Genomic DNA, 138346 nt, shown 5'->3' with positions numbered 1-138346 from the left:
CTTGAAGGTCCGGGCCCCGCACAGGCAGGTCCGGAGGAGCCTCATCCCATTGGGAGCCCAGAACCACAGGGGGCCCAAGGGACAGATGCGGTGGACAAGGACGAACTGGACCCAGGAACTAGGGTCCGGACCGTCCAAAAGCCAGTCTACCACGTCAGTGAAGTCCTCCACGAGGCAAAGGCCAGGTATCTTGAGACGCATAAGCTTATCTATGCAATACTTATTGCGTCCAGGAAACTGCGCCACTACTTTCAAGCACACCGAGTTGTTGTAGTGACCTCTTACCCATTAAGAGCGATTCTACACAATTCCAACGCCACAGGCAATATCGCCAAGTGGGCAGCAGAGCTGGCGGAGTTCCAACTGGAATTCCAGCCACGCCATGCGGTCAAAAGCCAGATCCTGGCTGATTTCATAGCGGAGTGGACTCCTTCCCCAAGCAACCCTGGAGGTCCGGCCATAAATGTTGGACCCCCGGAGCCGGAAATCAGGACACCAGTCTTCACCGAGCCTCACTGGACACTCTTCTTTGATGGGTCCGCCCGCGAGAAGTGGGCCGGAGCTGGTGTGGTCCTCATCGACCCAAACGAAGATCAGCTGAAGTACATGGTGCACCTTGAGTTCAAGGCCACCAACAACATGGCGGAATACGAGGCTCTGATCTTCGGCCTGACCCAAGCCCTCTCATTGGGGGTCCGGCAGCTTCTGGTGAAGGGGGACTCCCAGCTAATCATTAAGCAGGTCCGAGGGGATTGCAACTGCAATAATCCCCAGCTCGCGGCATACCTCATACACGTGAGGAAGCTCGAGAAGGATTTCGACGCCTTGGAACTACAACACGTTCCCCGCGAGCACAACTCAGCAGCAGATGATCTCTCTGCGAGAGCATCTACCTGGGCTTCTGTGCCTGAGGGTGTCTTTGAAAGACGGCTGCTGAAACCTACCGCCCAGCCTGCCGAGCCGGGTGACGGGGATCAAGCTGGCACCTCGAAGCTAGCGGTCCCGGCAGTATACCACCTATGGTGCCCAACTAGGGCTGTGTGTTCTGTTGAGGAGCCTGTTGACCTCACAGAACCACCCCTATCTGCTTTGGGAGCTCCCGATGCATGGATCTCCGAGATCCGGGACTACCTGAAAGATGACATCCTCCCTGATGACGATGTGTCCGCTGAGCGCATAGTCCGATTGGCTAAACGCTACGCGGTGGTAGAAGGGGATCTCTACCGCCGTGGCGCCAACGGAGTCCTCATGCGATGCATTTCCCAGGGAGAGGGCCGCGAACTGCTTGCGGAGATCCATGGAGGCGAGTGCGGAAGTCATTCCTCCTCTCGCACGCTTGTTGGCAAGGCCTTTCGGCACGGCTTCTACTGGCCAACAGCACTCCAGGATGCGGCTGAGCTGGTAAGGTCCTGCAAAGCATGCCAGTTCCATGCAAAGCAAATACACACCCCAGCTCAAGCTCTACAGATGATCCCGCCCTCATGGCCATTTGCTGTGTGGGGTGTGGATATCCTGGGGCCTTTCCCCCGGACTGTCGGCGGGTACCGGTTCCTCTATGTTGCCATCGACAAGTTCACTAAGTGGCCGGAGGTTACTCCTGTGGTGAACATTACTAAGAAATCAGCAGTCGCATTCCTCAGGTCCATTGTGTGCAGATTTGGCGTCCCAAACCGCATCATCGCGGACAACGGGACCCAATTCAAAAGCAGACTTTTCCAAGAGTACTGTGAGGACATTGGCATCCAGCTATGCTTTGCGTCCGTGGCACATCCCCGCAGCAATGGACAGGTTGAGAGAGCGAATGCAGAGATCCTCAGGGGACTCAAGACCCGCACCTACAACTGCTTGAAAAAGCATGGTGCCAAATGGGTTGACGAGCTTCCATGTGTACTATGGGGCAACCGGACCACACCCAGCCGAGCCACCGGGGAGACTCCGTTCTTCCTGGTCTACGGGGCTGAAGCATGCCTTCCCCCAGAAATTCACCTGGGCTCACCACGGGTCCAGGCCTTTGACGAATCCATGCAGGAGCAGCTGCGGTGCGACGACGTGGACTTCGTTGACGAGCGAAGGTGGCGAGCAGCGATCCGAAATGCACGCTACAACCAGGCGCTCCGGCGCTACCGTCAACGGTTCGTGCACAGTAGGGAGCTCCGGGCTGGCGACCTCGTCCTCAGACGGATCCTGAACCGAGCGGGGCTCCACAAACTCTCCCCCAGCTGGGAGGGGCCTTTCAAGGTTACAGAGGTATGCCGGCCCGGATGCGTTCGCCTTGCCACAGAAGACGGAGTGCCGCTGCCCAACCCGTGGAACATAGAGCATCTGCGTAAGTTTTACACCTAGGCAGAGCAGGGAAATAACCTTTCCTTTGTAATAAGATAGAGTTAGCGTGCGGCCCGGAGCGGTTGAGGGCCACCCTCGTAAACCCGACCTCTGGCATCCATCGCACTAGCGGCTAACGCGCGGCTCAGAGCGGTAGAGGTCCGACCTCATAAACCCGGCCTCTGGCATCCATCGCGCCAGCCATGTACATCGAGATTGCAAAGGAAGGATTTTCTCCTAGTTCTGTCTTTGCGTCAAAGTTAAATTACGCATTTCGATTCTCGGAATTTTCGCTTTTTTCTAACCCCCGCGGGACCTCTACTCTTGTTGCTGCAACTAAGATCTGCATTGAGCTGCTGGACTACCGTACAGGTCCGGACCCTCTTGCTGCAGGAGAGGGGTCCGGACCCCTAAGGACCTACTCTGGGGAGCGGGTACTTGTTTCCTGGGGTGGTTCGGAGCCCAGTGTAGCCGCTTAGCTGGTTCCGTACCCAAAAGCCTGCACTCTCCACCACCCTGTAACGAGTACTCTAGTACCTGGAGCCGGGTAATTGGGGGCCCGGACCTCGTCCCAGATCAAGAGCTGGCTTCCTAAGTCCAACACGGCGTGTCCAGCACCATATCTCAAAGGATCGAGCACAGCAAAGTGACCTCACCCACTGCTGCGAAGGGTCTAGGACGATGAAGCCAGGTCCGGAAAGATCGTGCTGTTTCCTGGAGTGGTCCGGAGCCCTGCGTAGCGCCTTAGCCTGGTTCCGACCCTAAGCCTACGCACTCCCCCACTCTGTAACAAGCACAGAGCTACCTGGGCCTGCGCATCTAGAGTCCTGGACCTGGTACCAGGCCTGGGATTGGTCAGGAATGAGCCCCGCGGGTCTGCTCTAAGCTATAACTTTGAAGTGGTACACAGGTTCAAACCTGGCCAGTGGTAGACAGTCTCAAACCATTGAGCCTACCTACCAGGGGGTCCGAGTATCTGCTTCAAAGCTTCCATGCAGGATAAGAGCCAATCTCGGTGGTAGACAGACTCACAGCAGCTGAGCCTCTCTCCCAGGGGGCCCAGGCATCCGCTTTGTCCCAGACATCATGGATGAATCCTGCATGCGTCAAATAGCTAAGTTGCAGTATCATTGTTACCGTATAAGCAAATTTGATTCTTCTCTCTGTACTCCTGTATACTACGCAGGGAACAAGGCGCTTGCTCGCCTTGCAGGCTATATGACACCTATGCCCAAGGAGGTCCGGAGTATCTTCTACGGCTCGCGTGGCAGACAGGTCCAAACAACCGAACCTATCCGCCAGGGGGCCAGGACGCCGGGGTGCCGCATACCGCAAATCAACAACCGGCAAACAGCTAAGTTGAAGTTTCTTCTATTTCAAAAACTTTCGACTAATACAATGTTTGTTACATAATGCAAAAGAAAAAAGATACAATCCCCAGCCTAAGGGTCCGCAGGCTCTCGCTTGAAGTAGGCGGCGACGAGGTCAACGACCTCCCGCACGCTGTCCCGAGCGGCGGCCTCCGTCTCTGCTACAGGGCCATCGACCACGGGCGCCAGCGAGATGGCCGGGTCGTGGCTCCGGAGGCAGGTCAGGATGTGCTCCGCCACCATCCGGATCAGCTCGCGGCCCTCGTTTTCAAGCTGTCCAGTAAGGACTGGCCCCAGGCGCTGGAGCCTATCCGAAGCGGAGCTCAACACTGGGAGGGCGTCAGCTATCGAAGCTGGCGGCTCCGCCACCTGGATTGGGCTCATTCCAAATGGCACCAGTGCGAGGCTCGCTTCGGCCGCCCAGTCAGCGATCCGCTGGGCTCCAGCGCGCTGGTCTTCCTGGTGCTTCTGGACCGCCTCCCGGACAGCCTCCTGCACCCGGGTGTCCAAGGCCGCCTTGGCCACCTCCACCTCGCGGGACCTCTCCTCGAGCTCGCGGGACCTCTCCTCGAGTCCGCGGGACCGCTCCTCCAGCTTGGTCTCCTTCTGCTCCGCGTATACCTTCCGCTTCTTGAGCGACTCTCGCTGGCGCTCAAGCTCCTTCTCTATGGCGGTGGCGTGAGCTTCCCGTTTGGCAAGAGACTTCCGGTCCTCCTCCAAGTCCGCCTCGTCGGCAGTCAGCTGGCGGGCTCTCTCCTGCAGTTGTTCACGCCATCCCTGCAGAGTCGCAGAGAAGACGTCGAGCTCCTGCCTCCGGACCTCGAGGTCCTCGCTGCGAGTCTCCAGCTCTGATTGCTGGGCTGCGAGGTGAGCCTCGAGGTCGGACCGCTGAGCAGCGAACCCAACAACCTCCAGGGTGAAGTCCTGCTCCCGCTGCGCCAAGGATTTCTCTCGGCTTGACACTGCAAGCTCTCGGTCAAACACCTTCTTAAGGTTGACTCGGTAGGCCGCTTGGTCCGCCTTGAGCTTTGACCGAGTTTCCGCGGCGTGGGAGGCTTCAGCCTTCGTGTGCGCCTCCAGGCGGGTGTGCCAGTCGGAGAGGCGCTGACGCTCGCTCTCCAGCGCAGACCACTCCCGCCGGAAGGCCACCTCGGCGGAGGAGGTTGCCTCCTCAATCGAACGCCGAACTCGCAACAGCACCTGAGGAAGCGGAGTCGTATCCTCCTCCGGGGATTGGAGCTGCAGGAGCCGCCTGCCAAACACCACCTCCAACTCTTCCTCCGCAACAGGACCGGAGCTGGAGGTAGGGGCTTCCGCTGCGGCACTTGTCTCCGGCGCTTCCACTGCCGCCGAGTCGGGCGCGGCCGGGCCCAGCTCCGGCGCCCCCGCTGCCGCCGAGTCGGGCGCCGTCGGGCCCAGCTCCGGCGCCTCCCCTGCCGCCGAGTCGGGCACGGCCGGGCCCAGCTCCGGCGCCCCCGCTGCCGCCAAGTCGGGCGCGGCCGAACCTAACTTCGGTGCTCCCGCTGCCGCTGTGGCAGACACGGCCGCACCGAGTGCCCCCGCCACCAATACGTCAGGAGCGGCTGCACCCAGCACCGGCGCCACCGCCGCTGCCGCTGCTGCACTGAGCCCTGCAGAGTCTGGAAATGGCATGACAGTCAGCATCGCATCATGTGTCACGGAGTTAGCAACAGGACGCCGTACCTGAGGGTCCCGCACCTACTGCCACCGTCGCTGTCGATGCCGAGGTCGCTGCCGCCCGGGCACCTGCTGATGTGCCAACGGTGGTAGAAGAACCGCTGGGGCGGGAAGCCCTGGTAGCAAAGCAGAAAAGCCGTCAACACAAAAAAAAACAGAACACCGGCGCAAGGGAGGAGAGCAAGATGACACTAACCCAGCAGAACCGGGGACCCAGCGTCCCCGGAGCCCGGGCCTCTTCTCTTGCAGCTGCTGCTGTTGCTGTTGCTGTTGTTGCCCCTGCAGCTGCGATACAGGCGTAACCCGGGCCTGCGCCCGTTGCTGCTGTACCTGCGGCTGCGGCATGGGTGCAACCCGGGGTCGCTCCTGTTGCTGCTGCTGCCGTCCGCGTGCCTGCTGCCGCTGCTCCTGCGGCTGCTCCTGCTGCGGCCGCTCTTGCTGCCGGCGCGATGAATTCTTCGGCGGCGATGGTGGTGGTCCAGTTACGCCAGAGGACCCGTGGGGGCCAGCAGCCCAGGAGCTGCCCTGGCCTGCGCCCTCGGAAGACCTCTGGCGCTTCGCGGCGGGCTCCGACACCAGGGTCCCGTCGCCCCGGAGTAGCCTCCGCCGGCCTACGTCCCCTGACGACGCACCGGAGCTGCTCTGGGCCCGGCTGGAGACGGCCGCAGCCGCGGCCTGTTTCCCCTTCGTAGTGGCACCGGACCCCGCAGCGCTTAGCGTAGCCTGATCCCCGGACGAGCCAGGGATCCGGAGCCCACGGTTCGGGTCACCCCCGGTCTGCCGCGGGGCCAGTCCCCCGTCGTCCAGGGTTGGCAGGGTGGCCAGCACCGCCACCCTCGCTGGGTCCTCGCAGAGGGGGACTATGCTCTGCGGGAGGATCAGATTCTCTGCGATGAAGGTGTCTCCCGTCACGTTCCGCACCAGGACCTCCAAGGCCTCCTGGGTCAGGTCGCTTCCCTCCCCGCGGTGGGTCCTGCTGCAATCGTTGAGGCCGGTGAAGCTCCACGCCGGTCGCGGCCGCTGCTTCAGGGGGGCGATCCGGCGCTTCACGAAGTCGCCGAGCACGTGCCACGAGGTGAGGCCGCTCCCTGCCAGTGACCTGATCTTATCCAGCACGGAGTCGAACTCCGGCTGCAGCGATGGCTTGGCCCTCCAGGACGCTTTGTCGGAGGCGGGCCCCGCGGTCGGCAGGACAAGGCGCTCGTTGGCTTCGGTGGTGGCAACCACCCAATCCCTGCGCCACTCCTCCCACCTTCCGCCAGCAAGGCCCGGAATGTAAGGAGTCGGCAGGTCGCTCCTTATCTGGAAGTAGTACCCTCCCACTTCGTCCTTGCTCCTTCCGGACTTCACCAGGATGAAGAAGTAGCGGAAGAGGATGACGCAGGGACGCACTCCTACGAACATCTCGCATAAATGCACAAAGATGGACGCCAGGAGGAGGGAGTGGGGCGTCAGATGCTGAAGCTGGAGGCCGAAGTCTTCCAGCAGCAGCAGCAAGAATGAAGAAATCGGCAGCCCCACGCCGGCGGAGACGTGCGAGGTAAATAGCACGAACTCCCCGGCGCGGAGGTTGCCAAGGGGAACCGAGCCTGCTCGCACCCCCCAGCCGGTCTCCTGAGCGCTCCACCCGAGCAGGCGGCGCACTGTGTTCAGCTCTCCCTCGGTCTGGAAGCGACGGGGATGAACAAGGGATGCCATCTCCTGACGGGCGAGGAAGGAGCCTGTGTAGGGGGGAGAGAAGGTCAAGGAAGGCTCGGAGGCAAAGGGGCGCAAAGGCTGGAGGAAGAAGACGAATGCGGGAAAGCAACCATAGGATACGGTATGCCCCGTTATAAAGCCCGTCTCAACCAGCGCGCCCCGGAACCGTCGCCGGAACTCAAGCGACGCTCGCACCAGGAGTTAGCCGCCCAGTCCATGACGTGAGGGGCCCAGGCCCACCTGTCAGGGAGGGTGGGTAATCAACGGGGGTGCGAAAAGGCGGGATCCGAACCGTCGCCCGCGCGCGTGAAGCAAGGCGGAAGCCGAGCTGACGTGCGCGCATTAATCATAGGCGTGGCCGAGCTTTTCGGGAGCTGCGCCGGTGGTAAATGATCCGTTTACTCCGGCCGCAACAATGCCAAACGTCGCGCGTGTGACTAAGTGAACCGCTTATCGTGGGGCCCTTAGTCAGTAATCCGTTGCGACGTGATGAGGCAGCAACCAACCCAATGGGTAGTCAAAGCCGGTCAAGACCTGCAGAAAGGAGCTTCAAGCTATATAGTACCAAATCGCAGAAGTGGCCCCACCTGTGGGCTCGTACCTCCCCCAAGGTGGGCCCGGGGGCCACTGTCGGTACCCTGCAACAGGGATACCCACTCTTACTGCAGCAAAGCAGGACCCGCGTAGTTATCCGTAGCTGCGCGGGAGAGACGGAGTAGCCAGGCCCCACAGGCCAGGCTTTTCCCTCACCAGGCCAACGGCCCCGGACCGTTTCCCGCCTGAGGATGGGTCCGGTGGCGCCACGTGTCTCCATGGAAGGGAAGCTCCAAGCTGACCGCCGAAGCCTCGGACCCCCAGAGGGGTCCGGGACCTCCTACGCCCGTCCGGACTCCCCTCACCGTGTAGGGGTCCGAAGCCGCCACGTGTCCCGGAGGCGTGGGATCGTGCGCGAGCCTTCCGGAGGAAGACTCGCCCACCTACCGCATTTAATGCGATAGACAAGGCGTGCTCTGCCGCCGTGGTACACAAGACAGCCTTTTGTCAGGCCCCGCTGCGCGCCGCGTATTACCAAGGAGCACAGTGCAGCCGCCTGAGCCGCGCCCGCGCAGAGCCCGCCTGTAGCATTAAACGGATACGACAGCACGGCACTTTTCCATCATGCCGCCTACGCCGCAAGCTACACCGCCCGCTTAAGCAATGTGACGGGCGGTGTCACTAGCTGCGACGGGCCTGACCTGACAAGACGACGCTAGGACATGATGGACGAAGGGCTCCGGGAGCAGGCGAGGGAATCCAAGAGAAAGATCTCCTTTGCCTGCGACGCCATAATGCATGAACAGTGCGTTAGGTTATACTACATCGTTGGACCCACCTGTCGGGGATCCAACGACTGTGTACGCGCCCCCTTGAGATATAAAAGGGAGGCGCTCGCTGTGCACAGGAAGATCCATACAGACTCAAGCTCTCGCACCTCCTCACGCTTGTGGGAAGGCAATACAACACACAGTGGATGTAGGGTATTACGCTCCGGCGGCCCGAACCACTCTAAATCCTGCTGTGTTTCTTGTGTTCTGAAGGGAGATCGATCTAAGACTAGCTACCCCCTGAGTACACACCCTCTGGGCTAGGGCGGGTGCCTTCCGCCACCCGGCCGTGGTTTGCAGCACCACGACAGTAAAGAATCCGTTTTACTTTTGAATCCAACGGAAAAAGTAAGGACAGCTCCTATGAGTCATTCTATGGCTTTGCCAATCATAAGTTCACAACACTAAGGCCCTGTTTGGGACCGCTTAACTCAGATTTTAAGCGAAAAAAGCCAAATAATCCCGCCAAACGCTTCGATTATCAACCAGCTTATTTGGACCGCAATCGCAGAAAAATCCTCCCCACCACGGCGTTTCGATTATCAACGCTTTTCCCCTTCCAGCCCCTCTCCTCCCGCACGCATCTGAGCGCCGGCACTCTCGTTCCTCTGCTCCAACCGGATCTGGGCACCGGCCTGTCCTCCCTGCCACCGGCCGCCGGCGCTCTCCACGCTGCAGCGCCCGGCCGGCCCTGTCCGCCTTGCTGCTGCTTCGCCCGACTGGAGCAGCCTCCCTGCTGCGCGTGGGGCCCTGCAGTGCCCGCCGGCCAACTGCGTCCAGCAACAGGAGCAGCCACCAGCGACAACAACAGGAGCAGGCAGCGCCCTCCAGTAAAGTGCAGTGAAGGTGAAATATGTGTACTTTCCGTGATGCACTTGCTGCGGCTTTGGTTGCTTGATTTATCATACTCCATTTTTAGTATTTTGTAGCACTTTCAATGGTTCAAATGTGAGTTAATTTGAATTTTATTGTACGAGTACATTTTAATGGAACTAGATTTGTTTCTCAAACTTCACAAAGATGTCGAAAATTGTCTTCACATCAGTGTTACAAACAAAAAGAGGTATTATTAGCCTCAAGGGTATAACGGTCATTTCATACCCAGAACAGATAATCTATCAACAATAATCAGGCTAGCCAAACACCCTCGCTTATTCAGAAAGCAGATTCTCCAGATCGCGGCTTATTAGATAAGTCTGCTCAGCTTATAAGCGAGTCTCAGAAAAGCTCTCCCAAACAGCCCCTAAGAAAGGATGTATTATCAAATTTCGCAGAGATTATCAGGCAACATGAAAACATAACAATCTCTACGGTCGATATAACATAATCTAATCAGTGCCAGCAAAGTATTTTACGGAGGTACACAATATTTACCTAAAACGAGTCCATGGAGTCAAAACACCTTGCCTGTTGAGCCACACACAGGGAAACATAACAGGATTCCTTCCAAAATCAAGCAGTGGGCCCTGAAAAGAGAGTACCTTCAATGTGTCTGCCAAGAACTGAAAAGGAGGCACAGCAAGGATGTAGGGAATAACTGTATAGGCAGCTTCAGCAAATGGATGAAAGAGAACAGCCTCTTGGATAAGATCTTGAGGAGCCTCCACTAGTTATTTCGAAATAACTGTGGAGAGCTTAGATTTCTGCAGAAGTGAAAGCCCTGAAGGAAAATCATTTGGGATACAGATGACTCTGGTGAACAGTAATGCCATAAAACCACATCATCAGGCTTCGGTTTAAAAGAAGTTTCACCTTATTTTATTAGTCAAAGCAATTAATCAAAGTTCCAATATAGTTCCTAAATTATTTTTGGCCTTTAAAAGGTTCATGATGCAGAAACAACAGCTTCTAGATCATTTTAGCTGATTACTTGTATAATATAACTAAACCTTAGTAACAGTGATGCTTGTGATTTTACCCATTAGGCAAAGATAAATCACGTATATATCACCAAGATTGAACATAAGTGAGTTTTGGATTGCAACATAAACAACTAACCTGCTATGAGCTCAAGATGACCAGTTCCAGATGCACGATAAGCCATAAGGTCACCCAATAACTTCGCCACGACACATATATCATCATCTTCCAACACACTCCTAGCAAGGTTAAGAGTAAAGTTACCGAGATTGTTCAAACATTATTGATATTAGCGCATAAGAACATGGACTAGAGAGGAACATACGAATACTTAACCCGCCCTAGACAGCACAAAACTTCACGGATTCCATGATCAAACACCTCTCGGTAGTGTGCCCTCCACGCAATATCATGGGATGCATAAAATGATCTCCACCTTAGTACATCAGAACCAGTAGCGCACTGAACTATAATTGCCACCCACATACTGACAAGAAAAATTATTAACAAGATACGCTTCCAGTCATTGTTTCCCTGATTTTGTCCTGACAAAATTCAGATAACATTACTCAATAGATAACATTAAAAGCTGCCCATCCTTATATGGCACATAGAATCTTCAAGTCATACACAACATAATTGCAGGATCTAAAGGAAGATATTTTGTTTCAACAAAAAGAATCTTAATTATAACATTGTGCGTGAACCTGAAAAGCACTGTTTTAAAAAGCCTCCAGCTAAGATGTCTTTTATGATGATACACATCAAATAAATTGTCAACACAAATTGCAGCATTGTGATGACCATTCCAAATCGTGTCCACCAAAGCCATCTCTTGTACCGTAGCTGTTCACGAAAAGAATAAACTTCAGATACTACTACAGGTAATCTAATTCCAAGTCAGATATGCATTCTGTTAACACTTAAAATGCTACAACGCAGTTAGTTTAAGAAAAAAAAACAATACAAGGACAAACTATTGCTAATCAAGCTCTCTCTTGGATGAAGTAATTGTGACCATCCCATGGTGTTGAAGGGAAAATCACACCCAAAAAAGAGAGAGAAAGAAATGAAGGAAAATCAACAGCGTGGTTTTATGGCAAGTTCAGTACACTTGCATTCATTAACCAAGAAGGAGTAATTTAGACCACATAACTTTTATTTCTCAACAGATAATGATCTTCTCTCATGAACTATGATGGAGACAGAGATGTCCTGTCAAAGATTCAGCTATGTTAATGCCGCAAGTTGCAGAGGAAGTGCGCATGAATGAGCAGCCATCATGCTCTGGTGTCTGGGCTCCCCCACCAGTCTACAGAATGAAGTAAAGGTTCAAGTCTCACAATGCCATCTCCAGTTCTCCACGAATATCTCGGTGACCCGATGTCTGAAACCACCACGCGCACCGCATGATCACCGCCTCCCGCCAGGTCTGGAAACCCAATTTACAAGGTCGATAACTTGTCGTGTTACGTGTCTACATGGGAATAAAAGGCTGCTCTTTTAAGGCGGACTCGGTCCTATTCGGCCATGTACGCCGTTGTTACCGTTACCCCCGTGCTTCGGATAACAATACCACACATGCTTTTTGAAGGATTAATTTAATAATTTAATTGTATTTTAGTAGGAATTATTACTAATTCTGCAATTTACAGCGGATTAAATAGAACACTAGGATGCATTAAGCTATGAGCTTGGAGCATACCCTGGAGAGTTGGCGGAGGTCGCGCTCGCTGTCGACATGGGCCCCGATGGCACCGGCGGCAATAGCTGAGGCGGCGGCGCCCTGCGCGAACCCCGCCACCGCAGAAGCCAGGAGCCTCGCCGCCGACGCCGCGGAGGCCACGGCGGCGGCCGGACCGAGGGCGCCACCCCCGCCGCAGCGGCGGAGCGCGACGGCCGCGACGGCGGCGCCCGCGGAGGCGGCGGCGGCGTTGAGCAGCGCCGCGCAGGCTGTGGCCCACCGGACGTTGGACAGCACGCCGGCGTCCATGCGGGTTCCGACTCGGCTCGGCGGCGGCGGCGGAGGCGACGAGGTGGAGTGGGGGCGCACGAGGCCAGCACTGGCGGGGCAATGGACACTGCCTGGGTTTATGAGTGGGGAGAGACGGGCCCGGTGTCAGTGACAGCGCGGGCTGTACCGCCATTTGGTTGGTAGTTGTGCTGCTCGGTTTTGCTGCGCGCTTTCTCACGGAGAAGCTAGCCCGCGTACGAAGACGAAAGCAAATTACTTCAGCGCGATTCTCGTGCTACACTAGAAATCCGGGCGCGGCTTTGCCGCGTCCTACATGGAGTAACCAGCTGACATATACAGTATTTATGACTCATATTTTCCACCACCTCTGCAGTGTTTGAGCCCGCATGCTATTTGAATTTTTCTCCTAGCTGCCGATGAGCATGGGGTCCACATGTAATTAGAATTCCTCTCGTCCACTCGTTTGCTCCCCTCGGTCCGTGAGAGGTGGGATTTCTGTCATCCACTCATTTCGTCTCCCTCGGATCCAAAGCGATGCCTACTTCGGTGGCCAACGACGCCGCAGTGCTCCCCCTTGGACTGCAGATAGGACCATCTCGGCCTTGCTGGGCTTGGAGCGGGAGGTGGCGGACGGCAAAGAAGGATGGCGGCGCCACCTGAGCAGATGTGTCCTGCTCTGCCCAGCGCGGAGAGGAAGGAGGCTGAGGCCTGAGGGCGACGACGAGGGTGCTGCAGCGGCGGCCCCCGCCGGCAGGCGCGGCTGAAGCGAGGCGGTGGCGGCGCCCTGAGGTCGGAGCAGGCGCGTGGCGGCACCCTGCTGGCTGTAGCGCCCAGCGCGCAGCGCCTTCCCCGCGGCCGCCAGGGTGCTGGAGCGGCGGCTGCGGTTGCCCCCGTCGCCGGCCACCGCCATGAGCTCCCGCGCCTCGTGGTGGCCTCGGCGGCCGGATCCGTCCCCACTGCAGAGCTTGGAGGCTGCGGCGACAACGTCAGCAGCCGGATCTGGGCCATCTGTAGCAGCAGCGGAAATGCGACATCCGGCTTAGGTGAGCGCGTGATTCCCCCTAGTTTGATCCTTTGACGTCTCATTGTGTATTGTATTCATGTACGAATCCTCGGTTCGATCCGAAGCCTAGACAACTTAAGCATGCTGTAATTTGACGATGTAGATAGTTCTCTGTTTGTGCTGATAGTAGCTGTATCAAATGATCAGGCCTTCCGCCTTCGGATTCTGTTAATTTAGTTGGTCACTGGCCGGATAGTTAGTGCTTTTGAGATATTTTTTTTATCATTATTGTGCCATTTGAGATTGATATCATTTCCCTTTTAGCTTCATTATAAGTGGTGGAGATCTGACCACGAGTAGTGAAATGTTATGCCTCTTGCCTGCATCCTCTCGCCGCTCTGTCTAGACCTGCAAATTGGTATGTTGATTTAAGTTATGCTCAATTAGTTTGCTTCCTCATTGTCTTTTTTTAAAAAAATTCATAATATGATATTTTCTATATTGATTGAAGTATTTCCCTATAAACAATATTCTGTGTCTGATCCACACGATCCATCATCATTTTCTATTAATACTTTTAAACCCTTTTTGCTTGTAACACGTGATACTGCAACATATAATTGTCCATGTGTAAATACTTTCTTTTTTAAGTATACCCCTACATTTGATAGTGTTTGCCCTTGGCTTTTGTTAATAGTCATTGCGTAACAAACTTTTATTGGAAACTGACGACGGTTTAATGTAAATGGCCAATGAGCAGACTTTGTTGTTAGGCTTATTCTTGGTATATATGTTTTATGTCCAATATGTGTTCCTGTTATTATAATCGCTTCTATAACATTATCACCTAAATTAGTGATTATTAATCTTGTGCCATTACATAATCCCAAGCTTTGGTTTAAGTTTCTTAATAACATTATTGGAACACCAATCTTCAGTAGAAGTCTGTGTGTTGGAAAATTGTTTGCATTGAGTGTATTTAGGTATTCAACAGGATATAAAATATTTGCATCATTATATGTGTCCAAACATTTTGATATACTGTCTGCACTTAAATATTCTCTTTCTGGGGTTGGAAGTAGATTTGTCATGTAATTATTTATCTCGTCAACAATTTCATTCGTTGTTGCTAAAATAGCTCTTTCTTTTAAATAATCTGGCTCAGAAAATCTATTATGAAAATCAGGATAAACATAATCTACTAGTGCCTCTATTTTGTTACCTGTTGTTTGTATCAATATTTCTTTTGGTATTTGCACAGTCATAGAATCAGAGTTGTCATCAATTTCACTTGTTTCTTTGATAGTTCCATTGCCAATGCTTAATATCCAATCATTGAATGATTGTAGATCTTTATATTCATCATCACATGGATCTAATTTTTTTAATCGCATGTTCTCAAAAAGATGTATGACAGTTACATCTTTCCAGAGATATGATCTAAAAATTGAAGCATTTATAATCTGTGATTTTGATCCATTTTCTATGACAGGTAGTATTTGTTTTGGATCTCCACCTAATACAATGACCTTTCCTCCAAATGGTATGTCAGAAGCTTCTTTTACTGTTTCAGACATTATATCTCTTAACGACCTATCAAGTGTTTCAAAGCATTGTTTATTTGTCATTAGAGCTTCATCCCAGATTATAAGAGAAGTTTCAACAAGTAGTTTAGCAAGTTTAGTTCCTCGTTTAATATCACATATGGAATTATCATCTAGGTCAATTGGTATTTTAAATCTTGAATGAGCAGTGCGTCCATTTGGGAGTAATAAAGATGCTACCCCTGATGATGCAACTGTTAGTACTATTTTTTTTTGAGCTCTTAGATATGAGACAATGGTATTCCATAAAAATGTCTTGCCAGTTCCACCATGGCCTGTTATAAAGTAGAATTGTGACTTATTATTTATTACACTGTCAATTATTGTATTGAACGCTTCCTTTTGTTCTTTATTCAATTTTAGGTATAATTTATTTGCTTCTTCCTCTAATCGTTTGATATCATAATTTAGTTCCTCTTGAATTAATCGATTGGTAGTATCCAATACATGTTGTGTCGATCTGCGTGGAAGTTTATAATTTTCTATGTGTTGTCCATTTTTACAGAAAATGTCTTCTAACTCTTGTAATAGTAAATCTTGGAGTTCAGCTTCGGTTGGTGTATAATTGATTGGATAATATTTGAGCTTTAATTGTTTTTCAATATCATCTATCATCTTTGTCCAATTTTTCTCAAAGAATTGTGTTTCATCTTTTAGGTCACAATATGTAAGCATCGTTGTAAATAAATTTCGTAATTGTGAAGCTGTTGCCCAGTTTGTGGCTTCCTCAAATGTCTTGTACCACTCATTATCATCATTTAGTAATCCTCTTGCTGCACATGCTTCTTTAAAAGTTTGATATGTAATTCCATTGTATGTTCGTAAATCAACATAAGATGTTGCACCTTTCACTATCATTAAGAGCATTCGTAGATAGAATCTTTCTCCCTCTGTAGGATGTACATAATATAATCTTCCTATTTTGAACCCATGGCGACGTTTTATCCACTTCTTGTTCGATTCATCCCATCTCCATCTGAGTGGAAATTCACAATATGTGAGGTCTTTTGCATCATTGTATTCTTTGTTAGCAACAAACCATTCTGTGAGCATTGTTTTTTGATTTTTAGGATCACTAATTACATCTCTTAGTTTAGCTTCTTTTTTAATTTTAATTAAATTCATTAGTGGTAGGTGCACTGGGAGTCTTTCAACTGGTGGCCAATGGTAGTGTATCTCATAGCCGAGTAATCTCCATAGCGCATCTTGTTCACATATGTATCTACAATCGAGATATTCTTTAATCTCATCAATATCTCTTGTTTGATCATTTATAGGTGCATCCTGACCTTTTTTTATTCTTTCAAATATTACGTTTGCTTGGTCAGGTCCTTTATTTACATATTTACATAAGTATTTCAAAAGTCTACTTTTATTTACATATTCTACATTGATATGTGCTTGGTATTTTTTAAGCAATTCTAAATTATGTGGCACAACCCATCTATTATCCAAATTATGGTTATCTCTCCGTATATAAATTCCAGTATCGCGTCTTCGATAGACTGTAAATCCCGTATGTGTGAAAGTGGTCTCTTCTTGAAATTCTTTAGGATAAAATTTTGAGCACCTTCCTTTTTTCATACAAGGACAATTCAAATTTTGTTCACCGCATGGTCCATGTAACATGTGTTCAGATACCAGTATATATCCCAAGGGATCTGTTGTGGGATCTGGTATTTCAGCGGTTATCCAAGCATCTATAATTTCAGCTGTTATTTCATTTCCCTTTTTATCTACCCAAACTAAGATATGAACATGTGGTAATCCCCTTTTCTGAAATTCTATGGAGTATAATATTGCTAATATAGGCCCAAAGATTGTGCCTGAACATATATCATCTAGCAGCTGTTGTAGCTTCATATGAAATATCCGTACTATAATATCAGGTCTATCATTAGGATGTTGACTCTCTAATATTGTTGATGTTATTTCTGGCCATTTAGGATTGCATGTGAATGTTATAAAAAGATCTGGTGGTCCATATACACGACAGATAGCTATTCCATCATGATAATTTTGTATGATATAACGTCTACAACCAGTATGGCTAGAAGGTAACAATACTCTTTTACCAATCTGATTTCCTTCTTGCATTCCTTTCTCTACGGCATCAAATATTCCTTTTATATATTCAGCCCTTAGCTTGTCTTGATTTCTTGCAATATATTGAAGTCTGTCTTCATCCTCCATTGCTCGTGCATCTACAATTGCTTGTTTTGATAGCCGTCCATAGCATAACCAAGGATTTGGTTGGTCATCTCTGAAATGCATATGGTACTTCAAAAATTCATGTACAGTCATGGTGTTTCTTTTTCCTTTTCTTTTCCTTCTTATCGGACTTGTTGTATCTTCATGATATTTTATGCCTAGTTGAAATCCTCTTTCACCGTATGGGAATAATAATGGATATTGTAATGGCAAATATGCAGGATGAAATATCGATATACGCTGCAGACCCTTTTTTTTAGTACTAACTATTATGTCTCTTTTATAATTTTCCGCTGTTATATCACCTACTATTAACATAGCTAGATCTTCAGAGTATGGCATCTCATATTGTATTGGGTCGCCTTTATTGGCTCCTAGGATTCGGATGCTAATATCAATACCTTTATGTTCTTCAAATAGATCACGTGCGTGGCGAAATATTTTTACTAATGGGTTGTGTTGATCAAGCATTTCCTGTAATCCTTTGATTATAGCTGGATTAAGGTCATGTCTATCAGGTTCTTCTTTTGTTAAGGCTCGTAGTCTATTCTCAATTTCATTTTTTGTATCAAAGATATATAGCTCAGCAAACTTGGGTATTTTGTTTGGTTCGGGTAATAATGATCCTATGTGATGATGTATTTGACCATTTACTCTAAAAACATAAGGACCTTCTCCTTGGTTGATTGTCTTGTCAATATTACCTCCCATCGATGTAAAAGCAAACATGCTGTTATATTGACGAATCTTTTGTAGGAAATGTTTTGATTTTTTATCTTCATTCTGATTAAGTAATGTTTTAAGAAATTGTGGAGGTTCTCTGTATTTCGGGATTCTAATTTTGCCATATTTACAACAATTGGAATATAGTATCTCTCCATTTCCTCGCTTTGAATCATATTTGTTTCGCTCATCATACCAAAATATTGCGTTGCAATATTTGCATTTGTAGTCTGGTTTTCCACAGTATGATCTTTGCTTGTATGATTCTTTCAGATATTGAATATATTCAGGTGGGAAGTATATCATACCATAAGGTAATGATAAATAGGCATGCTTTTGAGCGATGTTTAAGCACCTTCTTTTTAAACCTTGCTGTACAATCTGATTTGGCTTATTATCCTCTCCCTTACGTTTCCTTTCTTTTATTCTCTCTTGTCTTTTGTATTTTGCCATTTCTGGGTCTATGTTTATATCATCTTTTGGGTATAGTTGCTTTTTACTCCGCTTATTGGGTCGCTCTTGATAATTTTCAAGTAATCTTTTTGGCATCTTTATTTATCGCTGGTAAAGTATATAGCAGGTGCACAAAGAAATAGTTAGCAGATGGAATATAACCATTCATGAAACTTTAAATGTAACTGAGATAAGATACAGTATATAGCAGGTGCACAAACAAACAGTCGATACATGGGAATATAACCTTTTGTGAGAATTTAAGTTTAGCTGAGATTAAAGTATAGTTACAGAGATAACTACAATATATACTTTTGTACATACTATATAGTGACTTTTATTTATGACGTCTTACCTTATCGAGAGCTGATGATATCCAGGTTATGCAAGTCTTGTAAGCTATCACTGGATTTGAGGTGTTGCGGTGGTGAGCACTGTGCAGAATGGATGTGAGGAATGCGTTGTGTTGATGAGCTGTGATGGAAGTGAACTGAACTCAGCTTTTGGAGCTGTTCAATCACATATTTATAGTTAACTTGGTGACTGGTGTACTATCTTCTAGGTTCCGGGGTTTTTTCTAGATTCCAGCTGGTAGCTGACAACTTCGTTCCTGCCTTCTCGAGTGGTGTCTGGAAGTGGTCTTCGTTCCTGCCTTCTGGAGTGGTGTCTGGAAGTGGTCCAAAAGCTTCTGGATGAGTCATTTCCGGTGCGTACTATGTTGTAGCATATAAACAAATAGGTCTGATACCTTTATGTAAAGAACGGTGTAGATTTGTGTATTGTCCCATCCAAAGGCTAAGATAATTTAGATGACGTGGAGCTATCTCATTTGAGAAATATGGTGCACGGTTCGTACTTGTAAAAGATCACTGATCGGTGGGTCGGGATGGATCCAGTTAATTGTTTGGCCCACTGGTCAGCTACTGCCTACTGATGGCAGCAGTCGCATGGAAGCCTTGCTTTGCACTCGCCCTGCGTCTCCTTTCCAGGTTTAGAAGAAAGTTCGCTGGAATCCGGTGCGACCTTTGTGGGCCAGAACGGGCTGGTTCGCCCCGGGCCCCACACGTCATCTAATGATGTGGGCCAGGGTATTTAGGTTGGAGTTAGTGGTTGTCACGTGCACGTCGCGTAACTACTTTTTTAATAACGTTATATTTCTAGAACGAGGTTTTTATATCGGGTCATCGCGGAGGTAGCCCTGGTCAACGCGAAGGGTCCACTGACACTTGGACCCAGGCCTGCTATGTTGCTTGATGTTCACCGAGGCCCATAAATGCGTATGTCTATCTATGTTTGGGCCCAAGCCGGGTGCTGGAATGCGCGTCCGGCCCATGTGCGCCGCCTTTTTCCTTTTTCCGTCCTCCAAGTTCCCGTTTGCGCTAAATTAAACCTTGACGAGGGGAAACGTAAACTTAAGCCATGCAACCTTTTTAAAAATTTTATTTACTGGAAGTAGGAGTATTATCTTACAAACACGCATGCGTGCGAAACCCCGTACATATACTCCCGCTAATGGGGCGGAATTTGATGGTTTTTTTTGTGGGTTTTAATACGGGTATTATTGGATGGGTGGAAACATGTGACACTATGAAACGATTGGGGCGGGTTGAGTTGACGACACAAACGGGTTGAGACGGGTTGGGGCACTAGGGTAGTAGATCAGCGCGTAAGTCGCATATCATTTTCCGTCGTGACTTTGGGTTGGGGCGGGTTGGGGCATTGGGCCGACGGAGTGGGTCGGGGCGGATGGTAATTAGGACTCTTGGAATATGGGTAGGGGCAGATTTGGGACGGGTTTAACCTCATTAGCAGGCGTACGTACATACCATGAGGTTATATTTTGTATCCCAACAAAAAAAACCGTACACACATATACGATTGAACATGATGAAACGAAATTCCTAACCATCACTCGAGTAAAAATTGTTTACGTCGTCAATCAATTTTCATGTATCGAATCCCCCCTTTTGCAGCCCAGGCAACGAATGACGCGTATGGGCTGATGTTGTAGATACGGCCCAATAGTAGTCAGAGCATTTTTCATTTTCAAAAAAAAAAAAGTTGCCAGCACCTGTTTCTTGCGTGAAGGTTGAGGCCTCTAGCCCGTGCATCAGTTCACGATTCCTTTGTTTTGGATCTCGTAAACTATCGTAATGTTTTTGTGTGGGTGGCTCTGTTATTATTTTTATTTGATGGACCTGACATCTCAAATTATTTTGTATTTTTATCGATGCGCGCACCGTTAATTCACACCACGTTGTTGCTGTTATCCTATCATCTTTTTATCCATTTCTTGTCTTGTCCTCGCAGCAGCATACCAAACTTGCCGACGGCACTGAGACTTCTTTAGCATGGTACAGTTGTTTGGTCAGATCAAATTAGTGGAAATTTTTTTAATTTTCTGTTCGATCAAGGATATGTTTTAATTTTTGTTCGTCCTATAAGCTTTGCCATTCCTTTCATGTTGTTTTCTTTTTTTTCCCCCAATGCTATGTTACCATGGTTGTATTTTTTTCAGCAGCAAAATCGATTTTATTTAGCTTAACCAATGTGAGTTGCCTGCTAGCATGTACATCTTGGGGGGCATACTTGCTGACTGCATTGTATTGGTTTAGTTCATTCACCAGTGTGTGTGAATCTCTTTTTTTAGAACAACTAACTAATTATCTTTGTCAAAGATCTAACCTAAACAAAATCATCAATGCACAAATACCACCGATGCAATATATGTGAGATTGTTCATGGAACAACCGGACTCTACAGCCCATGCAAAGGCACGTCGGATGCCCTACTGATGAGTGTCCTTGAAATCTCAAGCTATGTTAATCTGAGACCAAAGCCCACGTCATTGGTGGTTGTATTCACTGCGTTCGCAGGCTGGAGCTGGAATGGTGTGAGAGAAAAATACTGTTGGGCTGGCTGGAGCTGGTGGCTGGAGTGGTGTGAGAGAAAAATACTGTTGGGCTGGAGCTGGAGCTGACTGCCGAACGGCTTCTTCCATTAATTTCGGTTGATGCATGCACAGTTTTTTCAGTCCATTTGTCCTGTCAGTGGTTGATTAGGAAAATCGATTGAGGGGGTGTTTAGTTGGTGAAAAAGTTTAGATTTGGGTATTGTAGCACGTTTCGTTGTTACTTGACAATTAATGTCCAATCATGGATTAATTAACATCATTAGATTCATTCTCGTATGAATCAGTTAAACTATGTAATTAGTTATTTCTTTCAACTGCATTGAATGCTTCGTGCATGTGTTCGAAAACTCGATGTGACGGGTACTGTGCAAAAAAATTTGGAAACTAAATGCAGCCTGATTTTTAGCTTCTCCTCACTCACATCTTGTCATCTCGGCAGTTCCAAGTGGCAATCCTCTATTGGATAGAAAATCGATTGATGCACAGAATTTTTTTTACTCGACTGTTACCTTTTTTTTTTTTAGGGAAACTCGTCTGTTACCTAATCATTCCTAGTAAAAACTTTTTTAATGTTTGTCAAAGACGTCATGGTGATGATGTACAAGCCCGGAGCGCGAGTTGGCCCAATTAAGGGCATGGGTGGTCAGCCCGGCTGGCGGGCCAGCTGGCCCAATTAAGGGGGTCGCGCGGAGTCGTTCGGTCACTGGGCTGCACATACATCACCACTACTCCCCGCGACTCTTGGGACCGCATGCACAAAGCCCAAACGAGTGGTAACAGAAGAAGTAGGAGGTGTGTAAGGACTAGCTAGGCTAGGACCACATGAGAGAGAGAGAGAGAGCTTTATCCCTACTACGAGTACTCCGTATCTCATTTGACCACGAACCACACCCCGTTTTGTCCTCATCCCATCCGTGTCAAGGGAAACAACTAATCAGAAGATGAAGCATGCAGCTAGGAGCAAGAGGCCAAGGTCACGTGAGATCACTGTACGTTTTCACTTTGAGAGAGTCCGGCCTCCGCCGGCAAATTAAAGCTGCACCACGCGACGCCCATGGTCAAACGTACGCTGCATCGGCAGATACGTACAAAACCCTAATTAATCACTCCCTTTTAGGCGGAGAGAGAAGATAGAAAAGGACCATTACATATTAATTATTCTTTACAAAAAGCATGCATGATGCATGCTATAAAGTTTAATTGTAGAGAGAAATTGAGTGATGCAAAGCTAGTATACGAACGAAGATAAACCTATGCATAATATTATTCTAAAGCTAAACCTCTATTGATTTCCTGATGAATGCTACTAAAAAGCATGCAGAAGCAGAAACAACACTACATTGGCAGGCAAGGCATTCCAGCACATTTTCGCAACAAAAGTGCTCGGATCTGCACAAGACATGGCGTTCTAGAGCTCTCTCTCTGCATGCTCAGAGTCCATGCCTGCGGCCTCTGCATGGCGTTCTACGCTTGCAAGCACCAGGGGGGGCTGTGTCAGAAAGGAGATCGAGGTCGAGTAGCACACGTACGGTCATCAGGAAATGCGGCCGTAGCCCCAATATAGACCATAGTAGACGTGGACTGCGACAGAGCAACCTACGAATTGAAGGCAGCTACTCGAGGTGTGCTTTGCTAGCTGCTGCATACAGCAGGCTACACAGAGTAACTAGCTAGCCTGAGAGGCACAGTATTGTATGTGATACGCCTATACGTAGGACTAGTCTCTTCATCAAACGGCTCCGTCCCCTACTTCCCAGAAAAGCTCCCCAAATCAATGCAAGTGTTTTCAGTGGGATTGCCTCCCCTCCCGCTCTCTCTCTCTCTCTCTCTCTCTCTCTCTCTCTCTCTCTCTCTCTCTCTCTCTCTCTATCTCTCTCTCTCTCTCTCTCTCTCTCTCTCTCTCTCTCTCATGCAGAGCAAAAACTACTGCAAAGCTAGAGTTTATGGAGTGCTAGTATTATACACACGGCCGGTTATCTTTACAGTGTTTACGAGGAGGCCCGCACGGGCGCTAGCTCTCTCCGTTGATTTCTCCTAGGCCAGTGCGTGCTGTTCGCTAGCCGCTAGGGTTTGAACGACGATCCACGCGATCGACCTCCGCCATCCATGCAGGTCGATCGGCCCCCGCTAGACAGTAGTAATAGTACTAACCTTTGGTTTGCATCTCAAACTATCTAGTAAGCCAACTTGGAATTAAGTAGTAGTACTCTAGTACTAATACTTTGCATTGTTAACTCAGAGTCCAATGAAAGGATTTTGTTAATTTGTGGATGCTTAAACACTCCAAGTAGCATGCACATGCAGTAGTATGTACGTAATCCTTGTACTTGTCCATTACTTGAGTCTACACTTCGGTCGATCGTAGTCGTACAAGCTGCCAAGCTGGAGTACACATGTTCTTCAATGAACGTAGCAACACACCATCTTTTTTTGTTTTTGTTAAAAAAGTCTTGTGATGAAGGAATACTTAATTGTATGCATTCTTCAGAGTTTTGTTCAGTTCTTCTAGTAGTGACTGTCTGACTGCGAAACACTGATTCCCTTTACCCGGCCTGCCACATCAAGAGTGAGATCGAACTCAGTTACGTTCACAGGCCCATATACTCCACCTAAGAAGATTCTTGTTGGATATTAGGATATATGGGCACAAGAGAAGAACTTTTTAAAGCTCTCCCCCTCCATTTTATTGTTCACCTTTTGTGTTTGTTGGTTTCTTGTACGTGCAAGTTCATACTCCTGACACACTATGAGATGCCCGTGGGGCTAGGACCTTGTGATGAGTGATTGAACAACACAGTGTGCGTGTGACGTTTCTCTTGGTTGGTGTCGTTGCAGGTGATAGGTGGAGACTGAACATGCGGCGACGTGTGAAGAATGAAGATATGATGCCACGACCGATGGACTGAGAGCGGTGAAGGGTGGATCAAGACTTGCGTTCGAGGGATTTGAGATCGTGCGGTGTATGTCTACTGTACCTGACGACACAGCGAGAGAACGTTGGTGGACGGTTTCTTGGTTAAGCCACAAAACCAAGATCCCGGACGTTCGTTGCGGCGGACGTGGCCGAAGATGGGGACAATTGTCGATCGCGAGAAGATTCCGGATCATCGTGCGGCGAGATCACGGGACGCCATGGTGCTAGATGGAAGGATCGCGGACATCGAGATTGTTTGCCGTGGAGGATGATATTGCGTGATACGCGCCGATTACGTTAATTTGATTTACGTAATGGCAAATTTGTAATTTAGGTAGTGCCACCCTATGGGTTATAAATATGCGGCACCTAGGATTGAGGGGTATGCGTTTTTAGGGTTTTGGGGGCGCTGCTACAGTAGCCGCCGTGAACAGTAGCCGCCGTGAACAGTAGCCGCCGTGAACAGTAGCCGCCTCCCTGAAGCTCTTCTTGCGTGCACTCCTCTCTCCAGTCTAGCCTAGGGTTTAATTCCTAGTGAGGGATTTTTGTTGATCTCTCTAATCAAGAGAGGGAGGACGATCGGGCGGAGGCTAGATGCAATTTTGTAAGAACAAGTACTTGGTTTAATACTTTATCATTAAGTATTGTTCTTCGTTTCATTGCATCGTGCTTATTTGTTCTTCGTCAGGTTTATCGTCGGTTTCAATCTAAGTTTTCTTGATCCGCATTTTATACTTAATTTCCTTGCATAATATTTTGAGAATAGATTTCTAGTGATCTTGTGAACCTATGTTTCGAGTTTCCTCGCGTTTGGATCTAATTTGCTAAAGTTCTTGAAATTTGGGAGTTTGATCTGTTTGCTTCCGTGCGAAATTATTTTGAGTTGCTCCCATTCACCCCCCCTCTGGTCGCATTTTCCGGTCCTACAATTGGTATCAGAGCCGGTTAAGGTTTTCTCATACCTAATCTGTTGTGAAATCCACTTGTGGCGATCATGACTTCGTCTTCACATCCACCTGCTTTTGATGGAACCGATTACCCGTACTGGAAGGCTCGCATGAGTGCCTTTCTCAAGGGGAAAGGGATTGCGATTTGGAATATTACAATTGATACGACTTATGTGATTCCAGCTGATCCCTCAAATGCAGCTCACGCTACAAAATATGAAAACAATAACAAAGCTGTAGATTTTCTCTTTGCTGCTTTGAGCAAATCTGAATTTGATCGTGTTTCTGACAAACAAGTTGCTCATGAGATTTGGTCTACTCTACAAAATTTTCATGAGGGCACCAACGCAGTGAAGATCCGGTTATTTGAAACTTACAGGCGCGAATATGATAATTTTATGCAATCGCCTGGTGAGTCTATCGAAAATCTTTTCGCTCGATTTTTGAGTCTTGTCAACAAAATGAAAGCCAACATAACGGTTATGCCGTATGATGATCATGCAAGGGCTCTCAAATTGTTGCATGCACTCGACTTGGATGTTTGGGGTACAAAAGTGGAAGCGATTGTTGAGTCTACTAATTATGAGACTCTTACAACTGATGAGCTTTTCAGTAAGCTTAAATCCAAAGAGATCGACATCCAATTTCGAAAAAAGCTTAACAATCCCACAGCTGGTTCTTCTTCAAATATTCCAATGGCTTTGGTTTCTGGGAGTACTAACACTAATGCTAATCTTTCATCTACTCCTAGTTTTGCTTTGTCCTCCTTGTGTCATATTGCAGATGATGAGTTGGAGGTATTTGATGATGATCAGCTTGTTTTGCTCACCAACAAGTTCAAGCGGGTATATGAAAACAGGCGAAATAGAAGGCGTTCAGAAGGATGCTTCAACTGTGGTGAGCGTGGACACTTCATTGCTGATTGTCCAAGCAAGGTGAAGGCACCGGAGCATGGCAACAGCTACAGGCGCCAGGAACAATCAAGGGACAGGAAGAACAAGAGTGATAGGCGTGGGAGAAAGAAGGGACAACAGAAGTTTACTGACAAGCAAATCAAGAAGGCTGCACATGTTCTCTTCTCTTCGCTGGGTAGCTTTGATTCAGATGCCTCCTACAACTCTAGTGATTCAGAGTCCGAAGATGAGAAGCCCAAAAAGACCAATGATGGAGGACTCTGTTTTCTTGCTGACATCAAGGGAGGCATGTGCACTATGGCTTTAAATGAGGGTGATGCATATGACTGCAGCAACGACTCTTCTGATAATGAGGTACAAAATTCTGCTGAAGAAGAAATTGAAGAGTTGACTAAACTTGTTGATAAACAAAATAAAATTCTAGCAAGACTTAAGGCTGATCATGATAGAATATCTGCTGAATTAAAAACACTAAAAGATGCTACACCTGCTGCTGTAGAATGTGAGGAATGTTCTATTCATATGGTTTCTATTTCTGAATTGCAATCTAAGCATGCTGTTTTAGTTGATAAATTTGATTGTGCTAAGATTGAATTGGAAGAACTTCGCTCTCGTTCTGTTTTACTTGGTGCTTGTGCTACTTGTCCAATTTTGCAAACTGAGTTGAATGTTGCTAAATGCCATATTGTTCAGTTGGAGAAACACACTTGTCCTGTTTTACCTGAGTGTTTGACTTGTCCTACTTTTGTTGCTGAAATTTCCATCTTAAAGAAGGACAATGCTGCTTTAGAAGAAGAAAACACTCATTTGAGAACAATCCTTGGTTGGTGTTCTGTGCGTGAGCCCCAGATTGGTATGACTATTGCACAAATTAAAAGGGGTGAACATTTTGGTGTTGGTTATGATTTGAAGCGTACTTTTGGTAAAAAGAATGCAGATGGTGAGAACAATGGGCCTACTCCCAGTGAGAAGAGTCCACCGGTCTCACCTGAAGGTTTTGTGGTAGAACCTCCCAAGTATGTTCCTAAAAAGCAGGTTTGGAGGGTTAAACCCAAACACTTTAAAAGCCTGAATAACACATGGCCACCAACTTGTGAACATTTGGATAACCTTAAGCCTGATTTTTCTGGTTCCACTTCTAAGGCTAAGGTTGTCGTTGCTCCTACTCAAAATATTTACCATTGCGATTTTTGTGATCGTGATGGTCATTTGGCGGAGTTTTGCTTCCGTAGGAAGCGTGCTGAACGACGTGATCGGTACCCTGCACATGGTGCCTATGATCGTAGTGACTCTAGACGAGCGCCAGTTGTTCGCTTTTCTGGTTTTCGCTCACGTAATAGTGCCCCTGCGTCATATAGGAATGACATGCCACGTTTTCCCCCTCGTGGGCATCGTCGTTCTTTCGAGAGATTTGATTTTGCTAATGCTTCTTTTGAGCAAATGGCCCAGCACTGGTTTTCATTGCATTATCCTAACCCCAGTGTTGAGTCATTAGCTCACTCTCGTGTTCGCTATTGATTGCAGGATGGAGGCGAGGAGAACATATGGATAATGGACTCTGGTTGTTCGCGTCACATGACCGGAGATGATAGATGGTTCTCCAGCCTCACCCCCGCGAGCGGTAAAGAATACATTACATTCGGGGACAATAGTAAAGGAAAAGTGATGGCACATGGCTGTATCAAGGTAACCAATAAATTCATGCTAAAGGACGTCGCGAAGGTACGGAACTTACATTATAACTTGCTTTCTGTCTCACAACTTCTTGATGATGGTTTTGAAGTGCGTTTTAAGAAAGGCAATTCGCGAGTTCTAGATTCTATCGGTAACCTTGTTTGTCAAATCTCCCCCTTTGGACGAATTTTCATGGTTGATTTCTCTAAATCTTTTGGACAAGCTCGTTGTTTGGTTGCTCATGGTTCTCTCCCCATTTGGAAGTGGCATCGTCGTTTGGGTCACTTGAGCTTTGATTTACTATGCCGTTTGAGTTCGATGGGTTTGATAGATGGTTTACCGAAACTCAAGTTTGAGAAAGATTTGGTTTGTGCTCCTTGCAAACATGGCAAAATGATTGCGGCTTCTCATGCACCTGTGACTCAGGTGATGACAGAACGACCGGGTGAGTTGTTACATATGGACACTGTAGGTCCAGCCCGTGTTCGTTCTGCTGGTGGGAAGTGGTATGTGCTCGTCATTGTGGATGATTTTTCTCGTTATTCATGGGTGTTCTTTTTGGAATCCAAGGATGAGGCTTTTCAATTTATTCATGATCTTGTTCTAAAGCTGAAAAATGAGTTATCCAATAATGTCGTTAGAGCAATTCGCAGTGATAATGGCACAGAATTCAAGAATGCTCGAATGAAATCTTTTTGTTCAGAACAGGGTCTTGATCATCAGTTTTCCTCACCGTATGTCCCCCCTCAGAATGGTGTTGTTGAAAGGAAAAATCGAACGCTTGTTGAGATGGCTAGGACAATGCTTGATGAACATAAAACCCCTAGACGTTTTTGGGCTGAGGCGATCAATACCGCTTGCTATGTTGCTAATCGTATTTTTCTGAGAGCTTTTCTGGGGAAAACATCTTATGAGTTGAGATATGGTCGTTGTCCAAAAGTTTCTCATTTTCGCGTATTTGGTTGTAAATGCTTTATTCTGAAAAAAGGAAATTTGGACAAATTTGAATCACGTTCTTCTGATGGGTTGTTCTTGGGGTATGCTTTGCAAGGGCGAGCTTACCGGGTTCTTAATCTTGATACTAATCGCATCGAGGAGACATGTGAGGTCACCTTCGACGAGACGATGCCTTGTTTCTCTTCTGCTTTTGAGTGTGCAGGTGATGATGAGATTGGACAAAACATTTTTGAAGATGAGGTTGATGGACTTGACGATGATGATGATGCAACAGAGGATCCAGCTGTGCTCGAGGCAACTCCCATTCAGACGCCTAGCAGCACGATAGACGATGGGCCTTCAGAGCTTTTCACATCCACAGCAGATCCTGCAGCTATACCTATTGTTGATCATGAACCAGCTACAATTGAGGGGGAGGCAACTTCTGTTAGAACAGCACCTCGACATATTCAGCGTCGCCATCCACCTCAACAAATGATAGGTAACTTGAATGAGCGCACGACAAGGTATAAATCTAGAAATCAATGTGTCCTTGCGCATTCTGCATTTGTTGCCTCTTTTGAACCCCGTGATGTTGGACATGCGCTGTCTGATTCTAATTGGGTCAATGCCATGCATGAGGAGTTAGAAAATTTTGAACGAAATCAGGTTTGGGTTTTGGTTGATCCACCTTTTTCTTGCAAACCAATTGGTACTAAATGGGTTTTTAAGAACAAACAAGGGGAAGATGGTCTTGTTGTCAGAAACAAAGCCAGATTGGTGGCTCAGGGTTTCTGTCAAAAGGAGGGTATTGATTATGGTGAAACTTTTGCTCCTGTTGCTCGTTTAGAAGCTATTCGCATTTTGCTTGCTTTTGCTGCCTCACGTGGTTTTAAGCTTTATCAAATGGACGTGAAGAGTGCCTTTTTGAATGGGTATATAGAAGAGGAAGTTTATGTTAAACAACCCCCTGGTTTTGAACATCCTAAATTTCCTAATCATGTTTTCAAGTTACAAAAGGCTTTATATGGGTTGAAGCAAGCACCTCGTGCTTGGTATGCTAGACTGAAAACTTTTCTACTTGAAAATGGGTTCAAAATGGGTTCTGTTGATAAAACTTTATTTCTCCTCAGACAAGGCAATGATTCTCTAATAGTTCAGATATACGTGGATGATATCATTTTTGGTGGTTCGTCTCATTTTCTTGTTGCAAAGTTTGCAGAATCGATGAGTAAGGAGTTTGAGATGTCTATGATGGGTGAGTTGACCTTTTTCCTAGGATTGCAAATTAAACAAACACAGGAAGGGACATTTGTGCATCAGGGAAAATATACAATGGATGTCCTGAAGAAGTTCGACATGGCTGATGCTAAGCCAATTTCAACGCCCATTCCGACTAGCGCAGCTTTGGATGCTGATGAAGATGGAGAATCCGTGGATCAGAAGGAATATAGAAGCATGATTGGGTCACTTTTGTACTTGACTGCGACGAGACCGGATATACACTTTGCTGTGTGTCTGTGCGCTCGTTTTCAGGCATCTCCCAGGACCTCTCACCGTCAGGCGGTGAAGCGCATAATGAGGTACCTTCGTTTCACTCCTGAATTTGGCCTTTGGTACTCTGCTTCTTCGACGCTCAGTTTGTGTGGTTATTCGGATGCTGATTTTGCTGGGTGTCGTTTGGATAGAAAATCTACATCAGGTACTTGCCAGTTTTTGGGTTCTTCTCTTGTTTCTTGGTCCTCTAGAAAACAATCCAATGTTGCTCAATCTACTACAGAGGCCGAGTATGTTGCTGCTGCTAGTTGTTGTTCTCAGCTTTTATGGATGATAGCAACCCTTCGCGATTTTGGTTTGTCGTTTTCTCATGTTCCTCTCTTGTGTGATAGCACCAGTGCCATCAGTGTTGCTAAGAATCCTGTGCTGCATTCTAAAACGAAACATATTGATGTTCGTTATCATTTTCTAAGAGATCATGTTGAAAAGGGTGATATTGAGCTTAAGCATGTTGATACTAGTCAGCAGTTGGCTGATATTTTAACTAAACCACTCGATCAAGCCACGTTTGCACGTTTGCGTGGTGAGTTTGGTGTGTGTTATCCTTTCTAGTATCAATGTTTTTGTCGCTTCGGTTACATATGCCTTATACTTGTTTCAGCGAATTTGTGATAAATGCCTTTGGAGAGGTTGTGATGCTTTGGGTGACCATATTTTGTTTTGAAAACAGCACACAGATACTTCATGATTTTATCAGGCTTGTTTACATGTTCTTGTTCTAGTATCTGGTTGAATACTCGACATATATCTTGCTCACGGTTCGGTTTTGGCTCCTTTCAATGGGTCAAAGACCGGTTCGTCACTGTGAATGTAGCTTCTTTTGGGCCTATGAAAGAACAAATGTTCTTTGTGTCGCAAAGACACACATGAACCGGGCACTCTATAGTCCAGGGGCTGTCAAAAGATCCCAGATCAGCAGGGACAACAAAAGAAAAATGGGTTCAGTATTCAGCATATAACATTGGGAACAATATATATGATGCTGAGATTTGGGTTTGTATATACAGACTTGTGCTTTAGGCATGGCAGCCTAAGTTGGTTACTCACAGCTTGCCTCAGTCGCAGGTGTTGTGTGTGCCACGGGTTTGTCTTTCATGGCATAGACCTGATTCAAGCATTTGCAGTGAACTTTGATTGGAAGCTTTGTTACCCGTCGTGTGAGCTTGCTATATGTCTTGTCTTCAGCTTGAGACTGGCTTTGAATTTGTTTGCATGGTCTGACTAATTGGTTTTCAAAAGGTTCTAATTTAAATTTCTATGGTCATTGCATTGTGTTGCTGCTTTTCTGAACAGCTGGTTTTGCTGGTTCGCTGGTATAAGTATTTGATATATGTCTCTGAAGCTTCTATCTGTGCCGTCCCCTCATGTATCTTTTACTTGATGGAGTGCTTTGTCAACAAGGGGGAGAATGAGTGACACAAATTCATTGCTGAGTCTCAGGGGGAGGTTGAGTTTGAGCATTTTGACAGGGGGAGTTTGTCAGCTTTGGAGCTTTTCAGTTACTCTTGTATTTGTCTTGATTGTGTCGAGCCTAGCTTTTGTTGCTAGCCCATGTCTTTGGGGATCAAGTTTGTTAGATTGTTTTCTTTTCTTTCTTCTTTTACTCTATTTTTGTTTGAATAAATTTGTGTGGTGTGGTGTTGTCAATGCACTCATCAAGGGGGAGATTGAGATGCCCGTGGGGCTAGGACCTTGTGATGAGTGATTGAACAACACAGTGTGCGTGTGACGTTTCTCTTGGTTGGTGTCGTTGCAGGTGATAGGTGGAGACTGAACATGCGGCGACGTGTGAAGAATGAAGATATGATGCCACGACCGATGGACTGAGAGCGGTGAAGGGTGGATCAAGACTTGCGTTCGAGGGATTTGAGATCGTGCGGTGTATGTCTACTGTACCTGACGACACAGCGAGAGAACGTTGGTGGACGGTTTCTTGGTTAAGCCACAAAACCAAGATCCCGGACGTTCGTTGCGGCGGACGTGGCCGAAGATGGGGACAATTGTCGATCGCGAGAAGATTCCGGATCATCGTGCGGCGAGATCACGGGACGCCATGGTGCTAGATGGAAGGATCGCGGACATCGAGATTGTTTGCCGTGGAGGATGATATTGCGTGATACGCGCCGATTACGTTAATTTGATTTACGTAATGGCAAATTTGTAATTTAGGTAGTGCCACCCTATGGGTTATAAATATGCGGCACCTAGGATTGAGGGGTATGCGTTTTTAGGGTTTTGGGGGCGCTGCTACAGTAGCCGCCGTGAACAGTAGCCGCCGTGAACAGTAGCCGCCGTGAACAGTAGCCGCCGTGAACAGTAGCCGCCTCCCTGAAGCTCTTCTTGCGTGCACTCCTCTCTCCAGTCTAGCCTAGGGTTTAATTCCTAGTGAGGGATTTTTGTTGATCTCTCTAATCAAGAGAGGGAGGACGATCGGGCGGAGGCTAGATGCAATTTTGTAAGAACAAGTACTTGGTTTAATACTTTATCATTAAGTATTGTTCTTCGTTTCATTGCATCGTGCTTATTTGTTCTTCGTCAGGTTTATCGTCGGTTTCAATCTAAGTTTTCTTGATCCGCATTTTATACTTAATTTCCTTGCATAATATTTTGAGAATAGATTTCTAGTGATCTTGTGAACCTATGTTTCGAGTTTCCTCGCGTTTGGATCTAATTTGCTAAAGTTCTTGAAATTTGGGAGTTTGATCTGTTTGCTTCCGTGCGAAATTATTTTGAGTTGCTCCCATTCACCCCCCCTCTGGTCGCATTTTCCGGTCCTACACACTAGCAGCAAAGCTAATAAGTAGATCGACGGGCATGAGAGATCGCGAGCAAAGCGTGGTGATCACGTGGTATATATGCGAGAGGGCGGACTCTGCTGCGTGCCTGCGTGGCAACCAAGGAGACCCGCCCACACGTGTGAGTGTCCATATACTAGCTAGCCAGCTTGCGATCGATCGACATCGACTTCATGAGTAGAAGCAAAGCATGCACGCACATGCCAGTGGACGCGCACATGCGCTTTATCGTTCCCAGAGAAGATTGGACGGCGACGGTGGACTGTGATCAGTGTGTGCACGTGAGAAGCCATAAAACCTTGATTTCTATATAAGGCTCTGTTTAGATCACAACCCGTAAATCCCGTAAATGCAAAAAAAAAGACACGTCACATCGAATGTTTGAACACATACATGGAGTAATAAATAAAATTTATTTACAAAATTTTTTGCATGGATGGGCTGTAAATTGCGAGACGAATCTAATGAGTCTGCTTAATCCATGATTTGCAACAGTGATGCTACAGTAACCATCTGCTAATTATAGATTAATCATGGATTAATTAGCATCATTAGATTCGTCTCGCGATTTACAACCCATCTGTGCAAAAAGTTTTGTAAATAGACTTCATTTAGTACTTCAAATTAGCAAGATTCCATCGCAAAAATTTTTTGTGTTTCATCTAAACACGGCCTAAGTACCATATCATGTGTTGTCTGTTAGGCCGGCCGGCCGTTTTGCAAAAACTGAACAACGCATCACACATACTACACTGCCACCGTGTTTATATATATATGTACGTATAAATTATTGTGCGTCTCATATTATTAGTTGAAATAAACTCTAATAGTACTGTTACTTACGGCAAATTCAAATATAAATTTACACAGCCATAGCTAGCCTGTGCAAGTACTCCATCCATTGTCTTTTTGATAGTTCTATTTCATCTTGACACAATGATGTACCAATAAAAACAATCTTAGTTAGCATATAATAAATGTAGCACAGACTTTGTAGTTGGTCCTAATATTTTAACTAGAAACTCTTATTACTAGTGTTATTTATTACCATAGCTCAACTCATACCAATAGCAAATAAGACTATCATTATGAGTTTTGAAATAAGACTATCAAAAGAAAATGGAGGGAGTAGCTAAGACTGCAAAATAGTCAAACCTATCATTTCAAAAGAAAACAAAATGGTCAAACCTGTTAGAAAATTAAACCACGTAATGGATGCATGCCTGTCAAGTTGACAATCGAGACTGCTAGCACAACGGAACAGAAATGGAACAACTAACAAGAGTTCCCACCCCGTAAAGAACAATGGAACAACTTACAATTCCCACGCCGTAGAAAAAATAAGTCTCATATAATATGTAGAATGCATGAATTCATTTTATGTGAACTAGCAACATTTTTATGTACTAGTATTTCCTTCAAAAACTTTATATTTACGAGTATTTCATCAATGAAAGCTAGTCTATTTTAGAACGAAAAAAAATCATCAAAAGTAGTCCCAAGACCCGACTTGTGAATACAGATCGACATTCTCACACTATGGAAAGATCAAGGTTAATAATTAACTGAACTGCAGTTAAAAAGCCGCACATGAGTCAGTAATTAACCAGCCTTGAACCCGCCTCCAGCTAGAGCCCCGCTAGCTTTGACGGTCAAAGTTTTAGGCGGGGGAAGGGGAGGCAAGCGGTGCAATTACCAAGATAAAAACACACGCGCCCTATCTTAACCTCCACTTCTCCTTCCCCCCATAGAGAGAGAGAGAGAGAGAGCTCTTAGCTTGTTAACAATTCGTCGTCCTGGAGGAGAGGATCCTATGCGAGGTTTTTAGGGTGTTTTTTGCTCACTTCTCTATGCGCGGCGTCTGAAGCTAGACGATGGACTTGCTTGGGAACGCCAAGCTTTTCTATGGCCGGAAGACAAGGGTTCGTGTCCTCTTTTAGGGTGCAGGTGGCACGTCCTCTCCGTCGGCCATGCATGAACTTGATCCTTTTCTTTTCATCTTTTCTGCCTGTCGTTCATCTTTTGAAGCAATTTAAAGAGTGTTTTCATGAAGCATGCATGCAAGACAAGCAGCAACGGTTGTCGTGCGCACTCTCTACAGCATACGTACGGGTATGCATGTTTGATTGCAATTGATTGGATGAATCATGCCTATCTCGATCGGGACCGACTAATCCTTTTTCCTATCTAGGGTTAGTTGCATGGGCTATCATATTGATTCTAAACCAACTATCATTACTGTGAATTGTGGAATGGCTTTGTGCTAAGTAACTTTTTAATTAAGTATGTATATAAATAATTTAAGATTTTAAGATTTTAAATCGCCGGCTAAGGCATTTAGCGAGAGCACTACCGTTATGATGTTTAGCAGGCTAAATGCCATAGCTGCTGCTCTTCCTAGCAGCTATAACCGGCTAATTAAAATCTCTATCTATCTATCTATCTATCACCACTGCTCAAATGTTTATGATTAAGGAAAAAAATTCAGGGGTATTTCGTCACTGCAGTAGATCAGTAATCTTAAAAATAAAATCACCACACCAGCATTCCTCAAAAAAAAAATCACCACCAGTACATGTATATGTTACTCCTTGTAATTGTATGTGCGCGTGTTTGTGTCAGAGGTGATCTAGGAAGAGTGAGCCTATGGCTTTGTAAAAAATTAAACTATATGTCAGGCATTCAGCTTCTGCAGGTAAGCTGTGAGTGGCTTTAGGGTTTCAGGAGACCCCAGGCCTAATTGTCCATACGCACACTTCAGCAGGCTTGAACAGTGTTTTGGCTCATAGCCACAACAATAATATAGTTAGGAGAAGCAACATGCATATGTCAACTGGATGCATAAATGTTCAGACACCCCGTGCGTGCATGTGCACCTTCCTGTGTACATACTTGAAAAGATCATGCAAGAACATCTGCTTACGAATTGAGATCCTAGACAAATAGAATGTGAAGCTTAGATCTCGCACCATTTCTTTTTTCCAAGAGTGTTAATCATTCTTAACAACAACTTTCCGGTCAAATGACCATGGCAGCTTAATACTATTATCGAGTAAAAGGTCGTCACCTTAGTACTACATGTACATGCATGCGCAGATACATCATCAGGTACTGATATAGGCACACATATAGACTTGTTTTGAGGAAAATGAGACAAAATATAGTGGAGACTTCCCCAAAAAGCAGAAGCAAAAAGTGCTTTCTGTTCAGTTAAATCATATGCCACACTGTTTTTTTAGTATTGTTGCACACACAGTACTCCATTTTTTCTTATTAAAAAGAAACTTCTCCTACATGTATATATATGCTTATATTATACTCCATCAACCTATATATACTATAGTAGTAGAGTGTCTTCACATAGTGCCATTGCTAATCTTATGGAGTGTGTACTGGTTGTATAAATATCTACCAGTACTAGCACTGTTTGCTTAATGCTCCAAAACTCTCTGCTTGACTTCCCCTTCCCTTCCCTAACCTTGCACTCACCAAAATGGCTTCTTGATCTCCTCCTCTACTTCCCTATCAATCTAACAAGAAGCTCAAGTAGTATCCATTAGGGGGCAAATTAATCGCAGCTCTTTCAGATAATCAACCATGGCTACTGTGAACAACTGGCTGGCTTTCTCCCTCTCCCAGCAGGATCTGCCACCATCCCAGACGGACTCCACCCTCATCTCCGCCGCCGCCACCGACGAGGTCTCCGGCGACGTCTGCTTCAACATCCCCCAAGGTTGTATATCCCTCGACCGATACGAGCATGACACTGTACACATCTACAGCCAAACCATCTTACGCGTATGTACTCATTATTGAACATTGCAGATTGGAGCATGAGGGGATCGGAGCTTTCAGCGCTCGTCGCCGAGCCGAAGCTGGAGGACTTCCTCGGCGGCATCAACTTCTCGGAGCAGCATCACAAGGCCAACCTCAACGTGATCCCCAGCAGTAGCAGCACTTGCTACGCGAGCTCAGGTGCTAGCACCGGCTACCACCAGCTGTACCACCACCCCAGCTCCGCGCTCCATTTCGCTGACTCCGTCATGGTGGCCTCTTCCGCCGGCGTCCATGATGGCGGTGCAATGCTCAGCGCGGCCACCGCCCATGGTGGAGCTGGCGCTGCCGGTGCCAATGGCGGCAGCATCGGTCTGTCCATGATCAAGAATTGGCTGCGGAGCCAACCAGCTCCGCCGCCGCAGCCCAGAGTGGCGGTGCCCGAGGGAGCGCAGGCGGTGCAGGGCCTCTCTTTGTCCATGAACATGGCGGGGACGCAAGGCGCTGGCATGCCGTTTCTCGCCGGAGATCGAGGCCGGGCGCCCGAGAGCGTATCCACGTCGGCGCAGGGTGGAGCCGTCGCCGCTCGGAAGGAGGACAGCGGTGGCAGCGGCGGTGCCGGCGCCCTAGTAGTAGCAGTGAGCACGGACACGGGTGGCAGTGGCAGCGGCGGCGCGTCTGCTGAGACGGCGGCGAGGAAGACGGTGGACACGTTCGGCCAGCGCACGTCGATTTACCGCGGCGTGACCAGGTAGGGCGGGGTGCAATATGAATGAATCATGGAGCTTATTAACAAGCACAAATCAGCAATGAATCAAGTAGTAATATTCATCATGAAATTAAACAAACCATTACCAATGCAAGATGCTATGACACATCTGCATTGATTGCATCTAGATAAGTTATCGTTTGATGCCTATTTTTAACTTGGATGATTAGAAGTCTCATTATGTTGGGCATGATTGTGGTGTAGTGGGAAATTAACAAAAAACTTCTACTTTTGATTTGTTTTAGGCATAGATGGACGGGGAGGTACGAGGCTCATCTGTGGGACAACAGTTGCAGAAGGGAAGGACAAACTCGCAAGGGTCGTCAAGGTACTAATAATGCCGGATTATATTGCGCGTGATATTAAAAAAAATCTGTTTCTGTGTTTGATCCTTCCCCCCAATGTTGTTAACTGACATTGTTACTTCTCATTGACCGCCTCTGGATTGACGATCGTGATTTGCGGGATTGAACTCAACTCTTTAATCTACACAGTCTATCTAGGTACGCGATTTCACTTGATTGGGGTTAAGCTACTGAATTTGTTTTTGTTTTGTCCAGTAGAAGATAGCATGTTCTTTCTTCCTCGTCATTCTCACTTTATTTCCATGTTAATTGATATATAGGTGGTTATGACAAAGAGGAGAAAGCTGCTAGGGCTTATGATTTGGCTGCTCTTAAGTATTGGGGTCCCACGACGACAACAAACTTTCCAGTATGTATATTTAATATATAGAATGTAGTTTTACATTACTGAAGAACAGATATGGTCGCTATTTCACAATTCTGTTAAAATGGCTAGTGGTCTGGAGTGAAGGTTCTGCAAGTTTTTGTTAATTGTGTACATTGCTGGAGTTGTGTACTTAAAGGCATTTGTTTTTGTATTTCTAGGTGAGTAACTACGAAAAGGAGTTGGAGGAAATGAAGCACATGACAAGGCAGGAGTTTGTTGCGTCTCTGAGAAGGTCGGTCTATGATAATCTTTTATTACCATGAGACAACAATAAATTACTCTATATATGTTGGGCAAGATTAATAGATCAAGATCATCTTTGATATCTATATATGTGACTGCAGGAAGAGCAGTGGCTTCTCCAGAGGTGCATCCATTTACAGAGGAGTAACTAGGTATAAATTCATATAGTGATGTGGAGAAATGCATACTCAGAAAATTAGTGAGTGGTGTATAACTTGAACTCTATGCATTTTTAGGCATCATCAACATGGGAGATGGCAAGCACGGATTGGACGAGTTGCAGGGAACAAGGATCTCTATTTGGGCACCTTCAGTAAGTAGAGTCTTTTCTTGTTCTAATTGTTCACCACAAAAGCAAATTGCAGTCAACTAACCATGCATCTCAGTGCAATGAGAAGCAAGTGCTAGCTATACAGCTGATGATACTCACTAGGAGATCTAATGTACATGGATGCATGTATGCTGACTATTAAAAATGTGACCTTCAAGTCATGCCAAGTTGCATTGCAGTAGTACATCATTACTTAGTGCGTGCCCCTCAAGTGGCTTTTTCAAATCTGATCCCATGTCTGGTGCTATTGTTGTCTCCCATTCACCCGTGCACCAGGTCAAAGTAGCACTACTGCCTCAATAAGAAACAAGCAAGCATGCCTCTGCAGTAGACTAATCAACCCCCCACGGTGCTTAGATTAATAATTAAGCTGAAACCTTCAAAAGATTCTGATTAAGCTACATGCCACATGCATATCCTGCACTGATGTTGTTCATGCATACCATGCACCATATGCAGCAAAGCGCACGAGTGTGCTTGGACTGAGCTAAGCTGAGGGCAATTTCATTTTTGCGTGGATGCAGGCACGCAGGAAGAGGCAGCGGAGGCATACGACATCGCGGCGATCAAGTTCCGCGGCCTTAACGCCGTCACCAACTTCGACATGAGCCGCTACGACGTGAAGAGCATCCTGGACAGCAGCGCGCTCCCCATCGGCAGCGCCGCCAAGCGCCTCAAGGAGGCCGAGGCCGCCGCGTCCGCGCAGCACCATGCTGGCGTGGTGAGCTACGACGTCGGCCGCATCGCCTCGCAGCTCGGCGACGGCGGCGCCCTGGCGGCCTACGGCGCGCACTACCACGCCGCCGCGGCCGCTGCCTGGCCGACCATCGCGTTTCAGCCGGGCGCCGCCGCCGGTGGCCTGTACCACCCGTACGCGCAGCCGCTGCGCGGGTGGTGCAAGCAGGAGCAGGACCACGCGGTGATCGCGGCCGCGCACAGCCTGCAGGAGCTCAACCACCTGAACCTGGGAGCCGGCGCGCACGACTTCTTCTCGGCGGGGCAGGCGGCGATGCACGGCCTCGGCAGCATCGACAACTCCTCGCTCGAGCATAGCACCGGCTCCAACTCCGTCGTGTACAATGGGGTAGGAGACAGCAACGGCGGTGGCGGCTACATGATGCCGATGAATGCTGCCGCGGCGACCACCACGGCAATGGTGAACCATGAGCAGGTGCATGCACGGGCACATGGGGACCACGACGAAGCCAGCAAACAGGTGATGGGGTATGAGAGCTACCTGGTCAACGCAGAGGCGGCCTACGGTGGCGGGAGGATGCCTTCCTGGACGACGGCCTCCGCTTCACCGGTAGCGGCAGCGGCTGCAAGCAGCAACGACAACATGGCCGGCGTTGGCCATGGCGGTGCGCAGCTCTTCAGTGTCTGGAATGACACTTAAGCTGCGTACGCCGATCCGGCATCGTGGCAAAACGTACACTGACATAAGTAACACTTGATGCAGGTGACCATTGAGTTGTTATTTGTCATTTGCTTAAGTTCTTTGTAGCTGGAAGGAAAGCTAAGGGTTGCTTCTGAACTGAAGGGAGGGTGATGGTTGTGAAGAGTGCCATGGGGTTTCCTTCACTTGCTGACATTTTGGGGTTCAGGTTCAGAAGATGGATACCAACTAGTAGTATTAACCACCAAGTCATTAGATGGGTAGAAATGGAGCTTAGCTAGCAAGCCTGCTTGTAAATTGGGCAAATGTAGCAGCCACGGTGGATGACCTGACATGAGGTGAAGACTAACGCCATCCAAACTGTCTAGTGTTTCCATTGATATGATCAAGCTAAGCAGGGAAATCAAGCAAAGTTCAATATTACCTATTGTTTCAAGCTGTGTTCGTTGTCTTGTATGCTCTCTTATAGTTTTCAACTCTATACATGGGTTCAATCCTCTTGTCTTGAAGATAGTACCCAGTTCATGGCATCTGCAGATTGGCCCAATCTGTTACCCACTTACCCTGACCGGCCAAACCAAACGCACTTCCTTCTTTTTCGGCACCGAAATGAGCTTCCTGTTTCCTCCAAAAAGCCAGCATTTCGTCTCTGAGGTCACGGTTCAGCTTGATTCCCTATTCCTGATGTCATTATGTGTCAAATCGAAGTATTAAGGGATGGGAAAAGATTATTAAATAGCATGCCAGTCAAACAAACCAAGTATTAATGGATGGGCAAAGATTATTAAACAGCATGCTAGTGAAACAAACCGACAATCATTTGTTAGTTTAACCTGCTCAACTCTTGCGTGGAGATGGAGCAGGAGGGATTTGTTAGCCTGAACCATCTGAGCTGACCCGGGCAGGCCCCTTTTTGACATGAGATTTGGTTGGCTGCTATCCTATCCTTTGGTCAATGGGCTATGTCTGCCAGTCTGAGTAGTTGAATCAGCACATGACAGACTTTTTGCTGGATGAAAATGAGGCCAAAAGTTCTCTTCATCTCTAGTATAATCACTCAGGCGACTTACCAGCTGGACTTGATGAAAGGGTAGCTTCAAAGGTCCTCTGTGGCTTTTACATACATGTTCAGGCCCTGGAACTGCAGTCAGGGCAGGATTAACATTACAAATTACTGTACTTCCCATGCTGTCACCAAAACCGTTTTGGGCTGCAAGGGGATCATGGCTAGGGCATCTCGGCAAATTTTTGTTTAGTATTGTGGCTTGCCATAGCCTATTTCTTCTTACTGGACGAAATCTTGTCAGTTTTTCTGCAAGACAATGATGTACCTTTCACACCTCAATCTTCCCTGGCCACAGCTTTTAAATGAGAGGACTTGGACAATACTGGGTTTGCTTAACTCAGATTGTGTTTGTATTCTCATATATTTCCTGCACAGTAGAAAATAAACATAAGCACATTTATGCCATCTTAAAAGAGAAAATTGTAATTTCTACCGTTTGCTATCCACTACAAAAAAAAATGTAGGTATTGTATGTGCTCCTTTTATAATCAAGTGAGATGAAGCAAAATAATGTTGACCCCCTTCACTCCATCCCCTACCTGCTCTCCCTCCAACCCTCAAACCTTATGCCCATGGCCATTATAAATAGCCATCCATACCAAAGCCAAAACCATTCACATCCTCTCCTGCTCTCACTTGACAAAGCACTATTCTAGCCATGAAAATGAGCATGAGAGACCAGCCAAAGGGTCACCTATGGCTGGTCTTCACTATGTTGTTTGTCACTTTTGCAATCCACGGTGAGGGAGCGAGCAGCTTTACCCCGCCTTCTCTTTCCACATCACCCACATATGCTCCTGTTATTAAGGCGATAGGAAAGGTGTACTGCTATAGATGCTTCAATGAGGCACACCCAGAAGAATCCCATGGCAAGAAGCACCTGGAAGGTGAAATTTTGTCATCACCCATGTTCTTATGGTCATTGTTCCTTTGTGCTCATAATTATCCTACTTAAACATCAGTTGCTGACTTATTGCAAATTATCCCTAAATGTCCTTCTGAACTTCATACTTATTCATTAACAATGATCTGGGTGCAGGAGCCATGGTCAAGGTCACTTGCCAGGCCAATGACCAAGCAATCGTGGCATTTGGCTACACCAAAAGCAATGGTAAATACAGTGTGATCCTTAAGGGCTTGTCAATTAGCAACAACTATGGGGCTGACTCGTGTAAGGCTGAGCTCCATGGAGCACCAGGAGGATCAGACTGCAATGTGCCAATTGAGTTAAATGTGTCTGGGCTCAGTGTTTACTCCAAGTCAAGCGATGAGGTGGTTCTCCAAGCGAACCAGATAATGGCATTTGCATCAAAGAAGACCTCCGAATGTTCAAAACCTCACATGACACCACCGGGACATCCCTACAATTTCCCGCCTCTCCCTTACCAGTACCCCTCGCCTCCGGCTAGCCACAAGTCCCAACCATTGCCTTATCAATATTCACCACCTCCTTCTAACCAGTTTCCTCCTCCAGCTTACCAGTACCCATCACCTCCACTAAACAACTATGCTTCACCGCCACCTTACCAACAGTCCATGCCTCCAAACAGCTACCAATCTCTACCACCTCTACAAGGCGTCAAATCTCCAGTACCATCCCACAAGTATTTACCACCTCCATACTACTACAACTCTCCACCACCACAATACCAGTACAACAATGTACCCCCACCGCTAGCTTACCAGTATCCCCCACCCCCATACATCCACAAGTCACCACTTCTACCATCATCACCGGCAACTCCGTACTACTATAACTCTCCACCTCCACACCAGTATTCACCACCTCCATATAGCTATCAAGTTTCACCACCACCAGCCCAGTATTCCCCACAATTACGTCCAAATACTCCAGACCATCTACACCCAAAAGTCCCTCATGCAAAGTCTCCGCCAGTAACTTCAGCATCTCCACAGCCTCTTTACCAGCACAACTCTCCACCACCTCCAATTGGAGCCCTGTCATCGCCACCTCTGCACTCCATTCAATTCCCACCGCCGGCAGATCAGCTATCTTAAACTTTGGGTCTTTAAGTGTAAGTTTTCCTTTATGGTAAAATACACCACCTTAAACTTTACGCATTATGATATCGCACACTTTATCAGTTTCAATGTTCCGACATGGCTCATACCCTAAATACAGAACTAAAATTCCAAGAAAGCAATCATATTCCCGAAGTGTAGTGACATGCCATGCTAATAATATGACTCCACTCTCCTTTCAGGGCCAGGCTTGAGCAGAATAACCGAAAGAGCTGAAGCCTATTTCGATTATCGAGAGTAATCACAGCTGGAGGCTCTGCTTCCATCTCAGTATTCTAGAGTTGTTTATTACATTGTCTAGAGATGTTGCAGTTTACATTTCATTGCCTATAGCTATTTCAGTGAGCTTTCTTAGAAGCTCTACCAATCCAATATATATATATGGTGTGTACTCCTTGCAGTTTTTTTTTTAATGAGAGCCTTTTGTGTTCCAGCCCTTACTTGTGAAGGAAAGGAAATGGAACAAATCAGAAATCACCCTCAAAGACTTGTTTCTGAAAAGAAAAAAAAAAGAGAACACTCGTTCCATTTTTTTCTCCTCTCTACCAGAAATAAAAAGGATTAAAAGATGACTGAAATTAAAATATTCACCCCGCAGTAATAAAAATCGACGGCCATCAACAACCACCGAGCACATAGACAACACAATCTTTACCAAAAACTTGAGCACACTATCTTTTTGCGCGGATGCACGCGAGGAAAAGCTACGCGGCCGCCGGCCTATCGAGACGGACTAGTGACTCAGCGAGTGGCTCCAAGAACTCACCGGAGGTGGGGGGCCTGGTGGCCGCCATGCGGCAGTCTACGCGCATGGTCCCCACGTCGCCGGTGAGCCGGTCCCGGCGTCGACGGCAGCGGCGCTCGGCGTCCGCGCCTCTTGGTCGGTCGGATTCGGAAGCAAGCCCCGCGGCGGGCGGCGGATCTACCCGGCGCAGAAGATCCGGGCAGTTCGGGTGGGCCTGAGCCGTGCTGTACCGGCGTTTGTTGGGCCTACTCTTTGGGCTAGGCTGTCACTGGGCCAGTGGCGTATCAGCCCCACTGGAAAAAGGGAAAAGCGTGCATGTACCGTATACCTGTTCGTTGTGCTCGTGCTGGAGGTTGCTGCTGGAATGGTGCGAGAGAAAAACACTACTTGCTGTCTGGTGGTTGGAGGCTGTTGCTGGAGTGGTGTGAGAGAAAAATACTGTTGGCTGGTGCTGGAGCACAACAACAGAACAGATGGTCGGTTGCAAGCACCGAAAACATGTTCCCTGAAGAGTGAAGAAAACACGTGAGAGCTGTGTCGAAAGTAACCTACAGGAAGACACGAGAGCATCGCATGAGTTCGGCTGTGAAGATTCCATGCGAAGCATCGCAACTGTAAGGTAAAAAAGAAGAAGAAGGAGGCCTCGGAATTGTGGCGCATGAACTTCACAGCATGGAATTCCATACGTGCCCATTCCCATGTAGAAAGTGTCTCTGGGCGCGCGGCGAGCCCATCATTTTCCAGAAAAGCGACAAGAGTGAAAACGAAAAAGAAGGGGAAAAAAGCGGCAATCTAGCGGAGGAGCCAGAACGGGCGGAAACGAACAGCCCGGGCTGGGGCGTTTTTTGTGAGCCGATCACGAGCCTGCGGCTGGCGTTGCAGGATGCCAGGATGGCCGGAAGCCTCTGCCCTGGAGCTTTGATGCCAACGGAATATGAGTGACATATTCCTTCCTACCCTGCGCCGGCTGCTGCCTCCTGCTCATCTGAGGCTAGGATGGCACGCACATCCACTCCAACTGCCGTTCAGATACAGGCTACTCCTATCCCCTTCTCCTGTGTTCTTTCCCCTCGCCCAAATGCCATCCACATACACCTCGAATCCTTGATCTGCTGACGGGATCGACTGTCTGTCACTATCCAACACTAGCTAGCTAGCAAATTCTGCCCAAAATGTTTCGGTAACTTCTGTTCTGAACTATGAAATTATGAATGAATCTATGATCACAACAGTAGTAATGGTCACACAGCAGTACACCAGCAGCTTCAAGACTACTGCAACCTGCTGTAACCCGGCGCCGTATCCGGGGTGCAAGTGTGCTGTGCTCTAGGACACCGTGGATGCCGTTCCACATGTTGCGGCGGTCGCAGCACGTGCTATTAAAAGCGGGAAGGAAGCTGCCCCCATCATCATCATCATCCTTGTTTTTGGTCATGGGGCGGGCCAACGAACACTAATTAATTCGGAATTTACCTCGAGATCCAAGTCCCACCAACTCCGGTGGGTACTCTATATGCTGGCCTGGAGTATGGAGTACCCAGTGTTGGGGGTAAACCAAATCATGCTAATGCTAGTCGCCAAGTTTTTGTCTGTCTTTGATAAAAAAAGTTTTTGTCTGTCTCAAGTTTTTTTTCCTTTTTTTTGAAACGACGTCTCAAGTTTTTTTCCAACTCTTTTCAAAAAAAAGTTTTTTTCAAAGAAATTGATACAAGAATCTGAAATATAAAACTGGGATCGAGGTCAGAAACACTGAATCATCAGCAATAAGGGTGTGTTTAGTTCATTTTGGATTTTAGATTTTGGATTTTTGGATTTTAGAAGGAAATCTTTCAACATTTGAAGTATTAAATGTAGATTAATCACAAAACTAATTATAGTTCTCATCTGTAAACTACGAGACAAATCTAATGAGCCTAATTAATCCATCATTAGCACATATTTATTGTAGATTTATTGTAGCAATTTAGTGTCTAATAACGCCCTAATTAGACTCATTAGATTCGTCTCGCGATTTACAGTCCATTTGTGTAATGCGATTTATTTTTCAACTATATTTAATACACCATGCAGACGATTTACAAAAATTTTAGATTTTGAAATTTTGGATCTAAACACGGCCTAAAGGTATGTACTACTGATGGCAAACTTAGGGTCTGTTTGGTTGGGCTGTGGCTGTGAAAAAAAAGCTGTTGTGGGCTGTGACTGTGGAAAAAGCTGCTGTGGGCTGTGAGCTGTGAAAAAGTTGAAAGCCGTTTGGCTAAAAGCTGCTGTGGGCTGTAGCTTTGATATAAAATGTTTGTAATGCCCCTGAAAGGCTGTGAGACTATTTATATGCAAATTGATTGTCAAAATATTTTTTTTCACTGATTGACATATAATAAACCATATTTCGAAGACAAATTTAATTACTTATAAGTTTTGCATCCACCATCAACATATGGCCCACAGAAGTACAAAGATATTACAAGAAAAGAATAATATGGGCAACATGCTTACATCATAATTTATCGCCGTCTCGCACTAAACAAATCATCAGCTATCCTACTACGAATGGTATTCATGGTATCCTCGTTCTCACCATCTGGACAAGCATCTTCTTCTGATTCGGATGTCTCTTCCAGTAGGTAGTCCTCATCAGCATCACATTTATCAAACTCCTTATCATGCAACTTACTGTCACGAATAAAATTATGCAATGCAATACAAGCAAGAACAATGTGCTTCTGACTACGTGTAAACTAGAGGTGCCTTTCAAAATACGCCACTTCTGCTTCAAGACTCCAAAAGACCGCTCAATGACATTTCGAAGGGATGAATGCAAGAAATTGAACATCTCATACTTCCCTTGCGGAGGACGCCCAGAACGATGGCGAAATTCTGGAATATGATATATGCTTCCTTTGAAAGGGGCAAGATATCCTACTCGGTTTGCGTAATCAGAATCCACAAGATAATATTTTCCTATAAAAGAAGGATTAGCAAAACCAAAAGCAGCATGATTGATAACAGTACCTTGTGAGAAAATTTTTTTCTTACCTTTAGGAGGCACAGGAAAAGAAGAAAAATTTGCTAAGCCATGATTGAGGATCCGTGAGTCATGTGCGGAACCTGGCCAACCAGCAACAGCGAAAATAAATCTCATGTCAAAGTCACAAACAGCTAGGATGTTCTGAGATGTATATCCATGTCGGCATGTATGGTTAACCACTTCCTCTGTTGGTACTTCAACTTTAACATGTGATCCATCTATAACTCCAATAGCGCCTTTAAAATAAGGCCAGAAACGGTCCTCTTTGATCCTTTCATGCTCAGTACTGAAAGTAGGGTCCCTTGGTTTGATGTTATCCTTTGCTAACTTGCGCAAACAATTCAATACTTCATGAAACTTGGTGTGAACTGTCCAGAGGGACCGCGTAAATTTATCTTCAGCTTGTGCAAAAGCTTGGGGCCCTCCAACAATCTATAAGAACATCGCCAATGACTCAATTGATGAAACATGGATAGTCGATGTCAACCCATAGGTTGATACTAGCAAGTCATGGAGTGACATGAAAATATCAGGGCTCATCCGAAACATTTTGTAAAAGTACCTCGGTCGATCCATGCACCTCATGACCCATTGAAGTCCAGTTTCTGGTGTTATCCTATATTCTCCTTTGTTCAAATACTTCTCAGTGTACTGGGACCCCATTTGACCAATAATTGCAGCTTGCTGGGAAAGTTCAGCTAGAAGCAACAGTCCTTTTGACCCCTTTTGGGTCAAATCTTCCATGTGGCCATCCATCTAGACAAGATATTTAAAAATTAATACATATAGGCAGCAACAATATATATGGACAGCAACAATATATATGGACAACAACAATATATGCATTCAGAAGGTGCACAACATAAGAAGCAGCAAATGGTTCTCAACATAACCAAATAAACAAATAGAGTTTTACAAGAGCTAATGGTTCTCAACATAAAGAAATAAGCAAATAGTGATTTACATAAGGAAATACGGAAAAGGTACTACCGGCGCCTGTTCATCTCCTTTTCGTGCTCCCTCTCAAGCAAATCCAACCTTCCTTCATTTGTTTCCAATAAACTAAAGACCTCCCTAAATTCAGGCTTCACAATCTGGAAAGTAGTTGTATGCATCAAAGCAGTTTTTCTTGCACCCCACAATCTTTGACCATTTGCATGGCCTCTTTAATGCTTGGGACTGAGTTTGGTGGAGTCGCCGATGATGCTTCAATACTTGTAGAGATCTTCTCTATTGCAGTTTCTATCTTCGAACATGTGTTCTTGTACAATCGAAAGAATGGACTCTTCTCATCCTTCTTTTCAGTAGCAGCTGAGCTTTCCTTGCACTTTCTTTTTTCTAATTTTGATTTCTTCAAACCAGCCACATCCTCTGGAGATCTCTGTACCTCAACCACATCCTCATCACTTGACTCATCAGAGGAAACATCATCTGGACATGTTGCAGTCGCACCACTAACATGAAACTTGTCAAACAATATGTGCAAGTCATCAAGATTCTTCGGTCCTTGTTTTTTGAATCTCACATGGTTGCATTTGATATCTTTATCAGCATTGTTGCATCTCTGAAATTACATAAAAAATAGCAAATCAGCCCATATAAACATTAATACATGAATAATGGACAATGAGGGTATAGAGCTTACAGCAAGATGTTCATCCCACCATTCCTTAGAGCAATTAACAGTTTGTTTTGCCTCATTCCATCCAAGACCAGTGGCACTATTTTTCAACTCCATAAACCATGTGTATTCCTTTTTCATATTGTCCAATTTATTCTTCAATTGTTTCTTTGTTTGCTTCAGCCCTGTTTTTTCTTGATACTTAGCTCTCAAATTTTTCCATCTATTCTTAGTGAACAGTCTGAAGGTCTATTCCCATCTTCTATCTCTCCTTTACAGATATTACCACAAAAATTGAAGGATTCCTACACAAATTGAATGATTGTCACATGAATCCAATGATTACTACTCAAATCCAATCGATTTTGGGCATTATGAGGAAGGGGGAATCGATTTGAGGCACTTACAGATCTCCTGGAGGAGGAGAGCCGAGGGACTTGCAGTGTAGGGGGGCTGGGGCGTCCGGAGCAGCTGCAGCCTGGGCCTTCACGCTGGGGGAGAGCAGGCGCTGGGGCCAGCCGCCACCGGCAGATCCAGGTGGGGGAGAGGGGGGGCGCCGGTCCTGGGGCTGCCGCCTGCCCCTTCGCTCGCGGACTGAGGGAGCCGCAGGAGAGAGGGCAGCAGCCGCCGCTGCCAAGGGGCGCCGCCGGAGGGGGCAGCCACCGCCGCCACCACCAAGGGCCGCCGCCGACAAACCCTAGCCCGGCCAAACTTGGAGGAAGAAGCGACGGGAAGGAAGTGACGGGAGAGGGAGGGTGCGACGGGAGAAAAGAAAAGGGACGAACCGGTACGTACTAACCGATGGCATTGCGGGTAATTTTCTCCAATTTTTGCCCTCACAGCCAGAGAAAGCACGGTCGGAGGGGCTGTGAGATTTGTATACGAAGGAAAGTTGCTTTTGGCTTTTGAAACGATCCACAGCCAGTTCGTTTGGTTTGGATGTTGGCTTTTCAGAAAGCAAAAGCCAAAAAGCCTGGGAACCAAACACACTCTTAAGGGCAATCCCAACCCTCCACCTCAGCTGGTGTCCATAGAATTAATTAGGATGCCAAGTAAGCAAGAGTCTGATGTGGCATGGAAATTAAAGAGGTGAGAGAATAAAAACTGAGGAAACCAGGTCGCATGCACGAAACCGGATCGGCGCGTGGACCAATATGCTGGAAACCGGCAAAATCAGCGTTGGAGCGACTCGTCGTTTCTTCGCCCCCGATTTTCCTTGACCTCACGATCCACTGCGTCGCCGCCATGCCCATCCCGCGCACCAGCTTCTTCCGCGTGAGCTATGGCACCACAAATCTTTGGTGTGCGAATCCTCTTGTCGCCAAGGTGTGGTGCCAAGGTCCGCCTCCCTCTATCTATCTCACAGTTTCCTTTTCCCCCCAATCTCTTCCTTCTTCAATCTCTCTGCTCGCCAGCTACTGAGCTACAATCGGACAAATCCATCCCCAATCTGCTACCCTGCCATGGCCGGTGCTAGCCGCGCTGCCGCTTGCGCTCGCTTGCCAAGCTGCAGCCATCCGCCATGCTCGAGCTTCCCGCCGTGAGCCCCGCAGCCACTACCCACACTAGTGTCTTGGCGATGTGGCAATATAGACACTATCTATGGACACTATGGGTTGGGACTGCCCTAATCCCGCGCCGTGCAGAGAGAGAGTGCGCGCGCAAATTACCAAAAGGACACTGCCTTTCTGGCGGCTCTTTCCTCCTTGGTCAGTTCCAAAAGTGGAAAGGAAAAAAGGTACTCTCTCCGTCTCAAAATAAGTGCTCATCTCGTCTTTCGAGAAGTTAATAAATTTTAAGTTTGACTGTATATATAAAAAATAATATTAACATTTGTGTCTGTAAACAAATTTGCCATGAAAATATATGATGTGATTAATTTAATGATGTTTGTTTAGTATCATAATTATTGATATTTTTTTAATATATATTTGATCAAATTTTAAAATATTTAACTACTCAAAGTGCGTGAGATGTGCACGACGGTATTTTGGGACGGAGGGAGTAGAGCGCAGCGCCGGCACAGGAAGGCAGCCAGGGGGGAGGAAGGAACAGCTCGCGACTCCTCGCAGCTCGCGACGGCCAGTTCGCGCGGTGATCCGTCTCGCCCGGGGTGTGCCGCCGCGCCGCGGCTGCCGCGTAAGTCAGCTGCCGCTCTCGCCGCCCCGCGAGCCCGCTTCCGCTTGATCCTGCGACGGTGCGACCCTGTTTTCCCTCGTTCCAGGTGGGATAGCCTCCGTTTCATCGGTGAGTGCCGTTGAAGGCGTTGATCCCGCCGTTTCTTTTTTTTTTAAGTGTCTGCTATTCTGAATGCTTGGAGAACAGAGGGGACCTGTTCCTTCATCAGTGCAGCAGCTCTTTCGTTCGCGACTGCTCACTGCATGATTTAGTTTGAGCAGGAGACTTTGGTTGAATCGCTATGGTGTTACTAGCTTGTTTTAGAATGATGTTCGTAATGTTTTGCAACAGCTGAAGTTAGTAAGTGCTCTGATCCACCGGGGCCCACCGTGGTACATCGATGTGATCTCTGTGAGCGTCAGTGGCAATTCGCACATTCAGAAAGAACCGCTGTTCTCAGGGAATTATCTCGGTTTATATGAAAAGAACCTCGTAATGTTTGAATTTGTCCAGCCAACTCTTTCCCTTTTGTACCACTTATGTACAATTGTAGTTGAGAGAAACAGTTTTTTTTCTTCTTCTCGAACATGCGTATCATTATATTAAGAAGGAAGCTGAAAGAAATAGCGGTGTACCTAACATCTTTCAAGTGAGATGTTCATGAACATCGAATTTTTCATCCATTTCAAAGCAATTTTCCATGTTATCTGTTCTAATCTTAGGAAGTCTCATTCACCAGTCAGCTTTGTTTGGTTCATAATCAAAATAATATTACCCCTAATCTTTCTTTTAATCTGGCAAATAACAGCATATTTAAAATGTATCAAGACAAATACCATCTATGCAGAATTATCCATATTGCACACATATTTCTTAATTAAGTACATGTGCCATCAGCATTTTCTTTGTTTTTTTCTTGTCTTAACAATTATATTTTACCTTTGTAGAGCACATTTAATTGTCCTAAGCTGGAGTGTACAATGGCAGCAGGAGCCACATTAAACTGGGTTAAAACCCCATTTGACTCCCGGAGATTTCATGACCTATCTAGTTTAAGGTCCTTCCAACCCTCATTGGGAGTACTTCCTCTGAATGGCTTCCTTGCATTTTGAAACTAACAGCTGCAACCATTTCTTGCAGTTTTCGATGCCGTAACCCTTTTGGATCAATTCAGCACTGCTGGTTGCCAACTAATCAGGACTCATCCCTAACCAAGGTTCGTGTGGCTGCTGATTATTCAGACTCAGTGCCAGATTCGAAGTACACAAGGGATCGAGGTTATCATCCTCTTGAAGAAGTTAAAGAGCGTCCAACGAAGAAGGACCTGCTACTGACAGATGTCGAAACAGCTAGAACAGTAGTAGAGGTAATAACCTGTTGCGACTAAATTCTCCATTTAATATTGCATAAGGATACCCTGATACCAGAGTTCAAAGCTCCTCAAACTAATCCAAATATATTTTCTAAAAAACTTACACAAATTCCTCTAGCAGTAGCAGTATAATAAACAAAATGATGGTGTGTGGGATATGTTGCTGAGAATCTGAGCTAGATAACTGTCCAATCTTCCATCTGTCTAGGCCAATAGCAAGGGATTGCTTGTATTTCCTGCAAGGGTGCACAATCAACCTCATGGACATGTTGCCTGGTCTGAGTTTCAATATGTTATTGATGACTATGGAGGTAATGCTTTAATGCATGGGAAAATATACAATAGAGTCTTAGCAGCGCTTTCTCAACTCAGCTAACCTGTTGGGAACGTATTTACAGACATATTCTTTGAAGTACCTGATAGCGAGAACCTCTTGGAGGATGATACCGCAAACAATCCTGTGGTAAGATGCTGTTTTGCTGTGTCTAGCAGTGTAATACTAGTTAGAAACTACCAGGCAATACTAGTTAGAAACTAGATAATAATAACTGTTTCTCCTTGTAGATATGTTTTATACTCCCTGTATTAGGGATAGCCAGATAAGTTTGTGTAGTTCATATATTATTTCTTAGGGCTCAAGTCAAGAAGTAAAAATGGCTAACCTTGTACCCATTACGGATAACTGGATAAGTCATAAATTTGAACCACTCTTCTCTATCAATGGTTATAGGAGTACAGTCATAGCAGCCTAGAGTCTATGTGCCTGGGCATCATCATTATCTTGCATGGTAGTTGTTCCTTCAAGGACCAATCTTCACGAGTTCCTTCAAGGACCAATCTTCATGACATAAGATCATTCTTTCCCTTTTGTTCTCTGTGTAAGCACAGATGCATTCTATGGTCAGCAATGCAATGTTAATGGGTTGCACTCGTTGAGGTTTTTCAATTTGCAAGTTTAGTGCTTCAGTCAACTTGCCATTGTCTTGCTATAAAATAGTGTTACTCTGAGTTGAAAATAGTGTTAAAAACAGTGCTTTGATGGGTTATTTTCTTACTTGAAATGACGTGACAATTGCAGACAGTTTTGTTTGGAATGGACGGACCAATTATTGGGGAAAGTAGTGTGGCGATTACTGATTTCAGTGATTACATGGATGGTGAAAATTTTATGGACGTTCCTGATGAGAACTACAGCAAGGTTTGCTAAGAAAGTTATTTTTCCTGCTCACTGTTTGTCATTATTCTTGTTAGCAATAAGCCCTGTGCCCCTATCATTAGTAATGTTTCCTTTGTGAAATGTCACAGATTGATACAGAAATAACTGATATTCTTATAGAATGGGGGATGCCAGCAACAATGCGTGCAATACATCCTGTTTACTTTGCCAAATGTTTGACAAAGGTAAGAGATAAACAGTTATTGAAGAGTACAGACACCAGAAACAAGCAGCCCTTGAAATAGCGAAAATGGTCAACCTGACAAAGATCCTATAAATAATTAGTTTGATTCAGCTAACATCCTGTGCTTCAGATTGGTCTAGTAATTTTGTGCTGTCATGAAGAGTTGTAAGTGAACCATTTAACAGCCCAGACTACTCGATTTGGCACATGTCAAGAGTATGTTATCTCTCAACTGGGGCAGAAAGTATCAGTAAAATAAAAGAAAGATTGCAGCAGTTTGATGTCTTGCTCTGAATATTTCCCCCCATCAATTAGTATTGGATAAAAGCTTTTTCAAAATAGAATATATTTAAAGAATACTGTCGCTTTTATAGATATGCAAACCTGAACTTCTTTTATTTATTCTGAACTTTCATGTATCAGTTTGTTGTAGAGTAAAAGCTTCAGCAAAGCATGTCTCAGAGTCGTAGCATTAGCGATCAAGAGCACAGCCCTAAATGTGTCGCACATCAAATCAAGCAAGCTGCAGAGAACTATGCAATCACATTACCTGCTCTTTTTCTATACAGGCTGTTCATGAAAATCATGGGGAGAAGATGGATAGTCCATCAAATGGTGTCTCTATTGTAGGATATCTGAGACCTGCTTTTATAGGGGAAGAATCTTACTTGAGGAGCTTGTTTCATGGGGAACACAACAGTGATGGTTATTCATCTGACTGGAAAGGTAATTCGAAGCAAATTCAGATGTGAAGAGTCTTCTTTTCTTTTCTCAATATTATTCTTCAATCCAATGCCACTTCTGATGTAGTAAATGAAACAGATGAATACAACAGAGAAACTCAGTCAATTTCTGGAACCGACCGCCTAGTTGGTAATTTAATCGGTTAATATCTTGCACCTCAGTTACCCACATTTCGTCAACTTTTATTTGACTTACGCTAAGCAAATATTCAGATGATGATAAGTCAAGATCTGACTTCAGTGATACCAGAACTAGCACTGATTCAATGATCTACAAGCTGGAGATAATGACAATTGAGCTGTTTTCCGTCTATGGCAAGCAGGTGATGTTGCTTCAGAATAGAGCATAACTACTTGACATTTCTCGGTACTGTGTTCATTATAGTTTCTTATATTCCATGGATTTCTGCAGTTGATGATTGATCCACGAGATTTTCAAGATTCAGAACCAGATATTCTTGCAAACTCTGCTTCAGCTATTATAGAACGGATCAAAGAAAGCAGTGATCAGTGTGCAGTGGCTCTCAGGTCACTCTGTCTCAGAAAAAAGAGTCTTACTGTCGAGGTGTGCTTGTTGTCATTGATGCCTTATTCATCTTATGCATGGAATGCTCTCCTTTTTATTATATGCCCAAATTCATCGTTTCATTGTGAAAAAGGAGCAGGGTGCAGGTTCTTTTTGTTGTTTAGTTGCTGTGTCTGAATACTTCTGCAATGCCAGGACTTTAATTATATCTGCAATATCACTTTTTGTTCAGAAGCACGTCAATTGCACTGTGATTATGATATTACCTGTTCATATGTTGGTTAGGCATGTGTTGTCTCTCACTGTTGCATTTCCAATAAGACAAGTGCTCCTTTGGTGTAAGCTTTGTTTGCAATCTGATATGTTCTGCAGGAGGCATGCTTGATTGGCGTTGACAGTCTTGGTATTGATGTAAGAGCCTTTTCTGGCTTGGAAGCTAGGACTGTTCGATTTTCATTTAATGCTCAGGTTAGTTATTAGGCTTATAATTTTCAAATCACCTCGGTTCTTTTAATGGAACCTAGAATAATCATTTGGAATATTTGGTTTCAGGCGCTCTCAGAACGTTCAGCTGAAAAGAAGATCAGGCGAATGCTTTTCCCTCGTTATCAGCGTAAAAGTGTGAAAACCTCCACTGAAGATGAGTCTTAACCTATCAGCTGAGTCCCCCCACCCCCCCGGAAAGCACCTGAATGCCTGGTCCGGCGACAAGGGTGTCAAGGGAATCAACAAAAGATCTTTCATTTGATCATATGCGAGTTTGCTAGGATAGCGCACAACCTGTCGACTATGAGAGTGAGCTGAAGCATCAGGGTACATGATTGAGGTTTTGACTTCACTGGTGCAGGAAGGTTGGCCATGTACGGTTTCTAACATGCCACCAGGTCCAAGGATCCAAGGGTAGAGTTTGGTTTCTGACAAATAAGATTACAAATAAGGTGGCAGTTCTTGTAATAGATGCACTGCAATCTGAATAGCTGATCCCTGCAGAAATCTGCAACCGATTAGCTGACCAAGCTTTGTCAGCTGTAAATTCCCAGCAATAACGAGCTGCAAGAAGAAAGCGCAGAGTAATAAGATCTCTTTGGCCTGAACCAGTTCCTTTTTTCCCATAAAAAAAGATATCTTGTATTCAAATAAGTTCTTTTTACCCCAACTTGTAACTAACTTTGCTGTCGTCTCTTTCATGCCTGAATAAATGTAAGGCAACTGTGATTATGTGTCGTTCACCTACAGCAATGAAAAAAATGATAAAGCTGGTGCCTTTTCTTGGTTGAAGCATGAAAGCTGGCAGGGGAAACTAAAATCGTGTAATTTTTTCCCCATGCAAATTTACAGACAGAAACTAAAGCACCCTACAACATAAGCTTTGTATACGGTGCCCATATGTTTTTGTTGTGAATACCTTTTTGAAAAGGGGTCCCTTTTCTTATGCCGCCGTTGCTCTGTTAAGATGGGCGACTGAGCTCGGCGATAATGTTTGCACGCTGATAGTGCCCGTCGCCGTCCGCGGTGACGCTCCAGCGAACCAGACGGAGCACGGCCAGTGGCCAGTCCCCCACTCTCCTCGCCGGCGCCACCTCTCGCCGCCCAGTTTGGTCCCGTCAAAGCTCACGCGGGTCCTTCAGCACCATCATATCGATCTCGGATGAGACGTTGTCAAACAGTGCACCTCTAATTCTCTTTAGTTTAAAATTTTATACTATTTTTTTAAAATCAAATCTCATTTTAAAAAAAATCAGTACAAAATTTGAAATTAAAAAAATTAAAGATGCATCTAAGAGTCACAGATTTGCACCTTAGAGACGCCAGTCGTATGCCACGAGAAACTAGTTCAGCAGGAGAAGCAGATTCGCCGCCAGGACAAGTACAGGCACAGCAGACGTGCAGGCAACAGAGGACGTCGAAAGATCAGAGCAGGGAGGGGAACCTTCTCTCCTCGTCGTTTCTTTGGTCGTTGCGACCGTACGGCGAGAAGGCGACGCCGCGCCGAAAAAGGAAAAGTGGCCGGATTACTGCGCCGTCCAACCGAGAGCGCGCCGTCGCCGTCGCCGCCCCGCGCGCGCAAGTCTCCGGCGCGACTCCGACCGGTCGGTCGCGTCTCGGTCGCGCGCTCCCGCCCGTAACTCGCAAGCTAATCAAGCTAGCGGCCGCGCCGCGACGCGGGGAGCGCGCTCGGCCGCGCTCCGAGCCGTTGCTGTGGCGAGCGCGACGGGGTCCTGCGTTTGCTTGCAAGCGATGCTACGATCATGGCGGGTCGCCGTCGAAAGCAACGGCCGTGGATCATCGGCTGACCGTCGTGGAGAACGAACGGAAGCACGCGGCCGGGCGTGCGTTGTTTCCGACCCGGCCGGATCCTGCTCGGTGCCGTGGTCGAAGAAGATGGGTTGGGGTTCGATCGTCGTGCAATGAGACGTACCACGGCCTCCTTTTGGACATGTCAGTGTGTTGCGCGTACGGTTTCAACGGGATTGATTTCCCCCCTCCTAATCTAAAGCCGTGCAGTCACATCGTTGTACGGGTACACCTTTTTTAGCATTGCAGTTCGCTGCTTTAATTAAAACTTTTTAAATTCGTGCGGCAAATTTCAATCTCGACGGACGGAGAGGCTGAGAGGAGGCCGGTTTGGAGTTTGGAGTTTGAACCGCGACGTATGGGATTTCTTCTAATCCATATACGTGACTATTTCAAAAACGAAAAAACAAACAAGATTTTGCATGTCGAAAGATTTTTCTTTTTGAAGCAAAAACCATGTCTGAAGATTTCGCACCCATGGACAGACGCAACGCAAAGTGGTACACTGAACGAGAGCAATCTTTTCAAAAAAAAAAAGACTGAACGAGAGCATGTGCCACTGCTGAGCGGGTCCCACGAAACCCCCATCGGCGGGGCCCCGCGCGGCAGTAACCGCTCGCTCCCCTGCCTCCTCGTGCCTCTTCAAATACGAACACACGGCGGCCCCGGCGCCACCACTCCACTCTCCGCCGCACGCGCTCACTTGGAGCATCCGATACTCGGCCAGGCCAGTGATACGCGGCGTTGGCGGCCGCCATGCCGCTCTCGTTGCCGTCTTCGGCCGCCGTGGTCGCGGCGCTGCCGCGGGCGCTCTCGCTCTCGGCCGCGGCCGTCGCGGCGGCCACCACGTCCCTCCTCCTCATCTCCGCCGTCGTCTCCCGCTCCCACCACGTCGCCTCATCCTCCTCATCACTGCCGCTCCCCCCGTCCGCCAGCGCGTCCACAACCGCCTCCCAAGCCCCGGCGCCCGCGCTGGACCCCGAGCACCACCACCCCCCGCCGCCCCCGCCCGTTCCCCCGTGCCCGCCCAACGCCACCCACCTCGTCCCCTGCCACGAGCCCCCCTCCGGAGAGCGCCACTGCCCCCCGCGCCCTCCGCCTCTTCCGCACCCGCCCAAGGACCCGCCGCCGCACCCGCCCCCGCCCCCGCCGCAGTGCCGCGTCCCGCCGCCGGCCGGGTACCGCCCGCCCCCGCCGTGGCCCGTGCGGCGTGAGCGCGCGCGGTACGCGAACGTGGAGCTTCCGCTGCTGCCCTCGGCCAAGGTGGCGGCTGGCCAGGACCCCGTCCGCGGTGGTGGGGAGTGGCTGGTGTTCAACAAGGGCAAGGAGTTGCGGAATTACGTCGACCAGCTGGCGCGCGTGGTGCCGCTCCGCGGCGGTGTGGTACGCACGGCTCTGGACATTGGCTGCGGAGTGAGTGCTTGCATCAGAGCGTTTCCTTTTCGCATCTGAGACGCTGCTCGATTGAAGAGTGGATTGTAACTGTTTGATTGTGATGTTTTCTCTCTGTTCATGTGAGTCGCTGAAAGGTTGCGAGCTTTGGGGACTACCTGCTGAACTATGGCATACTGACCATGTCCATTGCTCCGAAGAGTAGATATGGAGCACAAGTGCAGCTTGCGTTGGAGCGTGGACTGCCTGCGATGATCGGAGTGCTTGTCGCTCAGAGGCTACCATATCCATCGAGGTCCTTTGACATGGTGCACTGCGCGGATTGCCTTGTTCCATGGACTGCTCATGGTAGGACATGCAAGATATCATGCTATTCCTGACAAAGCATACTTCCCATGGTGTCTAGTTTATTATCATATCAGTAATTTTCTTCAAAGCGAAACTCCTATTGGTGAATGTTGACGTCAGGGAACACTGAACAGAACAGCTCCTAGTACGTCCATGTCACTAATAAAGTTTTGTGGTGGAGTGATTGTGACAGACCCGCCGAGTTAAAACGCTTAATTAAGCGTAACCGCCGTCATCTGGCGCATTAGCTTAATTAAGTGTAACTTGACAGGCTGCTTCCAACCCACAGGCCGACCGAAACACACCAGAAGTCTCGCACGAAGGCGAGCGCAGAAGGTACCAACACTATACAATCTTACAAAAATAGCAAACTAAATTAAGACTTTTACAAAGCAGCTTAAATTTAAAATTTACAAATGAAATGATAGCAGTGGACGAGAATCTAACTTACAGAGCATTTTTACACGAAAATAAACATAACGAACTAAATAAGCCGAGGACTACCGAGACGGGAGGACGAGGCGCCACATCGAGCCCACCGATGTGAGACCTAGTTAGCTTCTATGCCTGAAACAGGGTAAACAACAAACCCTGAGTATACTAATACTCAGCAAGACTTACCCGACCAGTGGGTATAACTTAGCCCACATACCTAGACATGCAAGGCATTTGGCTGGTGGTTATTTTGCAGAAAAAGCTTCTAAAAGTGGGTCCTTAATTTCAATATTTTAGCTCCAAATTTCCATATGCTTAAACCATCAACTAGTATTTGCACCTTCTAAGCAACCATAGCAAACATTGAAATATTAAATCAAGATAATTAATTCCTAACCATCATTTAAATTCCATATAGCATCACTACGATGTGGTGCTGTGATCAAGGTGCTCATATCCGAGATGCGACGTACGGCGGATCGATCCGATTTACCCTTGCAAGGTGGACCTAACCAACACGGCGCGTATAGGCCCCGTCGGACCCCACGCACCAACCATTCCCCTCCCCACCTCGAACTACAGGACCGCCCCACCATCATATGGTCAGCCGAGCTCAACGTGAGACCACCAAAAATAAACATGCATCCCCATTTCTCCGCGACTACTCGACTACCCCAGGAGGTGAGTTGAAGTCCTGTACTTTCGAAGCAAAGCAGTACTAGGCTTACCGGTTTCGACTACCTCCTACTCCCGGCATGCGGTTAGTACAATTCAAACTCGATCACAGGGCCAGGCAACGAACGGTCCTTAACCGACACAGGCGGGGCTAACCTCTCCCCGCCCGGTCTCCAACTTCCTTTCCTTCTTTATCTAATTTAACATTCCGTAATTTTTGATTGACTAAATGCCCTATATCTCGCGAGTGACCCGAAAATCACTCGACTTCTACCGAGTTCTCTTAAGCATAGCATTTCTATCGTCTTCTATATACTAGTATAACTCGAGGAAACCTAGGGATCATGCAACTAGGGTTCCAAACAATTCCTGAACCTAATGCACAAGTAATAGAAACATAATTATAGGTGTCATAATTTGAAATAAAAGGATGTGCACCGGGGCTTGCCTGAGGGTAACACTAAGTTAGTGTTAAAGCTATCCAGGCCTTGGGCCCTTCCAACCTTGGGCCGGGTCTTCGGTTGCTTCTTAGGGCCATTCCTTCTTCTGGAGATATCCGCCAAACACCGTCTTGTGGTTCGACTCCACACCGCGTGCTTCACGTCCACACGTCGTACATCTAGCGTACCTAAATGAGGTGCAACAATGCATATGTATGAATGCATGGATAATGCAATAAAGAGTGGAGCAATACAAGCACAAGGTTGATATTGTCTAACTATAAACAACTACACCGGCAGAGGTTAATTAAACCTTACATAAGTCTACACAAAGTTAACCCAACTGGTTTTGTATTTTTTTTAGAATTCTCCTAACTCCAACTATGCATTTTTAAACTATAAAAGTATTTTATCTAGCACCATTAAAATTACATGTAAAAATTGTCAAACAACACACTTTATAGTTCTATCCTACCGAGCATGGAAATATAAAGCTAATAAACCTAGTTTTACATCCACCACCGTTCAAATTCGAGACCAAAAATCCGGAGTATCCGGGAATATACCCGGAGTATCTGGGACAACATTTTTCCGGAGTATCCGGGCACCTTCTCGGAGTATCCGGACTCCCAAATCCGGAGTTTCCGGGCCTATACCCGGAGTTTCCCCCGGAGTGTTCAAAAACCCGGAGTTTCCGGGCTTATACCCGGAGTCTCCGGGCTTGACAGCATTTTCGCCCCAAAAACTGAAATCTTAATTTATGCCAAAACCATCCCACCAAAATCAAAACCCTTTTAGATCCTAGTTGAGGGATGCATATAGAGTTGATTGACCAAAAGGAATCACTTAAAACCTCTTAGAAACATAGATCGGGGCGGCACAAGTTAAATACCTAAGATGAGATTTTCTTGCTCAAAGAACTTGAAATCCAAGGTTCTCTTGGAAGGAGCTCATGGGGAGTAAGGTTATCCACGCCGATTGAAGCTTCCTCAGCCTTGAAATCAAGTTTAGATGGGGGATTTGCACCCTAGGGCCTCATGGAGGGGGAGAGCTTGTGAGGGAGAGGGAGAGTTCATGAGGGAGAGGGAGAGAGTGCACGTGAGGGGGGGAGGGAGAGAGTGTGAGCTGTGAGGGAGAGAGAGAAAGGGTGAGATCCCTATTTAATGATTGTGTGGCCTAGAGGACAAAAATTACATGAACTAGGAACTCCATGTCCGGAGTATCCGGGCAAATTCCCGGAGTATCCGGGGTGTTACAATCCTACCCCCTTAAAGAAATCTCGTCCCGAGATTTAAAGGGAAAGCAAAGGTCGAGAATTGACCTCTAGAAACTGTGTAAGATTCATGAGAGTTGGACATTTTAAAAGAAAACAAGGATATACTTGGAAGAAGGAATAACGCTCAAGGGCACTTGTACCAGGTCAAACAAGGAACCGAACAACGGTTAAGCGGCACCAAGAAAACATAACAGGTTAGTGCAAGTAGAATACACGAAGAGACTCTCAATGGAAATTGATTAGAACGGATTAAATCAAGGATGTTTTTGAAATGATCGAATTCTCTTGAGTTGGGAACAGGAATCATTAGTGTCAGGGAAAGTTTTTGCTCAAGTCCATTCTCGCTCAAGTTGTTTATTATTTTTAAGTTGCATGATGCAAGATGCTATGCAAGTTAGTGGACTTTATAAACTCCCATGTAAAACACCCCATTCGCATTTTTACTCCCCCAAGGGCCTACCCCCTTAAAGAACAAAGGTAGAGGAAAAACGATTCCAACATTGCACAAAGAAGTGTCGATGTAGTTTCATCCACACGCACTTAAGCACCAGCGCGCACCCAGTGGCACAATCGCGTGGCGGCTGCACACGCGAGGCCCTAGATCCCGTCGCGGCACTATAGGGCGTGGGACAAATCTCCACCATGTAAGAACCAATAAAAAAACCCGAATAACACGATTGGATACAAAGAGATTAGAGAGCAGCCAGAAAATACATTCAAAGGCATATAATCCACATGGTCAGCCCAACTACCACTAATTTTTTTTTCTCCTAATTTTGCATGTCCCAACAATGCAATCTGATGTGATGCTATAGCGTGGTTGCCATGCAACAAATATGGGACCCTTTTAGTGCGGGATGACTATTCTGAATGTGATCAAGTTTCTAATTTATTTATATTTATTTGAGCAAGAATGCAAGCGAAAGCGCTTTAGGTATAGGAATCAAGGCGATTTAGGAATAACAAATACTCATACTAGAAGAACGGCATGGTGGTTTTAGTAATCAAGAATGACCAGGATGCTTTGATGCATTTGAACGAATGATCTAGGGACAAGGATGTACGATATCAGTTTAACATTGACCAAATAGTGGAAAACTTCAATGTTTGGATAAAAATAGAATGATCATGGAACGACAGATAGGACATGGTTAGCTGATTATGGTGGAGAAAGGTATATCAAGAAAAACGACCAATAGTTTTATTTAAGACTAACATCCTTATTTTGATTCTCAAGACAACAAGATTTAATAATTCGTACATCCTAAATGGTGAACACAAAATCTCTCATATTTAGGGGGGTGTATCTAAACGGCTCAAACTTTGGTATTCGAAGTTCAGTCAAACTCAACGGTTTATTTTGTTTAACTTTGCTTTACTTGAGTAATACCTATGTTCAAATTCCAAATTTCTCGATGGTTTTATAAGAGACATAGGTCAAGTCATATACTGTTAACAATTTTAAAATATCGTCCGTAATTAGATGGAGATGGTTCTATATACATATATATATATATATTTCATCAGGAACTAGATTCACTTTTCCTTTTCCTGAGTCAACTACCTTCAAGATGAAAATTTGCATAAATTAGAATATCATAAGTAATACACAAATTTGAGTCAACTTTCCTAAACTGCGATTCCAAGCTAACGTAGAAAAGCTTTAAGTTTTCTTAACAGCTATACAAAAACAGAGTTCAACCACATTAACCATAAACCAAATTTCATTTCTAAACTTGACTGGCATAGACTATGAACCGACTTCTCCTAGTATTGAGAATTTGATGAAAAGCGATGCAGTAATATGTGAGGAAATTTATATAGACATGACACACAAAGCAAAACAAATGTATGACATGATACATGGATGACATGCACGTCCTCACAAAAGAAACATATTTTTGCCAATCCAACTATGGCAATATACGGATATTCTTCGGTGGCACAATACGTACTCTCCCTATATTCTAGCCGTTTACTATTACTCTTTCCTATGTAAACGGGGTTAGTGTACCTGCAGAACAATTACAATATATATATTCATAACTACTACATGGCTAGAAGTTAGTTGATAATATATTATTATATATATAGCCACCTGACATATCCTATGCTACGTAGGGCTTACGATCTAATCTCTCCTAATCCCTTAATCGCAAATCAATGTAGATTTCTGAAATTTTTTTTGTCTTGAAAACACCAAAATAATATTGCTGGTACCCCCTGGTGCATTTCAGCTCTGATACCAGCTGTGACAGACCCGCCGAGTTAAAACGCTTAATTAAGCGTAACCGCCGTCATCTGGCGCATTAGCTTAATTAAGTGTAACTTGACAGGCTGCTTCCAACCCACAGGCCGACCGAAACACACCAGAAGTCTCGCACGAAGGCGAGCGCAGAAGGTACCAACACTATACAATCTTACAAAAATAGCAAACTAAATTAAGACTTTTACAAAGCAGCTTAAATTTAAAATTTACAAATGAAATGATAGCAGTGGACGAGAATCTAACTTACAGAGCATTTTTACACGAAAATAAACATAACGAACTAAATAAGCCGAGGACTACCGAGACGGGAGGACGAGGCGCCACATCGAGCCCACCGATGTGAGACCTAGTTAGCTTCTATGCCTGAAACAGGGTAAACAACAAACCCTGAGTATACTAATACTCAGCAAGACTTACCCGACCAGTGGGTATAACTTAGCCCACATACCTAGACATGCAAGGCATTTGGCTGGTGGTTATTTTGCAGAAAAAGCTTCTAAAAGTGGGTCCTTAATTTCAATATTTTAGCTCCAAATTTCCATATGCTTAAACCATCAACTAGTATTTGCACCTTCTAAGCAACCATAGCAAACATTGAAATATTAAATCAAGATAATTAATTCCTAACCATCATTTAAATTCCATATAGCATCACTACGATGTGGTGCTGTGATCAAGGTGCTCATATCCGAGATGCGACGTACGACGGATCGATCCGATTTACCCTTGCAAGGTGGACCTAACCAACACGGCGCGTATAGGCCCCGTCGGACCCCACGCACCAACCATTCCCCTCCCCACCTCGAACTACAGGACCGCCCCACCATCATATGGTCAGCCGAGCTCAACGTGAGACCACCAAAAATAAACATGCATCCCCATTTCTCCGCGACTACTCGACTACCCCAGGAGGTGAGTTGAAGTCCTGTACTTTCGAAGCAAAGCAGTACTAGGCTTACCGGTTTCGACTACCTCCTACTCCCGGCATGCGGTTAGTACAATTCAAACTCGATCACAGGGCCAGGCAACGAACGGTCCTTAACCGACACAGGCGGGGCTAACCTCTCCCCGCCCGGTCTCCAACTTCCTTTCCTTCTTTATCTAATTTAACATTCCGTAATTTTTGATTGACTAAATGCCCTATATCTCGCGAGTGACCCGAAAATCACTCGACTTCTACCGAGTTCTCTTAAGCATAGCATTTCTATCGTCTTCTATATACTAGTATAACTCGAGGAAACCTAGGGATCATGCAACTAGGGTTCCAAACAATTCCTGAACCTAATGCACAAGTAATAGAAACATAATTATAGGTGTCATAATTTGAAATAAAAGGATGTGCACCGGGGCTTGCCTGAGGGTAACACTAAGTTAGTGTTAAAGCTATCCAGGCCTTGGGCCCTTCCAACCTTGGGCCGGGTCTTCGGTTGCTTCTTAGGGCCATTCCTTCTTCTGGAGATATCCGCCAAACACCGTCTTGTGGTTCGACTCCACACCGCGTGCTTCACGTCCACACGTCGTACATCTAGCGTACCTAAATGAGGTGCAACAATGCATATGTATGAATGCATGGATAATGCAATAAAGAGTGGAGCAATACAAGCACAAGGTTGATATTGTCTAACTATAAACAACTACACCGGCAGAGGTTAATTAAACCTTACATAAGTCTACACAAAGTTAACCCAACTGGTTTTGTATTTTTTTTAGAATTCTCCTAACTCCAACTATGCATTTTTAAACTATAAAAGTATTTTATCTAGCACCATTAAAATTACATGTAAAAATTGTCAAACAACACACTTTATAGTTCTATCCTACCGAGCATGGAAATATAAAGCTAATAAACCTAGTTTTACATCCACCACCGTTCAAATTCGAGACCAAAAATCCGGAGTATCCGGGAATATACCCGGAGTATCTGGGACAACATTTTTCCGGAGTATCCGGGCACCTTCTCGGAGTATCCGGACTCCCAAATCCGGAGTTTCCGGGCCTATACCCGGAGTTTCCCCCGGAGTGTTCAAAAACCCGGAGTTTCCGGGCTTATACCCGGAGTCTCCGGGCTTGACAGCATTTTCGCCCCAAAAACTGAAATCTTAATTTATGCCAAAACCATCCCACCAAAATCAAAACCCTTTTAGATCCTAGTTGAGGGATGCATATAGAGTTGATTGACCAAAAGGAATCACTTAAAACCTCTTAGAAACATAGATCGGGGCGGCACAAGTTAAATACCTAAGATGAGATTTTCTTGCTCAAAGAACTTGAAATCCAAGGTTCTCTTGGAAGGAGCTCATGGGGAGTAAGGTTATCCACGCCGATTGAAGCTTCCTCAGCCTTGAAATCAAGTTTAGATGGGGGATTTGCACCCTAGGGCCTCATGGAGGGGGAGAGCTTGTGAGGGAGAGGGAGAGTTCATGAGGGAGAGGGAGAGAGTGCACGTGAGGGGGGGAGGGAGAGAGTGTGAGCTGTGAGGGAGAGAGAGAAAGGGTGAGATCCCTATTTAATGATTGTGTGGCCTAGAGGACAAAAATTACATGAACTAGGAACTCCATGTCCGGAGTATCCGGGCAAATTCCCGGAGTATCCGGGGTGTTACAATCCTACCCCCTTAAAGAAATCTCGTCCCGAGATTTAAAGGGAAAGCAAAGGTCGAGAATTGACCTCTAGAAACTGTGTAAGATTCATGAGAGTTGGACATTTTAAAAGAAAACAAGGATATACTTGGAAGAAGGAATAACGCTCAAGGGCACTTGTACCAGGTCAAACAAGGAACCGAACAACGGTTAAGCGGCACCAAGAAAACATAACAGGTTAGTGCAAGTAGAATACACGAAGAGACTCTCAATGGAAATTGATTAGAACGGATTAAATCAAGGATGTTTTTGAAATGATCGAATTCTCTTGAGTTGGGAACAGGAATCATTAGTGTCAGGGAAAGTTTTTGCTCAAGTCCATTCTCGCTCAAGTTGTTTATTATTTTTAAGTTGCATGATGCAAGATGCTATGCAAGTTAGTGGACTTTATAAACTCCCATGTAAAACACCCCATTCGCATTTTTACTCCCCCAAGGGCCTACCCCCTTAAAGAACAAAGGTAGAGGAAAAACGATTCCAACATTGCACAAAGAAGTGTCGATGTAGTTTCATCCACACGCACTTAAGCACCAGCGCGCACCCAGTGGCACAATCGCGTGGCGGCTGCACACGCGAGGCCCTAGATCCCGTCGCGGCACTATAGGGCGTGGGACAAATCTCCACCATGTAAGAACCAATAAAAAAACCCGAATAACACGATTGGATACAAAGAGATTAGAGAGCAGCCAGAAAATACATTCAAAGGCATATAATCCACATGGTCAGCCCAACTACCACTAATTTTTTTTTCTCCTAATTTTGCATGTCCCAACAATGCAATCTGATGTGATGCTATAGCGTGGTTGCCATGCAACAAATATGGGACCCTTTTAGTGCGGGATGACTATTCTGAATGTGATCAAGTTTCTAATTTATTTATATTTATTTGAGCAAGAATGCAAGCGAAAGCGCTTTAGGTATAGGAATCAAGGCGATTTAGGAATAACAAATACTCATACTAGAAGAACGGCATGGTGGTTTTAGTAATCAAGAATGACCAGGATGCTTTGATGCATTTGAACGAATGATCTAGGGACAAGGATGTACGATATCAGTTTAACATTGACCAAATAGTGGAAAACTTCAATGTTTGGATAAAAATAGAATGATCATGGAACGACAGATAGGACATGGTTAGCTGATTATGGTGGAGAAAGGTATATCAAGAAAAACGACCAATAGTTTTATTTAAGACTAACATCCTTATTTTGATTCTCAAGACAACAAGATTTAATAATTCGTACATCCTAAATGGTGAACACAAAATCTCTCATATTTAGGGGGGTGTATCTAAACGGCTCAAACTTTGGTATTCGAAGTTCAGTCAAACTCAACGGTTTATTTTGTTTAACTTTGCTTTACTTGAGTAATACCTATGTTCAAATTCCAAATTTCTCGATGGTTTTATAAGAGACATAGGTCAAGTCATATACTGTTAACAATTTTAAAATATCGTCCGTAATTAGATGGAGATGGTTCTATATACATATATATATATATATTTCATCAGGAACTAGATTCACTTTTCCTTTTCCTGAGTCAACTACCTTCAAGATGAAAATTTGCATAAATTAGAATATCATAAGTAATACACAAATTTGAGTCAACTTTCCTAAACTGCGATTCCAAGCTAACGTAGAAAAGCTTTAAGTTTTCTTAACAGCTATACAAAAACAGAGTTCAACCACATTAACCATAAACCAAATTTCATTTCTAAACTTGACTGGCATAGACTATGAACCGACTTCTCCTAGTATTGAGAATTTGATGAAAAGCGATGCAGTAATATGTGAGGAAATTTATATAGACATGACACACAAAGCAAAACAAATGTATGACATGATACATGGATGACATGCACGTCCTCACAAAAGAAACATATTTTTGCCAATCCAACTATGGCAATATACGGATATTCTTCGGTGGCACAATACGTACTCTCCCTATATTCTAGCCGTTTACTATTACTCTTTCCTATGTAAACGGGGTTAGTGTACCTGCAGAACAATTACAATATATATATTCATAACTACTACATGGCTAGAAGTTAGTTGATAATATATTATTATATATATAGCCACCTGACATATCCTATGCTACGTAGGGCTTACGATCTAATCTCTCCTAATCCCTTAATCGCAAATCAATGTAGATTTCTGAAATTTTTTTTGTCTTGAAAACACCAAAATAATATTGCTGGTACCCCCTGGTGCATTTCAGCTCTGATACCAGCTGTGACAGACCCGCCGAGTTAAAACGCTTAATTAAGCGTAACCGTCGTCATCTGGCGCATTAGCTTAATTAAGTGTAACTTGACAGGCTGCTTCCAACCCACAGGCCGACCGAAACACACCAGAAGTCTCGCACGAAGGCGAGCGCAGAAGGTACCAACACTATACAATCTTACAAAAATAGCAAACTAAATTAAGACTTTTACAAAGCAGCTTAAATTTAAAATTTACAAATGAAATGATAGCAGTGGACGAGAATCTAACTTACAGAGCATTTTTACACGAAAATAAACATAACGAACTAAATAAGCCGAGGACTACCGAGACGGGAGGACGAGGCGCCACATCGAGCCCACCGATGTGAGACCTAGTTAGCTTCTATGCCTGAAACAGGGTAAACAACAAACCCTGAGTATACTAATACTCAGCAAGACTTACCCGACCAGTGGGTATAACTTAGCCCACATACCTAGACATGCAAGGCATTTGGCTGGTGGTTATTTTGCAGAAAAAGCTTCTAAAAGTGGGTCCTTAATTTCAATATTTTAGCTCCAAATTTCCATATGCTTAAACCATCAACTAGTATTTGCACCTTCTAAGCAACCATAGCAAACATTGAAATATTAAATCAAGATAATTAATTCCTAACCATCATTTAAATTCCATATAGCATCACTACGATGTGGTGCTGTGATCAAGGTGCTCATATCCGAGATGCGACGTACGACGGATCGATCCGATTTACCCTTGCAAGGTGGACCTAACCAACACGGCGCGTATAGGCCCCGTCGGACCCCACGCACCAACCATTCCCCTCCCCACCTCGAACTACAGGACCGCCCCACCATCATATGGTCAGCCGAGCTCAACGTGAGACCACCAAAAATAAACATGCATCCCCATTTCTCCGCGACTACTCGACTACCCCAGGAGGTGAGTTGAAGTCCTGTACTTTCGAAGCAAAGCAGTACTAGGCTTACCGGTTTCGACTACCTCCTACTCCCGGCATGCGGTTAGTACAATTCAAACTCGATCACAGGGCCAGGCAACGAACGGTCCTTAACCGACACAGGCGGGGCTAACCTCTCCCCGCCCGGTCTCCAACTTCCTTTCCTTCTTTATCTAATTTAACATTCCGTAATTTTTGATTGACTAAATGCCCTATATCTCGCGAGTGACCCGAAAATCACTCGACTTCTACCGAGTTCTCTTAAGCATAGCATTTCTATCGTCTTCTATATACTAGTATAACTCGAGGAAACCTAGGGATCATGCAACTAGGGTTCCAAACAATTCCTGAACCTAATGCACAAGTAATAGAAACATAATTATAGGTGTCATAATTTGAAATAAAAGGATGTGCACCGGGGCTTGCCTGAGGGTAACACTAAGTTAGTGTTAAAGCTATCCAGGCCTTGGGCCCTTCCAACCTTGGGCCGGGTCTTCGGTTGCTTCTTAGGGCCATTCCTTCTTCTGGAGATATCCGCCAAACACCGTCTTGTGGTTCGACTCCACACCGCGTGCTTCACGTCCACACGTCGTACATCTAGCGTACCTAAATGAGGTGCAACAATGCATATGTATGAATGCATGGATAATGCAATAAAGAGTGGAGCAATACAAGCACAAGGTTGATATTGTCTAACTATAAACAACTACACCGGCAGAGGTTAATTAAACCTTACATAAGTCTACACAAAGTTAACCCAACTGGTTTTGTATTTTTTTTAGAATTCTCCTAACTCCAACTATGCATTTTTAAACTATAAAAGTATTTTATCTAGCACCATTAAAATTACATGTAAAAATTGTCAAACAACACACTTTATAGTTCTATCCTACCGAGCATGGAAATATAAAGCTAATAAACCTAGTTTTACATCCACCACCGTTCAAATTCGAGACCAAAAATCCGGAGTATCCGGGAATATACCCGGAGTATCTGGGACAACATTTTTCCGGAGTATCCGGGCACCTTCTCGGAGTATCCGGACTCCCAAATCCGGAGTTTCCGGGCCTATACCCGGAGTTTCCCCCGGAGTGTTCAAAAACCCGGAGTTTCCGGGCTTATACCCGGAGTCTCCGGGCTTGACAGCATTTTCGCCCCAAAAACTGAAATCTTAATTTATGCCAAAACCATCCCACCAAAATCAAAACCCTTTTAGATCCTAGTTGAGGGATGCATATAGAGTTGATTGACCAAAAGGAATCACTTAAAACCTCTTAGAAACATAGATCGGGGCGGCACAAGTTAAATACCTAAGATGAGATTTTCTTGCTCAAAGAACTTGAAATCCAAGGTTCTCTTGGAAGGAGCTCATGGGGAGTAAGGTTATCCACGCCGATTGAAGCTTCCTCAGCCTTGAAATCAAGTTTAGATGGGGGATTTGCACCCTAGGGCCTCATGGAGGGGGAGAGCTTGTGAGGGAGAGGGAGAGTTCATGAGGGAGAGGGAGAGAGTGCACGTGAGGGGGGGAGGGAGAGAGTGTGAGCTGTGAGGGAGAGAGAGAAAGGGTGAGATCCCTATTTAATGATTGTGTGGCCTAGAGGACAAAAATTACATGAACTAGGAACTCCATGTCCGGAGTATCCGGGCAAATTCCCGGAGTATCCGGGGTGTTACAGTGATCTTGTTCTCATTCACCTATAGCTGATTCCAGATGGGCTCTATATGCTTGAAATTGACCGCCTTCTCCAACCCGGTGGCTATTGGGTTTTCTCCAGGCCACCCATCGGCTGGAAATCTGGATACAATATTTCAAATCAAGCGACCGAAGACAAGGATAAGCAATTAACTATGGATGATATCGCGAATAAGCTTCATTGGACAAAGCTGTCAGAGAAGGGCACGATTACTGTTTGGAGAAAGCCTACTTTTCATCTCCACTGTGACCAATCAAAGCTCTTAGGATCATCGCCACTCTGTAGAGAAGACCCAGATAGTGTTTGGTAAGGTTATCATTGTCTCTTTGCATTTCCGGCCAATTGCAATGAAACAGAGTAATGCAATGGTTGTCGTTGCATTTGAAAGTTGAGGGGTTGAACATGCACTCAAATTGAAATAGAATGCAAAAAGGTGCAATGTTATTGCCTTATCAACAATGGCACCACCTCATCCTTTTTTTTTTGGCTTCATGGTATCCTTGTGATATGTGAACATGACTTTGGTGCAAAATAATTAGTTGTTTTCATGGTTTCTTCTAAAGTTTTCCTTGCAGTACAAACTTATTTAAAATCACATCATCATCTGCATATCTTCTGTTCTGATTTCTGAACTTCATGTGCAACTGTAAAGTTTATTTAGTCAAATGCAGTTCCAGGAATATTTTGTGAGAGTTAAGAGTACAGATAATACAAAATTAACACGAGTACAATACTACAATAAGCCACATCCAACTAAGTACGCCGGTACAGTACAACACCATTGTGTTCCAAGGACTTGCTGCCAAACTGGGAGAAAAGCACTTTTGTGTTCCAAGGACTCTTCCATTGAAGTTTCAGTCATTAAATTCTTCCAACATGAAAGTTTCATTAAAGATAAGTTTTATTACATTGCAGGTATGTGAATATTTCAATGTGTATAACATGCATTACAAGGGCTGAACATGCTAATGGTTGTGCTGATGGTGCCATGGAAAAGTGGCCTAAAAGACTTGATGCAGTGCCACCAAGGATAGCCAGTGGGGAAATGAAGTTGTCCATTCAGACATATAAGCAGGACAGTTTGATTTGGGAGAAAAGGGTTAATTTCTATGTAACGTATCTAAAATATTTATCAAATGGAACATACAGAAATGTTATGGACATGAGTGCTGGTTTTGGTGGCTTTGCTGCTGCTATGTCCAAGTATCCAGTTTGGGTCATGAATGTCATTCCTACTAATGTAACAGAAAATACTCTTGGTGCCATCTATGAGCGTGGACTGATTGGAACATACACAGACTGGTAATCTCAATGAAAACCTCTTTTTTCTAGAAATAAATTATGCAGTATGATATGAATAGGAATAACTCACCATCTTGATTTAAATATATTTTTCAGGTGTGAGGCCTTCTCTACTTATCCACGGACATACGATCTAATACATGCCAATGGAATCTTCAGTTCACATATTCACAAGTAAGTACCCACTGACTCCTAATGATTTGCCATGTTCAAGCTTCTGCACGAGAAAAGAAAGGCATAGAATGCTTTCGCAAAGCACATGGACAGTTCTAGTATTACATACCAGGCACTTAAATTGATTCTAGCTTAGTTCTCCCTCCTGACACCAAAGCTATTTTCAGATGTGGGATTATTGACATTCTCGTTGAGATGGACCGCATTCTCCGGCCAGGGGGCGCTGCTATAGTTCGGGACAGAGCTGATGTTGTTCTGAAAGTTAAGAAGGATGCTGACCGTCTACAATGGCATAGCCGAATCGTAGACACTGAAAATGGCCCCCTGGATCCTGAGAAGCTTCTCATCGTGGACAATTCCCTCCCACTACCAGGGAGCTAAGTGAGCAGCGAGAACCAGGGTCAGCAAGCCCTTGATGTTCATGACAGCGAGTTCTAGGTCTTATCATGTTACAAGAAAAGTGGGCTGAGATCTCACTGCCTGTACAAAAGAAGAGTATAAAGACGACTAAGGTGTTGTTACCTGTACAGATGAAGGGTATAAGGCTATTCTACAGTCAGAGATGCAAAACTACAGGTCCACATATGTCCAGTTCAATATATTTGAACCACTGACTCCACTGGGCGTGCTTTCTTCGTTCCAATATGCAGCCTGATTTTCCGAAGCTCTGACGATTTGCTGTGCATCTGGAATCAATCAATCTGGACCCTGTACATATGCCTGTATTGACTGTACATGTGTATAGCAGCTGTACATATCTTGTGAGCGGTGATGTACATTGCGACTGGACTATGAGAGAGGAGTTAGACTATTCTGCTTTTTGAATTAGCCTTGGTTTGGTCGCTAAGCAATCTACAGGTTGTACTGCACCGCGTAGAAAGGGAGTAGGAAGAGTACCTGTATCTGGTTTATCGGGGACGCGCCGAAGACGCTGGTGGGAAGAGTACCTGTATCTGGAAGTTGCCACAGGGGTTAAACTATGTCTTCTGCTGGAACACAACTTTCTCTCAGTATCGTCTATGTTAACTTGCATGGTGTCGGAATGCTTGCACTGCCATTTGAGAATTCTCCTGACAAATATTATTTGTGGTTTGCAGAGTAGGTGTAAATTAGAGTAAAACATAGTGATGTGGCGTCGCTGGGTTTGCTGCAATTGCCAAGTTGATGAGTCTGATAAGTGTGAAAATGGGCATATCAAGGCCACAACCAACAATGTCGATGGTATGTTTATTTCAACGTACTTGACTGTCCTTACACTCCTAACTCGTGGACCATGTATCTGCTCCTCTATCTGAACTTCGCTTCTTGACCATCTACATAGAGTTTAACGCTATTTTATCCTTCTCATCAGGGATGACAAAGGGGCCAAAAGATTCTGCTACTGGAAAAGTCGAGCCACAAAATGCTGCTCCCCCTATCAATATTCCTGTTCTATCCTTGGATGAACTGATAGAAAAAACTGATGACTTTGGGTCAACGGCTTTGATAGGTGAAGGTTCTTATGGAAGAGTGTACTATGCTGTCCTTGATAATGGAACAAAAATGGCAGTGAAAAAACTTGATTCTACTGAAAATGAAGCCACCAACGAATTCTTGACCCAGGTTGGCTTTGTTGTTTTAGTTAGGGTGATTTTTCTTTAGTTATTTCTTGGTGCTAATATTCTGTCGGTTCCTAATTATACAGTGACGCTTTCTGATGCTAGGTTTCGTTGGTTTCGAGGCTGAAGCATGAAAACTTAGTAGATATGTTGGGTTACTGTACAGAGCGTAATCTTCACATTGTAGCCTTTGAATTTGCCACCATGGGTTCTCTGCATGATGTTCTACATGGTACGATAATGCATGGGTTCTCTAGCTTGTTAGATAATTCATGTTATTTGAATGCTGTATCTACAACAGATAGTTTGCATTTTCTTTTTCTTCATTAATGACAGGAAGAAAAGGAGTTCAAGGTGCTCAACCTGGCCCAGCACTTGATTGGATGCAGCGAGTGAAAATTGCTGTTGATGCTGCCAAAGGACTTGAATATCTGCATGAGAAAGTTCAGCCTTCGATTGTCCATAGGGATATTAGATCAAGTAACGTCCTCTTATTTGAGGACTTCAAGGCAAAGATAGCAGACTTCAATCTCTCAAATCAGGCTCCAGATATGGCTGCCCGGTTGCATTCTACTCGTGTGCTGGGAACCTTTGGATATCACGCACCAGAGTAAATATCTTTTGTTCGACATAACTATTTGTTTACAATATGCTAATATATATGGATCACTACTTATACTTGTGTCATGCTTTGCTGTTCTGCATTTGTACCGGTATCTGATCGATTTTCCAATATATCAGCAAGCTAGGTTGTTTTTATAATCATGGACACTATGTTCTGTTCAAATATGAGCTGTATATGCAAAAAAATGTGGCTTGTTTTTTTTTTTGAATTTGAGATTAGTTTCGTATCCACAAATAAGCTAATTTCTAAGTCATAACGAAACATGAGAAATCAATTGTAATCTTAATATTTCTCTTCATACTCTCTGACACGTCACATGGATATTTTAACCCCTTTAGCCATAGTCCACTAGGCCACTTTTTAAGAAGGATAGACCAACCTGTGCACCATGTTGTTAGTTCTACCCTAGAAAGTTACATGAAAACCATCTGCTTGAAGCTGATCTTGCAACTTGTCCAGTTCCTCGGAAATATGCTATAGACCTCACACCAGGTTAGACTAGTTCATGACTCATGCCTGTTGTTGACTCAAACTGGGTGGCAAGCTGACAACTGCTGCCTAGTTTCACATTCTTTTTACTAGCAAACACATAAATTTTTTACCTCATTTGCATAGGGAAAATTTACATAGAACTTATACAAGCAGGTTAGCAAAAACTAGACAATTTCTGCTTAGGTAATGGCTAATTATTTTTGTACTATTTCTGTACAAATCAATTATTTCTGTAGCTACAAGCAAGCTAGAATCCAATACTGTTCACCTAGCACTAGCAGTAATCACTTTGATAATCGTTGTTAGTTTTTAGATTCTCGCTTGATGTGATTCTGTTGTCTGATCAGTCAACAAATTGACTTGTTTTGCATTACATTCTCTAATACTGTGTACATTCTAAAAACTTATACAGGTATGCAATGACTGGTCAGCTAACCCAGAAAAGTGATGTATATAGCTTTGGAGTAGTTCTCTTGGAGCTTTTGACAGGTAGAAAGCCAGTGGACCATACAATGCCTAGAGGGCAGCAGAGCCTGGTAACCTGGGTAATGCTCACTTGCTACCTTCTCATTTTCTTTTTGTGATTAGATGCAAATTATTTAATTAGTAGTTGACTGCAATCAGCAGTTTAGCACCTTATTTGGTCGAATGAGTTCTTGTGAAGCAATAGTTTGTGCCCATTTGTATAATAACGGGGCTTTTGAAAATTTAATTTTGTCCAGTGGGTCCAAGCTGTGGGTATTCATCAAGTAGATAATCATGTGTTCTGTGGATCCCAAATCTGGAACTGTTATTTCTTTGAGGAAAAAATAACTGACGACGATGGACTTGAACTTCATGTGTCAAATACCTTAGAATTTCTCATATGCTCCAGAACTGTTAGCAGCACAACTATAGTTATTAGGAGTTTCTGTGCTGCATAGTTTGTGCTTCATCGCTATCTGAAAAAGCATACGAGATCATCAGAGTGCAAAATGATGCCCTCAAACCTTGGATAATGAAATAGCCCTTTGTATGATCTTAAAAGTCTGATATGATAAAACATGACACAACCCCATCCTAAATGGGGACGTAATTTTTCACACTAGTTTTCTAAGAATGCATTTATTTGGCTCTGCAGGCTACACCAAGATTAACTCAAGACAAAGTGAAGCAGTGTGTAGATCCTCGGTTGATGGGTGAATATCCAGCAAAAGGACTCGCAAAGGTCCCCCATACTCCTCTCTGCATCTGCTGTGTGCATAAGCTTGTAACAGCTAATAACCTATTTTCTCTTTCCGCATTTTCTCATATCACTGTTTTCTCCTAATGCAGCTCGCTGCTGTAGCAGCTTTGTGTGTGCAATACGAAGCTGAGTTCCGCCCAAATATGAGCATTGTGGTCAAGGCTTTATCTGCGCTTCTCGCAAGTAGGCACACTCAAACACCTGCACCACCACTTGCCGTTGACAGTTGATGCATAGAATTAACCGAAGTAAGTTCTTTTTTTCCATGGATATCTTATCATATATATGGTCCAGGAAGTTATATTTGATGAGTTGCAATCGTGCAGACTGCCTGGAAAATACTGATTTGGACAGACAGTTCACTCTCTGCAATATCAGTTAGGCTGCAAATATGATAGGAACAACAGCTTGGATAATGCACACAATGGCTCAATTCACCTCTCAGATTTCAACAACTAACTGCATGAAGGACGTCTTCAGTACTGCAAGGAACATCTGCGGTTCTGTAACAATGTTCATATGTATCTTTTCAGGAGACCTGAATTCTTATGCAAGTCTGCATTTTGGCTGGCTATAGGAACTTCATGCCTGTACTAGGGTCAAATATATAAACTGGAATGTGCAGATGCCTAATTTACAAGTCACAGAAATTCGTTCAGAACAGCTTTGGTCTGTAATTTGACGTGGTCTCGTTGACATATTTTGCTCAGTGAGCTACATGTAATGTGGACTGGGAAACTGGCGCTTTAAATTGATTTCACAAAATTCCGGTAATGTTGATGTCACCGGGAGCAGGTGGCGCCCCTTCATCAGTAGTAAAAAGTTTAGTAAATTGCCGTAAGACTTAAGATTGCTACTGCTAGGTGACAATATTTAATCAAGAGAGCAGGGGACGCCCCTTCAGGAACATCATGACAATCGGTAATCCTCCCGTTTAGAAAAAGAGATTGTTATTTAGAAAAAAGTCAACCTTTTTTTACTTTAACTTGCATTTTAACTTATGAGTGTGTTTACTTTAAACAAATATGCTACCAGATTCAGATTTCAAAATATCACCACACTATAATATATGAGAACTTGATAGTCAGAGTATACTGGCTATAAAGAGTTAAAACAAATGCTACTATTCTTGGCCGTGAGTAATTTGCGAACAGAACGACAATGGCCGTCTTGCCCACCAGGCGTAAGGGAACCACCCAGAACTGCGGCGACTCTTAGACAACGTTTTACCAGAAAATCAGAAATCGACTAGACAACCTGTATCGTTCCTCTGTAGTAAATCGAAAGACATATTCAAAGCTTACCAAATACGCCATAACATCTCCTCATGCGACTCTCACATAATATGAAGACGAGCTACTATTTACATTGGTGCCCCAACTGGAAAAAAAAAACTCGATAGGACCATTCCTCGCGAATCCTATCAAATTAGTGTTACCACCACTAGGTTAAATGTATTGGCCTCATTCATCTTTTACTCGAAGCTCGTCATTCTGCCGTGCAACATGCATGTTCTTACTCGGCCAACAGCACGGCAGCAATGTGGCTTCAGAGACATAGGTCAGAAAACCACTAAGGTAGGTCGGATACCTGCTGCTCTCATCAAGACGGTGTGCCTGCTGTCAGAAATGAGAGAGTTCATAAAATGTTATGGAGGATGCAAACTCGTTAGAAAGTTTCAGCACGTCTCTACAGCAGTATAAAAAATAGAATCGGGAAATCATAGAAAAAGAGGACAACCTCTGCTGTAAAATCATACAGGAAGGAGTGGCTGCCTCTCGTCAGATCCATGGCGGTGTTTAGCCTTCATGAAGGGTAGAAATACCATTAGCTACACAGCAGGAGAAAAAAACCCCCAGAAATTTTAGGCAGTAGGTGTTACCTCACTTGCCACTGAATCAGTCACATTGATGCAAATAGATTCCGTAACTCTGCTGAGCACCATAAAACATATTATACTGTTAACAAACTTAAAAGTCCAGAAATAACATGAACTGTGCTGAGTTTTCGGCAACAACAACAAAAAACAAGAAATGATGCCTGAATGTGGAATGGTAGAGTTTCCATAAAAAAAAAGTGGAATGGTAGATGACAGAATGGAACTTCAGAACTGTGCCAAACGGGTCAACTAAGCAACTACAGTACAGTCAGACAATATGATAGGACAAACCTGTGATCGTGAACTTGAGCCATTTCAACTTTGCTGCTAGGCACTTCGTCCTTAATTTGGTTCGAAAGATACTGAAAAATAATTAATAAATAAATAAATTTTAGTAGTTGCAAATTTCAAAACTATTGAATCAATGCAGGGGGAAAGGTAAATTACCTGATGCATAGATATGATTACTATTGAAATTCCAAGGACAAAATTTATTGTAAGAGTGTGTCCAAACAGTACAGCAGAGGCAACTCCGGTGAAGATAGTTGCAATTGTCGACGAGTACTTCTTTAAAATAGTGTCTGCACTCATCAGAGATTTGCTTAGAAGATAACTATAGTTTACTTGGAAAGTTGGAAAACTAGTACACAGCAGGAGCAACCAATATGCAAATGCCACTCATTTAGCCTCCCCATGTGCATGTGAATCTTTTTTTTTTCCTTATACATGCAGGAGAGCCACGTGCCTTTGTATTAAGAAGAGAAATATGGTCCGCTTACAACCCACACAAACAGAACAACAGAACACTCACACCCTGCCTGAATTGCCATAACGACGTGCGCCACAAACAGGTTAAGCTGACCAACCAACTAATAAACGTGCAATCTTTCAACTCCTAAGATGAAGGCAATCCAAGGTAATCTTTTCTGGGTACATGCATGCATGATAACAAGTTTTCAGATATACATGTATGATATACAATACCATTACAATTGCATATCGAACAAGAATTAAGGTTTTTTGCTTTGTTTGCTGGTAATATACCTGCATACTTGAAGAAAAATGATGACAGGATGCCTTGTGCAGCATTGTTGCAGATAAGAAACATTGTGGCCTTTGAATGTCCTTCCAGAATGTTAAAGCTACTGGGCCCTGAAAAAATGTACATAATAGCTGATTTCTTACAGCACCATCAGCGTACTTAATCACACAAGAAATACTTGGGCAACAGTTTCAACAGAATTCTGATATTTTGAGTCAAGGGTCATCAGTCTTTCTAAAAAGATCACAAGAGTTTCTAATGCATGCAGTCCGATGATGATGTCCCAGAAGAGTAAGCGGATGAACATCTTGCCATGAAAGTGAAGATAAACAAAACGGGTTCAACCAGCAGAAGTTTTTAGATATCTGAGATTTGGATATGTTACATTCTAGATACTAAATGTACAGAACCAATACATAGGACCAAGCTGTAAGGATAATATACTAATCATGAACAACACAAACTTACAAGGACAAAGCAAAACAGCCTACAAAAGGCACCAAGCTGATATCGAAAAACTACTAGTACTTAAAGAGCCCTGCGTAATTGATAGCTCTGCTCAGCACAATAGAATAGTTTAAAACCACCTTATATTACTGTGTGCAAAAAACATGTTGCTTTCAAGTAAAAAATCATTCTCAACAATTACCTTGAATGATAACAGTGATTACAAGCCCAAGAAAATTGAATATTGCACCATAACCATACAGAAATAAGTTCTGAAAACACGAGATAAAATTTGAAATCAAAAGGTAGCTTCACACAGATCATAAAGCATTAGCAAGATAGCTTAGAATAGAATGCCAGAGCAGAGAGCCATCAAAACGGATACAAACCTGAAGGTAAATACTGGTATCAAACTGGCTTTTAAGAGCCTTCTCATTGTAAACTGAAGCCAATGCAGGAACTGTTACCTGATTGTGAATAGAGTTAGTATGAAATGTCACATATCGCCTTTATTTCTTCTCTTTACGATTTCAATTCAACCAAATGAGCAACATAAACTAGCAAATTAGACAATTAGTACGAGCGTTTAGAAAATCAGAACTTACAAAAAATAGTGTATATAGGTAGGCTCCAGCTGCAACAGGAAGACCTAGTGCCCTAGAACCTTCAGGCAATGATTTCAGCTGATTAACGGATATTCCGATTAACAAAAGGGCAAGGGCCTCCCACTGTCAATATACAAAAGCATGATGTCAACTACACAGTTCCTTCGGAATTGCTGAAATATATTGCACTCGGAGACTAATTCCTATATGTCAGAGATACCAATTGTCAAATATGAATTGCAACAATTGAAATTGCACAGCTTCAATAAAATAGAGGATCAAATCACTTTTTAAGTAGTGAATAATAGACACAGGACAATAAAGAACAAACTTGCCTGGATTGTGGAAAATCGTCTCTTCATTATTATCTTTAGAAGCACAGCGATTACCAAAACCTGCAAACATCAGTTTTCCGTATAGCATGAATGCATGATCAGTGCCATGTGCAGCCAAACTTCAAACAGATGTTGAACACCAAGGCGAAACATATATCAAGTTGGTGGCTAGCATATCCTTTCAAAACAGACTAACCAAAGGGAGTTTGCATGCCCACGTATATATGCGTGCACATAGAAGCATGGACAAGTTGGTGCATGCCCTAACATATGCACATATTTGCAGACCTTCAAATGCGCATATTACTAATAATACTAACATCTTTTTGCAGGAAACGCTAACATTATCCATAGTAGCATACCTTGAGATTACTCAGCATTTTCACGCTTGCAGGATTAAAATATAACTGCATAAATCATAGGAAGAATAGTAGAGAAGACTGTTAGATTCCATTACATTGGCTCCTACAAACAGATATAGATGGGGAAAACCAGATTAGATCAAGTTCTGACTCCAGGTGTGTGATGCTTTACCTGCATTATGAACTTCAAATAGTTGTTGGTAGCATAGAGAAAAGCAGGAACTGCAAGAAGAACATTATTGCGAGCAGCCTGGCCAGCGAAGGAGGTTAGTGTGGCAGACAAGATCACTAGCTTCATATAGTAATATTCTATAGCAAATGAAGGGAGACTTTATGTGCTGCAGTCTAGTAAATGATTCACCATGCATTTCCTGTAGAAGTTAGCATGAGCTTTCTAGTAAGATATGCTATAATGTATCGAAATGACAGCGTATGGCCAGGTAGTGAGGATCCTATTCTCTTCAGAACTAGCATGCATTTCTGGCATGTGGGTTTACTGAGATAAAAATCAATTCTCATAAATAAAATCAGGTAAGGAATTGACCAGATCCAAATTATCAACATGGCTTACAGGTCATATTACCTGCATAAATGTTGATACTGTGAGAAGTGACTTGTCGCCCACCTTCAGACGTCGAGCCTGTAAAAAACAAAACCAACTCAGTACAGACAGCAAAGATATCAGTGAAAGTAGTAGTCTACAACACCCAGCGCTGAAATGAAACATGAAAAATTTACACATAACATTAATGCGCTAGTTTAGTAGCATACTTGATTGCATAAATAAAAGACATCATACAACACACACACAAAAAAAAACATTATCACTTATCACTTCAGTTGCATCCAACTAAACAATATGGATATGAAATCGAATTATGGAAAGCAAAACGCTAAACCGGAATGATAGAGTATTTCACATACCTGGATGGATAGCATGATGATGGCAAAGATAATTTTTGTAATCTCCGTCAAGAAGTTCACGCTGATCGGGCTAAATTTGAATTTCCCATCAACTTTTGACATGTACACTAGTATAGGCTACAGAAAAAAGATGTAAAACTGTGTTAAGAAACTAAAATTTATAATGTAGCAGACAAAAATTGAAAGAACATGCTCAGGATGCAATATGATTTTGCAACAAATACTAGAGCAGAAGTAATCCATCGCAATGCTCTAACGTATAGCGCTTGTTTCCTTCTTAATATATTGTGGCACACTTCTCCTGCACGTTCGAGAAAAACATATATCACTTGTAATTTAAGAAGGGGGCCTGAATGAATTCACTATAACGATTCATCATGAATGATCATGATAATTAAATCCTCTCCTGGCAGTTGGTGAATGCAATTAAGACTGCTGCTAACAGCAGTGGAGGGGGGTGCACCTGTCCTTACAAATTTGCATGCGCACTCTGCCAAATTCAGGAAAAGTAAAAAAACAGGTCTCTGACCTCAACACTGTCTGCAGCATCCACGGTCTTGTACAGTCGTTAGTTCTGGTTCATAGGTCCTGAAACTCTAGTACAGCTAACTAAATTCACCAGGCTACAAACGTTCGTGGCATTATGTTTCCGCGTTGCTACTCAGTTCGCCTCCTCATGCTGTAATCACACCCATCAGCTACAGTTCAACAATCCTTATGCCACACTTGGGCGATTCGACATTGAGCGCACTGATCAAATGTAGAAGGGAAGCAGACTTCACCTGGAGGCCCGCGAGGACGCAGTCGCCGGAGACAAGGAGCACGTTGAGCGCGCGCTGTCGCGACGACACGGTGCTCCGGTGGCTGTCGTACGCCTTGGACACCGCTGCCGGCACCGGCACCTTCGCGTGGCACACGCTGCATTCCACCTCCCCGTTCATCTCCGCCTCCACCACCGCCACAGGCTCGCCGAAACACTGTGGTTCCAATCAGCTGAGCCAAAACGGCAGGAAAATCAGGGGGAAAACGGCAAAAATCGCGGGAAAATCAGGAGCGAACCGGGACGAACCAGGGGAATGATGAGAACTGGGAACCCTAGCCTCCGGCGCACGCGCCCACCATGTGAGCTCGCGGGAACCGGAGGGATCGCGATTCGAAGCTCCTCGAAGGCGCGGTGGGCGAGGCCGCGACGGGGAAGAGGGCAATGCCGCAATGGGGAGCGGAGGAGCGGAGCGAAAAAAAGTAAAAATAATTAAATTATTCCTATGGAATCTCTATCTCTAGAACACAAAACCGCGTCCCGCCCCGCGCCATTCTCTGAAAGCACAGCGTGCCACGTCGCCCGAAAAAGCAACGACCATTGGATCGGGCCATCGAACGGCCATGGCAGCGGGCGGGCTCGCGAGCTCCAGGCACCGCCTCCGTCCTCCTGCCCGAGCAGCAGCGCCGCCGTGCCTCGCACCGGCCACCGCGGATCCGACCGACGGCTAGGATCCTGTGCAGGGTACCAGGCCGGGCGCGGCCTCCGTCCTCCGGCCCGACCTCCCTCCCCGGCACGAGCCACGGGTCACGCCGGGCCGCCCGTGCCGCCGCGCCGCGCCAAGCTGGGCCACCGCGGAGGACGTGAACGGAGGAGGCTGGATCCGCGCAGGGCATGGCGGATCTGCGGCGGCCGGCCCTCTGCCCCCTCGTCCCCACTCCTCCCGCGACCTCCCATGGTGGCGGCGGCGGCTGCCGGATCCGGGCGCTCCAAGCTCCGGCGGCGCGCGGTGGGACGACGGCTCCCGTCACGGCGCCGCGCCTGCCGCCGTGAGCCCTGCTCTGCTCAGCATGGCGATTTTGGATTGTCTCAATCGTCACTGTTGATTTGGGACTCAAGGTTGGAGGAGGATGGCGAGGTGCTGGACAGCAGCTCGGCAGCATCTGCAGCTTCCGTGCCCCCCACCTGCTCCTTCCTGCTCACTATTGCTGGCCCTCATTCGATCAAATGGGCATAAAGGTATACATTGTTTTATCCCCTTTCAATTTTGCTTACACATCTTTACAATTGTGCTTTGCATATTTATTAAATTCAATGTTTGGTAGAGAGATTGACATAAGTCGATGAGTTTAGGGCAACTGCAAAACACTTACTAGGTATTTCAAGCATCTCGAATTCAAAATAGTAGGGAAAATGGTTGCTCTCAGTAATCTTGAATATAATATTCTTGCCTGGGTAAATATAGGGAACCCTGAAGTTGAGAAAAACCATGCAAATTAGTAGTTTTCTGCCCCATTCCAGCAAATGCATACAGGCTCAGGATGAAATCAGTCCCATCGCTTGCCCCAGAGTCTGTGATCACAATCGTCACACCACTTGGGGAGCAGTAGTAAGGATTTGTGCACCTAACCTGTTGGCAGTCGCAAACAATTTTAGTGTAAGCAGAGTTATGTTTCATTGTTTACACAAGGGGCCTCAGATGCACAGTCACGTTACAAATATCATTGTCACAACTGTGTTTATTCTGTTCATTTCAATTATCTTTCATATTGATACTACCGTTCTGACAATTAGAACATTCATATAGTGTACATGCTAATTAAAAAAATATACATTGCCTTATCAATGTACTTATAAGTTGAGTTTTTATTTGCATCTATCATCAATCCAGGTTATGATATCTCTAACCCAGATTTATTCAGTATGAAGGATGCGTTAGACGTGACGTTTCGTAGTGGACAACACTCGAGCCAGATCGACTTTATCCTTACTAGGAGGGAGGATAGACGTGATTGCTTAGATTGTAAGGTGATACCTGGGGAGTGTGTTGTCCCTCAACACAAGCTTGTGGTGGCGGACTTTCGTCTTCGGGTACGTGTCCACCGGGACAAATGTGCCAAGATTGCGAGAACAAAGTGGTGGAAGCTTAGAGGGGAAGCGGTACAAGCGTTTAAGGAAAGGATGCTAGGTGAGGGGCCTTGGGAAGAAGGAGAAGACGCAGATGACATGTGGCTAAAGATGACAACATGTGTTCGGAAGGTGGCCTCAGAGGTGTTTGGCGTGAGTAGGGGAGGCAAACAGGAGGGGAAAGACACCTGGTGGTGGAACGACGAGGTGCAAAGGGCTATTAAGGAGAAGAAGGAGTGTTTCAAGCGCCTCTACCTTGACAAGAGTGCAGCCAACATCGAGGGCTATAAATTAGCGAAGAGGGTTGCAAAGCGAGCTGTGAGTGTAGCAAAGGGTAAGACGTATGATGACCTGTATCAGCGGCTAGGCACGAAAGAAGGGGAGAATGACATTTATAGGATGGCTAGGATCCGCGAGCGGAAGACAAGGGACATCAACCAAATCAAATGCATTAAGGATGGGACAGATCGACTGCTAGTGAAGGATGAGGAGATCATGGATAGATGGAGAGAGTACTTCGACAAGTTGTTTAATGGGGAGAGTGAGGGCCCTACCCTTGAGTTAGAAGACTCTTTTGACGATACCAACAGATATTTTGTGAGGAGAATTTAGGAGGTAGAGATCGGGGAGGCTTTGAAGAGGATGAAGGGAGGTAAATCGATGGGCCCTGATGGTATCCCCATTGAGGTGTGGAGATGCCTAGGAGATAGAGCAATAATATGGTAAACTAAACTTTTTAATCTCATTTTTCGGTCAAACAAGATGCCGGAAGAATGGATGAAAAGTATATTAGTACCTATCTTCAAAAACAAGGGTGATGTTCAAAGTTGTACTAACTACCGTGGGATTAAGCTGATGAGCTATACGATGAAGCTTTGGGAAAGGGTTATCGAGCATCGCCTAAGAAGAGTGACAAGTGTGACCCAAAACCAATTTGGGTTCATGCCTGGAAGGTCAACCATGGAGGCGATTTTCTTAATACGACATTTGATGGAGAGATATAGGGAACAGAAGAAGGACTTGCACATGGTCTTCATTGACCTTGAGAAGGCATATGACAAAGTACCGAGAAATGTCATGTGGTGGGCCTTGGAGAAGCACAAAGTCTCAACTAAGTACATTACCCTCATTAAGGATATGTACAAGAATGCGACGACGTTTGTCCGTACATGTGATGGCAACACCACTGACTTTCCTATTAACATAGGCCTACACCAGGGGTCAGCATTGAGCCCTTATTTATTTGCTTTAGTGATGGATGAGGTCACAAGGGATATACAAGGTGAGATCCCTTGGTGTATGCTCTTTGCTAATGATGTGGTGCTAGTTGACGAGAGTAGGGCAGGGGTTAATAGGAAGTTAGAGCTGTGGAGACGCACGTTAGAGTCGAAAGGGTTCAGACTTAGTAGGACCAAGACCGAGTACATGATGTGCGATTTCAGCGCGACTAGGCATGAGAGGGGAGACGTTAGTCTAGATTGGCAAGTGGTGGTCCAGAAGGATACTTTTTGGTATTTAGGATCGGTGCTACAAAAGGATGGCGATATTGATGAAGATGTTAGGCATAGAATTTCAGCTAGCTGGTTGAAATGGCGGCAAGCTTCTGGCATCCTTTGTGACAAGAGAGTGCCACAAAAGTTAAAAGGCAAATTCTATAGGACATCAATTCGTCCGGCGATGTTATACGGTGCTGAATGTTGGCCTACAAAAAGGCGACATGTGCAGCAACTGAGTGTAGCAGAGATGCGGATGTTGCGGTGGTTTTGCGGGCACACAAGGAGGGATAGAGTCCGGAACGAAGTTATTCGGGATAGGGTCGGGGTGGCACTAATTGAGGAGAAACTTACTCAGTGGCGCCGGTGCGTAATGGGGTTCTTGAGCGGGTCGATAATGTAAAGAGGGGTAGAGGTAGACCTAAACTGACGTGGGATGAGTTGGTTAAGAGAGATCTTAAGGATTGGAATATCTCTAAAGAGATAGGCTTAGATAGGAGCGCTTGGAGACTAGCTATCAATGTGCCTGAACCTTGAACTTATTTCTTTCGGGTTTCATCTCTAGCCTACCCCAACTTGCTTGGGAAAAAAGGCTATGTTGTTGTTGTTGTTGTGAAGGATGCGTTAGCTACAGCTAAACCTCAGCCATCTGATCACCAACCTCCTCTGCCGAATGAAGGAGCTCGAACTATTTCCAATAAAGTATACAGTGAAGTTCACCCGAACGAGGTTAGGAACTGATTATTTCGATGCTCCTAAATTTCCTTAACACCTTATTTATGTTAGCCTAATGCTATGCCACATGAAGTGTGTACATCTCTAATATTGTACTGTGGTTATAACATTTTAAATCCATGTCCGGTCCAGAATATAAAGAACAATGACCTTGAACTGGTTGTGGAACTTTCCAAATTGTATATCATGGTAAATGGCGAGGCACTGAAGCTGCAACAAATATAATCAATGACAGATCTTTTGCTGGGAAACCATCTGAGCAAGAAAAGAAGCAGGCTGGAGATGGCTAGCCCTGCCAGGTAATTTGATTTTCTTTTTTTTCTTTGGTCCATTGCTATATGGATTTATTTTACAGCAGTCCTCATGTTACCTGAAAACGCTTCTCTTAGTCATGTTCTTCTAGCTACGAAATCTAATATGTCACATTAGTATTCCTCACCATTATAGGGCATGAGTTATCACAATATAATACCATTGTATTGATAGTCTGAACTTTAAGACATTAAGTGGATCAATATTGTTTTCTGAATATTTCAGGAATGGTTGGTTGCCTAACTTCTTTGGTTCTATGATTTCAGTTAATTCTTAGAAATACCAATGTATTGTTGTTAAGATTTATAGATTTCTGTGATTTCTGAACTTATATTCAGCTTTCCCTTTTTGCCTAGCTCAAGCTTTCAAAGCTGCAGGTAGAGAACTCAATGCTTAGGATCATTATTAATGCATATTTATTCAATTGCTGTCAAAATCCCCACGACAATCAGATTGATGTGTACCATGGTCTTCTTTGCCTTAATCTTTTATATTCCATGGTGAGCTTGGCTGTCCTACTTAAACCATCCTTCTTTCTTGCATATTCATATAGGCATTACGCCACCAATAGATGATAGTTCTGAGCCTACCAAGGATGCTACTTGCACAAGTCTTTCTATTAATATTTTACAATATAGTCTCTAGCTATTTATTAAAGTCTCCAAATAAGAAAAAAATATAGCAACACAATGATATATAGAAATGGTATTCATAATTGATCATGGATTGCATGTAAAGTATTAAACAGTCAGATAGATAGTATTGCCTATGGGTTCGAAAAGTTGTCTATTTAACTGTCTGTTTTTCCATTTACATATCAGAAATAATCTCCTATTTAAATAGTAGCATCACAACAATGGAGAGCCCAAAATATATATCATGCATTATTACAACTTCTACGAGAATGAAACTCCACAACAACTCTTAAATTTGATGGATAATTAGTATTCCAATCATACAAATAATATTCAGTGTGTAACCCAACCTGGTGCGGCAACGCCACGCCCCAGGTTTTCTAGTATGCCATGAGAATGAAAGAGGAGGGGGGGGGGCTTTTATGTAAGAAGTAAGATCCTACGAAGTAGTTCCCATAAAAGCCCTTAGCTTTTACTAGTTTTCAAAAATATTACATATCCATCACTGCAGGATAAGGCAATATTTTTATTAAAGAAAAGTTGCATATTTATCTGAACTTCAACCATAGCGTATTACGTATTGGTTGTACCTTAATAGCACAATATTACCATTGTATTATATAGCCTCTGTGCTTTCTTTTTGTTGCAAAATACATATGCTCGAATTATGCAAATCACTACAGGAAAAGAAGACTCGCACAAGTGAAATATGTGTGAACCATAGAAAACTCATGTTGGACAGTTCACTTTTAAATATGGATAGGAAACCATAAAAACATCGATCATTATGCAAGTTTGGGAACGAACAACTTGAGGGAGAAGACAAAAAATCAGCATACGGGTAGTAGTGGGTTGAGGCTCCAACTGTTCATGTTCCATCCGCGGCTCGCAACAAAAGATTTTTTTTTCTCCTTTTGTTAGGACTTAGATTGATTCACATATCAACACAACCTAAATCCTTTGCCCACTACATCCTCAAACAAACAGAAAACCCAGGGTTCAAACTGAAAACTTGCCACGGCCATTTCTGCTTGCACACCGGCCACCATCGTCACCGCGGAGGAGATCGCTGATCGCTGACTTGTTGAGGATAGCGACGACGAAAAGTGGAGACCAACCAGACGATGCCTGCAACTCCAAACTTACCCCGACCCCTTGGCCATATCTGCACGCCACCCCTGCAGGTGTCCGAATAGTGGAGGGGTGTTCCCGGTATTTGACATGGCACTGGTGTGACCGTACCGAACTCGTTAGGGGGGATTAGTTAGGTCCTCCGTAGTGTGTGTCTTGAGTGATGCTCAAAGAGGAGAGAGGAGATTTGGGCATCACTCCACACATTGTGGGTAGTAATGCCAACTCAGAGTGATGCCAAAAAAATAGGAACCGGTGCATGTAGATTCACCGATGCCAGAAGCGTAGGAGCCACCCCGCACGGCCACGTGCTATCTGGCGTTGTCCTTCTCCAGCAGAATCCCAGTGCTTTTCTATTTCCCGTGGGCCAGAGCTCAAAGATAGCATCGCTGGGAATCTTGCTCACGCTGCAGCTTCGGTATAGTGGTGCCCGTTTTACCTCTGTGGGGCCCACTATTTTTTAGGGCATCGCTCCACATTGTGGCCGGCCTAAGGCCAGTCTCAGTGGGGGTTTCGTAGCACTGTTACCTAGACTGCCACGTCAGCTTTTCTATGAGATGAAACTGCCATGAAACTATCACTCTCAGTGCACAGTTTTGTTGCACAGTTTCATAGACAGAATGCAGTATTTAATGTGTGGATTGTGTTGTGATCAAATGTACCATGAGAACTCTATAGCATTTTTTTGCAATTGTTTGTAAACTACGTATTAGTCTAGGAACATGGTAAATAAATATTGTTGTAGCCAAAATAAATATTTGGATTAACTTCAAATATCCACACGATCTTAAATGGGCATATATATGAATGGTAAAACTATAAGCATCAACAGATCCTGGTGGAACTCCATTACACCAGCATCTACTAGGAAATACAAGCATCAATATGTACATTTTCGGAGTGAATTATCAATTCTAATTGAACAGGAAAATGTAAGGCACAAAGACAGGATTGAGTACTCTTTTCAGAACAGCACAAGGACCACACTGAATACTATTTTCAGAACATAACAGCACAACAGAACATAGCTTCGATCAGGCTGTATAGAAAGAGCATAACAGCACATGGATCACACTTAATACTCTTTTTAGAACAGCACACTGAATATTCAGTAAGACTACAGAATGTCATGTGGCACACAAAAATCAACAGTACAAATGTCGAGAGGACAAAAACCAACAACTCTGGAAGACAGTGGCACTCACCTGCAAATTCAGTAGCTGTTCACATTCACCTGCAAAGGTCACCAACTCTGGATGACAGTGGCATTCACATAATAAATAAAGTAGCAGCAGTTCACATTCACATAGCAAACAAAAGGACCAGTTCGCATTCGCATAATTAAGAAAGGAGCAGTTCCCATTCCTAAGTAACTGACCAAAAGCACAAGCCTCCCAATTGATATCCTTGCACATATGCCATCTCCGGAGAAAATCACAAGGTAGGAACTGATATTCAGATTATAAAATAAGCAATCTAACTAAGAGCAGAATCACTAGGATGAAGCAAAATCACCACCATTAGGGTTCATCATCATTTTTGAAAATCATCTTCTCCATCTTGAGCAATGTCTTCTCGTGGCTAATCTTCCCTTCGGCTGACATCTGACTTGTGTCTCGAGCCAGCAAAGCAGTATAAGCTTCGAGTAACTTTGCTTCCTTGTGGTCTTTTGCAGTCTGCAGATTCATCCTACAGATCTCAAGTTGTGCCTCTATCGTTTGCTCACGCTCCTTCTTACGCTCTTGCGTAACTTCAACAATTTTATTTATATTTTCTCCAAGGATTTCAATACCATCCATAACCTGATCTGCCTTTCTCTTTCCTCTGCGTTCTTGCTTGGCTGATTCCCTCCCAATAGGACGTTGTTCAGCCTTGTCATCAACATCTATGGCTTGGCTGTTTTTTTTACTTTTATCTTTCTCTGATTGAGCAACAAATGTGCACCATTTCGGTTCATCTTTTAGGATCTAGGCAACCATGGACCGGACGATGGTGGGGGAGGCGCTGCCGGAGAAGCTGCCGCCGGCGGAGGAGCTGCGGACGCCGGAGGACGAGTGCCGCCGCCGCTTCTCTTCGACGGGCCGCCGCTGAGCTGGGGGACCCCTTTCCCCCGGCGGGACATGGTGTAGGACGAGCCGACGAGGAGTCGCGGCGGTAGGCGCGCCGTGGCGTGGCGGCGTCGGTGAGGAAGTCGGCCCGGCCAGCACGGTAGGGCGGCGGCGGATCTGGGAGAAGGGCAGGGCGGCGGCGGATCTGGGAGAATGGTGGGAGGAAGGGAAGGGGCCTCACCGACTGCAGGAAGGGAGAGGTGGATTTGGCGCGAGCTGAGGAAGGATTTAGCGCGCGAGGTCCGAGCGGGAGCGCGGGACAAGGGAGCGCCGCCGCCGAGCGCACGGGATACGCCATGAAACGCTCGCAGCTCTCAGTGCACGTTTCGCGCGCGTTTCGTCGACTTGGAAACTGCGCCGGACTCGTTTCGTCCCCACGAAACGGTTCCCTCCTCTCTCCTTGCAAAGGTCTTGCCACGTCCTCATTTTTGATGAGGTGTCCACTCATTTAATGCCATGAAATCCACGTGAAATCGCCACTGGGATTGGCCTAAGGCTCCACATGGAAGCTTCAGAATCATCGGGAGCCGTGCGCGCGGCGCGTGTGCTGCGTGTGCGGACCAGCACTCACTATCCGTCACCGACAGTTTCCCCCCCTCCTAAGCCGAGTCCGGCGGCAAGTGTAGCAGTAGCAGAGGAAGAGGAAACGCACAAACGTGTGAGCTTATGTGATCTGTAACAAAAAGAAAATCACATCATGGAATAGGACACTCGAATAAGATTAGAAACTGATGAATACATCAAATAAGATTTACTTGTGTGTTACCAGCAGTAGATCATATGCAATTTCAGTTTGACACTATTAAAGCATGTGTAGGGTCAAACTGAACATATAGATCATCTAATATATGCATATAGAGTTTCAGAGATTTTCATTCGATTTGCAGCCAGGCTGAACATATAGATTGTTTTAGAGTAAAATGCACCCTGGGTACCTAAACTATTATGTGGGTATCAGATAGGTACTTCAACTCGGAAACGTAACAGACATGTACTTAAACTATTCTATTGGTACTAGATAGGTACTCTAACTCAAAAACGTAACAGCCAGGTACTTAAACTATTCTGTGGGCACCAGATAGGTACTCCAACTCAGAAACGTAACAACCAAGTACTCAGTTTATTTATGTTGATCACCCGTCAGCTAGCATGCTGCTGCATGATGTCCGTTTAATGTCGAGCACAAAAGAAATGAAATCATGCATGCGGCAATAACAAACGGTGGTGGCATTTAATTCCTCGTCGATAAATAATAATGGTAATAACAAAGCAATTCCTCATCCTGAGATTATTGTGCAAGGGCTTGTCTGGAATTATTTATGGACGAATTTATAATATTAATAATAAAGATTTCCTCATCTAGAATCAGGTGGAGTTAGTAATTGTTTTTATCTCATATAGGGTTTGTTTTTCATTCGTGTGCTTCACCAGATTAATAGTTTAGAAAAAAACTGCACAATTTACTTGCCTAAATATTCTTCATCACGGCTGAATATTATGAATTTATAATAACACTAGCCTGTCATGGTTCCTGCAATGCTGTTGTAAAAAGCGCCAGTGCCTTTTATTATTTTCGACCAGCATGCATGAATCAATAGGAATTAGATGCCACCACCGTTTACTATTGCCGTATACATGATTTCATTTCGTATGCGCTGGACATTAAACGCACTCGCTCGGACATCACACAACAGCATGCTAGCAGACTAAACAGATTGAGTACTTAACTGTTACGTTTCTGGGTTGGAGCACCTATCCGGTACCTACAAAATAGTTTGAGTACCTATCTATTACGTTTATGAGTTGGAGTACCTATCTGGTACCCACGTAATAGTTTAGGTACCCAGAGTGCATTTTACTCATTGTTTTACGTGACTGAACCTTGCCAAGCAACCAAACACTTTCTGCCTATTGTAAATTTGTAAACAGTGTAATCTACATATCTGTCCAAAGTAGCACAGAACAAAGCATTGTTGGAACTAATCAACCCTTGGATTAGAACCTAAAACCCCACTCAGTACGTTATTACAGGTGTAAAACAATTAGAACGCCTAGTGATCATTGCAAGGGAAAGACAAAAAAGAACCAGCAGGTTCTGCATTTGCAAACGCTGCATTATGCAGACCACCCTGAGGAATGATGAGCTTCCGAATCTTTCAGAAAAGCTCAGACCATGGATCGCATCGAGTCTCGTCGCTGTGATTCCAAGGTCATGAATCCTCCTTTCCAAAGTTTTTCAGAAGCAGTTATCACTCATGTTGCTTCAATATCACGAAGCAGAAGCAGGTCCTGAGGAGTATGTGCCCCCCCCCCCCCCCCCCCTGCCCCCTTATCCCAAACCCACATAAGCAGGTTCTTCAACCTTCAGCCCGTCATAGCACACACTGCCAGAAAACAGGTAGCCAGCCTCCATCAGCTGCAGAGCTTGACAGTGCATGCTACTGCTTGAGCCCAATACTTCAATCTCGCCTTCACTTCCTCTGGATCGTCACCTGCCAGAGCCAATACTGATCAGCAAAGAACAATAGTTCTTTTACAGAAGAAAATCAATCACAAACAGAACATAATCCCATGACTCAAAGGGGCAATATACAGTCTCATGGAGGACATAGGCTCCCTACTGTTTGTCCTGTTACAAAAGTGAGCCCTTTTTTCGACTTACAAAAACGGACCTTCAGTAAAGGCAGAATAATGCTTCTTCAAATTTACGTTACTTCTTTTGAGGAGGAAACATGTGCTGGAAAGGCGATAGCATAATTCAGTGGAGCCTAGTTTTGCTTTGCTTTGTCGTGAAGATTGTCTTGAAGAAGACAGTTAGCACTTAGCACTTCTGCACTTGTACTAAAGAAAAGTGACATCCATGAGAAAATGTATGCTCAGTCTCGTTGCTTCTATACTGTGATGCAACCAATAATGCAACTATCGTTTTCCTCCTGCACTATGAATAAAAAATGATGGAAATTTTCTTTTTTTCACTCGGTATCAAATTTTGATGCCACAAAAACCATGGAACGGACGACAACAAAAGAAGTAGGTAGAATCTTGGAGCGTCTACCATCCCTGTTCCTTTTACGAAATGGAGTTGAAGAAAAGGGTTTTCTTAATCATCCAACAGTCATCAAAGCAAAATGAAAACAACCCATAAAAAATAAAAGGGCTGAATCAATATGGCAGTGTGCCATTATCCTCCTGACAATTTGAGGTCTGAAGAAGGCAGTTCTTAAAGAGACACACTAATCCACTCTCCAACGCATCTACAGTTCTTAAAAAAACCAAATTGCTGTTGCAAAGTATTCCTGGAAAAAGAACTCATTGCTAACTATTATGAGGTATTCAGCACTCTACATAGAAATTTTTTAAAAGAAAATGATGCATCAATTGAATGGAGAAAATCGTATAGAATCTAAAAGAGCATTTAATTCATCAGAAAACCGGACAATTGAAATTACATATCCAGCCATACACCAAGTCAGTAATCTACCAACAGGTAATTAATACTTTTCCGACGATTCTCTCTATTTTACGACGATCTGAATGATGAATGATCCTACAAAACAAAAAAGATGCTGGCCGTGATCTTCGTGAAGATGCTGGCCGTGATCTTCGTGAAGATGCTGGCCGTGATCTTCGTGGCCTTCAATTTTATTTTGAAACAAAAAACTAGCATTATTCAGCATGAATATCCTGATTATTGGTACAGTGTATTTTCGCGCACAATGAAGTATCCTTTGTCAGAAGCATCTCAATTGGACTAGAAGTTTAAACGGTACGTAATAAAATTGACCCCTAATCCTCTAAAAAATCACAAAGTAATTGAAATCCCCTGCTTTTCACCGCCAAAACCGACAAACTGTTGAATGTTGATGCACCACATCTCTATGGGTTTTTCTTTTGACAAATCAAAACCTGGGGAGAGAGGGAAAAATGATTTACCAGGTCCAGAGATCCTCCAATTCGGGAGGTGCATCGCCGCGTTCTCCTGCTCCTTCTCCTCCTCCTTGCCCGGCGCCCTCTGCTCGTCGAGGAACCTCCGGGTCATGGAGTAGCAGAGCTCGAGCGCGGGCAGCGTCCCGCAGAGCTCGGGGATCTCGCTGTACGCGAAGCCGAAGCCGAGGTCGAGGCAGCCCTTGAGCTCCTCCAGGTCGTCCTCCGTGAGGCTCCTCGTCCTGACCACCCCGCCGCCGGTGCCGGAGGATGCCTCGACCATCACGAAGCTGCAACTCCGGCGCGGCTGCCGCGCCATCCCGCTACTTGCGGTGGTGGTGGTGGCACGGTCCGCGGTGGAGGCCGGGAGCTGCGGCTGCGAGGAGAAGTAGGCGGTGGAGGAGATCGCCGCCATTTTCTCTGCTCGGTTCGGTTGGGGTGTGAATGTGTGATGGCGCCCCAGGTACCCCGGTCTGGTTCGCCGTCTGGCCTATTTATAAACAGGACGCGTATTTCTCGGTAAAAAAATGGTGTTTTTTGTGGGGCATCTTTTCAGATTAATTTTTCGGCTAACTACTGTATACTCATGGAGTCATGATTGTATTAGTTGGAGCTAATTTAGTTGTAGCAAAAAAAACTAATTTTAGTCGTATAGCTTAATAATTTGATCACTAGGCGCATTTTATTTCTGATGAAAGAAGGATGTTCATGTTCATTTTAAAACGGAGGGAGCACTCGACGTTCCCCTTCACGAAACTGCCGTTCGTGCACGAATGCGACTCCACACACAGCTGCCGACCTTTTATTTACTCGCCCAGTGCGTATCAGCGTCGGTATCATGAATGAAAACTTTTGTATAAGATCGACCTGTCTGCGGCACAATGCTGCCTGAAACCTTGACGATTGTTCAGTAAACTGAAAGATGCAGAGGTTGGCATGGCCCGGGTGCGGGTGCTGATCGATGCTGCAGCTAGCGCGCACCACTCGCCATCCAGTCAGCCGAGTCAGAAGAGGGAGCTGGAGAAGCGGCGCCGTTCCCCCTCCCCCGTGGCAGGCCTCATCAACCGCCAGTGCCATTCGCAGGGTTTATTTTTATTTTTTTTATTATTCGTCGAGCTGACCAGGCTTTATTTACCACTGGATTACCAATGTACAGCAGATGCCTTGCGCGCGTCGCTGCCATGCTGCTCGCAGATGCCTTGGTTCGCGGAGGCCGGACGACACGGCGGGCGGGGCCTGGCGCCGACGTGGCCGGATAAGCGCGGGCCCCGGCCGGGAGCTTGTGGCGGAGGAGTGGCCAGCGCCGGGGGGGCGCCCCCTCGCGGCGTGGGGAGGCGCGCGCGTCGTCCGCCGCGAACTCGCCAGAACCCGGTGCCCCTGGCCGGCAGGGAATCCTGTGCCCCTGGCGGCAAGAGCGTGTTCCGCTTGGGCAGGCAGGCCCTGGCCACGATTTTGATCGATCGCCCCATTCTCCCGTCTAGCTCGATCGTTGCGGCGCCTACATACGTAGCTGTCTGTCTCGGCCAGATGGATCGGACGTACAGGTGCTCATGCATGTAACCAATGCGACGCCAAACGTGTCTCGCTGTCGACCACGTGGCAACGTATGTAACCAAGTTAAAAGATGTGACAAAGAAAAGGAGATGACGATCGAGAAACCAAACGACACGGCCGCAATGCAAGTATGCAGGGATCCAGGCTAGCTACTCATGAACAGTGTGCAACCATGCTGTATCGTTTGTGGACAGCAGGCAAAAGCTCAGGCGATCCAAGCATTGCGCCACATGAGCACACATTCCTCACGTCACAGTCGATCCCCATGAGAATAGTGTTGATTCGGGCCCACAGGCAAGGCAACCCCGGCCCGGCAAATTAATATTCTTTTAGCAATTTAAAGAAATGGATAAACTTTTGAAGAAGCCAAATTTGCCGGGTCATTGTCCTGTCGTCCACTCAGTCCACCGAATGAATTCAAAGATGGTGATCACCACTAGCCCGGGCACCACACAGATGAGAGGCGTTTTCGAATTGAGACGACGACAGATATGTGTGCGTCGTGATGTGATTGCTTTTCGACGTCGGTTTGTGCATGCCCTTTGTGTTCAAAACCGATAAGTAAAACCTCCGACGTCAGTAAAACTTAAAGTTTAATTTTTAGAGGTAGGATGCGCGTGATTCCTTTTCAGAGGTAGTTAGGTCATGTTTAGTTTTCAAAAATTTTCGTCGGACACATGCATGGAGCATTAAATGCAGTAAAAATAGTAACTAAATACACAGTTTAATGGTAAATGACGAGACGAATCTTTTAAGTCTAATTAGTATATAATTAGATATTAATTATCAAATAACAATAAAAGTGTTACCGTACCAAAATTCAAAAAAATTTGCGAACTAAACAGACCTTTAATATCCTTAGTACGAACTACGAAGTATGTGCATGCATGTATATATCACCTGTGTGGTTGCAGTCCTCTCGCACGCACGCTTACCATGTGTACGTGATGGGTCGTGATGGTATATGGATTTGTTCTCGTCACCCCTACCACCACGCAAAGTGATGAATGGTCACCTGTACTTTTTGCGCTTTTTTTGGGGAATTAATTTGGAAATACTATGTGCTGCTGTTAATTAAGTTTTGAGAAATGCTATTGTCACCTAAGTTCCTGTTAAATATATAGACATGCATAGCCGTAAGTCCCTTATATAATTAAGGGAGATGCAAGTTTGTTCTCTTGAATCACGCACTAATTAAGGTCCACCTAAAACTAATCCGGATTCCAAACTCCAAAGTAAGAAATACGTGAAACCAAAATATCAGTAACTACCTACAATAAGAACTATCATTATTGGCAGCGGAGGAGCCAGAGTAGGGGATGGAGGAAGGAGAAGGGAGATGAGCACTCCTACCTCCAATTCCTGCATCCGCCACTGGTTATTGGGTATCCACTTATATTTCTAGTTAGTGTTTTCCCTACCGATCGACGACGTTACATATTATTAGCACAAGATGCCTCAACTCAATACAGTCCTGTTTGGATTCATGGGTTAGAGTTAGATTAAATTAGATTGAGGGTCATCTAATCCAAAAATATCCAAACAGGGTGGGTTAGATGCATCTAACCCACCAAAAAAACTATCCCCCTAAGAAATGCTTATTTGGGTTAGAGTGGTGGGGCCCATGTTTTTTCACTCTCTGGATCGGTCTGTGAGCGCACCCTCCCTTGTTGCCCCCCTGCGCCGCCCCTGGACCGCGCCCCTGGATTCCGCCAGAGCGCCGCCGCCCCTGGATGTCGCCAGGAGCGCCGCCACCCAAGATCCGCCCCGGAGCGCCGCAGTAGCCTCGCCGGCCCCTGATCCACTCCGAGCGCCGTCCCCTGGAGCTCGCCTCGCCGCCCTTGACGCATGACCTCATCGTAGAGGATGTGTCCCATTGGCGCGCATCCCATGGGGAGCCCCGGGTGGCCGGAGTTGGCCTTCTCCACGGCGTCAATGGCCAGAACCGGATCGTGTTGACCGACTTCTCGAGCAGCTCGCCGGCGGCGGCCTTGCCCTTGAGCGTCTTGACGGCGGCGGCGGCGCGCACGACGCGCTGGCGTCGGGACGCGGCCGCGGAGAGCGCGCGGCCGGCCGGCGCCGAGGACCGCAGGCCGCGGCCGGCGAGCGAGCTGAGGCGGCGGAAGCTTCGGCCGGGGCCGACACCGCGGCGCCCGCGCGCGGGGCGATGGTGGCGTAGCTAGCGAGGAGGGCACACAAAGCTAGTCACACCAAATCCTGCTGGAGAGATCAAATGATTAGAAAAATGTATTTAATTTAACTCTAATTCTTACATCTAAATATCTCTTTGGTTAGAATTACTCCCTCCTTCCCTGTTTATAAGGCATACACGTATATCAAGATTCAAACCTTGTCATCTTTGACCAATAATTTGACTATTAAATTTTTATTTTTATAATGCAAATTTCATATGATTGGATTCATAATCAAATATATTTTACAATGATTATAAGTTTATAATCAAAAGTGATATAATATATGATAAATAAATGGTCAAAGTGTTGTTTAGAAGACCGTGTCATGTTCCACCATGCCTTATAAACGGGGAAGGAGGGAGTAGTTTTGAGTTAGTAGGGCACGTACAAAGGGCTGTTGTCAGCCGTAGACATGCAGCGATTTTTTACAGAAGACCCCCCACGACGAGCGGTTACTCCTCATCCGTTGACTCGTTCGTCTACGACTGCCGTCTCGTGCTCCGAGGCGAAGCCACGAGGAGGCCGACCGTTGTACCGCGCGATACGGGGAGACGGCGGACCCACAGGATCCCCTGCGCGGTAGGTTCGATCTGAACTAGCGCTCCCTTCCTGCATAATATCCTGTACCGTCGTAAACTGCTCAAGTGACCTGTTGTGTGCTGACCACTTGCGCCTCCCCCCCCCCCCCCCCCCCCCCAATTTCGGTCAGCACGGTGCATCCTCGGCGCAAGCCAGAGGTAAAACGGAACTCTCTTATCGTTCTCTTTCTTTTCCTTTAAATTTCAAGCCCTCTCATACCCTGAATTATCAACAATTTGACTTATAGTGATTTTCTGTCCTCCAGCCATGGAAGAGCTTGAGTTTTTCAATTGGCAAGAGTTATGCGAATTATTTAAATATATTTTGCATACAAAGATCAAGTATGCACTAGATCACCATGAGTCTTTGTGTCAAATGATGAATTAATCACCCCGCAGACAGCCAAACAAACAGCTCATTGTACAAGCTATCTATCGAACTATATGTTTGTGCCAAAAAGACAGCAAATATCTGCACTATTGTACTTGTTCTCATGAGCTAAAAACTAACTCTAACTTCTAACCAAGTTAGAGTATCCAAACAAGACCATTGCTTGCAATAGTTAGCAGTAATGATGACCCTGACTTATTCAAGAGCCCTGGGATGAGTTGTGCCGAATGACCAGTGCAGATTAATTAATTATATTACTGTACTCAAATTAAATTTCATTTCCAGAGGTTGAACGAACTCTGTACTACTAATCATAGTCTAATTAAGAATCGAAGGTCCGGCGGCACCTGCCTAGGGTCACTCAATATTTTTTTAAAAAAGAAAAAACTAATACAGCACCATTACCAAATCTAACGACTAATTATGACCCCCTCGATCATTGCTGGATGCAGGCGCAGCTGATGATTGCACGGTGCTCCAGGCACCTGATTTCGGCGGTAGACGAAGCTCGCTCGCCACTCCGTGCTCCTTGTCGTGTTCCATCTGTTGTTTCGAGCTAGAGAGCTGTTAAGAAGCGGGACTCGAGGCAGTTTTAATTTTCAGTCCCCCTGATCAGTCTAGCTCCGAGATCAACACCAACACCAATGCGATAACAACCGTTGCATATCCAGATGGTACCAAACTATACTGTACAGTGGGATTATTCCCAGGAGTTCGTTGGTCCAGAGCTATTTGCACTGTAATGAACGTAACTTGCAGGAATAGTTTCACTACATCAACACACAACTGAAACTCTGAAAAGTAATTAAAAAAGGCAAATTAATGAATTAAGATCCTGCAATATAATACTTCTTGCTGCATGTGTCACCGGGTAAGGTGTGTACATACCCCAGCTGCTTGAGAGTTTTTTTTTTTTTGAGAAAAGCTTGAGAATTGAGACCTTGCAGCAGACTTGTGCTCACCAAGATTAAAGGCTCAAACAGACTGACGGACTGGCGAGGTTACCTAGCTAGTTCAGACTTCAGAGCATGATCAGCTCGGCGTTGCTAGCTAGAGACTAGATCAGTTAGGTTGCATGCTACTAGTACCCTATACGCTTTCTACCCAGGATAGGTATGGCACCTATCTGTCGAGCTCGAGCCAGCTGTAGTTAGGTGTAACCATGGCTAGATAGGCGATCGATATGATGGTGCACCTGCACGATGATATACACGAGAGATCAGTTGTGGATGAGTCTGACGTGCAAGCCAAGAGGTTTCCACAACGAGCATGCAGAATTATAACGATGGGCCGGCAGAATTGTATACTACTTAATTACTTATATATGCATATAGCAAGTACAGTGGCAGTTTGCTTATTAGATAAATAAGTGATTAGGATAATATGGTTAATTTGGACTAGGAGTGCTGCTGCATCATGGAGGACAAGGTGTTCTGAAAAGGTGTAGCTGGATGGATGGGTGTGGCTGGTGAGAGGCAGTTGATAGGTGTAGAAGCTTAGCAATGGCCAGAAGGAAAGGCTACTAACTGGAAAGGGGACGCGTAGGATAATCATGTTTCAGCTGTAGACATTAAAAGGAACAAAAACAATTCAAACATGTATTAAAAAGGACCCCCCCCCCCCCCCCCCCCCCCACACACACACACATTCACAATGACAGGGACCCGGCGAAGGAAGAGGAACCTAATGGCCCCGTTGGTATGTAATGGATAGTTTGGGATACCAGAGGGTTCAAAGCCAATAATTAGTAGCGTGTACTCTGCTTTTAAAAGGAAAAGTATCGCAGCCTGATATTCTAGGACAACCTCTGCAATTCCTATGTAAACTAGCAAGATTCTTTTTAATAAAAATGGTAATGATCAACAGTCTGGCGTTCCAAGGCCGATAAGAGAACTGGACTGCTGGAATAATCACAACATACTTTATTTTCAATACGAGCAACAGATAGTAATTTACAGTCTAGGATGCTGATCAGTTCACCACACCATGACATAGTCTCACACTCACATTACACACAGCTAGATAGCCTGGCACGCCAAGGCATTACAATTTGTCCAATTATAAAGGGCTCTGAGCTAACACGTCACTTCACCATTTACACACTCAAGAACATGTAATACACACAACTGCTTATAGTAATCAACACGAATTGCTAAGATGGGCATGGATCATGTGTTCTGAAGAGCTCACCTTTCATGGTTCGCTAAGACCCTCGCATCCAGTTCTATGTTCTGGAGCCTAAGCTTCCTCTCATCAGAAAGGAGCTTTGCAAACCGTGTGACCAGATCAGCATAGGTTAGAGTACAGCTATCTTTTGGCATTGGCTCGACGTGGTTGATCTTGCAATCATCCTTGCTTAGTGGCCTATGCAGGAGGTTTTCTCCAATTTTAACCAGCCCTTGAAGATTGTTCTCTGTTGCAAGGTCAGCTGACACAGACGCTATGGGTATGTTGTGGTCCTGCAAAACAGTAGATGAATATAGATTTCAGCATGCATTCGCAGGACAAGAACTGGGAGTGTTGACATTGGCTTGTAAACACATGGTATATCTACCTGAATGCGCAACAGTTGGTCTGAGCATCCGATTGATTTGAAAAGGTTCGCAACATGACTATCAGTCATGTCTGAGCTAGCATGTAAGAACATGTGCAGCAAAGGCATTGTAAAGTGCCGGCCAAGCCATTCAAAAAATCCCCACTTAGCAACATGCAATGCGTCAAACTTGATGTCTTGCTCTGGAAGACCTGTGCCTAATGATATTACCAGATACCTATGGTAATCCAAGGGTTTGGTTTCAGGGAATTCCTTGCTCCTCAGCCGGATCTGCTTTGTTATCTCACTGATTGCCACCAGAGTCTGTCAACTTAGAGGACAAGGTGGTCTGTTAGAATTTACATTCTCTTATGTCCGTTTTGGCAAATAAAGGTTGTTGCACAGAGGATATAGAAGATCATAAGGGGGAAAAACTAATATTCTGCCCTAAAAATTAGTAGTGATAAAAATGTAGAATTAAATTAAAGAAATTGAGCATATAGGAACTTGATAGAAACATCTAATCACAAATTGTAACATCGATATCAACACCAAAGAATTTAATATACCGGATTGTTTGCGACAAGGCCCCCATCAATAATGTTGAAGCTGCGTGATGCACCAGTGTGATAATCCACAGTTTCAAAATAGTGTGCAGGGAGAACGGTTGGTGCTGCAGATGTGCCAATACACACATCAGCAAGACGAGCATCCATCAAGGAATTAGATCTTGCCTACACCATAACAAAAATATTAGTTCCCCGTTAATAATCAATGAAGGCAGCACGTACACTAAGTTTAGAATTTGAACCTTAAATGTGCTGAATATTGTTGGCTTTACACATTTAACATCATAAGTAGGAATCACAACATTTGTCAATGTTTCCTTCACTCTCGTCTCACCAAGCAGATCATTGATTATTTTGTGGAGGTACTTCCCATTGTATTTCGGCCCAATGATCAGCTTAATTATGTGTATGATCTTGCACAACCAACTCAAAAATCCGGTCCTGGTTGGCATATCAGATAAAGGAATAAATCAAAGTATTCCCATGTATTCCTTTCCAATAACAGATAAATTTAATTCACTTCAGACACAATCTATTTATTCAAACATTTAAATATCCACCAAGAAGCAAGAAATATGATTAGTAGCAGCCTCTCGAACATACAAACCTGCATGGAAAGATGTGAGGACAATGCTTGAGATAAAATGGCACGATATCCTTGGCCTCATAGCATGGTTGCTTAGCATTGCTCGGTGATGGAGTAGCTAGCATAGCAGTAATGAGGCCACCTGTGCTTGTACCAGCGATGACATCAAAGTAGTTAGCTATGCGTGCATTGCTCCCATCAAGATCCTAAAAATGGCAAAACATACCAGCAAATAAATAACCCTCAAAATGATTGTGTGCAGAGAACAAGATGATGGTCACCAAAACAGATCAAATTTTTAACTTTCACTAATCAAAGGCTACAGCTAGGGTCATTATTCAAACATAGTTATTACAGAAATATTGATGTGATAAAAGTTGCTAAACTATATATGCAACAGAGGAACATAGGATCAACCTGAAGTTTAGATTCAAGGAATGCAAGGAAGGTAGCAGGGATGATACCCTTAACCCCACCACCATCAATACTCAAAACGGTGATCAGGTTTCCCTTCCTTGGTGGTGGACATCCATAATTACTTTCCATTGCAGAGGTAAACAAGTATTTCAATTGACCAAGCTATGTCTTCTCAGTTGTTCTTAAAAGCTACTTATGAATTCTGACATAGGAAATGCTATTTTTATAGGCGTTGGAGGCTTGATAACTCATGTTGAACATGCAAAACATTTTGATTGTAGCACAAGTAATGGACTAATGGTTGCATCTATTTTGCACATTCTAAACTGCTGGCAAGCTTATCTAAGATCATTTCTGTATTGTTTCTCTATATGTGTATTTATGCATTTGTTTGATAAGATATGTAATTACACATCGCAGATTGCTCATATGTTATGCACCTTTGAGACCCTGTTTTTTTCTATGTTAGCTTTACTTCTAATTGAGAGATATCATGTGAGTACAAGCTTGGTTATCCCACAAGTCATGCAGGCACAAAGCTTCCATTAGTGCTATGTCCTTTATGCTTCAGATCTGCTACTTTATTGAGCTTTTAGTTGTCTTATCTTATCTTTCACTGAAAAAAACATTGAGCAAGAAAACTAAATAGAGGATTGAGTATCTGGAATCTCTGAGTCCTCCAAAAGTCAAGGCGTGCTTTTATTTCTAGATAGACTCATAACCCTGATGCTTGGACGTTAACCTAGAGTCGTCTATTGTCTTTCATGCCAGTTGTTATCCATGTTGGATGTACCAAAGAAACACAATGTGTGCCGCATAACATAAAGGAAGTTCAGATTATCATTATCTACAAGCAAAGGTTGTTAGGAATTGTAAAAAAACGATTCCAACATTTTAGCAATTATGAAGAAGTTTGTGGTGGTGAGTGAGAAAAGAAAACTCTTACCATTAGCATTTATGGAAGGTACAGCAAAATAAATTTTAAATAACATGTGCCAAAATTCCAAAAATTGAAGATATCGTTAAAATCATTAACTTGTAGGTCAGGATCTGCAGATCATTGGTTGCTTAATATAATATCATAAGACCATATATCACAGCAGTGTGTCATACTGGCATGTCAACAAGTAGCTAGCCTATAAGTAATTAAATAATTAAACAATCAGCTACCAGAGAAAATCAAAATCTTTGTAGGTCTATTCAGGCATTGGTCCTAATTTTTGTAGCTCACCAAAACTATCAGACTAAACTAATTAAAAACTTACGAAAGCATTCCAAATTCAGCAAAGGAAAAAATATCTCCAACGATTGGCGAGGTCTCAGCTTTGAATGACGCGAGAGCCCACAGATTATGTCCATCGAGTCACCTGTTTGCAGAATAAAAAGGTAAAAGTTCAACGATTTTGCTACATTATTTATCAGCGAAGTCTCAATAAAAAACTCGAACTCCTGGTCAATCTCGAAACAAAATGTGGGAGCGAAATGCCGCATTAATAAAAAATCTACGCAAACAAAATAGACAGACTCGCACACTCAGCATTAGCACACAAACCAGTTGAAGCTGTTTCGCAGTAGAGCGACTGGATCTCGTGGCCGCCGCTGCCGCCTTCCATCTCGTCTAGTACCTCCTCGTTCGAGTGCGGAGACTTTGGTGTTGGGAAAACACGCAAATTCTCTGGTCAGCGGGGCATGGATGCGGACTGGGCTATGGAGCGGATTCGCGGTGGCAGGAGCCGCCATGGCCATGGTGAGGGCGTCACGGCGGTGGCCGGCGGAGATGTAGCTCGTTGACGGGTTTTCCTCTTTTCCAAGAGAACCCCTGAATAACTTTTACATAAAGCCCCCGCGATCCTAGTTTTTACAAAAAAAAACCCTAATCGATCCCGTGGTTCCTTCCGGCAACGGCGACGGTTGGCTAACTGCCTCGACGTCACCAATGGAATTGCGCTCCTCATCCGGTCCTTCCCTCCGAATTTTTTTAATTTTTAATACAATTTTTTTACTGAAATTACGGAATAATACACTGGACCTCTGCAATTTCAAAAGAAGACTATTATCGTCTATCCAATAGACGAAATATAAATTTCGTCGGGTTAGTGGACGAAATTAAGAAATTTCGTCTAGCAGAGAGACGGAATATGTTAATTTCACCAAGCAGATGGACGAAATTATTTTCCGTCTGCGGAAGAGACAAAAAATATATTTTCGTCCGTTCAACCGACGAAAATGCATGGTAGTTAGCTTTTCACGCACTGTGCATGACGAAAACGAAAACTAAGGCGCTTAGACGAAATTAAATTTCATCTACCGGTCCAACGAAATACTGTGGCATAGTGTTATTTTGTCCATTCAAAAAACGAAAATATTATTTCGCCTGCTCTAATGACGAAATTACTTAATTTCGTCCACCGAGCCGACGAAATTTATATTTCGTCTATTGGGTAGACGACAATAGTCTACTTTTGAAATTGCAGAGGTTTAGTGTATTATAATTTCAGTAAAAAATTGTATTAAAAAATCCCTTCCCTCCTCCTCTCTCTTCTCTTTTTTCCTGTATCTTCTCTTTTTCCTGGCTCCGTGCCAGACCACCCCCCCCCCCCCCCACGCTCCCTCTCCTGCAGTCCTCTCCACTGTTTGTATAAATGTTTTAGCACTGCATCTCTCTTCTTACATTGGAGTTTAGAGAGAGCACACCGCTCCTAGCTGAAGAGAAAACTAAAAAAAATGAAAAAGAAAAAAAAGGCCTTACCGTTCATCAGTTGCTGATTGATCCCGTCTCTCAAGAATACATCCATCAAGGTCGCTGGTCTGAAACTGAACGAAGCCAAGGAAATGTGAATCTGGAGCCGTAGAGGTTTACAAGCTGAAACATACAGGGACGGCGTGGATATTGCAACCAATGAAGCAAACGGAAAGGTATGACACAAGAATTTGGGTAAAATTTATTCCTTTCACCATACAACAAATGAACAAATACTGTAATACTGTATGATACAAGAACTTGTGCGATTACCTATACATTTCCGTTTATTACGAGTCTCCAACAGTAATAAAAATTTGTACACCTTGTCGAGGAATGTCAATGTACACTTGAAAGAAAACTCCCAGAACAGGGAGTAAAAACGGGGGGCAAGGAATGGCATGAAAATCTTGTAAACTCTCTTGTATACAACTTGAAAAGTGAAGCGCCAAGCGTCACGAAGCCGTGCCAAGCTACCGTCCAGCCGCTTTCAGGAACTTGTCGTATGGGCTTGCAGGTGGCAGCCTGAACGAACAGTCAGATTCGCTGGATGCTGAATCGCTGCGTCGCATGCGCCCCTTCCTAGTTGATTGCAACTCAGGCTCGGATCGCAGGGATGACTGCAATACATGACAAGTGCTGACGTTAATATCTGGACAGCATTTTCCTGGCGAGGAAAAAAATTGAATTCTGAATGATACATGAGATGGCTAGATTTTGCAGGTTAGATATACATGCCTCGTTCGTTTCAAGCCCATCCAACCTGGCTGAGCCATGGGAGTCGGTCCTCGAATGCTTGAAGCTCAAGAGAACAGACATCTTCTGTTGCTTTTCCATAACCAGGGCTTCACATTGGCTCTTCATTTGGTCATAAGGTACAGGGTTGGCAGAAACTGGAGCGCTAGCAACTTGCCTTGCTGTCTCATGAACCTGCATGGCAAGTTATGCGTAAATAATAATGGACCTGCACATGGTCTAGAGCTAACAAACAGGTGTGGAGTTTAGTAGAGATGGCACATACAGATTCTATTAGTTGATTAACGGTTAGAACATCTGATGAAGCCATAGAACCAGATGTTTTCCTGTCAGATTGAGATCCACTGTGTTCGAAGATGATGTCGTCATCGTCGTCTAGCTCAGAAGGAACACAATCCTGAGGGCAGAAGACAAGGAGACACAAAGGGCAAGTTAGAACATCAATAATGCAACTGTCAGTATCGAGATTTTTGTGTAAGATCAACTATTTTGTGAAGGATCAGTAGGGACCTCATCAAAACAGTGGTCATCCTTTTCAGCATACATCGAACAATAGTGTGGTGTCTCCATGAATAGTGGAGCACCAAGAGGAAATGAATCATCCAGGGAAAACTCTTGAAGAAGCTGTTCTTCTATCCCATTAAACTTCTGCAGATCACAAGTAAAGACGCTAAATAAGTCCTTTGTTCCATACAAACAAATAAATAAAATACAAAACAAATCTATATACACCTCTGGTAAATATTCAGACTTCTTCTTGAAATGGGACATCACGGTTTCTATCAACTCCACATCATCCTTGTTTATGGCTGAAAGAAAAGCCTGTGCATTACTTTCATCTTCCTCAGAACCAAAAACCATCTCACTGTTAGAAGATTCTGCAGAGGTATTCACGAGTTGGCAGTCATCCATCACACAAAGATGAGGATCAACCTGCAAAATCAACAGAAGAGTAAATGCAACTTGAACATTATTACATTACATGTTCATTGCATAGGCTATAAGGCTACAAGGGTAGATAGTGTTTTTTATCTTTTTTGTTGATTTGAGAACATGCAATATACACTCATGGTTGGAATCAACAAACCATTTTCTCTGGTGCTGCTGCTTTGACGAGAGGAATTATCTGGTGAAGATCAGCTATTTTTGCTGAAAAGATGAGCATTGCTGATGCCATTGTATACAAACATCTTCTACGAGATGGCTGCAAATCATCTTCATTACAGTGAAAAGGGTAAGTGAGGAAATCAAGCCATACACTTAACTGCAATTTTTGGTGTAATCCTAGAAGGCTACAAGTTCTTGACACATAAATTTACTTATGTAAAAGTGAAAAAGGGAACAGAACAGGCAATGGTGAAGGAACTTACTTTCTTGACTAAGAGACTTTCTCCTGAGAGAGAATGCCAACTGGAAACAGCGAACTAGTGCTACATGACTGGAGCTCTGCCACCAAAATTCCTCGGTCAGATACATGGTACGCTACTTCCAAGTCTTAAGAACAGATCCTATTAGCCTGGGAATCTAAAAGGGAACTTCATGACAATAACGTTTGCAAAGGAGTTCGTAATAAATAAATTTTAAATGGAGGGCTTAACACGAACAAAGAAGATCTTTCTCTTCCTCTGCTCTGTAATTATTTCAGGGCTTTCCTTCAGAATAAAAGAGAAGCCTCTAACCTCACAAATCTTAGTAACATATGTTTAAAGGACCTAAATTTGATACAAAATAGTAGCCTTGGTCATGGGATAACAATAGTAACATATACTGAAATCTTGACTTACTTTTGATTTCGAACAAAATAAAGCAATGTTGTAGGTATTGCACATTGCTTCAAAATTCGCAGGTGAGTTATCCTCCAGAGATACTTGACTCCAAATAGATGAAAGAAGAAGAACAATCTGGTGGTTGTTCAGCTTCATGAACTTTAGATTCTGCTTGGATGGAAGAAAATAAGATGATACATCAGTTGGACACTAACATGCAATGCCAAAAATAATTTAAAAAAAAAACAGAGAGAACAAGTTAGTATACATATGCCAACTGGTTTTCATACTTCATCGTTAAATGCTGTAAAATGATCTTCATTTAGACATGGGCTCCCTGGATACTGCCTTGCATTTGATTCTGTCCGTGTGCATCCATTCCCAGTACCAAGTATAGCATCTGATCTGTCGTTTTTCTGCAAGGATTCTTGGATCTTGTTTTTGGTCCTAATTTCATTGATTATGGCTTTAGAAGAGAAAGCTGAGAGAGCCAACAAACGTAAGTTCTGCAAATCATCGCTCTTTACTGGGATTGGAAAGCTCATGGCTGACCATGGACACAGCAGAGAAGGTGCGACGATGGTGGATAAAACATGATGTGAACCGATCCTTGTCTTATTGTCTGGATGCAACATTGCTAAGAGAAGCTGGTGAAATAAAGCTTCAGGAAATGCCTGAGATATGCACAACCAATTTCCCGTTATTATTTTCAAAGCAAAAATTACTTCATCAAATAGTGTGGGTATGCCAGGAACTTGCCTTCTGATGGTATGATGACTTGTAGACAGAAGCTGCAATTTGTGATGTGCGATAAACAGATGAAATTGTTGATCTTGCGATGGTAGCAGTATGAGAGAGATTCTCGAGAATTACCCCAATCATATCAAGAATAGGACTAACATCCCCAACCTATTAAGTGAAATGAGCAACTTAAAGATCTCTATGATGAGAACAATGGGTAGTTAGTAATAAGGAACCAAAACAACATGATAACCTTTTCTGTCAACTGCACGAGGCAATCCTCCAAGGCCACATGAAGTGCGCTATTCCATTTGCCATCATCAGCACGAGTGGATGCTTCAATAGCAAAATGCATACATTTGCGCAAGTGCTTTATTAAGTCACTGATTGCGCTTGCTATTGTCACTGATGCCTTCAACTTTGCATGCCTTGCAAGATTTGAAGCAACTTTTACAATGCTGATTTGCTTGGCAGGTTCCTTGGCAATAACCTTATGATCTATGTGCTTTATAGTGAAAGATAACAACAAATGGCCATGTTGCCCTGTCAATGGGGGGGAGCAGGAAGTTAACAATGTATTTAAATTGTCTTCTGTTGAACAATAATGATTGAAAGGCATAATGAGATGGGGGTGGAAGTGGGGGGAGGAGAAACAGAAATTACATGGGTGGAAATTGCTGCACCTGATTTGTCCATCAGTTTCTGCATTTCTTGCAGAACAGAAAGGGCAATCCCATTTTCAGGAGACCAATAGTCATGGCTATCAAAAAGGCGGAAGAGAGGATCAAGAACACGCCGCACTGTTGTTGCCTCCTTTGCAATATTAGCCATATTACGCAAGCAAACCCTTGCCCAATGTGCTGGATTTTCAGACACAGACCTGCTGACACATTACACAATTATAGCATTGAAAGATGCATAAGGATCTGGAAATGGGCTTGTTACACTGGCAGGATAGCTCACATTGTATCAGACGCCACTTTGGCACTATTTTGCCCAGACACTGGTACCACAGCCAAGTTCCCATTAATGACCAAATCATCATCATCTTGAAGTCTGACAACCTCTTTTATTGAGAGAGTTTGATTAACCTCATAACAGCTTATGATCACTGAGACAACCTGTGCTCAAGAATGAATACAGAATTTAGACACAGCGCTCCTGACTTCGTCGCTGCTAATTTTTTTGTTTCATAAAGTATTGTTTCTCAGCAGTTATCAATTAAAACTAATGTTGAACTGTTTTCTACAGTTTTCAGAAGTCATTGATTTCTGATTGTATGGTCATCCTATTTCTGATACAAAATGAATTCACTCATTCATATTCTAGATGATTGCACCAATCATATACAATGGTGATAAGAAAAATCAAGAACATCTCCCAGAAGTTATCCAGCCATCTTGTAGCAATATAGAACACAATAAAAACTTACTTCATCAAGTTCGATTAAAATATGAAAGTGATAACCATGTATGGAATTCATTATGCACCTTGTAACAATATAAAAAGCAATAAGACTTACTTCATCAAGTTCCATTGAAATGTGAGAATGATCTCCCATGTACTGGACCTGATTACAGGAGATTGTGAATCACAAAAAGGTAAAATACTAAATGAAGAAGAATATTTGCATGAGTTAATACAAGCCACACTGCAAATGAAACAAAATAAAATGACATATTTTGTTGTTACCCAACTTGATGGTGTTAGATTTACATTGATGATATTATTTTTGCTAAGCCAAAAAAAGGAATCAACAATGCAAAGCAACCAGGAAAACTTAAACTTACAATCTAAGAGTAACATACATGTTAGACCTAAAAATGTAGTTGATACAATATATCTGCGAAGAATGCTTTTTACTAATGACTATTCATAGGAACAATTTAGTAAAAAAACAAGTGTTACCATAGAAGCAAGAGCCTGAAGTGCAGCAGATCGAAGACGGAGCCCTTCATCATCTTCCCTTAGCTCATGACCAATTTTGCAGAGTTTTGGTATCAGACCTTCCAAATTAAACATATGTGTGCTGTCAACCTACAAAACATATCTAATTAAGTTAAATAGATGGCAATATCTATCAGAAGATGCAGATTGTTGCAGGTTCTGTAACCAACCTGGCCATTGAGAAAGTCAACAAGCATTAGACAACCCAGAACCTGTAGATCATCATGCGCTTTCTGATCAAGAAGAGCTCGAATGGTGCTTAATGAGCTTGTGGCTAGCAATGGCCTGAATTAAGAACAATATGATAAGCAACAGATGAGTATGGATGTGTCATTGGTAGAAGAGAACCTTAACACCTACCTGTGCTCCTTGCATGAGCAGAGAAGTTTTCTATAGATGCATGGCACAACTTTGGCCAAAGTGAAATTATCATGCCTCAGATCTTTGTAGAATCTCTGCTCAAGATACTCTGTGATCTGCCCACAAAAGGTTTGAGTATGACCATGAATCCTGGTTTTACAGAGTTCATTCATTCATTTGTTGACATGTTAGCATTACAAGTACAGATCAAACACGCTAGCTTTAGAATTTTCCATTAGGGTAATTATTCAGTTCAACTCAAAAACATTTCCTCCTTTTTTCATTTTGCTTGCACTATTGCATTTGATTTTCTTACTGCCTAGAAGGCTAGAATCCAGTGTCAACTCTTGGAAATGCACAATGATTGTCTCCATTTTCTATGAAAAAAGGAGTGGATGTTGAAAGCGTTACCTTGGGTATGCGTGTTGGATTTCTTGAGACATAATCACAGAGTTTCCCTATTCTTCTATCATTTGGTTCTCCGTCCTATAACGCCAAAAATTCAATTGTCATCAAATTCCCTCACAGTTTTGACCACACACCCAAAAGGGCGTACCCAGTGCCGTAGGCTTCCCGCACTGTGCGGGGTCTGGGGAAGGGTTGTTTTTAAGCCCCAAACCTTACCCACACAAATGTGCAGAGGCTGGGGCTCGAACCCGAGACCTTCCGGTTACATACGGTAGGCTCTACCGCTGCACCAGGCCCGCCCTTCTTTTGACCACACACCCAGTTGCAGAAAAAAAAAACAGCTATGATCAGAAACGGCTGAATTCTGAAACATCGCAGAATCGGACATACCGGTGGCAGTTGGTAGATTTCCGAGATGATCTTCTTGTACCGCTTGACAGGCTGCCGGGAGCGCGCCCGCAGCGAGGGGCAGAAGTAGCAGAGGCTACTGCAGGCAGGCAGCACCCGCCTCGACATCACCCCCATTTCCCTCCGGTTCTAGTCTCCGATGCCACCAACAAAAGAACGAGCTGAACAAGTCGTCTTCCTGAAGCACCGGCGAGTCGTGAATTCGTGATGCCTCGGAATACTCTCGCGGCCCCAAAAATCGAGTTTTGGATACGATTGGGCTCAAACAACCAAAAACCAGCACTTCCCGCAGAGGTCCTACGGTAGCCCTCTTGTTCTGCTATTCTTAGGACGGCACAGTGAACTGCTCTTCGATCCAACTGGTCTCGAACAGCAGAAAGTTGAGCAGCGGCGATTGAATGGGCAACCGCCTTCCAGCCTTTGTCGAAGCCAAATCCAAACCGAACCAGAAAGAATTCCCCTCCCGTCGGTCAGACTTTGACCAAATCCGCTCGACACGAGTCGAATAAAACCGATTCCTGAGTCAAATCCGACGCGAGGAACCGGGATAGAAAAGGCGCGCCTACACCCCGTCGCGCAAACCGAATCAAGATCCTCGACTCCGAGACCGGCCGCCCGATGAGATCAAATTCCTGCGGGAGATCCCGCAGCTTCCTCAACGCCGGCGCCCCAGATCACACCCCGAACGAGAGCGCGAGCGGCGACAAGCGGTCCGGGCGAGGAACCCGAAGCGCGGACGGATCCACCCACCTGGAGGCCGGTCCGCCGGCTGAACTCAACTCAGCTGAACCCGCCGGACGGGACGCCGTGCCGCCGGTCCTGCGCGGCGGGCGTGGAGCGGGGGTGGGGCGTGGGGGGCGGCAGGGTAGTTTAATGCGAGGCGCCGCAACGGTCGCCTCACTCCGCTGTAATTCACCGGCTCGGCTGCTGCTGCTGGTGATGGTGGAAGCTGGATACTCGCAGCCGGCGTGTGGCGCGATTGGCGCAAGCAAAAAGCGCGTGGGCGATTTCTCCGCAGCTGGAAGGGGGAGAACATTTGGGGGGGGGGGGGGGGGGGGGGGGGGTTGGGAAAGTTTTGTTGCGCCTTTCCTGAGCCTCTGACAGATCTCGGCTCAAGGCTGGCTGCCAGCTCGGGCTCGGCGCGCTTCGGTTCGGCCTGCAGGTAGGTCCGAGAGTGGAAACACCCTCCATGCCCTCCAGCTGTTCCGCTTCCTTCCTGTCTAGCGATACGCGTTGCGAGGGAGAGGGAGGGCAGGGTGGACATTTCCTCCGCTGTGCTCGCCCGTGCTGTCCATTCTCCCGATCGATGGGTGGCTCCAAAAGCTGTGCCGTGCGAATGTGCGATCCCAGCCCGCCCGGTGCGGCGGCAGAGGTGAACAAGGACGGCGGCGTCAAGAATGGAAAGGAATGCCCGCGGCGTTGCCGCATAGGCCATGTGTGTGTGGTCTTCTTCCAGCGTAGATGGGCGTGTCAGTTATTGGATTATTATTAACTGAAATGTGGAAACATTGTGAGTTATCGGATAATTACATTAGCTTTTTTATTATCAGTTGATTTTGAGATCTCTTGCTGTTATAAACTAATAAAGTAGTACGTCTCAGCTAAGGCATTGAAATCAGCATGCTATGTTGCTTACAACCTTGATGTTACATAAACTAAAACAGTACTGCTCAGCGGAAGCAGCAAACTTAATCTTTGTTCCCAAAAGGTAGATATCTCATAATATGTCATTTCATCATCTATGTGTTATTTTATGGTGGCTTCAAATGTTCTGGGCTGACGTAGATGTATCCCAAAAGCAAAAGCATCAGTTAGCCAAAGTTATATCCAAAATTATAAGCAGAAGCACGATCCATATTGGCATTTCCTGTACAACAAAATATCCTTCCGTTTGGTTTGTTTGCTGCTAGCTGTGTAGCCAAAGTTGTATCCAAAATTATAAGTAGAAGCACGATCCATATTGACATGTTCTGTACAATAAAATATTCTTCTGTTTGGTTTGCTTGCTGCTAGCTGTGTAGTCCTACCACACAGAGAAAAAAATATAAGCAGATAGTAGCTAAATCCAAATTAAATGATAATGGATAAAGGTCAATTATGTATGGCTGGCTTACCTTTGATCATTCTTTAATTTTTAGCTTCTTCATCCCAACAAAAATGAACTGAAGGCTTCGACAACTGCAAGAACCCATGTTTTTAAGAGCAAATTGTATAGATGTATGATTGTGCTGTAAAAATATGTTATTTGTTATACTGAAGACAGTTAGCAACTATTTAAGATGGAATTCCAACGTCAGTCAGATAAAGAAGGTCAGATAGAGAAGGCACACTGAACTCTCAATTCTGCCTGGATTCAATGAAAAATGACAACTTTGGGGCCAAACAGAATTGTGAATTATTGCTTATGGCATATAGATAACTGGGGTGGGTTTTAACAAAAGTTGTATATAACTGTAACATATACAATATTGTTGTTTTTTTTGATATTTTGAAGTTCAGTGGAAGAATTTGGAGAAAAATGCACAGTAATATTGAGGTTCAGAAATATTCAGTTTTAACTTTGTGCAAACAGCAAAATAAGTAGCACTCAAAATCAAGCAATGGAGATCGACATATCTGTAAGAGTATATTATGGGTTTGTGCACACGTTGTTATGCAATTAACACATCCTAATTTATTTGTAACATCTCAGTTGCAAATAAATTGAAGAATCAAATTTGATTCATGGTTAGAATATAAGATATGATACAGATGCTATGGATATGCAGTATGCACATTTTATCATCTTTGTGTAGTCATGAATTCATGAATACATGAACTGCAGTAAGTACTGGCTGTCTGTGTACATCAATTGCTAAATTAGCTTTGCAAGTGTTACTCAATTACAACTCCTGAAAACGTTGTCCAGGCAACACCTTGCCTTGGGAAGCATTTCGTCGAGCGACTGGTGGGCGGGCTGGGCATCATCTATTTGGAAGCGTGAACGTGCAGCTTCTCCAGCAATAGATGATGCTGGGAAGGGAGGAAGAGGAAAAGGGAAGCCTGATGGATTCAAGAACCAAGCAGAAGAAGACCAACTGGCAGCAGCAAAAGAAGCTAGCATGGATGAGTGATTCAAGATGCGGCTCACCTGGTTAAGTTGGGCTGTCTTCTCCTCTGCTGCCCTGTTCTTGGAATTGGAATGGGTTGGAGGTGGAGAGGCAGGGAACGGAGGAACAGGAAGAGGGCGGAGTGGGTGGCAGCGCTGGAGTGGTGCTCCGGCGGTGGTCTGACAAAGAGGCTTCTCTAGCGGGCTGCTATGGCGGGGCAAGAAGCAGCAGGTAGGGGAGTCGCCGGAGGGTGGCCTCGGCCAGCGGCCGCGAGGTGCGGGCCGCGGGGAGGAGGGGCTTGGCCAGCCGCCGGCCGTTGGTCGCCGGAACTTCAGTGCCCGCCGCGCCCTTCCCCCTCGTCCGCAGAGCTCCGCCACCTAGCGCACCACCGCATCACCGGCCCCTCCCTCTCTCCCCGGGCGATGGCGAGCACCGCCTGGGCCACGCCGGCGGGCCCCGACGGCAATCCAAGCAGTGGCGCGGCGGGCGTGGCATCTCCTTCGATTCGACGCGGCGGCCTGGCTCGAGCTCGAGCTCCGCAGCGGCGGCGGGCCGGCTTCCTTCCCTCCGCGGCCTCCTCCGCTCGGGGCCATGACGGCGGCGGCCTCCTCCGCGCGGGGCCTGCGGCGACGGCGGCCGTGGAGGCCTGCAGCGCGCGTAGGCGGAGGCTCCATGGCCGGAGCTCCAGACTGGTCCTCCGCGGCGGATCCCGGCGGCATGGCGAGGTGGGCCGCGGAGCGGAGGCCGAGGCGCGCGGCAGCGTCGGGAACCGGCGATGGCGCGCCCGAGTCGGGGCCCGTCTCCGCGTCGGGCCTCGGCTCGAGCACGCCACCCAGATCCCGCGGCGGTGCGGAGCGGCGGCCACGGCGGGGCGCTCGGGGCGCGGCGGGGCGGAGCACCAGCGGCGGCGGGTGCGCGGGAAGAGGAGGGGTAGAGCGGCACTGCGAGGAGCCACAGCCGCCGGGGGTGGCCTTGGCCAGCGGCCGCGAGGAGCGAGCCGTGGGGAGGAGGGGCTTGGCCAGCCGCTGATCGTTGGTCGCTGGATCGACGACCACGATTTTTCTTGATGACGTGGCAGGATACTCTTTTGATCTGTGAATCGTATATAATAAATATAATATAGAGATTGCCGCGGTGGCGGTTGGTTGTTGATTAGCCGGAGTGCGAGATCGGCTTCCTGTTCATCGCTCAACCGCTATTAGTACAGTAGCGTAATTAGCTGGATCCTCTTTTGTGAAACAAAGATTAATTAGAGTACTGTATGACCTGCTACCTACTCACTACTCAAGCCTCAACGTTTGCTAACGACGGCAGCTGAAAGCCGGGCAGGCATGGGCAGAACAGAAAGCGACAAGGGCCACAGGGGGGCAGGGGGCCTCTTGCCATCGCCAAAGCTTTCGTGTCTTTTGATGATGCGTGGAGAACAGAGTACTGGTGGAGATGCAGCCGGCCGTAGATCTAGAAAGAGATGTTCCACGCAGCAGCCAGGACGGTGTGATTCGGCTGCGTGCGCTGCAGCCTGCAGGCAGCCAAAAGCGATTAGCGACCTGATGGTGATGCATCACAAAATCTTCCGTGAACCTTGGATGCCATCAGCAATAAAAATATGCCCGGCCGGAGGAACATGGAGGACCTGTACCGAGTCCCCCGGCTGAAACGTGGCGCGCAGTTTTTCTTTTTTTTTCCTTTTTTTCCCCCGGGTGATGAACGTGGCACGTGGATGGATGGGTTGCTCTTTGTCCTTGATCTTGGGGACTAAGATAATATACTCCTTCTCGTAGAGGAAACACGCGTTAGACTGTCCACAGCGAGAAGAGCAAATGAAGGAGCAAATGTACTGTTTGGCACTGTAGATGTACTGTTTGGCACTGTAGACAGAGGGGGCGTGGAAATCGAGGAGGAGATGCTCCTGAGTTTGCTCGGCCCGTTGTGGACGGCCTTAGGTCAGAGGTGTCGCCGTGTCAGGCCCACAACGTGCCGGCGTTGATCGGCAGGGTTTTTACCGGCCCACCTGGCTGCTGCTGTGTGAATGGGCCCCGGAAACTACTTGGGCTGTAGTGGACAGGAAAAAAAAAAGGGGAAACCGAATTGGCCCGTTTTAAGGCGGCATTTAGTTAGTGGAAAAGTTAGGATTTAGCTACTGTAGCACATTTTGTTGTTATTTGATAATTAATGTTCAATTATGAATTAATTAGGCTTAAAAGATTCGTCTCGTTCTAATCAGTTAAACTGTATAATTAATTATTTTTTTAACTACATTTAATGCTTCATGCATTTGTCTAAAAATTCGATATGATAAGTACTCTAGGCACTTTTTAAGGAACTAAACGCCGCCTAAGTATCTTCTTCTTTCCGGATTGCGTCGTAGCCAGCCAGCCACCAGCTCACCACGACCTCTCGGCCCCCGCGCCGGTCCAGTGTCATCCCCCTGCCCGACGCTTGCTTCGAAGCCGAAGCCGAAACGTGAGCATGCAAATCGCACTTTCTCAAGCTGCTGCTTTTTTTTAGGGTCAATAGGAGGAGAGCATTCACCTGATTTCATTGATGGGCTTTAGACAAGCCAAAACGTGTAGTATAATATTTGAGGTTCAGCAATTTTAAAACAATCCAACACAACACAACATTTAGATCAGGGAGGACAATATGTTTAAGTCAATCTTAGTGTGAATGTTATAGAAATATCATGAACAATAAATTTACTAACATGTACTAATAGTATGAGGAGAGAGGAGCATCATGAAATGTGAGAAGAGTGTCATCACCATGACCCTCCACTGATACAGTTCTCAAGTTTCCAGTTTTGATAACTGTGTCGATGACATTCCCACTGAGACTAGGCTGACAAAACTAGACTTAACGACCAATTATGCTAGCAACTCATCATGCGACCCGCGTGATATCGAGCTGGTCCAACAAACTAATATGGATTTTTACTCCCCACGGCCTCTTACCCCTGCCACGCACAGAAAGTCCACGCCTCATATGTTCTACCTTCATCCCACCCACACCCCTCCCTCCCCTTGCATGTCTTTTTCTTTAATATTACTTGTTCAAAAAAATATTTTATCTTCTTCCTATCATCTCCATTCCGAGAATCAATTATACCGTTGTGTTCTACGTGACGAGACGAATAAAACTAGATTCCACTTGCATATATTTTGATGATATTTTGCATTACTAGCAACTTATATGGTGACTTGATCTCTCTTTGTAGTAACTTATATGTATATCGATTTGATGTGGTGACAACTTATGTATATAACAACTTTCCTTTTGTGTTAACTTATGTATATAAGTGCATGATAGATTTTGTTTGTAGAACTTGTATATTATATGTGTAGCAACTCATATGCATAATAGATTCTATTTTTTGATAACTTTGTTTTATATTTGTGACAGTATTTATTTTTATGACAACTTGTGTATAAACTTATGTATATGACAACTTACTCCTATTTCTAGTTATGTGTGTGACATCTTGTGCTTTGTGACAAGTTATGTATATGACATATTCTATTTTTCTGACAACTTACTAGACATTCGTCTTTACATAAGTTGATACACTACCTCTGCATAAGTTGCTACATTATATTTTTAGCAGTGATAACAACTAGAAGTTATAACACATTCTTCACATACAATCAATGTAAGGAATTGATATAAATTATTTATGTTGATACATTGTGCCTATATAAGTTGTTATATTATTGTTTTAGTAACAAAAATGAGATATAACACTTTTTCTCGACATGAACAATACTAATAAGTTGATATAAAATATCTATATAAGTTAAGATGGTAATAAATATTAAACATAGTTGTTACATTTGTACAACATAAATTGCTACATGTCAATGTATATATTCATGTAGACATCAAGTCGTTATATATTTGTATATAAGTTGTCATTATAGATTCAACATAAGTAGATAGTAGAATAAAAATAGCCTCAAATCATATCAAATGTGGGTCTTATATTGTAAATCTTGTCATCAGGAACATAATGGTGTAAGATGTTTGATGAGAGAAATATACTCATTTGAATGAATATGCACTATTTTTGGCTTCGTCAATGATGACATCAATATGCATAGGTACGTGCTAGCAGGAGGTTGAAGGGGTGCACTCCCTCCTATGCTCAACTTGTACTCCCTCTGTCCCAATTTAACTGCACGTCTAGGGGTGTGTTTAGTTGGTGAAAAAGTTTGGATTTTGGCACTATAGCATATTTCGTTGTTACTTGACAAATAATATCTATTTATAAACTAATTAGGTTTAAAAGAGTCATCTCGTGCTAATCAATTAGATTATATAATTAATTATTTTTTCAACTGCATTTAATGTTTCATGCATGTGTCACTGTACAAATTATTTTGAAAACTAAACGGCGCCTAGGATGGAAGGAAGCAACTTAGCAGAGTTATAAAATTACTAACTGCCCCTATAAAAAAAAAGTCATCCAAAGTAGCAGAACACAATTACAAAGTCCGTCACACAATACAAACGTGTCAACACGTGGTGAAGAATAAGCACACAAGAATATTATAGAAACTTCCGGGACTTGCGCTATTGCGCCTAATGCATTGCTTTGTCTGCCTGTCACCTTCCAAGATTCCAGCTAGTACTGCCCTGCCTGTGCAATATTCAGGCCTATGTGTAGCGATTATTCCGGAACAAATTTTGAAACACAAATGAGTACGTACTAGCGTAGGATAGGATGTCGCGCTTTTGGACCCGTCGCGCGTTAATCTGGTCCTTTCGCCCCGTTTAGTTCCCAAAAATTTTATATAATACCCGTCACATCGAATTTTCGGACACATATATAGAACATTAAATGTAGTTGAAAAAATAATTAATTACACAGTCTAACTAATTACCACGAGCTGAATCTTTTAAGCCTAATTAATCAATAATTAGATATTATTTGTCAAATAACAACGAAATGTGCTCCAGTACCAAAACCCAACCATTTTCAGCAACTAAACACTCGCTCAGTAATGTATCTGCATTTGGCGTCATTAGGACTGTGCGGCGCAGATGCAGTTGTGGAAAACAGGCCAATAGGTTGTGTTTATAAAAACTGGGACAAAACATGCATCAAAGGGCGGGATTGAACTTGCCGTTCTCAAAGCCTTCCAGGAAGTCCTAATCGAGGTACTGTCCTTCGGGTTCGGGGTCGCGGAACTGGTCCTCATTCACTTGCTCACAGTACTGCTCGTCGACGGGTTCTCTCTCGTTCACACCGTGATCTACGACGCACACAAACAAGCACACAATCAAGAAAAAGAAATAAAGGTTTTATCGCTGAGCTCGAATCGGAAACAATTAAGATATGGAGACATGAGTAATATTTTTGGGTGGTTTTCTAATGGCATGGCCAAAATTAAGTTAGGAATGACGTGGTAAAGTTTCAAGTCGATCGGAGATTGTTTGGCGCGTGAAATGATAGGTTACAGGGAGGTTGAGTAGTTAAACCAGGATCAAGGGCCTGTTTGTAAATATTTTTGAGAGGGAAAGGGCTTGGTTGTAATTTCTGGAATTATCTGGGCTATACTAGAAAGGGCAAGGGATTATTTATAAATGTTTTCATAAGGTGGGAGGGTTGATTTCGAATAAAAATAAAAGAGAGGGTTTCTTTTGCAAAAGATCAATAAAGTGGAAGGGTTCTTCAATAATTAGAAGAAAGGGCAGGGGGTATGGGCAAAAATGCCCTCTTCTCCTACCACCCCTCGCTGGAAAACAGGGGAGGAGGGCGCAGGGCGCTGGCGGCGGCCCAAGGCACGGCGGCGGCCGGGGTCAGGGGGAAAAGGGAGAGAGGGCCCCGGGGAGTCGATTCCCCTCCCCAATTTCAGAGGAGGGGGCCCGCGAGCAGTGCGGCTCAGGCGGCGAGGCGGCGGTGTCATGCCGGGCGACGCGGCGAGGCGGCGGTGTCATGCCGGGCGACGCGGCGAGCGGCGCGGCCGTGTGATGCACGTGAGCACGTGTGGGCGGAGCGCACGTCGTGGCAGCGAGGGGGCTCGGCGTGTGCAGTGGCGTCGGGCCAGGCGAGCAGAGGCGCGCGCATGCGCGTGTGGACGGGAGCGGGGGAGCGGCCAGTGACGGGCCGAGCGACACTTGGGAGCGCGCGGTAGAAGAGAGGGAGAAGGAAGGGAGAGGGAGAGAGAGGGAGGAAAGAAAAAAAAGAAAAGGGAAATGAAAAGAAAAAGAAAGGGAAAGAGAGAGAAAGAAAAAGAGAGCGAGAGAAATTCGCGGCGGAAATTTCGGCGGCGACCACGGTGTCGGTCGGGCACGCGCGGCGGTCGCGAGCATGTGCCGCGGCTTCGGTGGGAAGTGGTGCGCGTGGAACGAGGGGAACTGAGAGATGGAACGGGGATTGAATTAGGATGTCGGGACAGAGATCCAATGGGAAAGGTTTCGGGAAATTAGGGCTCAGGGTTTTAGGAATGGTTTGAGCTCAACGATGGAAAGAATTTTGAAAACTATTTTTAGCGCGTGATTTATTTTGGTTCGGGATGTCACAAACCTACCCCACTTAAAATGAATCTCGTCCTCGAGATTCGGCTGTCTCCTGAAGAGGTGGGGAAACTCTTTCGTCAGGGCATCTTCACGCTCCCATGTGGTTTCTTCTACTCCGTGTCTGCTCCACTGAACTCTGCAAATTCGTACTTCGGAGTTTTTTGTCCTCCTAGTGACAGTGTCCAGGATCTTGACAGGTACTTCCTGGTACCGAAGGTCTATTTGTAGATCTATTTCTTCTTCTGGCGCATGCTCTTTCTCAAGTGCCCTCAAACATCTCCTCAGCTGGGATACATGGAACACCGGGTGTATATCCGACATTCCTTCTGGTAGCTCCAGACGGTATGCCACGGCTCCGATTTTCTTTAGAACTTGGTACGGTCCAATGTACCGAGGGGCTAACTTTCCTTTTACCTGAAATCTTCGAGTTCCCTGAATAGGTGAAACCTTAAGGTAGACGAACTCTCCCGGGTTGAAGCTTATTTCTCGTCTCTTCTTGTCTGCGTAGCTTTTCTGTCGAGACTGGGCGGCCTTCAGCTTTTCTCTAATCTCGGCCACTCTTTTTTCTACTTCCTTTATGAGTGCGGGCTTGACTAGAGCACGTTCTCCAACTTCTGACCACATCAGGGGAGTTCTGTATTTTCTCCCATAAAGAACTCTGCTCCCAATCCTTGTCATAGGTAAGGACACATGCTCTCAACATATCCTCCATAATCTGATTCATCCTTTCTGTTTGGCCATCCATTTGTGGGTGATAAGCAGAGCTGAAATCCAATTTGGTGCCCATGGCTTTATGCAAGCTTTTCCAAAACCTAGAGGTAAATTGGGTCCTTCTATCTGAAACAATTCTGCTAGGCACATCATGTAACTTTACTATATTTTTCACATAAAACTTTACTATATTCTGCTAGGCAGAGGGCTTAGCTAGTTTTTTTCCACCGCACGGGTATGAAATGAGCTGCTTTAGTGAGTCGGTCCACTATTACCCATATGGAGTCATGTCCTTTCTGTGTTCTGGGCCCACTACAAAGTCCATTCTTATCACATCCCATTTCTAGTCCGGGATGGGTAGGGGTTGCAACAATCCTGCTGGCTTCTGATGTTCGGCCTTGATCCTTTGACAAGTATCACAACGGACGACAAACCGTGCAATATCCGCCTTCATTTCTTTCCACCAATATTTTTGCTTTAAATCCATATACATCTTGGTGGATCCTGGGTGGATGGAGTAGGCCGAGTTATGGGCTTCATCCATGATTATTTGCCGGAAGTCTCCTTTTTGGGGCACACAAATTCTATTTTAATACCATAAAGTTCCCTCATTATCCACTCTAAAATCCGGTGTCTTATTTTCTCCAGTCTGCATTCAGATTTTCATCAAGTCCTTGTCCGAACTTTGGGCCTTTCTGATTTTATCCTCCAGAGTGGGTTGAATACTCATCTTGTGAATGGAACCTCGAGGGACAATGTGCACATTCAATCGTGCCATTTCTTCCTGTAGATGGGCATCATTTGGTCCATAAGATTTCCGACTTAAGGCATCAGCTACCACATTAGCTTTGCCAGGGTGGTAATGAATTTCCACATTATAATCCTTAACCAGTTCCAACCACCTTCTTTGCCTTAAGTTCAAATCTGACTGGGTGAAAATATACTTCAAACTCTTATGGTCGGTGTAGATCTCACACTTATTCCCAATTAGATAATGTCTCCAAATTTTGAGGGCATGCACAACGGCTGCAAACTCCAGATCATGGGTTGGGTAATTCTGCTCATGAGGCCTGAGCTATCGGGAAGCATAAGCTACTACCTTCCCGTCTTGCATGAGTATGCAACCCAATCCTTGTCGGGATGCGTCACAATAAATGACAAAATCTCGATGAATATCTAGTAGGATTAGTATTGGGGCGGTTGTCAACCTTCTCTTCAATTCCTGGAAACTCCTCTCACAGGACTCCGTCCAAACAAACTTCTTTTCCTTCTTAAGCAGCTCTGTCATGGGCCGGGCTACCTTGGAGAATCCTTCAATGAATCTTCGATAATACCCAGCTAATCCAAGGAAGCTTCTGATTTCACTAACATTGGTCGGTTGCTGCTAGTTGGAAACTGCTTCGACCTTCTCGGGGTCCACTGCTACTCCTTCTGCGGTCAGAATATGACCAAGGAAAGATACTTTCTCAAGCCAGAATTCACACTTGCTGAATTTGGCATATAACTTATATACCCTCAGCTTTTTCAACAATACCCACAGATGTCGCTCGTGTTCCTGGACACTCTTGGAGTAAATAAGTATGTCATTGATAAAGACTACGACAAACTTATCTAACTCATCCATAAACACCTTGTTCATGAGATTCATGAAATAAGCAGGTGCATTGGTGAGTCCAAAAGACATCACCGTAAACTCAAACTGCCCGTAACGGGTGACAAAAGCTATCTTTGGGATGTCGCTTTCTCTAATCTTGAGCTGAAAGTATCCTGACCTCAGATCAATCTTGGAGAAGTACTTGGCTCCTTTTAGTTGATCGAAAAGGTCATCAATCCTGGGGAGGGAGTACTTATTCTTGATGGTAACTTCATTCAGTGCCCGGTAATCTACACACAACCTCATACTCCCATCCTTCTTCTTGACAAATAGGACTGGGCTCCCTAAAGCGACGAGTTTGGCCTGATGAAGCCAATTCGTTATAATTCTTCCAGTTGCTTCTTTAATTCTACCAATTCAGATGCTGCCATCCTATAGGGTCTCTTGGCTATAGGAGAGGTTCCAGGGACAAGGTCGATGACAAACTCTATATCCCTATCTGGTAGCATTCCGGGAAGTTCTTCAGGGAAAACATCTGGGTATTCGTTTACTAACGGGACTTCTTCCAAGGACTTGGCTTCCATGCTAAACACCATTGGGTCAGATCCACTTCCCCGGGTATGGCAGGTCACTCGTACTTGGGTTCGTTAGGTGTACCACCTTGTCAGTACAACCTATGAGACCATTGTGTCGGCTTAACCAGTCCATTCCAAGAATCACGTCTATTCCCTTAGACTTAAGTACTACTAGGTCTACAAGAAATTCTACCCCACTTAAATTGATCCTTACCCGTAGACAACCTACTTGACACTTTGATGTCACCTACAGGCGTCCGGGTTAATAGGGGTGTTTTTAGTAGTACTGTAGGTATATTGTGCTTTTCCACTGTAACATCCAAAAATCCACCGAATTAATTCACGCGATAAAATGGTTTAAAAAGTTTTTCATCGTTGAGCTCAAACCTCTTTCCGCCCGATCTCCCAATCCCCGAAAGACCCGACCCCGACACCCGAATCCAACACCCTGTTCGCCCTGACCCGCGCATCATGCCCAGCCGCGGCACGCGGCCGCGACAACCGCGCGTGCCCGACCGGCGTCGTTGTCACCGCCGATGGGATTGCCGCGAATCTCTCCTTTTCCCTCTCTCTTCCCTCCTTTTCTTTTTCTTTTTCCATTTTCCTTTTTTTCTTTTCTTTTTCTCTCTCCTTCCTTCTCTCTCTCCCTTCTCCCTTTCGAGCGCCACCCTGGCCGCTCCCCTCTGCCGCTCCCTGTTCCCGACCGCGGCTCAGCCCGGCCTGCCCCGCGCGCCACCGTCTCCCCTGGCCGTGACCCGCCTCACGCGCCCACGCCATGCCGCGGCCTCGCTCGCGCGCACCTGCCGCGCCAAGCCGCCGCTGGCGCTCTGCACCGCTGCCTGCCCGCACGCACGCGCCGCGCTGAGCCGCGACACGCGCGCGCACCGCGTGCTCGCGCCGCACGCCGGCCCGCGCCAGCACTGCCTCCCTGTGCCACTCGCTGCCTCAGCGCACACGCACACGCGTGGCCACGCCGCTCGCCGGCCGCCCGGCCCCGCTCGCCACTGCCCCATCCCCGCCTACTGTCGCCGTTGACGCCGCACAACGCTGCCTGCCCGAGGCGTCGCGTCGCCAGCACTCGCCTCGCCTCAGCTCGCCGTTGACGCCCGCACAGCACCGCCTACGCTGCACGCAGCCTGCCCGACGTGTCCCATCCCGCCTCGCCGCTAGCGCCGCCGCGTCGCCACGCCAATAACTCAGCCGCACCGCTCGCCGGCCTCCGCCCGCGTCCTGCCAAGCCTCCACCGCCTTGGCTTGCCTTTAAAAGGGCCCCCAGCGCCGCTCCTCCACCCCACTGCCACCTCCACCACCTCCAGCCTTCCTCTTCTAGCTTGCAGCGCCGCCGCTTGCCATTGCCGCCGCTCCCGAACGACAGCCACCGCGGAGCTCCCCTCCCCACAGCACCACGGCCCGAGCCAAGGTAGGCTTTGGGATCCCCAAGATCCCCTCCTCCTTTTCCCCCGGGACCGGCCCACCGACGAGCTCCGTGGCGCCACCCCCACGCTCGCCACCGCCTGCTACCACCCGCCGCCGTAGAACCGCCCTTACGGGCCACCATTTCCTCAAATCGAGGGAGGGGGTCGACCTCCCACGTCGCCCTCCATCTTTTCCCCATCACTCCGGCCGTCCCCGAGGCCCCCTGTCTGCCTCCCCTGTTTTCCCGTGGAGAGAGGAGGAAGAAAGGGCCATTTAGCCCAAAACCCCCACCCCTCCAGCCAATTTAGTAAAGAAACCTCCCACCTTTTGCCACTTTGCAAAGAAAACCCTGCCCTTTATCCTATTTCAAAATAAACCCCTTCCTTGTACAGACATAATTCTAAATAAACCCTTGACCCTTCTAAAATAGTCCAGATATTTCTAGACATTACAAACAGGCCCCTACCTCCTCGAAAGTAATTATAACTAGGTCCCTGATTCCTGGTCTAGCCCCTGAACCTTTATAAAACCTATCATTTCATGCGCCAAAATAACTCTGATCAACCCAAAACTTTACCACGCCTCTCTTAACTTAGTTTCGGCCATGCCATTCAGAAACCACTCGAAAATATTACTCCGTGCTCCATATTTTATGTGTTTCCGATTCGAGCTCAACGATAAATCTTTATTTTCTGTGTCTTGATTGTGTGCTTGTTTGTTTACGTCGTAGACCACGGTGTGAACGAAGGAGAGTTCGTCAACGAGTAGTACTGCGAGCAGGTGAACGAGGACCAGTTCCGTGACCCCAAACCCGAAGGACAGGACGTCCCCGAAGGCTACGAAGACGGCAAGTTCAATCCCGCCCTTTGATGCATGTTTCAGTCCTAGTTTTTATGAACATAACCTATTGGCCTGCTTTATAAAATTTCATATGTTTTGCCTGCATAAAAACACGGTTGGATAGCCACCCCTTGATTTGTTATAACCATTCCTTGACCACCTAGATTAATGTCTGATTTTGCTTGGACGTTAATCGCTATTAGAACGCTTAGGACTCTACACTTAATGCTATTTGATTTATAAAAGAAAATGCGTGAGTATGTGGGAAGGGATAAAAGTGGTGTTTTTGAAAAAGTGAGTTTAGACAGGATGGATGGCATTTCCGTGGGATTTGCCATTTGGTGTGCTCGTGCCTGTGTGGCAGGGCAAGGAAGGGAGATATCCATCTTTTCACAATTAAGGACCGAGTTGGTGTGTCATATCACCTAACTCCACTAACATACAAACCACTCGACCGTTGAATGGGCAATGGCTTAGCATAAACCCCACTAGTTGATGTGATAGCCATCAGGAGGGCTGTGAGCAACGGGTGACCAAGGAGAAGGGATAGGCTCAGTGGAACTTATGCCCCGGTTATACCTCAGAGTTAGGTCGATGACCCCTCGGTAAATCCCGTGATGGCGAATCAGGTCTAGCTAAGGTGGGTAATGGCTATGTTGGGATCTACACCGACACTACGGTGCTCGTGTTGTGGTACCTGCTTGTGGGTAAAGTTGCACACCTCTGCAGAGTTAAAAGCTATTCGAATAGCCGTGCCCACGGTATTAGGCAAGTTACGGTGTGGTCACATAACTAGTGTTTCATTGGGGATGGGTTAGCGTGAGTTGTTTTGGAAATGTGTCCGGCAGTTGTGCCGTGTGCTACGACGGACGGGGAGTCCGGTAGCAGTTTAAAACTTGAACTCCATATTACTCAATACAAAAACTGGTTTCTGAAATGTTTTTCCGCTAAATAAACCCCCGCATAAAATTTAGCTTTCTGCAAAATAAACCGTAACCTTATCCTTGTTTTACCTGTGCATGTTATTCTGGTATAACCCCCTTCGTGGGTGAGGTTGGACTTGCTGAGTACATTGTACTCACCCCATTCTTACTTTTTACAGAAGAAGACCCAGACTTCGTACCAAACGACGTCGAGTAGGGTTATCGTTCTACACCCAACCTTGCCTGTGGAACCGGCCCTGTTCGAGATGCTTTCGCTGAAGCAGTACTCTGAGCCCGAGTTAGATCCCATGTGGGTTGCGCTCTGGTGTTACGTCGTAGCTTGGTTACTTGTTATTATCATCTGTATCGAGTGTCCTCCTCGGAGGTTTGTACGGTAATGAATCATCTGATGTAATAAATGTGGCATCAGCCTCCTGGGACTGATGTTTGTATCACATTTAAGTTCTCTCTTATGAGGGGACGCTTCATCCACAAAACTTGAGGATAAGAACGAGTGTGATGCTCCAGAATCAAATTGTATTGTTGCAAGAGTTGAGCTGACTAGGTACTCATCGAGCACTACGTGCTGAGCTCTTTGAGCCTCATGCGCGTTGATGTGGTTGACGCGGGCTCGTCCAAATAACTACTGGGGCTGCCTCATCTGCTGACTGTTGTTGGTGGTGTTGGTGTTGTTGTGGATAGGCACTCGGTTGGCACCTGATAGAACTGGCCTTGGTCCATTCACAGAGTTGGAGAAGGCTGAGGCTGTCGGCTTGTTGTTGGCATACAGGCAGTTAGCAATGAAATGCCCTATCTCACGGCAGTTGAAACAGGCCCTAGCATTGCTGTTGTTGGTGGTGACTTGGCTTGCATTGCTCTGCTGGGCCTTCATGGTGTTCTGGCTCCTGAACTGTGTGTTAGGGACCTGTGGGCCTGTCACCTGAGACTAGGTCCTATACTGCATTGGGGCCTGAGATCTTGGTGCAGTGTAGCTGAAGCTTCTTGGTTTCTGAAAGCGGTCCTGCTAGCGAGCCTTGCTTTCCAGAAACTTGCGCTTGTTATTCTTCCTTTCTTCAGCTTTGGCCCTTTCTATGAGAATGGCCTTGTTCATCAGAGTGTTGAAGTCCGGATAGATCTGAGGGGTAAGCAGGGTCCGGAGTTCTGGGTTCAATCTCTTCTTGAACATATCATGCTTCTTTTCGTCATTATCCACTTCCTCTGGTGCATATCGGGCCAGCTCCATGAACTGGTAGGTGTACTCTTCTACTGACATGCTTCCTTGCTGCAGTGCGCGGAACTCATCCGCCTTGCGCTTCATGGTGGCCGAGGAGATATGATAGCGGCGGAACTCCTTCACAAATTCCTTCCAAGTGATGGTGGAGGCGTCTTCGGCAGCGGCGCAGTAATTCTCCCACCAGGCTAAGGCAGTCCCGGTGAGTTGGTGGGCTGCCAGAAGAACTTTGTCTCGATCTTGGCATTCAAACGGTTCGAGCTTCCTCTGGATCACACGCAACCAGTCGTCTGCATCCAAGGGGTTGCTGGATCCGGTAAAGGTGGGTGGCTTGTGTGGCGGAACCACCCAAACTAACTGGGCCCGGGTGCACTGATCTTTGTTGCTAGGCAACTCTGACCCAAATCGGCACGCACCGGTAGTTCCTCGAGTGAAGCCTCGATTAAAGCCACGCTATTCCAGGATCAGCAGACAACACTCACACGAAGGTGAGCCCAGAGATTACAACACAGAACACTTCATACATCTCAGAGTGATTGCAGCGGAAAAGAAATTTATTACAAACCATGATCAGAGTAGCGAAAGTACTACAGAGTTCCTTCTACTCAAATTATTCAAGTCTCATTGTTCAGCGGAAGCAGTAAAAGATAACTAACGAAATAACATGACGCATCGATAAAGCCCGTACGAAAGCGTCACTCAGCGGGAGGGTGGTCAGCACCAGCTGAAGGACCATCCCACTCAAAAGACCAGCCCGGATGCAAGGTACACGGCCAAGCAAGACTTGCAAACAGGTCTTCGAAGTTAGTACCTGAAAAACAGTGCCACAAGCAAGGCTGAGTATACTAATACTCAGCAAGACTGACCCGTCTCCGGATATATCATAGTCCGATAACTAGACATGCAAGGCTTTTTGGTTGGTGGGGTTTGTTTTGCCAAAAATGCCACTAAATGTTGATCCTTATTTTCAGATTTTATTTAGCCATCTTCCAGTTGGATTAACCATTCTAAGTTTGCATCCAACTCTACACAAACATGGTAGAGCAATCATTTAATCAACCAGCAGTATTATCATCATCATGTTCCACTTGTTACTCTGTGTGACCGAAAACATTAAGCAGTCTCATGCCGTGAGAGGCGGACGATTCTGAATCGGATTTCAACCTGGCCAGGGGAACCTAGACCACACGTATGGGAACCAAGTCACCCACACAACATTTCCCCTTTCTTTCCAGTCCGTGGATCCGGCACACCCTCCCCGACTACAGAGCCCGACGTCTCTGCACCCGTACGTCCGGACAAAAATAAAACCTACTTCTACCAAGAGGGTGCGAGATCGTTCCACTCGCTGGTCCAATCAGGTACTTCAGCTTACCGATTACCATATTTCTCGGTATGTGGCTAGTACTTTCAAACGCTTAATGAAATGAGCCACACACCGCGACCTTAACCATTTTTGACTATACCAGCGGGGTATCACAACTACACAACCCCGCCCGTTGTCCTTATATTTCAGCAGGAAATAAAGTCAGTAAAATTCCTATATGCTCGCGAGAGGCAGGAAACCCCTCGACTTCTACCGTACCTAATTAGCAGGGCAACTAGTCGAGAAAAAGATCCGGATAACAAACATAGGTACCTAGGGATAATGCACCTAAGGTTTTCGATCAACTCCTAGAAAACGTAAATGCACAATAAAATAATAAAAAAAATTATTACAACATATACAAATAGTGAGATGAAGATAATGTGTAAAATAATGGGATTATGCACCGGGGCTTGCCTTCTTGGGCACTGTTCAAAGGTAGCCTTGGGCTCTTCCGAACATTAGTTCGGGTCTTGATTCAAGTCAGTATAATTAAGAGAGACACCCTCCAGAGTGGTATTATTCGCGGCACCAACTCGTAATCTCCGTCCGCGAGATTAACCGTTTCTATATGCAATGCAAGATTATGAGTTACTCATGGATAATGATTTCTTTCCTTTACGATAAAGTTGAAATCAGCAAAAGTTACTTTAATGACGATTTCAACATTTCAGTTTCATGGGCAGTCATTTATAGAGTAGTAAACATAACTACATTTCTTCATGAATGAGTGGGGGTTTTGGTTTTCATTTTCAATTTCAACACATAGCATGCTTTCATTATTTCATAACAACAAAACTACTAATGAGCTAGTGATGAAACACTAAAGTAACTCAGATCCAAACTTGAACATTCATGGTATAAATTTCAGCATCTACCATAGAGCAAAAACTATAACTATTCATGCAAATGGATTACTCTAGTTGCTTCACCTTTTTGTACAGAACGTTTGACATAGGTTTTGGTGCTACAAATTTTATGGGAGCATCTACAAAGCATATACTCAGCACTAAAATTTTTCCAGATTTTATACACTTATACAGCAGAGGTGACAAAATGAACAAATTTAGCAAACCATTAACTAAGATTACTTCCACAGAGAGTCATACTAGGAATATGGTTCTCAAATTTTTACCAGAGCCTAAAAATGGACTAAGCATGCTTCAGTAAAATTTTCAGGCATTATTTTTAGAAGATGAATTACTCATGCATTAAACTAGATATGAACATGCATATTCATTTGGACTTTAACATGACTAGTACTGCATATGAAACTTTTACCATAGCTACTTATCATTATAACTAGTAACATGTCCAAAGTTGAAGGCCAAAAATGACATATTTCTTCCAGAACAAAAATAGCAAAACTAAACATGATATCTCAAGCATGGATTATAACTGTAATACTATTCAGTAAATGGTGCTCAAACTTTGTAGGAATGTTTATATGACTAAACCAAGGTTTCAGAAATAAACCTAGATTTTTCTAAGGACAGAAACTATATATCACAAATAAAGCCTACTTATCAAGCATTAACTCAAATATATAGTTAATTAGTTCAATAATTTCTCAAACTTGCACAACAGTAATTATTTAGTAACATTCATACACAGAAAAAGTTTCATACATAGATCACTAACATTTCTACCAGAATTAATATATGAGCAATACTAGTAGATTTAGGAATCTTGATCATTTGAGCAAGCAAACAACTTCAAAAAGAGCCCATATTTTTACCAGGTTCTTCTAACAGTACTAAGTTCAACCTATCCAAAAATCAAGCATAGTTGCTGAACCAAACTCCTAGAACATTTAAGTGCCATTTACTTTAATCTTTTTCATAGATTAAAATGTGAGCAAAATATGAACATGTGACTGTAACAAAAGTTGTAGTTCTTGTTCTAAGGATTCCATAACAGTTGAGTTTGCATTTTTACGATTTTTCTACGATTTTCTAGGAATTTTTGAAGTTTGCTGTTTGGAGGTTCATGTATATTTTGCAGTTGGACCCCTGAAAGTTTTGGTTCTTCTCAAACAAGGTCCCTGGCGGAAGTTCACAGAACAGGGGAGGTTTGGCGCGGCGTTTCCCGGCGAGGGGATGGCCGGCGGCGAGGGCCAGGTGGGGGAGGAGTGAGAGGAGGTTGTTCTCTACCGATTTGAGGGTCTTGGTGGCGACGAGGATGACCGGAGGGGAGGGCTCCGCGGTGGGGGCGGCCGGCGGTGCTTCTGCTCCGGCGCGGCGGCGCTCTGCTGGCCGTAGGGCTGGGCGGCCGGGTCGTAGAGCTTCGGTAGAGGTCTGGGAGGGTGGTGGCGTTGCCGGTTTAGGCAATGTGTGGCTGGGGCGGCCGGTCCGCGACGAGCTCAGCTCGCCGGCACAAATGGCCGCGGTGGATGGGGTCTGGTGCGCGAGGGAGCTTGAGGTCGTTTTATAGGTGGTGAAGGAGAGGGAGGGTGCTCCTGGGAGTGCAGTGCGCCATCCAGGGGAGGTTGAACTGGGACGCAGTGGCCTGGGGGATGCCTGGCTCAGGAGCTCGGCGATGGCCGTCGCCGTGGCGAGCGCACAGATGGCGGGGGCGCGTGGCGAGCTCAGATGGTGCCAAGAGGGGGTGGTTTTGGGAAGACCAGGGGCGCACGAGGTGGTTTGGGCCTGGGGCTCGGCACCTGTCCGCCCAGGTGGCCGGCGCCGGCGTACGGCGTCGCCAGTGGACAGGGTGCAGGGAGGCGGGAGGTTGAAGAAACGGTCAGTGGCAATCTCGTAAATAAACCGAAGTTCCAAAACTCAGTTCTGTAATCTCAATTTTTCTCCATCTTCTTGGCCTCAAATGAAAAAGTGTTGAATACCACTTTTGCTCAGTTTTTCGATATCTACAACTTTCGTGTTATGCACTTTTTCATTTGAGCAATGGTTTGAGAGTTATTTAATTATTTCAAAAACTTCTATTTAAAGTACTTATCATTTCATGTAAATTTTGGCACTTTTACTCCTAGGCTTCAACTAGGTTTTTGTTGAACATGACATGGTGAATATGTAGATTCATTTTCCTATGCATAAGTGCATTGGTTTGAAAGTTATTTTTAACTTCCTTATTTCTAGAAATTGAACTCTTGTTTATTTAATTTGTTTGAATTAGTAGCTCTTCACAAATCCAAGAATGGTTCCAAGAATCATTTCATGTGATGGTTTTCCAGTTTGAATTTGATTTGCATAGAAAGTTTATAGATCATTATGAAAGGTGTATTTTATTACCTTATTACCACACATGTCAAGTCAAGTTTAAAAGGGTACCAATTATTGTTTTTCAAACACATTGCACTCAAACACATGCACACATACATTCACACACAAGTTTGCAAGAAGACATAGGGTTCTTATTTAAGTTTTCTTAGCTCATTTGTGTGTGGAGTTATGTTAATTGCCTGGCTTTGGTTAAACTGACACCAGAGGTGTCACAGCCTACCCCCCTTAAAAAGAATCTCGTCCCGAGATTCAGGTGAATAAGCTAAGTGTGGACAGTGTACGTGCCTTTGGTTGGTGAAACCAGAAGGTAGACATTATTACCAACTTCGAGTTGCAAAGATTTTCTTCTTTTTATCCAAATAACTCATTTGGCTAGAGTGGTCATCTCTAATATTTTCTTGTATTATCTTTGGTTGTTATTCTGCCTAATGATCAAGTCTAGTCCAAATATTTAGTGGTCTTCGGTTTGTGACAAACCTAGTGGAGTTTGACACCTTTGACCATACAAGGCTTTAAATAGTACCATTTTCAAGCTTGCTTGATAGCTGGGTGAGAACTCTGCTAAAAACAGGCATTTGTCGTCATGGTTGTCATAATGAATGATGTAAGATCTTAGCATGTCTTTTAAGATTCGGTCTACCTTTCAGTTTGGCTGTCGGTTCCAGGGTGATAAGCTGAACTTTCAGATCAGTTTGGTACTGGGAGAAGATTGCAATTGGTTTTTCCAAAAATGCGCTAGGAATTGAACGTCACTATTGGAATTAATTCTATGTGGTGTGATATGTAGACCATAATGTAATCAAGATGAATACCGGCTCACTTCTTGGTAGTATGAATAGTGTGTAATTGAAGAAAAGGTGTTGGTTGTCGATAATGATCCAAATGGAATCAGGCCTTGGAGAGGTGCTTGGCAAACCAATCATGAAATCCATAATCGGCAAAAATTGGAGTGTAACGGATATTTATAAGTGGTCTCGTTATAGCATTATGATATATATTTAGCGAGAAATTTTGCCTAGGGTCTTGATATATTTCGTTAATACCCAAGTGACTGGAAAGCTTTGGAAGCGGTGACCTATCAAGAATTGGTTTTCAAAGATCACGATTCAGTTGATCCACTATGGAGATTCAAACCATACAACTCTATCCTTGTTGCAGTAGGCTTCTCCACTCTTTAAGAGAGCTTGTACTTGATGATTCTTTTGCAAAACAGATTCTGGGTAGTTGATAGAATTGATCATAACCGAGGAATTCAAGGTTGAAAAATTCTCAAATTTTTACTGGAGGTGCCTAAGATAATTTTGATCATTTCCTCTAGTCAACTCCAACTCCGAAACAGAGCTTAAGATAGTGAAATCCTTAAGTGTTTGCAGGAAGGTTGACCCAGATTTCAGACTGAACAGAGGGCTAGTATTTTGACTGTAAGTACCAAACCACTTGAAATAAAATTCTCAAAAATTTTCAGTATCTTCTATACTCAGTTATCTACAACCTTCATGTTGAATTTTTTTTTCTCATTAAAAGTGTTTAAGTGGGTCGAAAAATTCATGTGGCCAGACCGCTACAAGTTGATAGGATCATAGGGGTTTACCAAAAGACTGAATTTTGAGGGTTACAATTCTCCCAAAATTTTCAAAATTTTACAGCAGTAAGGATATTTGTTTTACTACATTTTGTTCCACAGGCTCAACTTATTTTGAGGTAGTTGATCAGGTCTAAAAATTTGGTTTTCTCTTATGTACCTGGTGGTCCACTTATATCTGACATCTTTCTAGTATGGAGATCTTATTCTTCGGCAGAAACAAACTTTTCTCAAGACATTCTTGCTCAAGATGCTTTTATTTAATAGTTGGTACTTGTTTTGAGAAAGATGCATATTAGTTCAATGCCATGAGGTATTATGGAGATGCCAACATGTCATGAGATTGGTGATACACAATGACAACTTAAGATGCAGATAGGTTGCTTGCATTTAGCTTATGCACTCATGGTATGGATAGGATGATGCAATGCAGGACGAGATGACCATACTTGAGATACTGATGCATAGGCTTGATGCATTTGTGCAATGCTAGTTGGTTGGTGTGCGGGTCATGGTGTGTAACTGTTGATGCACATGGTTTAGATGCATGATGTGGCATATCTGTTTGGTAGGATGATCATGCATATGAGCATGCGGTGCTCAGGTTGCAATGTAGATTAGCTACTGGAAGGTCAGGCAAGTAGTCTTAATTTTTGTTGAACCAAAATAGAACTCAAACAATTCAACACATTATTCGGGTTGCAAGAAAATAGATTGCCACGGAGTCGCTATCACAGACCAAGATACCAGCACGCACCTAGTAGCACAATCGTGTTGCGGTAGCACACACGAGGCCCTAGGTTCCATCACGGCACCTTAGGTTAGTGACGAACACCACAACAAGGTAAAAACATAGCAACCCAATTAATGCTCGGGGCAAGAAAGGAAGATGAAGAGCCAGATAATATTCACAATTCCTTCCCAGATGCATATGTGATTTAAATCGTGAGAATGTAATAACAATGCATCGGTAGTACTTTTACTACAAGTATTGCATGAATGTTGCAGTCATGATTATGCATGATATTCTAGCATTTTTGTGCACCTATATTTTTTTTTTCAAAAGACCCATTTGAGCAAGAAGGGCAATGAGAATTCCTTCATCTCGTCCAAGTAATTTCAGTCATTCCTTGTGTCATTCTTCTTTTTGTTCAGCTATTGATAACCAGCATCCTGAGGTTGGAGAACATTGCGCTTCAATAATATGGAAGGGTTAACACCAGCAATATGGTCCCTAACATTGGTATGATTCAAAGGATAGATGGGCAGATGAGTAGAACTCGAAAGGCATGGTTAACCGATCATGCAGGAAGCTGCAGGTTACGAGAAAACTCATAACTCGCGTTCCGTTCATCAAAATGCCTTAAAATTTTGACAGGAGTTAGATAATTTCATGTGCTACAGCTTTGGTAGTCAACTCAGAGGCTAATTCTAAGAGTAAGATGGTCGAAATTGTCCATTACTATACCTCTGGTTTTCTGAACAGAGTCTCAGTATTTAGGGCATAACTCCGACTATATACATCTAATGAAGTTGAAATTTTGTAGGAATGTAGCTTAGGAAATTTGGAACAACTTTGGTATTCAACCCAAAGGCTA

At 45.0% G+C, this 138346-nt stretch overlaps 12 protein-coding genes and 3 long non-coding RNA genes across 39 annotated transcripts; 7 read left to right on the top strand and 8 right to left on the bottom strand.

Annotated features, from left to right (window-relative positions):
• Positions 1-9449: 9449 nt before the first annotated feature.
• On the bottom strand, positions 9450-12494 carry LOC120672669. Of its 3 annotated transcripts, none has more exons than XM_039953193.1 (7): positions 12018-12494; positions 11020-11158; positions 10638-10857; positions 10451-10551; positions 9991-10144; positions 9827-9918; positions 9450-9695 (listed from the first exon to the last, which is right to left on the bottom strand). In XM_039953193.1, exons 1-5 carry the CDS (start codon positions 12303-12305, stop codon positions 10059-10061), a joined length of 834 nt encoding a protein of 277 aa, XP_039809127.1. In that variant the 5' UTR covers positions 12306-12494; the 3' UTR covers positions 9450-9695; positions 9827-9918; positions 9991-10058. The 3 variants fall into 3 exon arrangements, with proteins under 3 accessions (XP_039809127.1, XP_039809129.1, XP_039809128.1); XM_039953195.1 differs by having other exon boundaries at positions 9991-10095; positions 12018-12489; XM_039953194.1 differs by having other exon boundaries at positions 9991-10112; positions 12018-12479.
• Positions 12495-25538: 13044 nt separating this feature from the next.
• Positions 25539-29079, top strand: LOC120675089. Its single transcript, XM_039956178.1, has 4 exons — positions 25539-27005; positions 27495-27591; positions 28633-28895; positions 29002-29079. The coding sequence occupies exons 1-4, from the start codon at positions 25539-25541 to the stop codon at positions 29077-29079; spliced, it is 1905 nt and encodes a 634-aa protein (XP_039812112.1).
• A 7276-nt stretch (positions 29080-36355) lies between these two features.
• Positions 36356-40600, top strand: LOC120675816 (AP2-like ethylene-responsive transcription factor BBM1). The gene is made up of 9 exons (XM_039957026.1): positions 36356-36665; positions 36758-37457; positions 37721-37803; positions 37970-37978; positions 38101-38189; positions 38366-38439; positions 38552-38602; positions 38687-38763; positions 39306-40600. Exons 1-9 carry the CDS (start codon positions 36530-36532, stop codon positions 40175-40177), a joined length of 2091 nt encoding a protein of 696 aa, XP_039812960.1. The 5' UTR covers positions 36356-36529; the 3' UTR covers positions 40178-40600.
• LOC120675818 lies at positions 39787-44245 on the bottom strand. 2 transcript variants are annotated; one of them, XR_005675502.1, is made up of 4 exons: positions 44053-44245; positions 41011-41610; positions 40019-40858; positions 39787-39911 (listed from the first exon to the last, which is right to left on the bottom strand). It is a non-coding gene; the product is annotated as an uncharacterized LOC120675818 (long non-coding RNA). The 2 variants fall into 2 exon arrangements; XR_005675503.1 differs by lacking the exon at positions 39787-39911 and having other exon boundaries at positions 40569-40858; positions 41248-41610; positions 44053-44240.
• LOC120675817 (extensin-2-like) lies at positions 41802-43719 on the top strand. The gene is made up of 3 exons (XM_039957027.1): positions 41802-42130; positions 42283-43279; positions 43469-43719. Exons 1-2 carry the CDS (start codon positions 41902-41904, stop codon positions 43260-43262), a joined length of 1209 nt encoding a protein of 402 aa, XP_039812961.1. The 5' UTR covers positions 41802-41901; the 3' UTR covers positions 43263-43279; positions 43469-43719.
• A 6441-nt stretch (positions 44246-50686) lies between the features above and the next one.
• On the top strand, positions 50687-56110 carry LOC120674067 (uncharacterized protein At3g49140-like). Of its 8 annotated transcripts, XM_039955157.1 has the most exons (14): positions 50687-50927; positions 51150-51270; positions 51746-51855; positions 51939-52164; positions 52379-52481; positions 52569-52633; positions 53249-53368; positions 53476-53571; positions 54140-54296; positions 54381-54455; positions 54527-54636; positions 54726-54878; positions 55212-55307; positions 55392-56110. In XM_039955157.1, the coding sequence occupies exons 3-14, from the start codon at positions 51779-51781 to the stop codon at positions 55488-55490; spliced, it is 1377 nt and encodes a 458-aa protein (XP_039811091.1). In that variant the 5' UTR covers positions 50687-50927; positions 51150-51270; positions 51746-51778; the 3' UTR covers positions 55491-56110. The 8 variants fall into 8 exon arrangements, with proteins under 8 accessions (XP_039811091.1, XP_039811089.1, XP_039811088.1 ...); XM_039955155.1 differs by lacking the exon at positions 51150-51270; XM_039955154.1 differs by having other exon boundaries at positions 51150-51855.
• A 1715-nt stretch (positions 56111-57825) lies between these two features.
• LOC120673949 (probable methyltransferase PMT19) lies at positions 57826-73783 on the top strand. Its single transcript, XM_039954994.1, has 6 exons — positions 57826-58547; positions 58664-58874; positions 71500-71788; positions 72398-72784; positions 72881-72958; positions 73126-73783. Exons 1-6 carry the CDS (start codon positions 57891-57893, stop codon positions 73337-73339), a joined length of 1836 nt encoding a protein of 611 aa, XP_039810928.1. The 5' UTR covers positions 57826-57890; the 3' UTR covers positions 73340-73783.
• A 131-nt stretch (positions 73784-73914) lies between these two features.
• On the top strand, positions 73915-77631 carry LOC120676174 (PTI1-like tyrosine-protein kinase 1). 2 transcript variants are annotated; one of them, XM_039957406.1, is made up of 8 exons: positions 73915-74179; positions 74310-74560; positions 74662-74788; positions 74893-75166; positions 76086-76218; positions 76794-76880; positions 76988-77081; positions 77225-77631. In XM_039957406.1, the coding sequence occupies exons 1-8, from the start codon at positions 74086-74088 to the stop codon at positions 77278-77280; spliced, it is 1116 nt and encodes a 371-aa protein (XP_039813340.1). In that variant the 5' UTR covers positions 73915-74085; the 3' UTR covers positions 77281-77631. The 2 variants fall into 2 exon arrangements, with proteins under 2 accessions (XP_039813340.1, XP_039813341.1); XM_039957407.1 differs by having other exon boundaries at positions 73918-74179; positions 76988-77146.
• A 362-nt stretch (positions 77632-77993) lies between these two features.
• LOC120676173 (CMP-sialic acid transporter 3-like) lies at positions 77994-83752 on the bottom strand. 8 transcript variants are annotated; one of them, XM_039957405.1, is made up of 17 exons: positions 83275-83421; positions 83022-83171; positions 82717-82793; positions 82493-82609; positions 82152-82208; positions 81741-81818; positions 81569-81613; positions 81207-81266; positions 80872-80994; positions 80656-80733; positions 80469-80538; positions 79822-79929; positions 79225-79358; positions 79069-79139; positions 78781-78832; positions 78639-78702; positions 77994-78517 (listed from the first exon to the last, which is right to left on the bottom strand). In XM_039957405.1, the coding sequence occupies exons 4-16, from the start codon at positions 82592-82594 to the stop codon at positions 78652-78654; spliced, it is 1029 nt and encodes a 342-aa protein (XP_039813339.1). In that variant the 5' UTR covers positions 82595-82609; positions 82717-82793; positions 83022-83171; positions 83275-83421; the 3' UTR covers positions 77994-78517; positions 78639-78651. The 8 variants fall into 8 exon arrangements, with proteins under 8 accessions (XP_039813339.1, XP_039813332.1, XP_039813334.1 ...); XM_039957398.1 differs by lacking the exon at positions 83022-83171 and adding an exon at positions 83562-83752 and having other exon boundaries at positions 78002-78517; positions 83275-83485; XM_039957400.1 differs by lacking the exon at positions 83022-83171 and adding an exon at positions 83562-83752 and having other exon boundaries at positions 78002-78517; positions 78781-78829; positions 83275-83485.
• LOC120676175 (putative hydro-lyase KRH_21160) lies at positions 83727-88250 on the top strand. Of its 3 annotated transcripts, none has more exons than XM_039957409.1 (5): positions 83727-84301; positions 84372-84491; positions 85144-85181; positions 87491-87601; positions 87843-88250. In XM_039957409.1, exons 1-5 carry the CDS (start codon positions 83758-83760, stop codon positions 87864-87866), a joined length of 837 nt encoding a protein of 278 aa, XP_039813343.1. In that variant the 5' UTR covers positions 83727-83757; the 3' UTR covers positions 87867-88250. The 3 variants fall into 3 exon arrangements, with proteins under 3 accessions (XP_039813343.1, XP_039813342.1, XP_039813344.1); XM_039957408.1 differs by having other exon boundaries at positions 87740-88250; XM_039957410.1 differs by having other exon boundaries at positions 83937-84491; positions 87740-88250.
• A 2692-nt stretch (positions 88251-90942) lies between these two features.
• On the bottom strand, positions 90943-91615 carry LOC120676178. The gene is made up of 2 exons (XR_005675704.1): positions 91201-91615; positions 90943-91107 (listed from the first exon to the last, which is right to left on the bottom strand). It is a non-coding gene; the product is annotated as an uncharacterized LOC120676178 (long non-coding RNA).
• A 2040-nt stretch (positions 91616-93655) lies between these two features.
• On the bottom strand, positions 93656-96281 carry LOC120676176. The gene is made up of 2 exons (XM_039957411.1): positions 95727-96281; positions 93656-94285 (listed from the first exon to the last, which is right to left on the bottom strand). Exons 1-2 carry the CDS (start codon positions 96130-96132, stop codon positions 94206-94208), a joined length of 486 nt encoding a protein of 161 aa, XP_039813345.1. The 5' UTR covers positions 96133-96281; the 3' UTR covers positions 93656-94205.
• Positions 96282-102337: 6056 nt separating this feature from the next.
• On the bottom strand, positions 102338-106356 carry LOC120676376 (patatin-like protein 1). 2 transcript variants are annotated; one of them, XM_039957641.1, is made up of 7 exons: positions 106093-106356; positions 104541-105907; positions 104145-104329; positions 103780-103978; positions 103538-103702; positions 102990-103292; positions 102338-102894 (listed from the first exon to the last, which is right to left on the bottom strand). In XM_039957641.1, exons 2-7 carry the CDS (start codon positions 104667-104669, stop codon positions 102622-102624), a joined length of 1254 nt encoding a protein of 417 aa, XP_039813575.1. In that variant the 5' UTR covers positions 104670-105907; positions 106093-106356; the 3' UTR covers positions 102338-102621. The 2 variants fall into 2 exon arrangements, with proteins under 2 accessions (XP_039813575.1, XP_039813574.1); XM_039957640.1 differs by having other exon boundaries at positions 102615-102894; positions 105806-105907; positions 106093-106355.
• A 1103-nt stretch (positions 106357-107459) lies between these two features.
• Positions 107460-114702, bottom strand: LOC120676375 (protein SEMI-ROLLED LEAF 2-like). 4 transcript variants are annotated; one of them, XM_039957638.1, is made up of 19 exons: positions 113649-114702; positions 113262-113336; positions 112851-113000; positions 112661-112775; positions 112452-112580; positions 112066-112113; positions 111507-111664; positions 111227-111426; positions 110797-111086; positions 110562-110711; positions 110093-110476; positions 109821-109970; positions 109407-109482; positions 109124-109251; positions 108769-108969; positions 108547-108684; positions 108302-108433; positions 108019-108210; positions 107460-107900 (listed from the first exon to the last, which is right to left on the bottom strand). In XM_039957638.1, exons 2-19 carry the CDS (start codon positions 113291-113293, stop codon positions 107754-107756), a joined length of 2820 nt encoding a protein of 939 aa, XP_039813572.1. In that variant the 5' UTR covers positions 113294-113336; positions 113649-114702; the 3' UTR covers positions 107460-107753. The 4 variants fall into 4 exon arrangements, with proteins under 4 accessions (XP_039813572.1, XP_039813570.1, XP_039813571.1 ...); XM_039957636.1 differs by having other exon boundaries at positions 112851-112966; XM_039957637.1 differs by having other exon boundaries at positions 111227-111423; positions 112851-112966; positions 113649-114701.
• Positions 114703-115270: 568 nt separating this feature from the next.
• LOC120676374 lies at positions 115271-117321 on the bottom strand. Its single transcript, XR_005675797.1, has 2 exons — positions 115781-117321; positions 115271-115689 (listed from the first exon to the last, which is right to left on the bottom strand). It is a non-coding gene; the product is annotated as an uncharacterized LOC120676374 (long non-coding RNA).
• Between the last annotated feature and the right edge of the window lie 21025 nt (positions 117322-138346).

The sequence above is a fragment of the Panicum virgatum genome, chromosome 5N (assembly GCF_016808335.1).
Source record: "Panicum virgatum strain AP13 chromosome 5N, P.virgatum_v5, whole genome shotgun sequence".
Classification (NCBI taxonomy): Eukaryota; Viridiplantae; Streptophyta; class Magnoliopsida; order Poales; family Poaceae; genus Panicum; species Panicum virgatum.
Note: the sequence above shows the minus strand (reverse complement) of the source record. Positions and strands in the feature narration are given on the sequence as shown.

Excerpts from the sequence above, each read along its gene's own strand:
- LOC120674067 (XM_039955155.1), top strand. The coding sequence starts at position 51,779 with ATGGCAGCAGGAGCCACATTAAACTGGGTTAAAACCCCATTTGACTCC. Across the intron at positions 52,165-52,378 it reads CAGCTAGAACAGTAGTAGAG|GCCAATAGCAAGGGATTGCT; the intron begins GTAATAACCTGT and ends CCATCTGTCTAG. Across the intron at positions 54,456-54,526 it reads CCTAGTTGGTAATTTAATCG|ATGATGATAAGTCAAGATCT; the intron begins GTTAATATCTTG and ends GCAAATATTCAG.
- LOC120676173 (XM_039957398.1), bottom strand. The coding sequence starts at position 83,416 with ATGCAGCGTGTGCCACGCGAAGGTGCCGGTGCCGGCAGCGGTGTCCAA. Across the intron at positions 82,610-82,716 it reads GATGGATTACTTCTGCTCTA|CCTATACTAGTGTACATGTC; the intron begins GTATTTGTTGCA and ends TTTTTTCTGTAG. Across the intron at positions 80,734-80,871 it reads ACCTATATACACTATTTTTT|GTAACAGTTCCTGCATTGGC; the intron begins GTAAGTTCTGAT and ends ATTCACAATCAG.
- LOC120676176 (XM_039957411.1), bottom strand. The coding sequence starts at position 96,132 with ATGGCGGCGATCTCCTCCACCGCCTACTTCTCCTCGCAGCCGCAGCTC. Across the intron at positions 94,286-95,726 it reads TTGGAGGATCTCTGGACCTG|GTGACGATCCAGAGGAAGTG; the intron begins GTAAATCATTTT and ends TGGCTCTGGCAG.
- LOC120675816 (XM_039957026.1), top strand. The coding sequence starts at position 36,530 with ATGGCTACTGTGAACAACTGGCTGGCTTTCTCCCTCTCCCAGCAGGAT. Across the intron at positions 36,666-36,757 it reads CTGCTTCAACATCCCCCAAG|ATTGGAGCATGAGGGGATCG; the intron begins GTTGTATATCCC and ends TGAACATTGCAG. Across the intron at positions 38,603-38,686 it reads ATTTACAGAGGAGTAACTAG|GCATCATCAACATGGGAGAT; the intron begins GTATAAATTCAT and ends ATGCATTTTTAG.
- LOC120676375 (XM_039957636.1), bottom strand. The coding sequence starts at position 113,783 with ATGGGGGTGATGTCGAGGCGGGTGCTGCCTGCCTGCAGTAGCCTCTGC. Across the intron at positions 111,665-112,065 it reads TTTCAATGGAACTTGATGAA|GTTGTCTCAGTGATCATAAG; the intron begins GTAAGTCTTATT and ends TCTTGAGCACAG. Across the intron at positions 111,087-111,226 it reads GAAACTGATGGACAAATCAG|GGCAACATGGCCATTTGTTG; the intron begins GTGCAGCAATTT and ends CCCCATTGACAG.
- LOC120675817 (XM_039957027.1), top strand. The coding sequence starts at position 41,902 with ATGAAAATGAGCATGAGAGACCAGCCAAAGGGTCACCTATGGCTGGTC. Across the intron at positions 42,131-42,282 it reads TGGCAAGAAGCACCTGGAAG|GAGCCATGGTCAAGGTCACT; the intron begins GTGAAATTTTGT and ends ATCTGGGTGCAG.
- LOC120676174 (XM_039957406.1), top strand. The coding sequence starts at position 74,086 with ATGTGGCGTCGCTGGGTTTGCTGCAATTGCCAAGTTGATGAGTCTGAT. Across the intron at positions 74,561-74,661 it reads CCAACGAATTCTTGACCCAG|GTTTCGTTGGTTTCGAGGCT; the intron begins GTTGGCTTTGTT and ends TTCTGATGCTAG. Across the intron at positions 75,167-76,085 it reads TTTGGATATCACGCACCAGA|GTATGCAATGACTGGTCAGC; the intron begins GTAAATATCTTT and ends AAACTTATACAG.
- LOC120672669 (XM_039953193.1), bottom strand. The coding sequence starts at position 12,305 with ATGGACGCCGGCGTGCTGTCCAACGTCCGGTGGGCCACAGCCTGCGCG. Across the intron at positions 11,159-12,017 it reads ACCTCCGCCAACTCTCCAGG|CTACGGTACAAGAGATGGCT; the intron begins GTATGCTCCAAG and ends TTTCGTGAACAG. Across the intron at positions 10,858-11,019 it reads TTTAAAACAGTGCTTTTCAG|GACAAAATCAGGGAAACAAT; the intron begins GTTCACGCACAA and ends GAATTTTGTCAG.
- LOC120675089 (XM_039956178.1), top strand. The coding sequence starts at position 25,539 with ATGCCGTATGATGATCATGCAAGGGCTCTCAAATTGTTGCATGCACTC. Across the intron at positions 27,006-27,494 it reads AGTATGTTCCTAAAAAGCAG|GATGGAGGCGAGGAGAACAT; the intron begins GTTTGGAGGGTT and ends TATTGATTGCAG. Across the intron at positions 28,896-29,001 it reads AGGATCCAGCTGTGCTCGAG|CTACAATTGAGGGGGAGGCA; the intron begins GCAACTCCCATT and ends ATCATGAACCAG.
- LOC120673949 (XM_039954994.1), top strand. The coding sequence starts at position 57,891 with ATGCCGCTCTCGTTGCCGTCTTCGGCCGCCGTGGTCGCGGCGCTGCCG. Across the intron at positions 58,875-71,499 it reads TGTTCCATGGACTGCTCATG|ATGGGCTCTATATGCTTGAA; the intron begins GTAGGACATGCA and ends AGCTGATTCCAG. Across the intron at positions 72,959-73,125 it reads TTCAGTTCACATATTCACAA|ATGTGGGATTATTGACATTC; the intron begins GTAAGTACCCAC and ends AGCTATTTTCAG.
- LOC120676175 (XM_039957408.1), top strand. The coding sequence starts at position 83,758 with ATGGAATCTCTATCTCTAGAACACAAAACCGCGTCCCGCCCCGCGCCA. Across the intron at positions 84,302-84,371 it reads ACGGCGCCGCGCCTGCCGCC|GTTGGAGGAGGATGGCGAGG; the intron begins GTGAGCCCTGCT and ends TTGGGACTCAAG. Across the intron at positions 87,602-87,739 it reads GTGAAGTTCACCCGAACGAG|AATATAAAGAACAATGACCT; the intron begins GTTAGGAACTGA and ends TGTCCGGTCCAG.
- LOC120676376 (XM_039957641.1), bottom strand. The coding sequence starts at position 104,669 with ATGGAAAGTAATTATGGATGTCCACCACCAAGGAAGGGAAACCTGATC. Across the intron at positions 103,979-104,144 it reads CCTCACATCTTTCCATGCAG|GACCGGATTTTTGAGTTGGT; the intron begins GTTTGTATGTTC and ends TATGCCAACCAG. Across the intron at positions 103,703-103,779 it reads CAATATTCAGCACATTTAAG|GCAAGATCTAATTCCTTGAT; the intron begins GTTCAAATTCTA and ends GTTATGGTGTAG.